This window comes from Nelumbo lutea, chromosome 3 (genome assembly GCF_056320005.1).
Source record: "Nelumbo lutea isolate HS-2025 chromosome 3, American lotus-T2T, whole genome shotgun sequence".
NCBI classification, from domain to species: domain Eukaryota; kingdom Viridiplantae; phylum Streptophyta; class Magnoliopsida; order Proteales; family Nelumbonaceae; genus Nelumbo; species Nelumbo lutea.
The window spans coordinates 54,609,412-54,753,590 of NC_142686.1; the positions used below are offsets into that span (position 1 = coordinate 54,609,412).

The 144,179-nt window shown below is 36.7% G+C and overlaps 4 protein-coding genes across 7 annotated transcripts; 2 read left to right on the plus strand and 2 right to left on the minus strand.

The window, feature by feature from the left end:
- The first annotated feature begins 19,000 nt into the window (after nucleotides 1-19,000).
- Nucleotides 19,001-27,469, plus strand: LOC148865044 (uncharacterized). 2 transcript variants are annotated; one of them, XM_088980552.1, is made up of 3 exons: nucleotides 19,001-19,364; nucleotides 19,453-21,655; nucleotides 26,727-27,469. In XM_088980552.1, exons 2-3 carry the CDS (start codon nucleotides 20,057-20,059, stop codon nucleotides 27,111-27,113), a joined length of 1,986 nt encoding a protein of 661 aa, XP_088836678.1. In that variant the 5' UTR covers nucleotides 19,001-19,364; nucleotides 19,453-20,056; the 3' UTR covers nucleotides 27,114-27,469. The 2 variants fall into 2 exon arrangements, with proteins under 2 accessions (XP_088836678.1, XP_088836677.1); XM_088980551.1 differs by having other exon boundaries at nucleotides 19,091-21,655.
- A 16,092-nt stretch (nucleotides 27,470-43,561) lies between these two features.
- Nucleotides 43,562-47,341, plus strand: LOC148865045 (long-chain-alcohol oxidase FAO2-like). Of its 2 annotated transcripts, none has more exons than XM_088981745.1 (3): nucleotides 43,562-44,189; nucleotides 44,598-44,870; nucleotides 45,411-47,341. In XM_088981745.1, the coding sequence occupies exons 1-3, from the start codon at nucleotides 43,941-43,943 to the stop codon at nucleotides 47,160-47,162; spliced, it is 2,274 nt and encodes a 757-aa protein (XP_088837871.1). In that variant the 5' UTR covers nucleotides 43,562-43,940; the 3' UTR covers nucleotides 47,163-47,341. The 2 variants fall into 2 exon arrangements, with proteins under 2 accessions (XP_088837871.1, XP_088837872.1); XM_088981746.1 differs by having other exon boundaries at nucleotides 44,146-44,272.
- A 4,222-nt stretch (nucleotides 47,342-51,563) lies between these two features.
- LOC148865046 (succinate--CoA ligase [ADP-forming] subunit beta, mitochondrial) lies at nucleotides 51,564-88,765 on the minus strand. The gene is made up of 12 exons (XM_088977711.1): nucleotides 88,275-88,765; nucleotides 87,981-88,091; nucleotides 87,642-87,753; nucleotides 83,593-83,657; nucleotides 72,756-72,833; nucleotides 56,917-56,991; nucleotides 56,666-56,818; nucleotides 56,408-56,542; nucleotides 53,460-53,624; nucleotides 52,512-52,634; nucleotides 52,063-52,134; nucleotides 51,564-51,907 (listed from the first exon to the last, which is right to left on the minus strand). Exons 1-12 carry the CDS (start codon nucleotides 88,374-88,376, stop codon nucleotides 51,830-51,832), a joined length of 1,269 nt encoding a protein of 422 aa, XP_088833837.1. The 5' UTR covers nucleotides 88,377-88,765; the 3' UTR covers nucleotides 51,564-51,829.
- An 8,362-nt stretch (nucleotides 88,766-97,127) lies between these two features.
- On the minus strand, nucleotides 97,128-108,868 carry LOC148865047 (phosphate transporter PHO1-like). Of its 2 annotated transcripts, XM_088975021.1 has the most exons (16): nucleotides 108,290-108,833; nucleotides 107,312-107,392; nucleotides 106,892-107,126; nucleotides 106,449-106,800; nucleotides 106,017-106,065; nucleotides 105,651-105,722; nucleotides 104,288-104,417; nucleotides 103,136-103,168; nucleotides 102,938-103,058; nucleotides 100,396-100,645; nucleotides 99,403-99,507; nucleotides 99,230-99,274; nucleotides 98,899-99,051; nucleotides 97,864-98,142; nucleotides 97,637-97,773; nucleotides 97,128-97,473 (listed from the first exon to the last, which is right to left on the minus strand). In XM_088975021.1, the coding sequence occupies exons 1-16, from the start codon at nucleotides 108,527-108,529 to the stop codon at nucleotides 97,383-97,385; spliced, it is 2,373 nt and encodes a 790-aa protein (XP_088831147.1). In that variant the 5' UTR covers nucleotides 108,530-108,833; the 3' UTR covers nucleotides 97,128-97,382. The 2 variants fall into 2 exon arrangements, with proteins under 2 accessions (XP_088831147.1, XP_088831148.1); XM_088975022.1 differs by lacking the exon at nucleotides 103,136-103,168 and having other exon boundaries at nucleotides 108,290-108,868.
- Between the last annotated feature and the right edge of the window lie 35,311 nt (nucleotides 108,869-144,179).

A 144,179-nucleotide genomic window follows, 5' to 3' on the forward strand; every position in this document is an offset into this window, starting at 1 on the left:
TTATGCCAAAGCATAACCGGACTCACAATCTGAAAAACAAGTGACTTCTTATCCACTGACTCTTTCCGACAAGAATTCTCCTGGAGCAGATAGATCACAATCGTCTTACGGCCAGTCCCAATCACCTTCTTCGTCTCCAGGTCCTAAAAAACACATCGGTCAGGGAAGAAAGTTACTGAGCAATTCACATGTTTGGTAATACTACTAACTGAAAGAAAGTTAGTATTTAGTTTAGGAACATGCAAGATAGAAGACAAGGAGATAGTATCCGATAGTTTGATGTCTCCATTGCTAGAAATGGGGACAAGAGAGCCATCAGCAATAGATAACTTATCCCTACCAGAAGATAAATGATAAGTGGTAAATAATGAAGGCAAGGTAGTCATATGGTCGGATGCACCTGAATCTATTACCCAACAGGGTGCAGTAGTACCTGGAGTTGAGGCATGGTAGGCTGAGGCTCGAGTACTTGAATGTGCAAAAGTAGATGTGGCAGGTGCTGATGGTGACTGCGGTGACTGAGCTGAGTTGCCTACTTCATTTTCCAACTGTATTAGAGCAGCTCGAACTGCAGCTAAGGTCTCTAAAGGTGTGCCTCTTGTGCCAGACGAGGATGTTGAATCAGTAGTCACTGCCATATGAGCATTACCTTTCTTGCTTCTCAACTTTGCCGAGACCAAATGAGGATGCAGCTTCCAACATGTTTCTTTTGTGTGTTTAGGCTTTTTACAATGCTCACATACCACATCCCTTTTATCTTCCTTCTTCTTGTCCCTTTCTGAATCACCCCCTGATTTGGGTTTAACCACTACAAGGGCCGGTGTAAGAGGCTGAGATTGCATCGTGACTTTCCTCTTGGTCTCCTCACTATGCACTAAGGAGTATGCCTGAGAGAGGGTCACACTATCTCTAGTCAAAATCTATTGCTGCACAATATCATACTCTGAATTCAGGCTTGCTAGAAACTCAAACACCCTGTTTGTCTCGATGTGCTTTCTATGGGTCTGTGCATCTTTGGGACTCTCCCACTCAAGAGTCTCTAAGTGATCGATCTCATGCCATAAGGACTTCAAGGTAGAGAAGTAGACCGAAACCGGTTTCTCTCCTTGTTTAAGAGTATTCACTTCACATTTCAATTCATATGCTTTGGCAATATTAAGGGGTTGGGAATAAATTTCTTTCATAACATCCCATATCTCCTTGGCTGTCTTTACCCACAAGTAATTTTGACTGATATGGGGCTACATAGAGTTACACAGCCATGTCATAACCAAGTAGTTTTTTTGGACCCACTTGGTATACATGGGGTCTCCCTTGGAGGGTTCTTTCACATCTCCCAAGAGATACCCTACTTTGCCCCTTCCCCCAATAGCCATCATGGCTAATTGGGCCCATTCCAAATAGTTTGATCCATCAAATCTTACGGTTGTAATCTAAAAACCTGTCTCAGAAATACTACCATAGCTGTTGTTCCCAAAATTGCCTTCTGCCTAATTTTTAAACTCCATTTCAGTCAAGAATTAGTAGTCTCAAGATTAGGGTTACTACAGTCAAAAACTGCACTTAGACTATCAACCACAATCACAAAATCAATATAGAACCAATCTGTATTCACGACAGATGTACATGAAACAAATATAAGTTTGACCTGAAACCACGGATCACACTTGTAGTAGGGTTAATATGAAACCCTAAAAGTGATCACACTTAAGAAAGGTTTCACAGATAGATCACAAGGTTCAGCCCAGTATTAGGGTTTGTTGTAGGGTTAAGACAAAACCCTAGAGAATAGAAGGAAGAAAACCTTAGAGTGGTTCGACTGCCCTTTCTAGATAGGTCCAACCTATCTTCTCTGATAGTACTTTTCTCAGAAAATAAAAAACTTACAAGAGAATGCTGTTCGTTGCCTTCCAAGGTTACCCGAACCTTAGCCTTCTCTGATTCTTCCTGATCACCAACACTCTACAACTGTGGCAAATCTTCAAACAGCTGTTAAACCCTCTGGCGATCTCCAAGAATCAGTCAACGAACTCTACTTTCTCAGCTTTTAGCCTTAGATGGTTCTCATGTGGTCAGTTGGACTAGACTCACATGAGAAACCTGGCTCTGATACCAAGTAATTGTTTAGGACTGCTATCAGTCTTGAACCCTAATGGATTTCAGGTTCAAAGATAGAAGAAAAGGTATAGAAAAGAGAGGAGAAAGAGAGAAGAGAGAGCAGTAGAACACAAGAGTTGAAAGGAAGAACAAAAGCATAATGTTCTGCCACCGCCACTTTATTTAGTATTTATAGGTTATGCTTATTACATGGAAAGGACAGATCTGCCCTTACATAACAAATAGAATAAAACAAGACTGAAATAAATAACAACTGACATAAGTAACTGACCACCAGCTAACCCTAGGAAGACTAGAACACCTTATACCCTACGAACACAGTGGAACCATAGCTGTGGGGCCCACATCAGTGTTCTCTACAGTAAGAGCATGGGGGCAGAATTTGATGCCTTTTGAAATCCCATCACAAGTTTTTCTTCAGGATCTATCCAACTGAATGTTACTACAAGAAGTGGGATTCAAATAAAAAAGAAAGAAGGATTCTACTACAAGCATGTTTACAAACCAAGCACATGTAAACCAGCACTGAAAATTAAATTACCTAATTCCTAAACAGTGTTCATATCTCACTATCCAAATAAATAATGCAACTTACTAGTATCACCAGTTTGTAATTTCCTAAACTGGATGCAAGGGGTTAGACCCTGTAAGACATACATCCTACAATTGTTATTAGGCCAAAATCTGAATTGAAACACCCAATCTTTCCCTTTAGAATCCTGAATCTTTAATGGAAGGCCTGCTGGTTGAGAGATAGGGGGAAAATACGCCTACATACAATTTAATGTTAAACAAGTTCTTCTCAGCAGGTGGCCTTGCAACACATATCTGTGGAAGCATGTCCTTATTGGCCTCCAGACTCCACTCAGACTTGCTTTTGGGGACTTTGGCAAAAGTTGGTGGGATCTTGGCCCTTGTTGAAAGGGAGATGGTGTTTTGCTTTGCTCCCTTCCTTCAACGATTGCACTAGGAATAGGGAGTGCAAGGTTTGAAGTACCCGAAGGTGCGCCTAGGGTAATATTCAAGCATGTCTAAGAGGACCCAATAGATGCAAGATTTAACCTTTCTACATGATTATACATTGAAGGTCATATCAAACCTTTTTTTCTCATAATCAGTAGGATATATGGTATTCAAAGGCAATAGGCACTTTACCAACCAAAAGGAAAGATAGAAAATTTGAAAAAAAATCATTTAACATAAAAATAAAAATTATTTATTATAAGCATCTTAAACTAAATATTGAATAAAAAAATCAAATTGTTCTCTTGCAAGATAAGAGGTGATTCAAAAGAAAAAAAAGTGATCCAATGATATCCCATGCTCCTACTCCAAATCCACTTAAGAAATTGTTTCAATCTGCAATAGAAGAAAGATAGAAATTAGAATTAATGTTGAAATGTTTGATTCAAATGATACGATTAGCAAAAGAATCTGACAAATCCATAAAACCAAGCAATGGGTACACCAACAACACTTCCAATTGTCCTGTAACGGCCATGTGGACGTACTAGAAATGCATCATTGATGATAGAAATGTCAATCACAACCTCAACCCATCCTAGACCAAGTTGGATACTGCCCACAGTTTTTGATGGGTTGGTACTTATAATAGTTACTTCCACTACCGATGCAAACATCGCTAGTCAACAAATAGCATTTTGTGTTTTCCTATAAATGCAATTCAATCATTACCAAATGCCTTTGTATTATTTTTAAAATTAATGCATGATATAAAAAATAACACTTACATTTAAATTCTGTAAATCATTATTATGGTTGGCACTAAATCGATGGTAAAAGGGGCTTTGAAAAGCATGAGCTGAAGAGTGGTTTAGAAACTGAGATGATTTTCCTTGGGAGCCCTTATTTATAAACGATGAACACAAATATCAAATTAGTCCATAATAATGCACACACACATATAATTTTCCATTTGTTCCTTAAATAGAACATAAAAATTGAAAGCATTAGAAGACAATCCATTAATATGTTAATAATAATAATGGTTTAACCTGTCATTAATAAATTATAAGAGTTGATATTTAAAATATGGTTACCATTATATCAGTAGATTGTGGATCAATAGGTGCCCCATCTTTCTTCCTATGAGTCGCAAAAAATACCTTTTAACGTGATATTTCTTTATATCTTTCCTTTCGCTTTATCAAAAAAATTATATATATTGTCATTCTTAAAACATAAAAGATATAAATAAAACAACAAGCTTCATATGTCGAATAACACAATTACCAATTCTTCTTGTTAGATATTCAATACATTCAATATGAAATTTGTTTTAGTATATCTACCAGACTTACAATCCCTTTCTCAGACTTCCAAAAGTTAAACAAGTTTTTCCATTGCTTTGGATCAACCCGTTTGCCAATTTGTATTTATTCTATAGTATCTAGATTTGGGTCAAAGTACTTGATCTTCAAATTACATTTTTAGTCCTTCCACTTCTTACCCAATGACTTCATAGAAAAGTCTTTCAACCGCTCATCAACATCAAATTTTTTATAAAACCAAAATAAACACAAACCAATATGTTTGCACAAGATAAATAATAATATTAAAAAAATAATGTATTGATTACCTCAACGATGTCTCATATGTCTTTCTTTAATTCACTTGGGACTTTTCTCTAGTTGACAATGTCTATGGGCAATTTATATGGCATTCGTGCAATAGAATCCAAAAACTTAACCAATTGCTTTGCTCCTTCACCATCTGGTTGGTTATGTTCATTTATCTCAACCTTAATACGCTGCACTTCTGGCATGTTCCAAACATCTTATGCCATGGTTGGGCCTCTAAGCCTATGTGTGTTAGTAGAAGATGACTCTCTAGCAAGTTGGCCTATATTGGATTCTTCTTGCATGTCTAAGTCAGGTGTCAGGGTTGGGTTGAATCATCCTCAGCCTCATGTCTTGGTCTAGTGGTTGGTTGGGGTATTGGTTGACTTGCTTGTGACCTCGTTCTCTTTCTGCTAGTTAGCCAACACAAACTCATGTTCACCTATTTTCAATATGATTAGTTTATAAAGAAATCAATTCAAAGGAAGTTGACCATCAGTCACTCAAGAAAAAAGAAATAGAACTATACATCCAAAAAGATAACTCTAACATCTAAATATCAAAACAATTATTGATCAACCATGCAAAAAAAAAAAAAAAACGGCATACTTAGAATTTGTAATGCATTATATAAACTAAAATATTATTTAATTATTTTTCAATGATACAATAAAATTTAGATTGACTCTAACTTTAGTCAAAATCATCTTTACCATTATCTTCAAAATTAATGACATTATTGTCAATGTCCCCATCATTATTGTTAGCATTATTGGACTCAATATAATCTTCATCTTCTTCACCTACTCCAATTGATTGTATGGAATCATATGCTTGCTCAATCTCAATACCGGGTGCATCTGTTCTATCCCAACTAACATCATCACCACTTAATGAGATATTGTCTGCCAAGTTTTGCACACTATGAGGCTTATCTGGTATATCATCATCATCTTCATTCACATCAACATCCCCATGCATATCATATAAGTCTCTAGGCTTTGTCTTAACAATAACATGCCAATTTGATTTAATGAGATCTTGGACATAGAATACATGTTTTGCCTGAGAAACTAAAATAAATGGTTCATCTATATGCAACAGGTGATTGAAGTTGACAAGAGTAAATCCAAATTCGTCAACCTTCATCCCCTTACCTTGAGCAACATCAACCCAGTCACATTTGAATAGCATTACTTTCAAATGCTCATAACAGTTCAATTCTATGATATCTGTGAGCACGCCATGATATTAGATATGCAGTCACAACAATGCCACTATTTTGAGTGTTTCTGTTCGCTTCATGTTCCTTTGTATGAAACTTGAACCCATTTATGCTAACTCCTTTATATCTCTTTGTAGCCATGTATTGGCCGCAGGCCAACCATTTTAAACTGTTCAAAATTTGTTCATTTCCCTTAATACACAATTTCATTATCTATATAAAATTTAAGTGTATTTTATCAGAAACAAGATAGTTGATTAACATCAAATATTTTTCAAAAGGAAACTAAAAGTATGCATTACTAACATGGTTCATAAATCAATTAGGAAATTCCTTATTGTGAATTCTCTACACAACATGTGGTCGTGATCTAGGGTTATCTCCACGAATCTTTTCAGTGTGTTCTCTATAATTGCATAGAATTGTAAACATGAGTCATGGTTATAATGGAGAATTATTCATTAGAAACCTCAAGCATACAACAACCTAGTCAACTTACTCATTATATGGGCCAACAACATCACAATTGCCTAACACATATAGGTGTGTTTTCATCAGTGTTTCCTTATCTAGTTGAACATTAGAGGGACTTCCAATGTCATGGCATATGCCCGAGAAATTTTCAAATCCTTCGTCAAGTGCACGAAGTCTATCCTCTTTATTTCTTATTGGCCTATTTAGCCTAGTTTCAACACCTTGAAGGCATGTAGAATAGAAAGCCATGCACTCATCCACTATGTATCCCTCAACTATACATCATTCTGGCCTACTTTTATTTCGTACATATGACTTTAGTGTACGAAGATACCTATCCATGAAAAAAGAATGAGCAGAAAAAGTTTAATCAATAGATCAATAAAATAGAAAAATGTTCAAATTGAATATAATTGGCATACCTCTTTATTGGGTACATCCAACGATACCAAACTGGTCTGGCTAGCCTAGCCTCTTCTGCTAGGTGGATGGGCAAATGTACTATAATGTCAAAAAATGAAGGTGGGAAAATAATCTCTGACTAACAAAGTACTATTGCAATATTGGATTCTAGACTAGCAAAGTTATAATCCTTCGCAATCGTTAAACATAAGTCCCTAAAGAACGTGCATAGTTCAACCAAAATAGAACTCACATTCTTCAATAACACCCTCCGTATGGCTGTGGGAAGCAATTGTTGCATCAATATATGGCATTCATGATTCTTCAGCCCCTTAAGCTTGTAATTATTATTCACTTGCACTAAGTGTGAAATGTTGGATGCATACGCATTTGGAACCTTTACATTACAAGCACTTGACAAAAAATACTCTTCTCTTTCTTACTCATTGTGTAGCATGCTATAGGTAAATAACCAAGCTTAGGGTGAAGTTCTTCTCTTATGGCCACATGTTGTAAGTCCTGATGAGCTTTTAAGTTGTCTTTTGTCTTCCCTTCAATGTTCAATAATGTCCCCAATAAACTATCACATATTTTTCTCTCTATGCATCACGTCCAAATTGTGTCGTAACAGGAGATCTTCCTAGTAAAGCAAATTAAAAAGATATGCTTATTTTCTTCCGATTGTGCTTATCACCATTATGATTATTATTATTAGAGTTGTCCCCACATTTTTTTTCTTATATCATTAGATTCATTTCCCTTCCCAAGTGTGTACTCTAATCCTTGCACATCATCTATCACTTGCTTCTCTATTAATCTTATAGGTGCTAATCTTCACTCCTCATTACCATCAAGTGATGATTTATCATGTTGAAACATATGATTTGCATCTAAGAATCTACGATAACCCATATAACAAAATATTTGGCAATTCTTTAAATTTAGTGAACAAGTATCCCTCTAATACACTAGGCATGACAATTTATCTTTGGTAAACCACCCTGACAAATTAGTGTAAGTAGGGAAGTCGTTGATTGTCCAAATGGCAGTTGTTCGCAATGGAAATAACTCTTTATTTGATGCATGCAATACACCATTTTCCCATAAATCAATGAAATCTTAAACCAATGGCTGCAAGTATATATCAATATCATTACTTGGTGCATGCGGCCCATGAATCAATAAAGACAACAACATATATGGTTGTTTCATGTACATCCAAGGGGATAGATTATAAATGACAAGCACAACAAGCCAAATGCTATAAGAACTATACATTATTTCAATTTGACAAAAACCATCACTTTCCAACACAAGTCTTACATTACATGGATCTAATGCAAATGATGGGGTGTTTTTTGTCAAAAGTTTTTCAACTTGAAGAATCATCAAGATGTCGTAATACCCCATCTTTCGTACATTCTTCTTCGTGCCATTTCATGGATGAAGAAGTTTTGGATGACATAAATAACCTCTATAGCCTTGGTTGCAAAGGAAAATAGCATAAAACCTTGGTTGGAATCTTGCCCTTATGTTTAGATGAAGATGTCTCATTGCAATTATTTGTGTTGTAAGAAGGATCCCATCGAAAAGTACCACAAACCTTACAAGTGTCCCCATGCTCATCTTCCTTCCAATATAACATGCAATCATTAGGGCATGCATGAATCTTAGTATAGTCAAAACTCAGTTGTCTTATGATCTTCCTTGTTTCATAGTACGAACTCGACAACGCCTCACCTTCTAGTAGAACTTCTTTCAATAATTCAAGTAATATTGTAAATAATTTGTCAGACCACTCATAAAGGCACTTAATCTGAAATAACCTCACTATAAATGATAATTTTGTGATTTTTTTACAGCCCAGGTGCAAATCTTGTTCAGCATCACCTAACAAATTGTAATATTCTTCAGCTACTGTATTAGACCCCACCCCTACATATGCATCTGGTCCCTCAGTTTCTTCATTCACTTGTTCATACACTTGGTCTAATATGCCATGACCCTTTTTCTTTTTGTTTATAATTCTTTTATTTGATGAAAACCTTTTTCATTCTGGTTATTGCTTTGCCTACAAGCATATCGGTTACAACATTCAGTAAGTGGATTTGTCTAACATAGTTATGACAGGATATTTCAAGACAAACATCTTACTATTGACTGTTTCAAGCTCGCCAGAGTTGAAGTTGATCCGTCAAACATCTTATATTGTCGCATTGTTGTGATGATATTTCAGGATATTTTTTTCAAGAAAAAAAATGTTTTTTTTTCTTTTGACAAATAAATAATCAGCTTGCACTAGCTTTCTCTACCCTATTTTATAATATGATTTCAACAAGATAATCAGATTCAAATTCTTCTTAAGGGATCCTATTATAATTAGTCCAACCTTAGTTCAAGTCTTATTCTTAGCGCTAATCAAGTTCCAAAAACTAAAACGTCCAACAATGCAAAGCTACCTCTCTATGTTGGCATATGTTGGCAACAAAACAAAACTTGTCACGCTAATAGTTTTCAATCAATGATAACCGAACAATTCCTTAGAGTAGTTCAAGTTAAATGATAATGAAAACTCTATCCTACTTAGCTAGTATGAAGTAGATCAATGCAGATTCACCATGAACAACCCATAAATGATAAAACTGAAACCAAAAGAGAATACTTCTATTTGGGCAATCCAGCAACACCGAATTAAGGCTACCTAGTTATCATACATAAACAAGCTAAATGCTAAATTAAAGCTAACCTGGAATCATCTATACTTCAAAAAACTCACATACTTGAATCTACACTCAAACTGGACCATTTCAGACTACAGTCCTTTCCTAGTCAATACTGAAACCTGCTTTGAGATGACAAAAACCTTTTCCTCGTCAAACAGCTAACTGAATTTATCACAGAAGTGGCTGACCTTACCAATACTGGGATTTAACAACAAGAAACTAATGGAATTAGGAAAAAGATGCAGACTTGAACATGTATCAAAAAAGAACTAACCACTTCTAGAATCCTCAATGTCACAATAAATTCTAGAATGAAAGCATTCTTACGAAAACCAACTAAAAAACAAACAACTTAAGACCCAAACTAATCAGAAATTTCAGGAATAACATGTGACGAAAGAAGATTTCAACAGTAAGTCCACCAAGAGGCTCCCTCTTTTATCATGTTATCATGGTTTTATCCTAGGAAATTCAAATTCAAATTTTCCATTGCAAGCTTCTCTACCCCTGTTTTATAATATGATTTCAGCAAGGTAATCAAATTCAGATTCTTCTTCAAGGATCCTATTATAATCAGTCCAACCTGAGTTCAGGCCTTATTCTTAGCGCTAATCAAGTTCCAAAATCTAAAACGTCCAACAATGAAAAGCTACCTCTCTATGTTGGGGAGCAAAACAAAACTTGTCATGCTAACAGTTTTCAATCAATGATAACCGAACAATTCCTCAGAGTAGTTCAAGTTAAATGATAATGAAAACTCTATCCTACTCGGATTAGCACCCAAGTTCATCAATGATGAAGATGCAATGAATCGTCTGATAGAACTGGAACGGTTGAAAGAATCATCATACAATTCAAAAGAAAAAATAAAGTTCCCTTAACTCTTTTACCCATCACCAGACTTATTAGCTAGTAAAATACCATCAAAATAAAAATAACGAATGCACCATACCTTGCTGTGCCGTTGAAGTGGAATGAATGGAGTAGCTTTTTCCTTATGATGCTAACCCCTTTCTTCTCTTTGGGATTAAGGGGAACTCAAAGTTTGTGCTTATTAAGAAACTAGAAGAGGAGGGGAAAAGAAGAAGGGGAGAGACGAACTCGGAATGTATAAATCCAAATCGATTAGGAAACTCCAAGGATAGGAAGAGGATACTCAGCTCGAAGGGGGAACTCCAAATCTAAGGCGATTAGTACTGCAGACTTCACGTTGAAGAAGGAAACGCGGGAACTCTGCGTCTAGCAAGTCATGGACATGATATTAGCGGCCCCATTTTCAAAATTTTTGTAACTTTGAACCAGTTCCCCATTGGGTTATGACTGGTTTAGAATAAAAACTGCCGATTTAATTTATAAAACCGCCAATCCAAATTGGCCTTTTGCTTTATTTAACTAATAGACGACAATATTGTTAAAAACGCCGGCTTAGATACATCTAAGCCGATGCTTTTTTAAACCACCGGCTTAATCGGTTTTTATGGTAGTGACTTTATGTAAATCTGAAAAAAGAATATGAGTATCTTGATCAATGGAAATAAAAAACTCATCCGCCAAACTTTTCCCCTCTCAAAAAAAAAAAAAAAACGAACAAATCCTTCAAAAGGTGGATATGAAGAGAACCAAATTACTGAAGTATTGTGGCCACCAGGACATCACCATTACTGTGAAGAGATCAATAATTACTGGTAACATCATCGTCCAAGTCTACAATCTTGTAACCAAGTGATTTTGATTGCAGAGGAAACAAACATGCATGTACAAACATTTATAACTCAAAAAGTATGTAATGTCATTGTGGGGTCTGAAATCAACTCTGTGAACCACAGTTGTCTAATGGTTCAACCAGCTTAAGGTTACAAAAGATATCCATTTGTCTGAATTTGAATTCAAATTTGAAACAGTTTACGTGATTCTGGATTGAGTATATTGATCCCCACTAATATCTAAGCTTACATAAAATTTATATTAATTGTATTTATTGGCAAAATAAGGGTCAAAATGAAAATCCGATGGATAAGATTAGATTCAAATATGAATATTAACATTCAAATATGAATGCAGGTACATCCAATTTGATCTTACCTAATTACAGCCCTGAAACCTTCTGGTTGAATAGGCCAATTATAAATAAACTATTCATGTTTAAGGTATGTGGTCTTCAAAATATAGGGTTCTGGTTTGTCTCTCTGAGGTGGTTCAATCAGGGACATAGGATTATATCATTCAGTTACTTTGGATCTAAAAAACTGGCTCAATTGTGGTTATTAGCAATTGACATTATTGATACTGAAGATAAATCATACCCTCAAGGTTGTTGTTTAGTAACTGCTGAATTAGCTTAATGAATTGCTTAATGAAGTCAGAACACACACCTTAAAGGTTGTTGTTCAGTCACTTGATTGATGTCACCTCAAGCTTATTTTTGTAGTTTAAGTCCATCTTTATGTTTGTTTCCTTTTAAAACTTTTCGTGTAAAATTAAATTTTCCTTTTTTTTCATCCAATTTCATTTCCTATGCCAAATGCCAACAGCATCTATTCTAATATCAAATACTGCTCATCAAATGTTGCTTAACTCATTTCAGCAACTATTCATTGTCTTCTATTATAAGATGAAAATTCCCTTTTAATTTCAATTTTATTCCTTTTATACTAAATTACAACAGCATCTTTTCTTAATATCAAACTAGCGGACGGGTCCTGATTCGTAGGGGCTGGAATGGAACCATAGATCCGTCGACCCGTTGACTTGGTCCTTAGTTAAAAATTGTTGAATCGGTCAATGGTCCATTGATCTAAGTAGTCGAACCATTGATCAGTTGACCTATTCAATGGTTTTTGACTATTTTTTATTTTTTAATCAGTCATCCAAGCAATCAATTCCATTTTATCCTAATCTTGGTTCATAGCCAAAAATCGTTGAATCGGTCAACGACCCATTGATCCAAGCGGTCGAGTCGTTGACCTGTTCAATGGTTTTTGGTTGTTTTTTTTTTTTTTTTTATTTTTATTATCAGAATGGGCCATCCGTTCAAACTGAATAGTCGAACCGTTGACCCGAAAACTAGTTGCCAGAACTGTTCCATTTTCAAGTTATATAATTTTTTTTTCTTAATTGGAAACTATCTGGGAAATCGGTTCCGTTTTACCCCAATCCTGGTCCCTAGCCAAAAATCATTGAATCGATCAACGACCCATTGACCTAAATGGTCGAACCATCAACCCATTGACTAGTTCAATGGTTTTGGCTTTTTTTTTTTTTTTTAAATTTTTGTTGTCAGAATGGTTGTCAATTCGAACCAGACAGTTGAATCGTCGACCTGAAAACCGGTGGCTAGAACGGTTCCACTTTTGGGTCATATGAGTCACACGCTCGAATGACATAACATATATGATACTGCTCAATTGATCTCACACACTCTATTTTTTGCCTATAATCTTTGTTGTCAGAACGAATTGTCCGTTCGAACTAGACGATCGAACCGCTGACCTAAAAACCGGTGGCCAAAATGGTTCCGTAAATTTTTGCTTATAATTTTTGTTGTCAGAACGGGCCGTTTGTTCGAACTGAACGGCTGAACTATCAATCCAAAAACCAGTGGCCAGAATGGTTCCATTTTCGGGTCGTATGAGTCACACACTCAAATGACCTAACAAACACGTATGATATTATTTAATGGACCTCACAAACTTAATTTTTTGTCTATAATTTGTATTGTTAGAACGGATTGTCCGTTCGAACCGGATGATTGAACCGTCGACCCAAAAACCGATGGCTAGAATGGTTTCGTAATTTTTTACTTGTAATTTTTGCTGTTAGAACGGGCCATTCATTCGAACCGAATAGTCAAGCCGTCGGTTGTCAAAATGTTATTAACAACATTTATCAATAATAGTAAGTAATTATACTATTTAATTAATTAATCATTAATGATAGTTTTAATAATATTATTTAGTTATTTTTAATATAACAGTAATTATTAAATTTATGAATAGGATTTATTAACAATATTCATTAAATTGATAATTACCAAAATTAAATTAAATTAACAATAATTACTATATTTATTAACAATATTTATAATTTTAATTTAAAGTAAGATTTAAGTAAATATCTATTTATTAATAATATTTATAATAACAGTAATTATATTATTACAGTAAGTAGTAATTAAAGTAAAATTTAAGCAAATATCTATTTATTAACAATATTTATAATAATAGTAATTATTGAATATAATCACTAATTATATATTTATTAAATTACTGTAATAATCAGTAATTATTATTACAACAATTAATTACTATAATTAATTAATAATTATTGTTATTAATTCATAATTAATTACTGAAAATGGGTACTCGCGTGTGGGATCTACTCGCACGTGTAGATTCCATTTCCTGAGTGCAGAGAGCATCCATATATATTAAACTTGAGCTCTCCCAAACAGGCCCTAAAAAAAAAGATAGTAACTTGAACCATCAGTGTTCACTATTCAGTACCCACCATAATAATGGTTATGAGGTACAGTTATTATGATGGTTGGCTTTTCAACTTTTTTAAATAGTTTAATATTTAATATTTTTAATTATGATAAGTGTAAATAGACATTAAGAAAAAAACATTAACAAAAAACAATAGAAATAGTTATTATTGTAATATAAAAAATGTCTAACATACTACAACTATTTTTAGGGATGATTTGGACACAGCTTAGTATTATCATACCTGATTGATCATATGGTCAAACAGAGAACCCACTACACAATTTATGGGTCTTAATTTATTTTTTTATTTGATTTTCAAGTTGAATTATCAAATTGCCAATTAAGGGGATTTTGACCAATACGAATGGTTTTGTTCTCGAAAAAGGAAACATGCACCTCAGTAAATATAATATGGTTTTGTTTATAATGGCAATTCTTTTTTTCTTAAAAGGCAAACTCATATATATTGGCAAACGCCCCCTTAAATTGGTGAATTGTGGCCTAGTGAACTCTCTACTTTATTGTGGGTTTGACATCACTAGGGCACAATGGCACATCACCATTAGATAATTAAGGCACATATTCAATCCAAAGACAAAACAATTCCCTATTTATAATGATAATACTTAATATTAATTTATACCTTTTCTTTCAAAAGTAAAAATTTGATTTTCTAACAAACAATTATGGGCATTGCCATTTATTCCTTTTTAAATATATTTTCTTCTATCTTGACAACATTTCTGAAGTTATTTATTGTGATAATTATCTTATAAAAAAAATCATTAATGGGTACAGTGCTTTTTCTAACATCCCAATCACCAATCCATGAGAGAGAGAGAGAGTAATAATTCACACACCCAAAAAATGTAATAATTCAAATTGAAATTATATCTTTAGCAATTGATTCAATGAAGATAGTGCCATTACAATATCTCCTTTTCGAAACATTTGGGTTCTAATGCTTGTAATAAATAACCTAATCTTTTATTGACATATTGGCATGAAGCCGTCCTTTGTGATTTTAATTGTTTTAAAGGAAAATCATGTATTGGGGCCATTGTAGTTGTTGAAGATGTTACCTAACCAAATTGAAAGGTATTATCAAGGGAGTTCAGATTCGCTCCCCACCGGGCGCATCCCACACATACCCTCATAGCACATCTCAGTGTCCATTCCGAACATTTTCCCTACTTAGTAAAAAAGGAAGAATTAAAAAAAAAATCTTTGAAAAAAAGACAAAATTTTATTTTGTTATTATTTTCTCTCTCTCTATATATAATATCTGTACATAAACCTGCAAGAGAGTATATTAAATAAACCACATGGGAAGTGAACAATATTTTGTACCCCTCCATTCCTCCCCTCCCCCAACCCACAAGGCCACAAGGTTAAAAAAAAAAAAAAAAAAAAAAAAAAAAAGAATATAATGAAAAGAGCACTTAGAAAAGAGAGTCTCAGGATAGGGCTACATGACTCATAAATGGGCTTTGGGCCCCTCAATATTTACTATGTGTTCCATTCTAAGATTTGGAATTCACCCATTGATGGGTCCACTGAAGGACATTGCCCACAGCATTTAGGACAATTTCAAGTAAAATATGGGGCTAAAGTACCTAGGGGGTAGCTAGCTCTAAACCATCCCACAAATTCTCCTGACAAGGATAAAAGGAAATTTCATTTGAATTGATAAGATGGTCTGGATTCTCCTCACACTTCGCTACTTCACTCCCTTTTGAAAGTAACATGTGCACATTCTCTAGAACTCTTTTAAACTTCACTAGGACAGCTTTTGCTTTTCTAAGCAACCCAAATAGATCTCATTTTAAATAGGTTGCACACTTGGATCCTGCACTCAACTTGTTTTTGGCTGACATAGTTTGATGGCATCCTGATCCTCTAACAAAGAGATACATGGACACAATGGACCCAAATTCAATGTTTTACTGTCATAAATTCCTTAGGCTTAGTTTGAAATGAATATAAATACAAATGTATACAGTACAAATATATACAAAGTACAAGTTTTAACTTTGCACTCTATATATTTGTATATCTACTCCTTCCAAACTGAACCTTAGTTAAATAGTATAATCAGAGCTTTCAACAATTGATACTCTTTTTTCTTTGAGTTTGATAAGTTTATAACTATATATTTTCGTATGGGTAATTAATGTTTAAGGTATTAAAATACCCTAATTCTCACTATTTGGGGGGCGTTCTTTTTTTCGGATTTTAAGAGGGGAGAAAAGTTGGTCAATGGGATTTTGGTTTTCATTGACCAAGAATCCCATGTTCTTTTTTCAGATTTATGTGGGGATTAGGGAAAGTTTATTTTCCTGGTTATCACTTACCCAAGTAAGTGGTACCCATCTCCTAGGTGGGTAACTTTCCCACCTAAGGGGAAAGTTATCAACACTTGAATGGGACAAAAATACACTTTTTAATAATGGATTTTTATGACTAAAATGGTCATTGTCTTATTTACATGAGAAATAAAAGAACATGGGTAAATGTACTTGCTCGGGTAAGTGTTTCCTAGGAAAAACTAACCCAAGTAACTGAATTTACCCGGGTAAATAACTTACCAAAAAGCGAACGAGGCTTTAGTGTTTGAGTGACCCTGATTATATATAGAACTTAAGATATTCAAATATTTAGTTTACCCATCACAAAAGTCAGATCCAAAAACAAAGAAAAGATTACCTTGTTTCAGTAATTGGAACCTCTCTCTCTCTCTCTTTCTCTCTCTCTCTCTCTCTGACAATACAATTCACTTCTCTATGCATGTACATTCTCACTGCTAATATTACTTTATCAAAGTCATATCCAACCATATATTCAACATATAACCCCCAATAGGGGAGTTGGTTGAAATAAAGTCAATGATTGGTGATATAGAAAATGAAGTGTAACCTACCAAAAAAACATAGTATGTCTTGTCAAGCCTAACAAATCTTAGACTAAGTTCCAAACCGCAAGTTAGAAAGATTGGTTTTCAAGCTGCATCCTGTATCTTTCTTCCTTAGTCTCATTCTTGGTAGGGCAAGTCACATCCTTCAACCCACCACAAATCTCATCCAAGCAATGCCACATCAAATCTAAATCTACTTCTTGGCCTTAATATCAAGGAAAAAAAAGATGTACAATGCATAATAGCTTGAGAATCATCCAAACCAGAGTACTGCACTATGAAAAGTCTCATTTATAGGGTTGCCCCACATATGAGGATTTTGAGAATGATCCCATCTGATTGGATATTTTCATACTTGTCACATAGCTAATGGAACCCTAGGGTGATTAGACAACTCTTTAAAGTTCATACCAAGACAAATTGGGTGATGGATACTACCTTTCAAACAGCTTGATTTCAAAGCCCATTCATGTGGAGAAGATATCAATGTTGAACCAGAATGGTACTACCATGTAATTGGGTCTTCTGCTATGCTTACATCAGACCACATTGACATCTCTCATCTCATGGAGACATGCTTCCAGCTTCAGAGGTTCAGCGTTTACCTTCCTTCCATGTTAATATAGTACCAACTGTAAGGAAGGACATTAGCCAGGTTAAGCATGGTCTGGTCTGGTCTGGTTTAACCCTAATCAGTTGGCTTAACTACACAAAGATAACTGTAAGGAAGGAAAACATGCATCTGAGCTTTGAGTTGTGGGTGGTGAAGAATTCATTGGGGCCCAGATGCTAGTGGGCCAGACCCAGGAACCCAGCATTCAACTGACCCAAAACACTGAGAGAAAGACCAGGCCCCTGTCTGTCCAACCAAGTTAACAGAAAGGAGTCAAAAGGCTGGCTCTCAGTTATTTTCCCTGCTAGCTCTGGTGGCTTTTTGACCCCACTGAAAGCAACAAAAAACTGCAACTTTGTGAGGAATGGGCACATGGGGGATGGGGGATGGGGGACCATGGGACAGTTAGAGGGCAGGACATGTGAGTCAAGCAAAATGGGCACCAAGGGGGTCTGGTGGTTGAGTAGGGAAAAGGGCAGACACATTACCACAGTGTTGCTACCAAATGAACCCCATAAAAGGGTCTGCATTCAATAGCCCAAAAGTGAAAAGCCAAATGGAATATAAAGCAAGTAAAGGAAAAGTGAAGCTTTTGAGGAAAAAAGGGTAAAGAGAACTAAAGCTAACAATGAGAGAAATCCAACAAGAGGAAAGTTGGCAGATTGTTATAATTAAATAGATTGATGTAAGGGTGGTGAGGAACATTCAGTTTGGGAAATTACAAGGAAAATGAATAATTTCCTCGGAAAATCATTTCCAGTGGAAAAACATATCATATCCCTGGTCTTCTTAGGGGTTTCTCTTAACTTCGAAAATAATTTACATTGAAATAACAATTTCAGAAAATTGTTTGTTTTCCTTCATTTTCTGTGCAACCAAACAGAAGCTGAAGGAATTTTCCTCTTAATCATGGTTTTCCCCAAAAGGATAAGAAGGAAAATCCCCTGATATAGATTGAAGTATTTTCCAACTTTCTGAAGAAACAAACATGGGTTAGGGTGATAAATTTCACATGGGTGGATTGAATTCAATGGGAGCCCAAAATCTCCAGCATTTGAAGTGGGCTCACGGGCTGGATAATGCGTTCTAGTTCAAGTTGACTAGATAATCTTGATTAGTTTCACTATCATTATTGCTTGTTACTCTGTGGGCGTGGGCTCCCATTAATCGGGTCGGAAGTCGGAGCCCAAAGGGCAAAGGGCATGGATCAGAGTTGATTGGCATCAGAAATTCGGATGGCTAGGATCATCGCATCTCATGGGTTTTTTTGAATTTTGGGCTGTGGGCCCACTGGAACCCTATCTGAGAAATGTACGTTGGGGGTGGAAGGTCAGTGGGCCTGCACGAGGCCGTAACGCCCCTGTTGCTGGGAAGGTTAACAACATGTCGGCAGTTCCCCCTTCTCTTTTACAGTTTTTAACTCCTGGTCCAGCCGTCCAGGGGCTCGTTGCATTAAATCCTCGACGTTTGATCACTTGATGTTTAATGATGGCAGTTATGTAATTTTTGTTTTATGGAGGGCTATTTAGGTATTCTCACTTTTAGGAAAAAAAGTACGGAAAAGCAGTAGAGAGAAGTGAGGAGAATAGAGAGCTGAGACTCTGAGAGAGAGAGAGAGAGAGGGAGAGCTGTGGTCCGTCGGGGATCGAGTCCGGTCGTTTCCGGTCTGTCAGCATTGATGGTGGAATCCGATCGAAGATCGAGAGCCGATTCCAACCTGGTTGAGCAGGTGAAGCCGTGAAGGGACGATTTCTTTGCGAGTCGCTCTGAAACTCATGTAAAGGAATGAGCGGAAACAGCTGACACGATCGATCGGGCTTGGATTTCAGGTACTGTTCGGAAGTTTGGCTTTTTAGGTTTTCGTTTGATGTTTCAGAGGACGAGTTTCGGAAAAATTGATGAAATTTCTGGTAGCAGATCCAGCAGTCTTAAGTTCAGAGGAAGGTGCTTTGAGATTTGAACTCCGAGAATCCGTTGGAGTATTTTAACATAGTGGAATCTAAGCTAAGAAAGTTTAGTTGAGGTGTCTCAGGTGACTTGTAGCGTGTTTAAGGTACTGCAGGGGTTTGGAGCTTTGCAAAATCGGATTTTTTCGACTTGTTTCAGATTTTGTGTAATGGGGAAGGTGCAATGGAGAAACCGAATGTGTAGTATCTTGAATTCCAATTTGAGGTGAGTTTGTTCTCTTCTCAGTCTTTAGTGTTTGTCTAGGGGTTCAGGCTCTCCACTTTGGACTGGTTGCCATTGGAAGCAATCTAAAGAGAAGTTAAGGGTGATTGTAGAAGGTGGGCTATAAGAACATTGATTTAGAAATAGAGTCATTTCAGTTTTTTTCGTTTTGTTGGGTGATTTAGGTTTATTTGTAGTGGGCAGAAACCTAAGATGCTTAGTAGACTCTAGAGGAAGAAAAAATTGATCTGATTTTGGCCTTTTGAATTGATTCGAAGTTTCATCAGCTTCTTAGATGGAAACCCAGCAGAAATGAAAGGAATCATTGCTTAGAAACAGAGGGGAAAAAATCATGGAGGATTTGTCCAAATATGCACACAGTCCGGTTCATTTGGCAGTTGCTCGTCGTGACTACGCCTCTCTCAAACGTATTGTCTCTACCCTCCCACGTCTCCCAAAGGCTGGTGAGGTCACCACCGAAGCCGAGTCCCTTGCTGCTGAGCTCCAGGCAGATGTTGTCTCTGCTGCCATTGATCGCCGTGATGTCCCTGGCCGCGAGACTCCACTCCACCTTGCTGTCCGCCTCCGTGATCCCATCTCTGCTGAGATCCTCATGGCTGCTGGTGCTGACTGGAGCCTCCAGAATGAAAACGGATGGAGTGCTCTTCAAGAAGCTATATGCACCCGCGAAGATTCCATTGCCATGATCATTGCCCGGCACTATCAGCCCCTTGCCTGGGCCAAATGGTGCCGCCGGCTACCACGTATTATCTCCTCGGCTGCTCGTATTCGTGATTTCTATATGGAGATAACTTTCCACTTTGAGAGCTCAGTCATCCCCTTTATTGGTCGCATTGCTCCATCTGATACCTATCGCATTTGGAAGCGTGGTTCGAATCTCCGTGCCGATATGACCCTTGCTGGTTTTGATGGATTTCGCATACAGCGGTCAGATCAGACCTTTCTGTTCCTTGGAGAAGGCTATTCATCAGATGATAGTAGTGTATCTTTACCTCCTGGTTCTCTGATTGTCCTTGCTCACAAAGAGAAGGAAATTACCAGTGCTCTGGAAGGAGCTGGGGCTCAACCTACAGAGACTGAGGTTGCTCATGAGGTGGCCCTGATGTGTCAGACTAACATGTATAGACCAGGAATTGATGTTACACAGGCTGAGCTTGTTCCACATTTGAATTGGAGGCGGCAAGAGAGGACTGAAATGGTTGGAAGTTGGAAAGCCAAGGTTTATGATATGCTTCATGTGATGGTGAGTGTAAAGTCCAGGCGTGTTCCTGGTGCAATGACTGATGAGGAGCTATTTGCTGCAGAGGATGATGAGAGATTGGTCAATGGTGGGGATCATGATGAGTATGATGATATATTGACAGCTGAGGAGCGAATGCAACTAGATTCTGCTCTCCGCATGGGAAATTCAGATAGTTTTGTTGACGATGAGGAACATGGGACCTATGACTACCAAGAAAATGGTGTAGTAGGAGGTACTCATGAAAATTCTGAATCCAATGGTGTTACTAAAGAAAAGAAGAGTTGGCTTGGTTGGAACAAGAAAGGGTCAAAAAATGGAGGCAATGATCCTGAAGATTCAAAGATACTGAAGAAGTTCTCCAAGTTGGCTCCAGAAGGGAGCAACCAGAAATTGGTTGATTGTCAGAAGTCATCATCAGAGTTGCCAAAGGATGATTTGGGTGATGGTAAAAAGCGTAAAGAGAAAAGTTGTAAGAAGAAGAAGAAAAGTGCATCGACAAGTGAGTCTAAACATGAGAGTGAGTACAAAAAGGGTCTGAGACCTGTCTTGTGGTTGACTCCAGACTTCCCTTTGAAAACAGATGAGTTTTTGCCCCTACTTGACATTTTAGCAAACAAAGTTAAGGCTGTTAGGAGACTCAGGGAGCTTTTAACTACTAAACTACCTCCTGGCACATTTCCTGTTAAGGTACTTGGATATTTTCTCTTTCACCTTTGATGTTTTCCAATTACCATTTTTGCCAACCAGTATTTGATATTTTGTGATTTATCTGTGGTTATGATCCTGTTATCCAAACTTGTCAGACATCTTCTGCTTGATTGATTTACTGTTATTTGATATGCATTCATCCAAATCATGTTGTCTGTTTTATCTCTCCTTTTCAGCTTCACTTACCTTAACTGGTTTTGCCTTGGAAAGCCCAGTTTATCATATTTCCATCAGAAACACTTGCATTTTATCTTACAAGTGTAATGTGACATGCTTTTTCTTGTTATCATTTTCTATGTTTATCAATTTTATTTATTTTGCATTACAAGCTATAAAATCTTTATTGTTTGATAATTTTTTTTTGGGTTATTAATTACTAACTTATAATGTTCCCTTATTTACCAAATAGAATCTCGTCATCAAGTCATTGTTTTATAGTAAGTTGGTCAGTCTTTCAGTTTTGCCATTTCTGTTTTGATTTTGCTTCATGACATGTCTTCAAGCTGTTCTCTGATGCTAGGAATAGAGAAAAAGGAAAAAAATAACTTTGTTGTGAAGCCAGTTAAAGGAAGTGCTGTAGTTCAAACTTTTTTCCCTCATCACATTCAGCTCTTGATTCAAATCCCCTCATTTCCTTTTTTTCCTGACCTGTTCTGCATTTCCATCATTGTCAATTGTGATGCCTTGAATTTTCTTTTTTGTAAGCTTATTGTCATTTAGCTAATAAGCTTTGATACTTATATTTCTGAATTTGCTGGAAAACCATTCATGTTTTATCATTTTAACCATGGTTGATACTTTTGATATCGATCAACATTTCGCCATGTAGAGTTGGAGATGTTTTGGAGATATTTCGCTACTTTTGCTAAGATATTTGGAAAATCTAGAAAGTCAAAAAAGTTTTCTAGAAACATGGAATTAATTAATAAACCTTCAAGAGATCATTAGAAGGAATATAATTGCACTCAAAACCATAACAGAGAACTATATAAATCAAATAGGAAAACTTAAGAGATTGTAATAGGTTTGTTTCTCTTTGTCTCCCATTTGGTCTTTGGCCATCTTTTCTTCTTTATATATGTCAATTATTTTCCATTTAAACTTTTGTCTTTATTATTACTATATATTCTGATTAGACTGAGAATACTCTTTTGTAGTCATATGCAGTTTTCTTTTTCTTTTGAATTATAGTGACTTAGTAAGTGAATCATATCAAAGTAGTAAGCCAATTATCCATTCACCAATTCCCTACTGGTTCTTTTAGGAAAATGTTTTTCAAAAATTATGATTATTTTAATGAAATAGAAAAGCTTTTAATAATATTCCAAAATTTTAAATGTTAAATATATGGTCTATCAATGAAATTGCATTGATGGGAGCCTTGTGTACTGGGCTGCCCTAGTCTATCAATGAAACCTGAAATATCACCAGCATATTGACAAAATGTCGGGGATATTTGAAAAAAAGATTCTTGGAAGATTTCCTATCGCTACCTAGAAAATGGAGATATTTTGGGGATATATTGCCAAATATCGTCAATATTGCGAACCATGATTCTAACATTTAACCATACTACATGGTTGTTTTGTATGTATACTGTGTCCTTTTAACTACAGATTGTTGTATTTTTCATCTTTTTTTTTTTTTTTTTTTTATCAGCGTTGTATTTTTCATCCTTTCCTAAAGGGTTATCCTAGATTTCCAATGTTCTCATCTTATCCTAATTTAATTGTTTGTATTCTCAAGGAACCATTTAACCTAAAAGCTTAAATTGTTAATGAGGTCCCTGAATGGGTTTTTATTATACGCTCTCACATGAAAGCCCATCAAGCTTGAATGTGGACAAGCACAGGCCTACTCATACCTTGTGCTGAAATTTAAATAATTATAATAGGGGTGGTGAGGATTGAAAACTAGACCACTTGGTCGAAGAGGTTCTGATACCATGTCAAGGAACCATTCAACCTAAAAGCTTAAGCTGTTAGATGAGGTCCCTGAATAGGTTTTTATTCTTTAGCATGTATAAGATGAACCATAGCAGCTTGCTGATCAAAATAAAATAAAAAGATGAACCAGAACAACCACAAACATAAGGATTCTACTTGTCTGTGTATCATTGCTTTTGATCTTTTAGGCCCTACACTTTGACATTTGACATTTGACAGCTATGTCATAGTGCCCTTACATTAGTTATATGTGATGATAGATTCATATTGCCATGTCATATTTTCATATTTGAATAGAATGTCTTTCTAAAAGAAATGGAATGCCTTTTTATATAAAATATACTAAATCCAGAAGCCAAATACTTTTGCATACATATATAAAAAATTAGGCTTTTGTCGAAATTTTTTTCCCAAAAGTACCTAATCCATTGACTAGCACCTTGGAGTTTTATCCTATGCTCATTGCCAAACTAATCAGCCTGATAGAGTTTTTTTTTTCCCAAAAGTACCTAATCCATTGACTTGCGCATCTTGGAGTTTTATCCTATGCTTATTGCCAAACTAATCAGCCTGATATTGCTTGGGCTTGAGTTGCCATTCTGAGGAATGAGGGTGATGAACAAGAATTCAGTCAGTCCTTTTTGTAATATAATGTATAATACTTGGAAGGTAGCAATTAGAAATCCATTATAGTTAGATGTTTGGTCTAACAACTTACAAATAGCCGCTGTTACTTCTTGCTTGTCAAACTTCCCTTTGGGAAAATGGTCACCTATCTTTTAAGAAAATCTTTTTAAAATTAGCATGAGCAAAAATTTGAAAATGTTTTGAAAGTCTGCCCAAAAGTGAGTCCACTGGAGAAAGGGTTTTGGCTACAAAAGGTTGATTTTAAGCTTTGGGAGTTAAGTTGCAGAAGGGGAAGGTGCTAAAACCAACTTTTTCCTGCTACTAAGTGGTATGCCTCCTCTCCTTCATAATTATCATCTCAATACAATAACCTCTTCTAGGGGGGGAACTTACTTAGAAGAAGGTGTACCCTACTGGATACTGGGTACATAGTATAATACCTAAGGTGGGAAGGATAAACTTGTAAAGGAAAAAGCAATTCAACAAATAATGAGGATTAGGTATAGGGTAAATAAATGAAATTTTGGGAAAGTAAAATCACATTATTTCAAATAACGATTAAGCCAATTGTTACTTGAAACAATCTAATTCAATGGCATATGGAAATCTAGTTGTGGAAGAAGATTGAAGGGCAGTAATCATCTGGTTGAAGAAAGAAGCAGATAGTCCACGGTGTCTATGATATTAGATCAGAGAAGCTATTTTTTTATCCAATTCCTTAAATACAAGCTTTGGGCACCATGACTAGCAAATAATCATGCTCATTTACTAGCCAGGAGGGAGTTCATAGACAGGAATTGATTGGGGGCACATATCCTGTTGACTGAAATGAGGTATTGCTTGAGTGCTTGTACCAATATTTATGTTTGGAGCTTCTGGGGAGAGCAATTTTGTGGTCCTGTAATGTAACATACTTGATGTAATTAGCTGTTATTGACACATTAATCAATAAAATTAGGCAGTTGGTGATAAAAAATCATACTTGAAGTCATGCAGCCAACCTGCAGGTCCAATCTTGTCACTAGTTAAGAGAATCTGGAGCAGGTAGAATCATGTAATTTGAAGTAATGACTAGGCTGGTTGTTACTTGAACTAATGCAGCCTATCTATATGTCCGTCTTGTGATTAGGTAAAAGAATCTAGGGAAAGGTAATTTGCATTACTTCAAGCAATGTCAAAGCATTGTGGCCTACACGTTAAATTGGTCCAGTTTAAGTGCAAGAATCTGGGTTGGATGAATTGTGTGACTTGAAGTTATGCAACAAGAATCTGTATGGCCTGTTGTTCATTATATCTTTTTTATCAATGAAGTGTACCTTGCCTTTATCCAAGGACCTTATACCAATTAGCAACTAGCAAGGAATATGAGAAGGGCAGTGCAGAAACTGGAAGGATTTTTCACAAAGAAAATCCATTAGTGTCGTGGAGTAGAAATCTATTTTTAGTTGTAGAATTAGTTATAGTTGTATGGGTCTTTTGATGTCCCTTTTTCAGGAAGAAGGGTGATGGCTTTCATATTTGTCAGTACTCTTTCTCTCTCTTGGGAATTTACTGATCTTGCCCCTCTATCATGTTGCACCCATTAGTTTATCAAATTGTTTGTATGAACTATGAACATTAGTTTTATCAGACTTCAATCCTTGGTTTCTTTTAGTACCACATTCGGACAGTAAGCATGATTAGTTGACCCTCTCAACTGGCTCCATTGGCCTACCTGTGGTACTGATCCAATTTTCCTCCTAACAGTTCATCTGTAAACTCTCATGCTGTTGGTTTGTCTCAAAGCGTCTAGCAACTACTTTGTTTGAAGCTCCAACTCATGTGACGGTTGTGTTTGCCACAGTCCATGTGGACAACTTTGAAGATTTATAATGAGAGAGAAACTTTTTAACAGGAGCCAATATGTGAGGCACAATAAATACCATAATGTGATTTTTTGGGGAATGACATATTGAGAATTTGACATCGAGTGTTTACATGAAATGTGAGTTTGAGACTGAAGCCCATTCAAATAATTGTCATCAAACTGGTATCTGATGTGAGTCAAAGGTCATGAGCTATCTCAAATTGTGTCAACTGTCCTTGTTGAGCAAGAAAAATATTAGATTCATTATAGGTCAAAGGCAACTCAAGGCACTGGTTGGGTGGATACTCTCTAAACTTGATGATGTTGGATCTTCTGTCACTATACCATAGAAGCATGATCTTTGGCATCCAGAATGAACAGCTCATTCAAGTTCTTTTGGTGAGGGTTGACTTGTATTAGGGGCAATGGTTATATTCTTGTACTGTTCTTTGTTGTTTTCTGGTGTATGTTGTACTCTGCATTCTCATCAAGTTCTTTTGGATGTAGAGGTTTCTCTGTTTTTATTCTTATATAATGAGATTTCTTTGATCTTGCTACTGAGAAAAATAGTATGGAACTCACATATTTTCATATACATGGTGAGTCATTTATCTCTTTGGTTTAATCTCAGGTTGCCATCCCTATAGTTCCAACCATTCGGGTCCTTGTAACATTCACAAAATTTGAAGAGCTCCAGCCAACAGAGGAATTCTCAACTCCTCCCTCCAGCCCGGCACATTTCCAGGATGCCAAATCCAAAGAATCAGAGGGGTCAACATCATGGATTTCATGGATGAGAGGAGGTCGTGGTGGGCAATCAAGTGACAGCGAAGGCCACTGCTTTAGGGATGAGATTGACCCTTTCCACATACCGTCAGACTACTCTTGGGTTGATGCCAATGAGAAGAAGCGGAGGATGAAGGCCAAGAAGGCCAAGAGCAAGAAGAGTAAGAAGCAGTCTGCAGCCAAAAATGGGGATGCAGGAAACCGGTTGGGTGATAATATGGAAGAATATTAAGAGAAGATGTCTCTGTTAGTTGTTTGCCTCTTAGAATTCTTCACAAGAGGAAGGGATGGGGCCTGTTCATATGAAGATCAAATTCTGTTTTTCCCTCCTTTGGAGGTGGTTAAAGGAAATATTAAGAGAGTTGTTTGGGTGTCTGTAATAGAGTAGGAAGAGCTTCAGCTTCATATTCTCACTGTTGTATGTGATCCATATTGCCATGTGAAATTGGAGATGAACAAAATCTCCTTGTTCCTTTTTTGTTCCTTATAATTTGTTTTTTGCTCCAATTCTTCCCAAACTGATCTATGTATCTATGCCCATGATTATCTAATTTTAACTCCTGCTGTTTGGATTCTTTTGTAGTCAAATGTAATTCTAGCTGATCCAGAGCCAAAATTTTCCCAAGACCTGAGACTACCGGAACCGGAACTGTGTAATGGCCTCCTGTATTATATTTCTGGTCTGGTTTCTTTAGGGGCTATAATTGCTAAGATAAATTGTGAGCACTGGAAGGCTCTACTTACCTGTTAGGTTGTGCTGAACTTAATAGAAATTTAGACAAAGATCAGATTTCAAATCAGTGTCTAACTTTGGGTGAGGGTGTGATCCTTCGGCCTAAATTTGGATTCTCCACAAATATGATCAAAGAGTCAAATTCCAAGTAATAATAAAATCTGGCCCAAAGGCTTACACAGTCAATGGAGGAAGTGGAGCTCATCAGGTCCACAAAAGAACAAAAGCTTACGGAAAGAAGTGGACCTCTCACATTTCAAACAGAATACGAGGATTGAAACTGATAAAGCCCATTCATTGGCAGTTTGACAGAGTGGGAAACCAAGAGCCTTTTGGAGCGTAGCACAATAGTAGCTTTTCCTAAATATACTATATACATCCAAGTTCTTACATATTAATAGTGACATCTCGGAGAGCCAAGCTTGGAAAGCCTTTTTCTCGGGAAATCTAGGTAAATGATGGTGCAGATTTTAAGAAATTACCCGGTACCAGTAGGGTAGAATTTGCCATCCCTAACTACAAGGTAGGGCTATAAGTGAGTCGAGCTTATTTGTATGTTATTTGGGCTAGACTTGCTGAATACTTGAATTCGGCCTGGAGTAATCAAATTCGAGTCGAGCTTGACTGGGTCAAGTTCGAGCTCCACAATAGCTGGCTCAAGTGGCTTGAGAGCCTAATTGAATTAATAATAAAATACTATTTTTTATTATATTTGTATTTATAATATAAATAAGCATTATATTTTTATGTTAACTTATTTATAATATAAATAATACATTTATAATTGATTTTCATAATATGTTTTTATTTATATTATTTACAATATTAATTTGTTTATAAATTTTAATACTAATTTATTTATAATTGGGTTGAATCGAGCCGATCTCGAACAGTTTGTGAGTATCGACTCAAGTCGAATTCGAACAAAATACATGAAACTCGACTAAACTTGAGATGTGTTTTTGAGTTGAATTCGAACTTGAGCAGCCTGATACTTAGCTCGACTTGACTCAATTACACCCCTACTACTAAATCATTGGCAATGAGTCAACATGCTGAGAAGTAATCTCAACAACAAAAACAATAGAAGGAATATCTAAACGATGGACCTCCATTATTATCAGTAATAATGGGGAAACTTGGATAGAATGACACCACAAGTATATAGAGAAAATATAAAAATTAAGTAAGAATATAAGATTTAAGATTTATGTGGTTAGACAAACTGTAGTGACATGCACATACCAGGCGAAGATGAATGCAACAATCCACTAGAAAGCAAAGCAAAGGGAGATTACAATTAAAAACACAAATAAAAAAGTCTTACAAGTTACAGCCTATTCTCTTCCTTACAAGAGAAACCCTTTTTCCACTTCCAAACAAATTTTAGCATAACCTTCAAAATCAAAAGCTCAAATTGAGAATCAACTCATGTTCTCATTCATGGAGAATTCAACTCTTTCAGCAAGGGCACAAGCCTCTACCTTAGACGTTTCTAATAATAATACTCCACGGCATACATTTATGGAGGTCCAAGAACACTTTTTTCCTTGTAATAATCTAAGCATTGCATTTTCAATTAACCCCCCCCCCCAAAAAAAAAAAATAAAAAAATAAAAAAAAAATAATGAATGCCTTGCCCAAGGATCAAAATATCGATATACTCGATATCTACAATTGGGTATAGTGCATATTAATTAGACCAATTATCTTGCTTTCTTTTATATTTTTATTCTATTGCATGTGAGGGATGCCTTCTATCACCCCATAGTTTCAAAACTCCTAACCCTATGTATTAGTGTATCCATGCGTCTTCATGACTACCGATACCGATACAATGCGCCCAACCACAACCCTTCCCATAAATTGATTTGCTCAAATAACTCGGTGAAGTCTAACTTAGTGTAAATTTAGATATCTTTTAATTTGTTCAGGCTGGCCCAAAGTCGAGTTAGGTCCATACTTTTCAACCCTTTAACCTAAACCAACTCAACTCGACTTTTCAGGGATGGATTGGGGTTAAACCCTGTCCAAATTGATGGCCGCCCCAACCACAAACTTTCCACTCTCAGTGGAACTAGATTTCTCCACAACCACTAATATGATACTACTGCTCAACCACTTTTGAAGAATGCATTATAAAAAAGGGTTCCACTTTAAGTTTAAGTTTCCCATTAAATAAGACTGTTTCCATCGCTTTTTATCAATAAAAAAGGAACCATTTTGACAGCTTACAAATTGCTCAATAAGTTTAGTACATTCTTCTAATTCCCTATCCAAAACAGTTTGGAGTTTCTGTGATGTCTTTATTGCTTTCTTCCCTTCTTTACATCATTACATATGGAAGATCATTTAATTTTTTTGATAGATGAACTACAGGGAAAGGAGATAAAGCCCTTTTTTGGGGTTGACAACTGGGCCAAGGATCAGTCTTTATTAAAAGAAATTCACTCATTACAATGACCTAGAATCCAGCATGAGAAAAAGCTCAGTGAACTGATGTTGGTTAAATCCATTAAAGCTACCCTCATCCTGCAAAATGGAGAGTTGTCTTGCTATCAAAAGGATAAGGGATGGCTTAAGAAGACTCACAAACTGTGGTTATCTACATCCAAGGAAATACTTCCATACCCAATACCCATTGGCTTCTCTAGAGTTGTAGTAGCCAGTTGAATGGGGCTAGGGGTGACCATCGGATTGGGCTGGACCGAGGAAGACCCAGGTCCATCTTGACCCAAAAATTTTGGCTTGGGCCAGATTAAGACCCAAAATTGACCCGAGGTGCTGAATAGCTGAAACCCAGCCTGACTTGAGATAACAAGAGCCGGTCTCAGGCTAGACCAAGCATAGAATAGAGACAGTATCAAGAATCACTGGCCCTTTGGACTCTAGTTTAGTGAATATTATTTTTTTAAGCTCTACTCCTTTGGAGTTATAATTATAATCATTTTACCAAAACAAGAAAAATGTAGATAAAAATACAAATTGATCAATTTCCCAATTTGAGATTTTGCTGTGAACTACCAATTGTGTAAACTAGTTATTATCATACATGGTGTGATTAATTTCAACTGGAGTACGCATTAATTAGACCTCATGTATCATGTTTGCACCTTCAAGATGAAATTTCACACATTTTCATTAAGGCTTAGTTTGGAAGGAGTACAAATACAAATATGTACCGTGCAAATACATGCTAAATACAAGGTTTTGCACTCTGTATATTTGTATTTGTACTCCTTCCAAACTGAGCCTAATAAACCATATTTAGATAATTTTAAAAACAAATCTGGTTTCAGTCTAGTAGTTTGGACCTATACAATTCTGTGTCTGATGAGTATAAGCAAGATCGATGTTGGGTCTGGGACATAGGACTGGTTGGTTTGTGACAGTTACAACTTCTCACTTATGCTATATTTCATGGATGGAGGTGGTTTCCCAACTGGACTAAAATCAGCTTACAGTGTCAATTAAGTTTAGTTTCCCATTAGTTGAGATGGTAACTCGCATTCCTCAAAAATTTAAGGCGAGCATTAGTTTCACAAAATCAGTAATGGTCTGGATTTTTAAATCAAACCCTCTCTTTATATGAAAAATGCAAAATCCTCCCTGACCCTACTCTTTTTGTATTTGAGGGTGGGGTGGGTCAGATTAGTGGGTTGGGTGTATAATTGTATCTAATTCTTTTTTTTTTTGTTATATATAAGCAATAAACAAGTAAAATAACATGAACAAACATCAAAATTTCTAATTATTTAATTAAAATATATAAAAAACACATAAACTATCAATTATTCTTTACATAAATTTAATATATTATTAAATTCAACACCTAATACATAAATTCACATGCCTTCCAACATATACGGATTGGAAAGAATGGATTTAAATACTGTACCCTAACCTACCCCATTTAGGTGTGGGGCAGGGGGGGTATCGGGTTAGAATTAAATGCAACACCCATTAAGATTGTTTTTAGGTACCATACCATTTGAGTGCCATGACAAGACTCAATTTTCTTTATTATATTGCATTAATATTTACCACATTCATATCAAATGTTTTCTTAAATGTGTAACATCCCTTTCCACAGTGGCTCATTTCGAGCTTTGTTTGTCTGCCGTGCAAATCTAACTGAGTGCAAAGTTTGCACCTGATTTAGATTTACTTGCATTTCCTTGTAATAACTATGATTTGCACCCTACCTGATGCAAAATATGCACTTTTTTTGTCTCATCTGTTCTCAGTGGTCTGATACAAAATTTGCACCTACCTCTATTGTCTCTCATACAAAGTGGAGATCACATAATTGTATTTTCCATTTTACTCTTCTCAAACAAATAACCTACCATTTACCTTAATTTTCTTCCCCACAATTTTTTCCGTCTCTTATGAAGTTGAGACCATATAATTTTGTTTCACACCTTGCTAGCTTCTCCCAAACAAAGACAGTTTTGCACTTTCATATATGCGTTGCAAACAAATTGAGCCTTATATTTATTTTGGGTCATCTACTAAAACACCCCTAGATATAGTAAAACCTATTCTTAATTTTGCATTTTACTAAAACATCCAATAATTTGCAATTGATTTACTTAATGAACCTTCTATTAAGAACCATTTGTATTGCCATAAAAAATGGTCTAATGATCATCTAAACCAAGAGGAAAATGTTTAAAGGCATGGGCCCATGGTTGTTTATTTCAAAAATACCCCTAATACTTCATATCAAGCTTTTAGAAAGAAAATATCCCTATAATAGAACTTGGCTAGAGAAGATCGATGTTGAGTGTGTGTGGTTGAAGCTTCAAGATTTAGGAACGTGCCTATGTTTTACTAAGGGGCAAAAATGGCTTTCTTTTAATTAAGTTTGTCCGAACAGGCATTAGGGTCAAAACCATCATTTTTCACTTCCGTCTAACAAAATGTCATTTAAGTAAATCAGTTGCGAACTCTAGGAGATGTTTTAGCAAAATACAAACAGTAGGGTAGGTTTTAGTAAATCCCTAAAACTATAGGGATGTTTTAGTAAATGGTCCTTATTTTTATAATATTGTTTTCCTCTCAAGTAGAAAGGATAGGGACAAAAATAAAGTCATTCAAAGGAATCTAGGAGTATTTTAATAGGTAACAAAATAAGAGAAAATATACCAATATGATTTGATCACATGCATTGAAAACCATATATATAACACATTAGAAGTGATGTATTACAAGTTGAAGGGACTAGAACAATGGTAAATGGAAAAAGACTTAGGTGGAAAGAGTAATAAATGATTTAAGCACCCATAATTTGACCATGGATATGACCCTACGTAAATGATTGATGAAACAAGGTTCATGTAGCCCACACCAACTACAAGTCGCCATGGGACTTGGGATAAAAATCCCACTGCCACCTGGATTGGGGAGGTTAAGGGAATGCTTGATCGGCCATACCCCCATTGTGTAGTGCCATTGAAAAAAAAATGATGATGATGATGATGATGACAACGATAAATTGATATTCTATGGTTCATAATATATTATATACTATCTGATTCATTTATCTTGATCTATTTCTATGAGAAACATTCTCCCAAATTGCCAACTGAAAGGGTGGCTCAGTTCGTACATTGGCTGGTTTGTTCCTGCAGAGGCATGGGTTCGATTCCCACAACCACAACTATGGGGAGGGGATCCCAGCATAGAGATCACATCTCCGCCCCATACCACATTTCCGCTGTGTATTGGGAACATCTTCCGATGATATACCAGAACTGAAGATATCATCATCGGGAGATGTTCCCAATACATGGTGGGGATGCGCTGTAAAGTGTTGTGGGGCGACCCCTTGTGGGGTGGAGATGTGAGCTCCCGAACATATCAACCAAAAATAAAAATAAAAAAAAAAACTCTCAAATTCCTCATTTGATTTGTTGTGGATTTATTCTTGCCTAACAGATCCCTGCATGGCACTGTGTGTGTGTGTGGAGAGAGAGATATCGTCTTTGTCGGGCAAAGTCGCAAACTCCTAACCCATGTGGAGATATCTTGGCACACAAACTTCATTGAGGCAATTCCATGCCATGTGCCATGTGTGAGATATTGCTTACACACCCAACTAACTCATTTAACTAATATCTACAAGATGTCTTTGTCTAGGGCTGTCAATGGGTTGATTTAGTCTAGTTGTTGCAAAATGAAAACCTAGTAGTTGTGTAACCTAATTATACTTGACATTCCTTTTACCCTTGTATATGGTATTTTTCTCTTGTTTTTTCTTCTGATCAAGTTAAGTTTTTTGTACATTGATCCCTTATAAAATGACAAGTACTATGTATGTATCCAACTAAAAGGTAAAAGGGTAAAGATATAAATCAACATTATATAATCAAATTTAACTTTTATGACTTATACAAAAAGCAAAAAAAATATTAACTTTGTAATAATATACAGATACACATTAGGGACAACGCATACTTAATTTTAATTGAATCAGGGTTAAAAAAAGTAAACCTGCAGTCCCAATACATTTATAATCTGAAAACCCCTAAATAAATAGGGCCATTTGGGTCCATCAGGTGTTGACCCAGGCCATTGACAACCCTATACATATTTGGTCAACATAAGATGGTGCTATCATTCCTATCCAAATACTACTACTGAGTACTGACTACATAATCAATGATGTATGGGGTCATCATGATAAGTCAACCAGAGAACATGTGCACATTGGAATATATATATATATATATATATATATATATATATATATATATATATATATATATATAAATTCATGGGAAGATGTTTTAGCTATACAAATGGATGCCATGCTCTCAGAATGTTTGCATAATTTTTTAAAAATGTTTGTATAATTTTTGTTTTTAAAAACCCTATCCAAATACAAGTACTACTATGTACTGATCATATCATCAATCAATGATGCATGGGGTCATCATGATAAGTCACCCGGAGAACATGGCATCCATCTGCACATTGGGAGTATCTTTTGTACATATGTATTAAATTCATGTGGAGTATCTTTTGTTTTTTGTTTTTTTTTTTGTTTTTTTACTGATAAAAAAAATACTCATGTTGAATACCCCCTCAAATTATTCATTTTTATCAAATTCAAGGACAATGTTATTCTTAATACATCTTATAAGATGAACATACATTTGGTATTGGATCACTGTAATTTCTTATAATCGATATTCTCTTGTTGGGTTGGTATTAATACATCTTATAAGCTTTTTTTTTTTATTTGGTTTCATTTTTATTATTTAGAACTATTAGATTTCGTATTTTTATTATTTAATTAAGCTGAGTTACTATTTTTAATTATTACCAATAGTGAGCTTGTTCTTTGAAGTAGAAGTTAGTTGAATAGGACTCTTTCAAATATTTGTTGTTATTTAATTAATATACTGAAAGACAAAATTATAAATCATTCAGTTCAGCCACTTCAACCATTATCAAATGTTCCCTAAGATGAACATACATCTTATTTCACTATTTGGGTGGGCAAATCAGAAACTAGAAAGAGATACCTAAACATGCATAACTAAAAGAAGAAAAACATCTTAAGCAGTAGATCGGCAAATTAATTATAATTACTTTACTTATACAAGAAAAATCTAGATATTGATACAATTCTGCAAATATTCCATTAAAAATTTAATCTATAATAATAATAATAATAATAATAATAATAATAATAATAATAATAATAATAATAATAATAATAATAATAATAATAATAATATGTGTGGCTGTTAATCATGGGGAGGCAATTACTTAGGCTGTGTTTGGTTGCAGTGTAAATTTATTTGCAGTAATATAAATGCATGGGAGTGCAAATGTAAAAAATGCAAATTTTTGTTTAATTTTGTTTTGGATTTTATTTTATTATGCTTCATGTCTTAATTTACTTCATCTGTATTAAAATCAAACAAAATAAACTAAAATTTGAAATAAAAATAGGTCAGAATTTACACTCAATTCGTTTGCACTGCCACGATTTTACATCAATGCAAATTTATTTGCATTACAACCAAACACATTAGTGAAAGAATAGTATAGGGAGCAAAAGGTTTCACCTGGTATGCATCATTTTCCTCTATCTATCATTCTAAACAGTATTTTTTCATTTGGAATCGTAGTTTGTTTCTTTCTTTTCTTTTAATTAATTTGTTCTTTTTTTTTTAAGTTCCTGTTTGTAAAAGTGAATGAGGCAAAGGTATTATTACTAGTTTGGAAGGTTCTCTTGGGCGTATCTAGCGAATCAATACCCTTTATATATAAATAAATAAATAAATAAATAAAAAAAATATTATATATATATATATATATATATATATATATATATATTGCAACCGGTTTAGAGGGGCCGATTTAGGTCTCCTCCATCCCTTGGACCAGTCAGACCCCTGATACACCCATTGTAGGGGCATATCGGAGGGGTGCCAGAACCATACGTATCAGCCGCTATGGGTCAATACGTGTCGATACTTTGAACCTTGCTTAGAATTATATATAAAACGGTTTCAACTATAAATAGAATCAAACAACAGTTGTATGTCAATTTGTATTTGATCAATTAACCCATTCCTTTTAAAGTAGAAACAACAATGGTACCTGATGAGGTATAATTTGGCACGACCTAGTAAATAAGTCACGTGGGCGCAATCTGCCTGTAGAATGACAACTCAGCAAGAAAAGCCTAGTCAGCAGTATGCGGAGCTCGGCATAAAGTCACTTCGGCATAAGGTCACCTCAGCGTAATACCACCTCGGCAGTTAATCAAGTTCGGGGCCTGGGAACCGAAGTGACACATAATAAATCCTAATAGCTTCCCAGCAAACTTCGAATATTACGGGATCATACCGCATAACAGTAAGCCTTATCTTCTCCCCGTCCGAATTGGGTGGCGTTAATGAGGTTCATTGACTGATGCGTTGCTCCCCGACTAAAGCGGAGATGGATCTCGTCCATTCAGGCCGCAGATCTCGAAATTGTTTCGGGAAACCCGCATAACTCAACTATATAAAGGCATCAATCCCGGTCCAGGTACATGTGATTACTTACATCCAAGCTCTCTAGCACTCAAATTCTAGCTTGCAATCACGACACAATACTGACTTAAGCATCGGAGCGACTTCGTCGAGTTAACTGCCCTGGGTGCTCTAATCCTCTGTCTTGCAGCTTGGTCCAGTTCACTACACAACTAAGTTCCAGATCATCTTCCAACTAGGAGATTTCAGATCACACATCATCAATACCAAACACACTGATTCACCAAATTAACTCAAGAATTTAGATTTTATTTAGAGTAGAAACAGCACTGTCAATTTGTATTTGATTAATTCATTACTTTTAAAGTAGAAACAGCAATGTCAATTTGTATTTGATTAATTCATTACTTTTAAAGTACAAATAGCAATGTTACGCTACATATCCGGACTCACCAAATTATCTCAAGAATTTAGTTTCTGACCTGAGTGAAAGTTTTATTGAAAATTGGACAAAAGTCGTGATCCAAAATGAAGTTTAACCAAAGAAAATGGAAAGCATGCATCATTAAATATTTATTTCCATTAATTAATTATTTTCACCCCTAACATTCTTCTAATTATTATTATTTAATTAGTTTTCCGTTTTACAAAATTTTAATTCTTCATGAATAAACACAGACAAAAGACATTAAAAAACTCGAGAGAAGAAATGCACGGATAAATGGAAAAGAGAAAAGAATGGTGATTCTTTTTAAAGCACCAATGTCCCCAAAAAAAAAAAAGAAAAAGGAGAAAATAAACGCTCATTCAATGTTTTTTCCTGGTAATCGTGAAAATCTTTATTTCGGTTGTGATCTCCCTTTTTTGAATTTTGTACCAATTTTACATGGTATCAGAGCCATTATGAGATTCTGTATTTCGTTCTTCTGTCTAGCTTTCTTGCGATGGAATTGAATCATAATTCACCCTATTTCCTGCATACCTCAGATAATTTAGAAACTTTGTTGGTATCTTGCCTTTTCAATGGAGACAACTACTCGACTTGACAGTGTGTGATGAGAAATTCCTTGAGAGCCAAGAACAAGTATTGCTTTGTTGATGATTCACTACCAAAACCAGATGCAAGGTCACTGCAAGAATCACTTTCATCAAATGCAATTCAATGGTGACTTTGGCATGTGAACTCCATGATAGTGTTGTCTACGTAGACACAACCAGTGAAATATGGAAAGATCTTGAAGAGAGGTTCTTGCAGAAGAATGCACCAATAACCTACCAACTCAAAAAAAAACCTTATAACATCGCAGCAAGGAAATCTTTCGGTAGCAGCCTACTTCACCAAATTGAAAGCCCTATGGGATGAGCTCCAAACACTGATTCATGTACCCAAGTGCACTTGTAGAGTGGCTAAACAATTTGTGACCATGCGAGAAGACAAGAAATTGCATCAGTTTCTCATGAGATTTGGTGATGTCTTCAACAATGTTAGATCCAATATTCTTATATTGGATCATTTTCCAAACATCAATAGGGCATACGCTCCAACAGTCCAGGAAGAGAAACACCTTGCCATTGTCAATACACCGACCAATGTAGATCTTTATGTCGGAGCAGCACTCTTTGCAAATTTTTCCAAGAACCGTTCGGTGTCTAATACCCAGACCATGCCTAAGATGAAATGTGAGCACTGCAAGAAACCTGGGCATACACAAGACCGATGTTTTGAGCTTTCTGGATATCCATTGAACTGAAACAAAGGTAAACACAAGCAAATAGCAAAGGAACAAAAGCTGCATTTGCTTCAGTTAGTACACAGAATATTGAAGCATCTCCCATATAGGGATTAAACCTGGGACAATATAATTGGCTTATGACACTCGTAACAACAAATAACATCACAACCAATGCTTATGGTAAGGTTCTTAATAAATCTCCCCACCAACCTTCTTGGATCTTGGATAGTGGAGTTTTAGATCATATGATCTATGATCTGAAATTCCTTACTATTCATAAAGTGTTGGCCCAACCTAAGCCAGTTCACTTGCCCAATGGAGTGGTTTTGCAAGCTACACATCAAGGGCCGGTTATGCTGACCCCCGATATTACTCTTCATGAGGTTCTCCATATACTTGGTTTCCATTGCAATTTGATCTCCATCAACAAATTAACTGATCAATTGCAATGCACCGCCCTTTTTTGCCAACTACTTGTGTGATTCAGGACCTAGTGTCAAAGAAAGTGATTGGCACAGGTGAAGCATCGAAACGAATCTACCACTTCACTGTTGACGACAATCCATGTTCCTCTGCTTTGGCTGCCCACGGTGAAGTCACTGCTGACATATGGCACAAACGCCTAGGTCATGCTTCTTGGCACTCTCTTTCATTAGTTCCTGGCATCTTCACTCTTTCCGTAGGATTGCCATGTGAAACTAGTCGTCGTGCAAAGCAATCATGCATTTCATTTCCTATAAGTAGCTTTCAAGCAACGGGACTATTTCATCTAGTCCATGTTGACATTTGGGGCGGTTATTCTACTCCTTCTCATAGTGGTGCACAATACTTTCTCACCATAGTGGATGACTTTTCCCTTAGCACTTGGTTGTATTTGATGCACAGTAAAACTCAAGTTCTTTATTATCTTTCTCAGTTCTACAATATGGTCAAAACACAGGTTTGATGTTCTGTATGAGTCACGTGGACAGATAATGGATTGGAGTTTTTTTCATATCCCATGAAGAGCTTTTTGTTACAACAAGGAATTGTTCATCAACATTCTTGCGTTGATACACCGCAACAAAATGGTGTGGTCGAGCGCAAGCACATACACTTGCTTGAGATAGCCCGAGCACTTTGCTTTTAGGCAGGATATCCTCTTTCCTTTTGGGGAGTGTGTAACCATAACAGAATATTTGATCAATTATCTTCCAACTCAAGTACTCGGTGGGAAGACTCATTTCCAATTGTTGTTTAATCGACCACCGCCATACAATCATATTCGCGTATTTAGCTGCCTGGTCTATGACAAAAATGACAGTTGTACTCGTGACAAGTTTACTGTTTGAGCAATTAGAGGAGCGTTTGTTAGATATCCATTTGGGCAAAAGGCTTACAAAATCTTTGATCTGGATTCCCGGCAAATCTTCACCTGACATGATGTTGTCTTCTATGAAAATCATTTCCCTTTCATGCTGAATGAGTCAACACATGTCACAAATCAGGGGCTGGTTATACCATCACCCACTTCTGACAACATTGATTGCCTTCTACATGGTGAGCAAACCATTCAGCCCATCCCGACTCAGACTAACTCAGTCCAGCCTGATCTAGTTTGCCCTAACCAATGTAACTCCAGCATAACTAACATAACTCAACCTCATCGACAACGAAAAACTCTGGAATAGTTAAGGGATTATGATTGTTAGTTCTTTGGATACTCAACTAACTTTCTTCAACATGCGGACACCCTAACTGAACCATGTACATACAATCAAGCAGTTCTTGATCCACGGTGGCAGAAAGCTATGGAAGATGAACTTTCAGCATTAAAACAAAATAACACATGGACTCTCGTTGAACTTCCGTTAGGAAAATGAGTCATTGGTGTATGATGGGTGTACAAAATTAAGTATCGAGTTGATGGAATAGTTGAACGTTATAAGGTGAGACTTGTGGCTAAGGGGTACACTCAGGTCGAGGGCTTGGACTTCCATGACACATACACACCGGTGGCCAAACTAGTTACAGTCAAGTGCCTTTTGTCAGTTGCTGCCATTCGAGGATGGACTCTTCACCAGCTCAATGCTAACAATGCTTTTCTGAATGGAGATCTCCATGACGAAGTCTACATGGAAATTCCACCAGGAATGGAGATCTCCATGACGAAGTCTACATGGAAATTCTACCAGGACTTTCTAATCCTGGTGACAACCGAGTGTGTAAACTAAACAAATCCCTTTATGGTCTATGGCAAGCCTCTCGACAGTGGTTTAAGAAATTTTAGACACCCTCAAGCAATAGGGCCTCACTCAGTCATTAAATGACTACTTACTTTTCTTCTCCTCCAATTCAGGTTCATACATTGTCATCCTTATTTACGTCGATGATTTGGTCATCACTGGCAGCAATCTTGATCAAATTAATGATCTAAAACAATACCTAAGCAAGTTTTTCCGTCTCAAAGATTCGGAACCACTCACTTATTTCTTGGGGATTTAGGTTCATCACTCTTCATCTGAGATTTTTTTTATAGCAATGAAAGTACCTACTTGACATACCACATGAAGCCGACATGACTAGTTGTCACCTAGCATCATTTTCAATGGAACAACAACTACGGTTTGATGAACAAACTCCCTTCCAGACCCTAGTCATTTCCATCATCTCATTGGCCGACTAGTGTATTTAACCATTACACGACTAAAGCTTTGTTACTCTATTCACGCCCTCAATCAACATATGCAACACCCAACTGAAGATCACATGACTACAGCCTTATGCATCCTCAGATATCTCTCTACCTTTCTAGACAAAGGCCATTTCTTACCTTCATCAAATGACTTTAGTGTTCAAGACTATTGTGATGCTGACTGGGGTAGTTGCAATTGTCTAATCTCCCAACGATCCACAATGGGTGTGATCTTTGTCGATAATTCACCTGTATCTTGGAAGACAAAGAAACAAAACACTGTAGCCTGCTCATCCACCGAGGCAGAATATCATGCAATGGCCTCTACCACCACAGAATTGCTCTGGCTCAAACACCTCCTCGTAGATCTCAACATTTCTATCACTCAGCCTTTATTGCTTCATTGCGATAATCAAGTGGCCCTTCATATAGCAACAAATCTAGTTTTTTCACGAACAGACGAAGCATATAGAAATTGATTGTCACTTCCTACATGAGCATGTTTAAGCCAAGACAATCAAGACCTCTCACCTTCCAACAGAGGAACAACCAGCTGACTCGTTCACCAAAGCCTTAGGAGCTGATAGATTTCATTATCTACTTGGCAAGTTGGGTATTCGTTCCCTTCATGCCCAACTTGATGGGAGGTGTTAACAAAACAGGATTCTGTTGTGAAATTTCCAGAAAGCCAGACTAGCAACCCGAAGACGTCCACCACATGATATTTGTATTCGACGAGTCAATCATCTAATGAGACAATTCTCAATTCATTTGTTTTTGTCGTGATCTCCCTCTTTTGAATTTTGTACCAATTGTACAATATCTCAATTGATCAATCAGCTACAAAATAGTTCGACTCCACAGTGACAATCCTGATACCTTTATACATCACTATTTTGATTTTTGAGAGCTTAAAAAATAGCCAACACTTCGGCTACAAGATGGGATGTAGATGTGCAAGAGCCACAACTGGCCCACCGATAATACCTTAAGTCCCTACTCCTTGGCCAAAAAACTTGAAAAATGCCTTATTTTGATATACAAAACCACCATTATTAGTATTCAACTTCAAGGAGCCAGTTCTAGGTGGAGTCCAAAAAAGCCAAGGTCGAGGTGATTGTACCCACATCAATCTATATAAATATATTAAGCTGAAATGTGTACGTAAGAAGGCCTGAGGATGAGGGAAATGGAATCTAACAGTATTTTTTGCATTTTTTCATAGAAATTACAAGAATGCCACTCTCTCCTACCAATTCTCCCTCTCTCTTGCTTTTTTCCTTTCAAATTACAAGAGTGTCACACTCTCTCTCTCTCTCCTTATAAATTACAAGAATGTCACTCTCTCTCCAATTGAGGGAGACCTCAGCTCAGCATCTCGGCTACTAGGGGACCTGCAATAAAAGGTAGTCGAGTTTGAACTTCTGAGCTCAAGCTCAAATCTTTAATTCAAATCGAGCTCGAGCTAGACAACACCTCAACCACTGAGGGAGACCTCGCCTCGGCACCTCGGTCATTGAGGGAGATCTCGGCTCAGCACCTTGACAACTAAGTGAGACCTTAGCTCGGCACCTTGTCAACTAAGGGAAACCTTAGCTTGAGACCTCGCCTGCTAGGGAAACTTCAACTCGACACTTTAGCAGCTGAGGGAGACCACAATTTGGCACCTCGACAATTAAGGAAGACCTCAGCTTGGCAACTTGGTTGCTTAAGAGACCTACAATCAAAGGTAATCGAATTCGAAATTTTGACTTTTTTACTTGATCTAAGCTCAAATTTCTAATTCGAATTAAGCTCGAGCCCGATAATTTATGAGCGAACCCCTGTAGGGCCTCCTCCGCTAGTATTGATATTAAGAACCAATGTTCTTAAATGTTAGAACCTACAAAACCTATCTTTCCCTATTCCAAACAAATGGTCTATAGGTTTACATGATATCATATATACATGGTATGGATCTCTCCATTATCTAAATATTTTATTTATTTGCATTTGTATGCATAGGTATTTAATTCTTTTATTCCTATTGTTTCTACATTTCCTTTTCCTTCCTTCGTGGACTTCATTCATAGACTTATATGTGGCAAATTGTTGACATGACTCCTACCTGCCCCATTTCAAGACGTTTCCAACTTAGCCACCACAGGCCCCGTCTCAATCTTCCAATTAAATAAGCAAACCACCCATATGATCCATCCCATCCCTCCAACATGATCCAACCCGGGTTCTAGGCTGTGGTATCGGATCTGGACACTTACAGCCACGACCCGGGAATGTACCAGAAATCCCTCTGAGATCTAAACGGGTCAGTTAATTTTTTCCTTGAGAACTAAGAAGACCCGTATGGAGGAAAGCAGCGAAGAAAAGAAAGAAGGAAACATATTTGCTATTTCATCACTCCATCTAATAAAATCATCCAAGCAAAGCAATAAATATGTATAACCGTAAAAAGGGACAGAAGTCATGAGCGGGTTGTTGGGTTTCCCTCTTACATTGAATGCTGACCGACGCTCAACTAAAAGAGTCCTGATGATCTCCTACGCTTTGTGTTATGTGTTAAATTGTACACAAACCAATGAGAATTCAACAAAATTCAGGGGGTGGGTTTGATTATTCTATCATAACCACCCACTCTCACTTCTGATAGTCTTTGATCAATCAAAACCACCCCTGAATTTTGAATGAATTCTCATCGGTTTGTTTCTGTACAATTTAACACAAAGCTGTAAGTTTTAGTAAATCCGGACTCCAACTAAAACTGGGTCTCTCTCCCTCCCTTTCCTTTTATTCGTGTTCCACGTAGAGATGTCTGAAGTCTATATATATACATCCAGAATCTACCCAGAAGAGACAACATTGAGAAAAGGAATGTAAGCAGCATATACATACAGAGAATATAGAGAAGAGTACAAAGAAGAGAATGGACGGGGAACAGCAGACAATGAAGAGAAGAGAGTGTCATCCTCTACTCAGAGGAGGAAGGAGACAAGGCAGCTACAGTCATGGGTTTTCTTTATCTGAGATGCAAGTAGTCACTGCCATCTGTGAGGCTCTCATACCGCCTATCCCACTAGGTTCTCTCCATGTCAACGGCAAAGAAAGCCCACCCAGCAAAAGTATTCAGTCCTTCTACCTTGCTTCTGGCTCTCAGAAGCCTATCCCTGATGAGGTGACGGTTGTTGAACTTATGGGTCTCTCTATTTTCTCTTTGCTTGGTTCATTACTGGAAGTGATTACTGATAAGCTTCTTTTGTGAGTTTTCTTCATATTATTTTGCCTGATAAAAGTTGGGTTTTGATTGTTGAAAAGCGTTTGGTTCTTAGTTTTGCGGGTCTTCTTAGTGATTTGCAATTCCAACTTAAATGGATTAACTAACCAATTAATTAAACCACGCTCTCTGGGCTGGTGCCTGGTGGGTTCTTATTAATAGACTGCACTGCTATAACAATCTGCTTTAAATGTTATCTGTTCTTTCCTTCTTAATTTTTCTGTAATTCTTCTTATTTTATATTTTTAAATAGATATTATATTGACTTTTGCAGTGTTCCAGTTCTGAAATATTACTTGGTGATTACAGGTTGCAGAGCTTATGGTCACGAAGGCATTATGGCATGGCGTTCTCGTAGTGCGACTGCTTCTGTGGATGCTCTCAACCAGATTGGGAACACTACTGATTTGTGGTACTCTAAGCTTTGGTTCCCGATGGCCATTCCTTTGCAAGTTCTCAGAATTATCCTTGGAGAAAAGAGAAGAGGTTCTGAAGAAATGGTCAAGGGCGAGGTATCAGATACACCTGAGACTAATGTTTGCCATATTCAAAATCTTCTGTTGCTTCGCATTTTTCAGCCTGGTAAAGCTCCTCACCATTAAATCTTTCTCTTCCATCCAAAATTTCTTTGCTATTTCCAGTTATGTTGAGTCTTGTTCTCAGAGAAGTATAGAGATTGTTCATTCAGTTTCTTTTATTTTTTTATTATTATTGGACTGGTTCAGGCTTTTGGAGGTGACCCAGAAATCCAGTAAAATAAATGCCCCATTTGAATTTCAAAAGATGATTTAGATCACGTTTCTTTCTTTCTATGTTTATTTAATTATTTATTTATTCCTTCACCCTTAGAAAATGTTTTATTTTTCCTAGAAAAGCTGTAGATGTATCAGTTTTTCTACAAAACCTGTAGGTTTTTTTCAAAGCCCTGAAAAAGACTCAGATCTCTCTCTCTCTCTAAAAACAAATCAAATGCATACATGTGCAAATTTATTTTAAAACTTATAACTAGGAGCAATGTAAATGGATGTTGAACTGGCAGATCCTTTTATTTATTTTTGGTGCTATAGAGAGTGAATCTCATGGTCTCAAAAGTTGATTCCGTTTGTTCCCTTTCTGTACCAGACTGATGAAAATTCAACAAACCCAGCATGGGATGCGATTGGGTATCATGTAGACACATATGAGAGCTCACACAAAACAGACAAGAAGAGGCCCCTCCAGAAAGGAATCATAGAAACAATTAATGAATCTGATTCAACTCTTGTCCAATCCCTCACCCAAAAAGGCTTCAAAGTCACTGAAGATCCAAAGAGGAACCTCCACAAAATTGAGTGTGATGTTGTGGTGGTTGGCTCTGGTTGTGGTGGGGGAGTAGCAGCTTCAGTCCTTGCAAGTTCTGGACAAAAAGTCATTGTCCTTGAGAAAGGCAATTACTTCACCCCTGATGATTATTCTTCTGTGGAGGGCCCCTCCTTGAACCAACTATACGAATCAGGAGGATTGCTATCAACTATTGATGGGAAAGTGATGATAATGGCTGGATCTACAGTCGGTGGTGGTTCTGCTGTGAACTGGTCTGCATCCATCAAAACACCCAGTTCTGTGCTCAGGGAGTGGTTTGTTGGTCACAAGATTCCACTTTTTGGTAGCTCTGATTATCTCTCTGCCATGGATGTTGTGCTCAAAAGGAATGGTGTCACAGAAAACTGTGTCAAGGAAGGACTACAGAATCAAGTCCTTCGAAAAGGGTGTGAAAATCTCGGTCTGAAAGTTGAGTCTGTGCCACGGAATTCCTCGGAGAACCATTACTGTGGATCTTGTGGTTTTGGTTGTAGGAGAGGAGATAAACGAGGGACTGATACTACTTGGCTGGTAGATGCTGTAGATCATGGTGCTGTGATCTTAACAGGATGCTTAGCCAAGAGGTTCATGTTGGAAAAGAATAACCATGGTAGAACTAAAAAGAAGAAATGCTTGGGAGTGATGGCAAGAACTTACAGTAAGAATATCACAAAGGAATTGCAAATTGAGGCAAAGGTAACAATCTCAGCATGTGGGTCTCTCTTGACACCTCCTTTAATGATATCTAGTGGGTTGAAAAATCCAAACATTGGCAAGAACCTGCATCTCCATCCTGTTACAATGGCATGGGGATATTTCCCCGAGTCGATGCCAGAGCTTAAAGGGAAAGCATTTGAGGGGGGAATAATCACATCAATACATAAGGTGGTCACAGAAAAATCTGATGTTCAGGCCATCATTGAAACTCCTGCACTTGGGCCTGCTGCATTTGGCTCATTGGTCCCTTGGGTGTCAGGGCTTGATATGAAGAAGAGGATGGTAAAATATGCAAGGACTGCTCACTTGTTTGCACTGATCAGGGATCAGGGTTCAGGAGAAGTGAAATCCTGGGGAATGATAACATATGAATTTAGCAAGTCAGACAAGGAGAACCTTAAGGCAGGATTGCGGCAAGCCTTGAGGATTTTGATTGCAGCAGGAGCTGTTGAAGTGGGCACTCATCGAAATGATGGGCAGAGAATAAAATGCAAAGGGATTAAGGAGGAAGATTTGGAGGAATTCTTGGAAACAGTTACTACAGCAGGAGGTATTCTGTCAGGGGAAGAGAACTGGACCTTATATTCCTCTGCTCATCAGATGGGGAGTTGTAGGATGAGTTCTACTGAGAAAGAAGGTGCAGTTGATGAGAATGGAGAAAGTTGGGAAGCAGAAGGCCTATATGTATGTGATGGAAGTGTTTTGCCGAATGCAGTTGGGGTTAATCCCATGATCACAATCCAGTCCATTGCTTACTGCCTGTCAAAGAAGATTGCTAAATCATTGAACAAGGACAAATTCTCTGAGGGCACATAATCTCCACTGTTTTCTATCTGTTACTTCCAATATATATCTTTTATATATAAAAACCTTTGGTTGTCATTACTTACTAGTACAAATGTAATTGAAAAATTAAGAGGTCATATGATTCATGCTGATTGCTTTGCTTATTGATGCAATGTGATGTTCTATAGAAATGTGAACATAATTTTCAACTTTCAAGTCTAGGGGGCTTGTATCCCAGAAATGGAATGAATTTCCCTCTTCAGCCGATGCAAGAAAAGATAACCTTTAAAAAAAGTAACTTTCCTTGGCTTGCTTCACAAAAGAAACCAAAATTGAGGAAAAGTTAAAATAAAAACTGGGAGGTAAATTTTCCTTTTTCATCTCCTTTATTTTCTCAAAAGAGAAATAGAAAGTAGAAGAAAACAGTGTAAAGTTAGACAAAGCAAAATTGGCCACTCGCTCCTTAAAGAAAATCTTCATATTATTTTGTTGTCTTTATCTATTTTCTCTATTCTTTTCCTCCATTTTCTTCAAAATCGAATGTAGTAACTAACTACAGACTAATGACTGCCTACCTAATTAGTTGTAAAATGGAATTGAGTTTAGTGTGAATAAATTGGCCCGGTTCTCACATTATTCTTGGAATTAAAATGGCACCAGAGGAGAGCAGGAGAGAGGGGTGATTTCATAACCTTCATTTGTTGATTCTTCAACTTCAACTCTGAGGGAATTTAATTGGAAAAAGAAGCACCCCCCTCCCCCCAACTTGAAAATATCACTTGAAGATTGAAAGGAAAGGCCATAGAATACCAATAAAAATTCCAGGTACTACAAGGAGAAAACGACATGCTGAGATAAAAATAAAAAGAGAGAGAGAGATGTGAGTTTGTCCAAAGTTAGGTGCTTAAAGTGCTAAGATAATACTAAATAAAGAGCAAAGAAAAGGAAAGTTTGGGTATTTAGTTTAAAACAAAACGTCTACTGTCAACCTGAACTGGTTTTCTTAGCAAAGGTCGATATCGACTGAAAGAGTCAAAGTCGTATTTTCTTCAAAAAAAAAATCCAACATTTTCATTTTAAAAGTTCTCTGGTTTATCTTTATGGTTGTAAGTCTGTAAAATGCATTTGTAGATGACTCGACTAAAATATTTGTGAAAAGATGAATCGAAAATACTTCTGGTATATCTTTTTTGATTCCCTGTTCCTCTATTCACCCTCTGTCCATGAATCGAAATTCAGCCCAGTAACACCGCCAGCTACAAATCAATGGGTAACTGGGTAAGATTACATCAATCGAAAGAAAAAAGGGTGTCCAGCCAAAATGGGCCGAAAGTAAAGTTGAACATGATGATCTCATACCATGTTTCACGCTGCACTCTTTTGAATCGTGGAAGAATGTTTGAATAATCACCAAAAAAGAGTTCGTTCATTAAATAATCAGCTATAAGTTAAAGGTTCCAGTAATTATGTTGACCTTTGTGTAGACAATCTTTGTAGTGAGAAGGACTAAAATAAAATAAAATTCTAGTGGGAAAAAAAGGTTGGGCTGTCAACATGGCTCTCCATGCCATGGTTCAAAGTATCAACATGCGCAATCAAGCAGTTCAAAGGGCCTTTGTCTGGTATTTCAACAATAAACATGTTATGGGGGTTTAGATATGAAAGAAATCCCTAAATTCCTGTAATATAGGATTTTAGTGGGTTATGTATTTGGAACCTTGCTTTGCGTATATATCAACTCATATACTCCTTGGGAAAATTTTGGCTAAGTTCAGTCCATAGGACTTCATTTGTGCAGACATGATAGTATATGAAATTCATGTAACAATGATACTGTCAAAGGGGTGATTGTATGGACTAATGTATCATGTGGATAGAGCTCTGTAGAGAGCAGAGGCTGTCGAACGTGGACAGCCAAGGTTCTCTCAAATTCTTTGTACCAGTTGCTGGGTGAACTAATGTGTCAATGTTATGCTGAAAAGACCCTGTTGGCATAACCCAGGTTATTGATATCGAATGTGGACAGTCAAAGTTCTATTAAATTCATTGTAACAGTTGCTGGGTGAACTAATGTGTCACTGTGAATGTCATGCTGGAAAAAACCCTGTTGGCACAACCTAGGCCATTGATGTTTAACACGGATCTACCCACAAGAACCCTCCCTACCCACACATCACTACAGTTGCACATTGAGAACATCTCTCATGTTTATATGTTACGGTTCTGGGATCTGGATTTGTTGATGCTGAACTTAGATGACAAAAGTTTTCAGGCAGGAAGATCCCTTTAATGCTTAAACCAAGTTAATTGAAACAGGATGCATGATCTAAGATTGGTTTACCCGGTTGGATGAAGAAGCTTCTAACCCATTTAGGACAAGTATTATACTTATTTAGCTTATTGATTGTGACAAAGAAGGGTACATTAATTGTATAGACTGAAAGCTCAGCTCAGCCCCATTTACTATAACTTATAAGACATCCCTACCCACTTGAGGCAAGCAGTTATTAAAAGAGGTCATGTGTCCATATTCAACGCCTAAGGCCTGGTAAGGATATTAAAATGTACCTAACAAAAAAATCAAGAAGGCAGTGGCCATTTTCTGGCCAAGTGAAGTCATGAGAATGACATTCCAGCTCTATGTACTTGGAGTTTGGAGGCAGAAGTAAATCAGCCACCGACCTGAAAGGAACATTCATTATGATCTCTTTTATTACCTTCCAACTAACCTGGTCAGCGGATCCTTAAAGGTCTCAGCCATCAAAAATTAACTTTTTCATTCTAATCATTATTTTTCTCTCAAAAACCAGAAACATAGTTTTACTTGCTTTGGGTTTCGAGCAAGGTTCCAGGGATCCAGACATATTGGTGTGTATCATACATTACAATACATAATTATATATTGATTTTAATACTACCAATTAGGACATCTAAGCCACTTTTAAAGGTTAATTAATACCCTTCTTAGCGATGCCCTGACTCAATTATTGAAATTTAATAATAATAATAATAATAATAATGGTAAAATACTAAAACCTCCCCTCTATTTCTTGACAAAATTAATTAATACCTCCCTTTCATCAATTATCAAGACGGAAAGCGTTAAAGAGAATATCATTTTTTCAAAATGTTTATTTTGCCCTTCATTTTTTCAAAATACCTATTTTACCCTTTCTAAACATTGTTCATCTTCTTCTGCGTTGGAACCCAGAAGCAGAAGTAGAGGCAGCGGTGGGTCAGAGAGAACATTCAAACTGTAATACAGGGATTGAAACCGTGTATTTTACTATTAATTAAACAAAGGTTAAGAATATTTTATTTTATTACTTTTTATGAGAAATCGAGAACAGTTTTCTTGAAGGAAGAGGAACAATTGTCAAGAATAGATTTTCCTTTGGTACCCAAAGAACTGTTCATTTATTTATTGAATTTAAAATTCATAATATTCACGACCGCCCAGAACCCCCCAACGACCTTTCGAATGCCCAGAAGGCACAGTTGAGGATCCCCTTCAGGAGATTGAGATCCAGGAAGCCCAAGTCTAAACTGTGTGGCTTTCAGATACAGACTGTTTTTAGCCATTCTGGCAGCTACCATCAATAGAGTGCGATGAAACAACTGAGACATTGCTGTCCCTCCCCAACACCGAGCAGTGGTAGAGACATTAGGTTTCCGGAACTAAAAAGTTTTCCTCCCAAGCTGCTGGCATTCAAACCATCCTTTAGATAAAACTTAAAATTCTCATAAAAGTTGAAGAAAGCCAAAAATTTAATCATTTCAAAGCTGAAAATGAGACTTAACATCAAGTCGAATAATTAGATACTACGACTGCGGAGGACGATAAAAACCAATCACAGATGCTGACATATTCCACTTCTTTATAGGGCTGTCGAAAGGTCACCGAGGGGTTTTGGGCGTTCGTTAATATTATGAATTTTAAATTCAATAAATAAATAAACAGTCTTGCTGTGCATTCTGTAAATTTACACGAGATTCAAAATTCTTTTTTGGGTACCAAACGAATTCATTCATTAAACTCGGAAAATCTGTTCTTGACAATTGTTCCTCTTCCTTCAAGAAAACTGTTCTCAATTTCTTATAAATAGTAAAACAAAATATTCTTAACCTTTGTTTAATTAATAGTAAAATACACGGTTTCAATCCCTGTATTACAGTTTGAATGTCCTCACTGACCCACCGCTGGCTCTGCTTCTGGGTTTAAACGGAGAAAAAGATGAACAGTATTTAAAAAAGGGTAAAATTGGTATTTAAAAAAATGATAATCTCTTTAACGTTTTCCATCTTGGGCATTGATGGAAGGGAGGTACTTGTTAATTTTTTTCAAAAATAGAGAGGAGGTTTTTGTATTTTACCCTAATAATAATAATAATAATAATAATCATGAGTATCAACACCTTGAATCGTACAATATGCAATTGAATATCATGCGTATTGATACTCTGAAATTCCCGCAGGGGGGAGGGAGTGAAACAATGATTCATTAATTTGACAATTTGTCCGTGTTTGCCACAGCATTATTCAAGATCTCTTACTTGAACCTCCATTGGAACCTCCTTTGAAGCTTCTTACCACTCTTCCCTTTTGCCCAAACCCAAATTCGTATGCTCCCTTACCCATACATGAAATTACATTTACAAGAAAAGAATCAAGTGTATGCTACAATATGTGGATTGAAGTTAACTTGCTGCTGCTTTAACTGCTTTCTCAGCTGCATCATCTAGATCTTCCGCAGTAATCAATGTCATCCCACTCTCCTATAGCATCCATTTGTGGTCAACAGCAATAAAAGTAACAATACTCTGATGGTTCTTTTTCATCTTCTAATGTTTAGAAATAAATGATAACTTGCTAAATTTCTAGTGATGATCAAATAAATTTGATGCTTAGTGGTGCAACGTTTCACATTTACCTTCAGAATTCTCTTCCCCTGGTCCACATTTGTGCCTTCAAGACGAACGACCACTGGTACTTTTAGAGCAACCTTCCAAACAAAACCAAACAAATGTTTATTACATCTGCAGCAAGTCAATAAATGACAGTTGAACAAACATATTTGTGATTACACCAAAAAGATGCTCAATGGGTTTTGGCCAAAACTCGAACTGACAGAATTTCATGTATCTTTTTCAGCTTTTCCTGATACAAGTTCACACCAAAATTTCTAATTTATCATTTTATAAATGAAAACACATGTAAAAGAAGAGTGATTGAGAGAAACCAAGTCAAATGAAAATACCAGTCAATATGAAAAGTGGCAGCAAAATTTGGTACTCTTCCAACTAGATTATAATTTGAAGGTGCTAACTATTTTTAGAAACACTTGACATGAATACATAGAATACAAGTGCAGTAAATCACCTGTTTAGCAGCATTGACAATTCCACTTGCTATTACATCACATTTCATGATTCCTCCAAAAATGTTAACCAAGATTGCTTTCACTTTCTCATCAGATGTTAATATCTTAAATGCTTCCACCACCTGCACAGAATATTAGAGAAGATTAATATGAAAATGAAACCTGACATAATTCTACAAGATCAATATGGAAGATACAAAGCCACTTTTTCTTTAGGATGTTGCATTGTGTTTCTTGGTGCTAACATGTAATTAAAAGATACTGATGAACCATTCAAGGGACTGAAAAATTATTGCAGCAATCACTTAAAGTGAAAAGCCAACTGCTTTCTTTCATTCACCTTGCTTTTTCTATATACTATGGTAGAGTATAGACTTAAAAGTACACATAAATGCCTTGTTTACACTAGCTTTCAAACAGATAATACATGATTACATGTATACTAAGTTTTATATGCACACTGTTTACTGCAGAAATCCCCCCTCCGGTTTAAATTAAGCTGTTAAGCCAAAGCTTTCCTTTTTGTTTTACTCTTCTAATCAGCATCAATAATGTTTATATAAAAGAAGAAAAAATGAAAGAACAAATACAGTTCTAACCCAATAATGAAGGGAACCAAACAATAATTTTTGGTTGGTCACACAGAATGACTCCAAAAAATGGACGTACTGTTGCAGAACTGCAAACTTTCCGTGGTTTGGCCAGAAGGTCTCACATGACCCCTCAAGTCCCCTATTATGTCTGCTATGTGATGTCACAAAAAAATATATTCTTTTGATTAAAAAGGTTCCAAAAGAGGTGCTTTACAGCTCATCTGCTGGTGTTGCAGAGTTGTTAGCAGGAAAGAGAGCAAATTTGACTGCTACAATAAGAACAGAGGCCAAATGAAAATCATGGTAAAGCAAGACTATAATGTACAATTAGCAAGCCAAAATGCAACCCATTACCTGGCCTTCTGAGGCATTGCCACCAACATCTAAGAAATTGGCAGGTGTTCCACCATGCAATTTAATTATATCCATTGTAGCCATTGCTAATCCTGCACCATTCACCATACAACCAATTTCCCCATCTAAACCAATATAATTCAGATCTACTTTAGATGCAGCAACCTGTAAATAAATTTAACACTAGTGTAAGAAACAAAAGGAGAAAACTGTATAAATAATCTAGATTTGTTTCTATCGTCTTTAGGTTTTTCTCTAGGTGTCAGAGTAAAGGTCTTCCTGACTTCCTTTGTGCAAATGGCTCAACATAAGAGAAAAGAACCAAGCTCAAGACTCATCATACAATATACAGAAACAAAACCATATAATACACACACATGCATACGTGTGCAAACACATGCACATACATATTAAAACTTGAACTATGCATAATAACTATTTTCTTCGTCTTGATTTACATTTAGTAAATAAAGAGAGCTAATGGCCCTCCCTCCCTCTATGTTCTCCCTTTCAGTTTCATAAACAAAAAAGCCTCTTCTGCTGAACATGCTCTCCAGGATGCCCTTCTGACATCCTGGACGTACATATGACATCAGCAGACAATGACCACAACTGCAAGTAAAAATCCTAAATCTGGTTGGAATTGTTTTTTGTTGTCTTTTTCTGATCATTTGACTCATGTTGATTGAAGTTTAAGGTTCTTTTTCGGGAAAAAAAAAAGATTGGCAGAAAATCAGAAAAATTCATGTGTGGTTGTTTGATTCATATGATGCAACATGAAGTAGTTGGTGAATAGGACCACTTACACAGTTATAGTACTGTATGACATTTGTTGATCAATGAATCAAGTCTTAATTTTTTGTGGAGGTCAGGTTTTCAGGTGAAATTTCTTCTATGCCACTTCTGCTGCCGTACCTGCTTTTCAGCTTTCTAGCTGTTTCATAATGACCAAACCTTAGGAACACCATAAGAGTATGAGCTGAGCAGTTCAGAAAGGTTGTGATTATCTTGCTTGATTGTTGTTGATAGTTTGGATGTATTTCTCTTCTGTCAGACATGCTGTCCCCTTCCTAACAATGTACAAGTTGATTGTTGAGGAAAGATTTCTCGTAAAAGCCTGTGTTAGGTTAATTTATATCTGAGAGATGTCAACTGATCAAGATTTCAGATCTCAGGGTTATGGAAATAGCCCAAATATTTAGATCACCACAATAGATATAGAAGAAGCCATTTTCTTAGAGTGGTCTCAATTTGGTAGTCTACGTTGGTGTTAAAGGGAATTTAGGTTTGATAAGTAGCATAAATCTTAAGGATCCCTCTTATTCTAAGGAAGGTTCAAAATATCGGTATTGAGTATTGTATTGGTAAACTTGCATATAGAAATAGATATGGATACACTTGGGAAATGCATGGATACAGTGGAAAAATGTTGATACACTTGGATACATTAGGAAAACTCCTATAAATCCCACAAATACATTAATAATGCTAAATTTATGGTTGAAATAACCACAAATGGGGCTATTTTAATGTACATAAGAACTATGAAGAAATACATTACAACTGAGCCCAGTACAGACTGTACTGTTGAACCCAATTTACCCCTGGCTTAGCTAAATAATCAGCCATTACATTAGCCTCTATCCCAACCCATTGTATTCTCAGATTCAAAGAAAGATAAGGAGTCAATTCTTTTTTTTGTCCTATTCTCTCTCTCTAGATTAACTAGAAAAGGGCACTATCGTCGTCATCTAAGCCTTGCCCCAACTATATGGGGTCAATTACATGAATCCTGTTTCACCATTCCATTCTATTCAGTGCCATCATGGTAGCTAGGTCAAGTGCTAAAGATAAGAACAAGGCTGTGGAGCAAGAGTTTATTACTGTAGCTAAAAACATCCCTGTGAGTTTTACAAAAATTGTTTGACAGTCCACATTGCAAAGCGGGTTAGCATTTTATTAGAAAGTCAGTGATGGAAAAGTTTTTTTATCTTCTATAAAGACTAAAAATCAGTTACCTTCTTTCTTAATAGCCAAAGCTTGTGAATAATCTATGCAGGATAGACATGCTCAAGGGAGAGTGTTGATATTATTATGACTCAGAGGTACCTGCGTCAGTTTAACCAATTCTTGGCTCCATAAAACCCAATTCTTTCTCTCTTCTCTACTATCATCTCTATCTCTTTGGTTCTTTCTCCTTCCCTTATCACCAAAGAAAAGTCACGAAACCATTACCCAATGATAGTCAAAATTATCCAGGGTCTAAGGAGGGGTAGACTGGATACAGACAAATAATTAATTATATACAGCATTTGACTTGATAAAAGTTGCAGATATATATTTTACCAAGCCCATGGGGTTATTTATTGCTCCTTTGCATACCATGTTGCATGGACTCTCCTAAATGGATGTGTCTGTGTGGGACACAAATTGGAGTCTAACACTCCATAGATTCATGAGGACACTTCTACATGACATTTCCTTTTTATCTCTATGCTTAATTGATAAAAATGAATAACTAATGTAGAAGATGAAAGCCATGTTTCATATCAAATGTTACTTGATAATCAAGGCGACATTTTAGACCCCTTCATACAGGTAATCTAATGTCAGAATTCAAAAAATCCTAATGTATATACTTTTCCACAGACGTGTCTGCAAGTCCATGTTTTCTTATCTTGCCAAGTCAGACTAGTGGATATATGCATCAGATTCCAACCCCCCTGTCCATGTCTATGCAACAATGTTGCATGGTCATGATAATAGAGGTAGCCATGAATGCCACTAAACATCATGATCAGAAGAAAAAAATAAATAGCTAATAAATAAAGAAAAAGTAATAATTTCCAAGGGTCCTCTTTTGCATATCCATGGCATCACAATGGACACGAATGATGAGCTTCACAGACATAGATTAACAGAAACTATAAATAAAGAAAAGTAAGAACCTCCCGAGGGTCCTCCTGGGATGAATCACGGAGAGAAAATATCTCCTTCTGGCGGTAAGCGGCATTATCATCAAAGTTCAACTTTGCATCAGCAGCCACCAATTGGTTATCAGATGTTTCCGCAATGGGATTGATCTGTTAAGCAAATATTACACAGAAACGGATCAATTATTGAAAAAAAGGCACAAAAGATGCTGTGAGTTGAAAGGGAATAAATTTGGAAAAGGTATGGACAAACAAAACATTCTTTTTTCCCACCTCCAACAATGTGCAGTCACACTCACAGAAAAGTTTGTAGAGCTTTTTCACTTGTTCTATTGATGCATTTCTATCTGCCACTTTAGGAGCCAAACCATCTACAACTTTAGCAGCATCTTCATCTGTGATTCCTTTAAAAACATCAATAGGCACCTGGTTGAAAACATAAGGTAAAATCAGCAACTAATCATGATTTTGAAAAAAAAAATGATAAGAATTGTCAATCATTATACGAAGATGAGATACATAACCTTAAGAATCATGTCAGGGAATTTCTCTGCAAGATCTTCAATACTGGTTCCTCCCTTCCTACAGGCAATTATGAGCTGGAGAATGGACATGAAGATAAGCACCAGTCAAATATCATAGACCACCACTATTATTATCAATATCAGTCATTTCATTACTAATAAATATGAATATATAATAAAGGGTCAGAAAATCATTTTTGATAAATAAAAGTGGTTATTATTAACAAAAAGTGCCAAGAGCAGACAAATTCAGCAATATAATGCAACAAAATATGATCTCATGAGCTAAAGGATTAGAAAGCAAGGTCTCCACAATTCAACGGTCCAAATTATGAGTATCAAAAAGGCAGAAACTATGCATTCAGATCTTTTTTTAATGAAAATGTGGACTCTAAGCCAAATGTGAATGGACATGAAGATAAGCACCAGTCAAATATCATAGACCACCACTATTATTATCAATATCGGTCATTTCATTACTAATAAATATGAATATATAATAAAGGGTCAGAAATCATTTTTGATAAATAAAAGTGGTTATTATTAACAAAAGGTGCCAAGAGCAGACAAATTCAGCAATATAATGCAACAAAATATGATCTCATGAGCTAAAGGATGAGAAAGCAAGGTCTCCACAATTCAACAGTCCAATTTATGAGTATCAAAAAGGCAGAAACTATGCATTCAGATCTTTTTTTAATGAAAATGTGGACTCTAAGCTAAATGTGCATTTTCTTCCCTTTTTTTCTTTTTTTTAGGCTGTACCCATTATCTAGTGTTAGTGTTCGGTCTGCCTGTTAGACTGATAACAGTCAAAGAAGAGAGAGAGAAGAGAGAAGGAGAAAAAGAGAGAAAGGAAAAGAGCAGAAGAGAAACAAGGAGAAAAGATTCTGGTTCGAATGAGAGAAAAAATTCACTCTCCCTTTCGACCAGATGTATTTTATATTACTAAAATAATGTGGAAAAGTCACGTATGCCCCTACTTAAGTTAGGGACATTAAATCTAACATAAACTTACACATCAGCACCTAAACACAAGCACAAACACAAAATTACCCCTACATACTCGACACTAACACTCCCCCTCAAGCTGGAGAGTATATATCATATAATCCCAGCTTGTTACATATGTAGTCCACTCTCCCCTGACTCAACCCTTTAGTAAACAAATATGCCCATTGGTTCCCCGCGTTGACATATGCAGTGTCTATCACTCCACTCAGCACCTTCTCTCTAACAAAGTGACAATCAACCTCTATGTGTTTGGTTCTCTCATGAAACACTGGATTAGAGAAAATGTGACTTACTGTTTGATTGTCACAGTAGAGCTTCATTGGAGCATCAACAGAGTATCGCATCTCCTGTAAAAGGTTCCTTAGCCACACTAATTCACAAGTAGTATGTGCCATAGATCTATATTCTGCCTCTGCACTGCTTCATGCACAACTATCTACTTCTTGCTTTTCGATGTCACTAGATTACCCCCAAGAAAAGTGCAATAGCTTGTAGTAGATCTCCTATCAGATACAAAACCAGCCCAATTAGCATCAATATATCCTTCTATTTCAAGTTTTCCACCACTTTTGTATATCAAACCGCAATCAAGAGCCCCCTTTAAATAACTCACAATCCTTGTAACCGCATCCCAATGTGGAACCAGAGTTTTCTACATGAACTAACTTACCACACTAACTGTGAATGAAATGCCTGGCCGAGTGATGGTTAGGTAGTTCAGTTTACCTACCAGCCGCCGGTATCTGCCAGAGTCTTCAAACACTACACCCATATCACTGCTCAGCTTACCACACTAACTGCGAATGAAATGCCTGGCCGAGTGATGGTTAGGTGGTTCAGTTTACCTACCAGCCGCCGGTATCTGCCAGAGTCTTCAAACACTACACCCATATCACTACTCAGCTTAGTGTTTGTTTCCATAGGAGTTTCAGCTGGTTTAGCACCTAAAAAGCATGTTTCTTCAAGCAAATCAAAGGCATATTTTCTCTTACACAAGCTAATACCATTCTTGGACCTTGCTACTTCTATCCCCAAGAAATACTTCAATTTACCGAAGTCCTTTATCTGAAAATGATCCTGCAAAAAGATCTTCAACCTGTCAATGCCCATTTTATCATTCCCGATAATGACAATACCATCTACATACACCACTAATAGGATATTCCCTACCTGAGAGTCATCACTGAAGACGGAATGGTCAACTTGGCATTGTTTCATACCAACTTCTTTACTACCTCACTAAATCTGCCAAACCATGCTCGAGGAGACTGTTTAAGCCCATAAATGGCCTTCGGTAGCCAACACACTTTACCATCCTCCCCCTGAGCAACAAACCCCGGTGGTTGCTCCATATAGACCTCCTCGAGCAGATCACCATGCAAGAAGGCATTCTTGATATCAAGCTGATAGAGGGGCCAATCATACATCGCAGCAAGAGAAATCACAACACGGAATGAACCAATCTTAGCAACCGGGGAGAAAGTCTTTGTGTAATCAATACCATAGGTTTGGGAATACCCTTTGGCAACCAATCTAGCTTTCAGCCGCTCTACACTACCATCAGGTAAGTACTTAACCGTATAAACCCACTTATAACCAAGAACCTGCTTACCAGGAGGAAGAGCGGTGAGTTCCCATGTATGATTTTGAGCCAGAGCTGAGAGTTCTTCTTCCATCGCACAGCACCATCCTAGAGAGGCAAGGACTTCATGGACATCCTTAGGTATAACAACAGTGGATAACAAAGAGATAAATTGGTGATGGGAAGTGGAAAGGTGAGTCGGTGAAACATAATTAGAAATAGGATGAAGGGTACAATTGCGCTTACCTTTCCGCAAGGCAATGGGAAGATCAAGATCAGATACTGGGGCCGGGGCTGGTGTGGTAATAGCTGTCGGATCTGTTGACGATGATGAAGCTGGAGGAGGTGCTAGTACATGTGGGCAATGTGTGTACACATGATGGATCGGTGGTCGTTCAACAGGTGGTGGCACCGGAGGCAAAGACTTGGTCACTACGGGAACAAGAGGAAGAGAGTCCACAACTAGAAGAGGAAGGGGAGGAGGTGATGAGGAGAAAGAAACATCACTGGACCCCAAGAAGAATAGAGTAGACTCAAAGAAAGTAACATCAGCACATACATAGGAACATCGAGAGCTAGGGTGATAACACTTATACCCTTTCTGAGTCCGGGAATAACCAAGGAAGATGCACTTAATACACTATGCATCTAACTTGTCCATTCCATGCCCTAAATTATGAACAAAACAAACACATTCAAAAACTCGAGGAGAGAGAGGAAACGGAGACAAGGTTGGAAACAATGTGGTGAATGGGAAATGACCATCAAGGATAGACGTGGGCATCCAATTAACCAAGAAGCAGGAAGTAAGCACTACATCACTCCAAAAGGATTTGGTTACATTCATGTGATGCATGTGGGGTGTAGGTACATGAAGTCAGATGGATAATGCCATGTTGGTCTAAGTAGTCTTGAAATGATGAAGAGAGATATTCACAATCATTATCATAACGAAAAATTTTAATGTGAACACCAAATTGGTTGCGAATCTTAGCATAAAACTTTTGGAAAATGGTAAACAATTCACTTCTTTATTTCATTAAATAAAGCCACGTCATCCTTGAATAATCATAAACAAAAATGACAATATTTATATCCATTGTATGTCATCACTTTATAAGGACCCCAAACATCTGAATGAACCAAAGAAAAAGAACTCAATACACGATTATCAACTCTAGGACTAAAGGGAACACGATGATGTTTCCCCAACTGACACGACTCACAATCCAAAATAGAAAGATGACACAACGAAGGAACCAAGGACTTCAAAACTTTCAATGAAGGATGACCAAATCGGCAGTGCCACTAGAGAGGAGAGAGGGATGATTTGAGAGCTATTGACGTACTTCCACCACCATCAAGATAATACAATCCACTAGCTTCATGCCCTCCACCAATCTTCATCCCCGTCTTGAGATCCTGAAAAACACACGAAGAGGGGTAAAAGGTAATGGAGCAATTAAGAGACTTGATCGACTTACTATCAGACATAAGATTAAAAGGAAATTTAGGGACATACAAAACTGACGATAGGGATACAGGGTCCAGGTCAACATTACCAACACCACAAATGGAGGATGTGGAACCATTAGCAAGGGTAACAGATTGTGCTGCTGAAGAATGAGAGAGGAAAGAAAACACACCTGGAGTTCCAATCATGTGATCGGAGGCTCCAGAATCAATAATCCAAGGATGGGGTGTGGATGCCAGACAAGCCATACCCGAATGTGCGAGAGTGGCCATGTTCTACTGAAATGTGGCCTGTACTAACCTCTCATACTCATCACGGGGAATACTCATCATCTCCTTCCCAGCAACATCTGTGGATGTAGGAGGTACCTGATCGGCTAAATGACTATCCTATCTGAAACTACTGTCACTGGTCACGGCATGATTGGCCCAAGTTGAAGGTGGACCATGCAAGTCATAGCAATAATTGATGGTATGTCCATCCATTCCACAGTGTGTACACCTCCTTGGACCCAAACTACGTCCTCTGCTACGGGCTCCCCCTGAATCTCGACCTCCAGTACGACCACCACCACGGTTATATGTAGGTCCACTACGGTCAGACTGAGCTCCCCGAGCTCCACCTCTAACACCATGGCCTCTGGATACTACTAGGGCTGATCTATCGGAAATATTAGGGTTCTCAATAGATCTAATGGAAATCCTCCTGAGTCGAGCAAACACCTCTTCTAAGGAAGGGAGAGCTGACCCTCCTAGTATCTGAGCCCGCAATGGTTCATATTCAGATTTCAGCCCCACCAAAAACCGAGTCACATCAAGTTGTTCTCTCTGTTGTTGCTAAATTTTGACATCAGAAATGAGGGGGTGATAAACATTCAATTTGATACGAATGTTTCTCATACTAGCATAGTACTCCTCAAGACTCTGATTACCCTGTTGTAGATTAAAGTATTCCTGGTACAACTGATATACTCTAGTTGTGTTGTCTTGACCCAAATACAGCTTCTTAGCATGGTCCCACACTTCTTTGGCAGTATCAAGAAACATGAAATTTACACTAATCTTGGGTTCCATACTATTCCATAACCATGTGATGATCTGTGCATCTGCTGCTCCCAATCATCATATTCAGGAGAATCGGTGGAAGGTTTTGCATCCCTTATGTGCTTCACCTTCTTCTTTGCCTTAATAAAGACTTCTACAGATTTGGCCCAAGGTACATAATTTTCTCCATTCAGCTTAATGGAGGTCATTTGAACATTCCGGTAATCAGTAGGGACCATCACACTAGTCTTGCTATCACTGTTGTCTCCCATTGCTGAATTCGGCAAACTGCACACTAGATCACACTACACCCTGATTTCAGCACTTACTACTGCTGCAAATTGCACTCTTTACAACACAAACCCAAATCTGAAACTTCCCAACATTGTTTAAGGAACACCCTCCCTTCGAATCACACTAAAGGGTGCACAAACCCTAGCACACTACAATCTGAAATCCCACCATACAGTTTGAAATAGACTTCTCATTTGATTCACACCAAAAAAAAATGCATAAAACCTCTTACCTGATCACCGAAAATCAGACCACACAAGACACCGAAAATCAGACCATACAGTCTCAAATAGGTCTCTTCTTTTGCAAGTTTTCCAAAGTATTAATCTTACCATAGTAAACTTCCCAACGGCAAACAGAAATCTTGGGGGGAAAGGTTCCAGGCTTCTATATATGGGAAACCCGAGGAGCAGAGGTAGAACAGAGGGATTTGAAAAAAGAGGAACAAGTAAAGGGTTCCAAATTCTCAAGTCAGGTTTGATGGGATCCAAGCAAACAGACTCAAGTGACAATAACAGTTCAAAAACACAAGCAGATTCATCAGCCCATAAGCCTATATGGAAACCAAAATCCCAAAGGAAGAACCAGAGAATAAAGAAACTTAGAAATTGACTCTTTTTTATAAAGGGAAAGAGAGTAAAGAGAAGGAAAAAGGTCTTAAAGAGGTTGGTTGCCCACCCAAATATCTTCCCAAAAAAATAACATTATTTCCAAAGCAGACATTACAACGTACCAATCTGAGGAATTGGGGGAGGACCCCATGTATAGTCTTCCAAGATGTTGTAAGAGTTGCCCATTGAGATATCTCAGCATCCCAACCATTCTCCAGATAGCGATGAATTCTAGTCACCACCTTGTGCAGTTGTGCCATAACCTCTCTCTCTCTCTCTCTCTCTCTCTCTCTCTCTCTCTCTCTCGCTCTCTCGCTCTCTCTCTCTCTCTCTCTCCAAAGGCCATCTCCATAACCACTTCCCTAATAAAAGCTTCCTTCTTATGAACTACATTTCCTGATCCTAGGCCCCCATCTTCCTTACTTTTGCTAACTATCTCCCACCTAACCAAATGATCCTTCTTCATTTCTCTTGGTTCCCACAAAAAGTCTCTCATCACCTTTTCTAACTTTTTAGTAGAGGTATCCTAAACACCAAGAGGAAAAAAATTGGAAGATTGGCAAGTGTAGCCTTAATCAAGGTCACTTAAACCCATAGGGATATGTAACTCTTTTTCCAAGTCGCCAATTTCTTTTCAAATTTTTCCACAATTGGATACCAAAAGTGACTCTTTTGGGTTAGCACCTAAAGGAAGACCTGGGTAGGTCAAGGGCCAAGAGGACGTGGAACAATCTAAGCAATCTGCAATAGCCTCTACCTCCTGATCCTCCAAATTGATTCCAACCACACACTTTTTTTCAAAATTAATTGTCAGATTGGAGGCACACTCAAAGGAGTTTATAATATTCTTAGGATTTCTCACCCTCCTCAGGTCACTACCCTCACAGAAAATAATAATATCATCAACGAACTGAAGATGGGTCACCATAACACTGTTCCTACCTATCCTCCAATTACTTATTAAACCTTCCATATCCGCTTTACAAATCATTCTATTGAACACATCCACCAAAAATATAGACAGGAAAGGTAAGAGTGGATTACAAGCTGAGAAAAAATACTTGACCACTCCATTAACTAAAAGTGAACATATGACAAGAAGATGGACATCCACTCAGCCAATTGATCACCTATCCCCAAACCCACACCTTCTTTTCTATTAAGAAGCTCCAATCCACCAACTCATAGGCCTTCTCAATATCCAACTTGCAGACAAAGCCTTGATTGCCTAACCTCTTCATCTCCTTCGTACATTCATTTGCTATAAGAATCTGATATGTAATTTGTCTACCCTGTATAGAGGCTCCTTGAGCTTGACAAATGAGGGAGGTACAGCTTTAATCCATAGTTGTCAAGGCAATGCCTAGGCGGGATTTCTTCTTGCCGTCAGCACCTTTTTCTGAGATAGCCATATGGGAAATAACCTTGTCTTCTTAAATTTTTTATTCTTTTCCTTCCTTTTCTAGAACAAAAATACAGGTTACACCCCTTCTCCTTCTTCATTTGATGCTTTTTTTCTTATCTTTTTTCTAAAACAAGAACAAGGGCTTGTCCCCATCATCATCAGCTTTCCTTTTCCTTATTTTTCTGATTTTTTTATTCTTTTTTCTATGACAAAAGCAAAGGCTTTACCCCTTCTTTTCCAAGGCAATGATATTTCTTAGACACTGCCTTGAAACGCTAGGAAAAGCAAGGTTACATTTGATACACTAGGTGATGCCTAATAAGCGCCCCCCCCAATCGCCTAGGGTTGCCTTGGTGACTTGAAAGCTATGCTTTAATCCTCAAAGATAGCACTTTTCCACAATCTTATAGATGCTAGTCACCAAACTAATCAGTCTGAAATCTTTGGGGTGTTTAGGGATGCCAATTTTCCTTGTCCTACTAGGCATTCACCCTCCCCAACCTAATCGGGTGGAATATGGAGATTGCTCTAGCAGGGACTAGGAGGAGTGAAGTCCTCACTTGAACCCAACCTTGAATGTAATATATAGGTGAATGCTTGAAGAATTGCATAAAAAACTAGACTAGATCCGTCAAGAAGTCTGTTAGGTGCTGCCTAACTCAGGGTTTGTAGAGTGAACCAAGCTCGTGAGGGAAGAGGAACTGAAGGGAAACAGAGAGAGGGGAAGAAAAGGGGATTCAGAGGGAGAGAGAGAGATTTGTTCAGATGGAATTCCGTGGCTCTTTATTTCTTCTTCGGGTTTTTATAGACAGGTAAGTTGTTTACAGTTGCAGTCTGTTACAAGATGGTTACAGCTTGTTGTAGGACTGTTATTCTGTTCTAACAGTCAGCCGCTTGGACTACATTCTTGCTGACGTGGCTTGTCCCTTTTTTTGTAAACTTGGTAGGCAGGCTGGCTATTCCTGTGCACAGGCATTGGTTTGCCGCAGCTCTTGGTCTTATCAATACCCTCCTCCTGGTTAAGCTGGACCTTGCCCTAAAGGTCAATATGGGGGAACTGGTGTTGTAGTTGTAGATAGGGTTCCCATGTGGCATCCTCTTCCGGTAGTTGTGACCACACAACTAAGGCTTCTGGAACAATGTGAGAGCCTTTTCTTACCCATCTAAAATTAGTGATACGCACCGGCTCTGTTTCTAGGTTCATGTCACTTGAGAATTTTGGAAGATGTGGTTGAGTTATAGCCTCTGGTTTCAGGCATTTTTTTAGAACTGAGACATGGAAGACTGGGTGCACTCTTGAATCTGGTGGGAGATCCAATCTGTATGCAAGAGGTCCAATTTTCTCCAAGATCTTGAAGGGTCCAAAGTAGCGAGATGCCAGTTTGTTCCATCTCTGTTTTTGTACAGAAAGCAACTTGTAGGGAAGCAATTTCAAGTAAACCATGTCACCAACTTGATAGTTTCTTCCCTATGGTGTTTATCATATGATTGTTTCATCCATTGTTGGGCCCGGAGTAGGTTCTGTTTAAGTCCCTGTAGAAGGCTGTCTTGATTTAGCAGGTGTTCTTCTAGTGAAGCTACTGCTGTGGAGCCCCTTTCATAGGGAATCAGTGCGGGTGGATCATGACCATATAATGCCCTAAAAGGGGTCATCCCAGCCGATATTTGATAGGTAGTGTTGTACCACCATTCAGCCCAATGTAGCCAGCTGAACCATTGTGTCAGCTTTGTTCCAGTGAAACATCGTAGATATGTTTCTAAGCAACGATTGACCACCTCCGTTTGCCCATCTGACTGTGGATGGTAGCTTGTGGATTTGCTGAACTGTACACCTTGGAGGCGAAAAAGTTCTTTCCAAAAGAGGCTGATGAAGACTGGGCCTCTGTCAGAAACAATAGACTTTGGGAACCCATGGAGCCGAGCTATTTCCCGCACAAAAGTGTTAGCTACTGTAACTGCGGTAAATGGATGTGACAGTGCTAAGAAGTTGCTGTATTTTGTAAGGCGATCAACCACTACTAATATAACTGATTTACTGGCAGAGGTCGGTAGGCCTGTTATAAAATCCATAGAGATATCTTCCCAAACTTGGTTGGGTATGGGTAATGGTTTTGGCAGGCCAGCTGGGGATTGGGCCTCATACTTGCATTGTTGACATACCTGGCATGTAGATATGTATTTCCTTGTGGATTTTAGCATACCCTTCCAATAAAATTGGGACAACACTCTCTTATATGTGCGTAGGACTCCTGAGTGTCCACCCATCGGTGTCGCATGGAAGTAATTTATGAGTTGGTCCAAAAGTGCTGAGTCCGCTGGTAACACCATTTTCCCTTTATAGTACAGCACCGACCCTTGGATAGAATACCCCGGTTTGTCCCCTGTTTGCTGCAACAACTGTGTCTTTATGCTTGGAGTTCCTTATCACTATCGGTTGCCTACCCTAGTTGGGCCCATAGTGCTGTCGTGGGTTGTTGGAACACCTCCAATTGGAGTATGCTCCCCACTCCATGTTTGGGTTGACGTGACAATGCATCCGCAACCCTATTTGTTGCACCCGGTTTGTATTCAATAATGTAATCAAAGCCCATTAACTTTGAGACCCACCGCTGCTGATCTGGAGAAAGGACCCGTTATTCCAATAGGAATTTCAGACTTTGGTGATCAGTCTTAATTTCAAACTTACGGCCTAGCAGGTAAGAGCGCCAATGCTGAACTGCTAATACAACTGCCATCAATTCCCTGTTGTAGACTGAAGAGTGGTTTTGTGTGACAGATGATGCCTTACTGAAGAAGGCAAGGGGCTGACCATCTTGCATCAGCACTGCTCCCACGCCCAGTCCCAATGCGTCGCACTCAACCACAAATGGTTTGTTAAAATCCGGAAAGACTAGAGCTGGTGGGGATGACACTGCTGCTCTTAAGGCTTCAAATGCCACTTGGGCTTTGTTGTCCCAGCTGAATGAGTCCTTCTTTGGAAGGGCTGTCAATGGAGCTGCAATTATCCCATAGCTTTTAATGAAGTGTCGGTAGTACCCTGTGAGTCCTAGGAATGCCCAGAGTTCCTTGGTGTTACATGGTGTTGGCCATTGTTGGATGGCAGCTATCTTGTCTGGATCTGCTGAGACCCTTCCGTCTTCCACCACATGGCCCAAATAATGTACACGGCCCTGCCCAAAGGCGCACTTCGATTCTTTGGCATACAGTTGATTTTGTAACAGAATGTCTAGGGTGATCTGCAAATCCACTAAATGTTGGGCCCATGTGGGGCTGTACACCAAAATGTCATCAAAAGACTAATATGAAACGACGTAAATGTGGCCTTAACAAGTCGTTCATTAAGGCTTGGAAGGTAGCTGGGGCATTTGTAAGGCCAAATGGCATAACCCGGAACTCATAGTGGCCATCATGAGTCTGGAAGGCCGTTTTTGGAATGTCACTTTCATGGACTCTAATCTGATGGTATCCAGCCCGTAAATCCAACTTTGAAAAAATTTTTGCAGTCTTGAGTTAATCCAGTAGCTCATCTATTATTGGAATTGGAAGACAGTCCTTAACCGTAATATTATTAAGTGCCCTATAATCCACACAAAATCGCCACGTCCCGTCTTTCTTTTTGACAAGAAGAACGGGTGAAGAAAATGAGCTGTGGCTGGGTTGAATAAAATTTTTATCCAACAGTTCTTGAACCTGCCTTTCAATTTCTTGTTTTTGAAAATAAGGGTAACGGTAGGGCCTTACATTGGTAGGAGGCGCATCCGGCAATAGTGGGATTCTGTGGTCATGATCCCCTGTTGGAGGTAGATCCGTTGGCTCCTTGAAAACTGCAGCATATTTCTGGAGGATGTTGCGGAGCTGCTGTTTGTATTCAGCTTGAGTTGTTGTATCCTGGGCCTGAGATAGCATTGGGCCTGTATGATTTTATCCCCAGATGATGAGCTGATTTGAGTCTCGTGCTTCTTTCAACATGGCTGCCAAGCTTATTGGGCTGGCTCGGCTAGCTAAGTGGCCTTGCAAATGTATCTTGTCCCTTCTATCATGAAATCCATAGACAAACGGGCCCAGTCACATAGAACAGGCCCAAGTTGCTGCAACCATTGAATTCCCAATACAATGTCGGCCCCACTTAACTCTAGTGGATACAAGTCAACCTGAAATTGTTGATCTTGGATGCGTAACCCAATGCCTGTGCAAATTCCATCGCATCGGAGTGAGGTCCCATTTGCCACATGGACCTTAAATGAGGCTGTGGGCTGAACTGGCAATCCTAATTCTCTGACTAGCACAGCGGTTACAAAGTTTAGAGTGCTACCACTGTCGATTAGGATAGACACCTGGCGACCCCGAACTAAACCTGTCACCCTCATGGTTTGGGATGATGAGAAGCCTGCTAAGGCCTGTAGCGATATTTCTGGTTGTATGGTCTCGACCCAGTGTTCTTCAGTTGACGATCCTTCTTCCGGTTGCTGATCCTCCTCTTCCTCCTCAGTCTGTAACAGGAAGGCTTGTTGAGTTTTGCATCTATGACCGAGGACAAACTTTTCTTCGCAGTTGTAGAAGAGACCTTTGTCTCGGTGATTTTGCATTTCTGCCCATGTTAATTTCTTGAATGGAATTAAGGGACTCGGGCCTAAGTTACCTGGTGGTTTGCCTAATATGCTGTTGTCTTTACCGAACCCCATCCCTTCCAGTCTTGGTGTAGTAAATGATTTGTTCATTTGCTGCCAGGGCCTGTTTAGACATCGGGCCCGAGCTATATTTTCTTCTTGGATGCGGTCTAGGGCTGTCGCGACCATTATCGTTGCTGGGTGCATCGCCTTGACCTCCAACCAGATCTCTTCCTTGAGTCCTCCCACAAAAGCTCCGACCAGAGCCTTCTCCAGCCACCCTTAGACTCTCAACGATAGATGTTCCAATTGGTAGTCACAAACACTTCCTACTTGTTTTATCTTCACAAGACTCTCGTCAAAATCTTCATAACCAGAAGCCCCGAATCGGACGCATAGAGCATCCGTGAAGTCGAGCCATGAAATACGGGGGTGTCCTCGGCGGTACCATTGATACCAGAGGATGGCATCTCCGTACAAATGCATTGCTGCCAATGCCACCCTGTCTGGTCTGGATGTCTCGTTATATTCAAAAAATCTTTCCGCCCTATATATCCATGAGATGGGGTCTCCGTCTGAGAAAATTGGGAAGCTCAGTTTGGTGTTTCTCTCCAAGGTGGAGCTGCTTCTTCGATTGCTTCCTTGGCTAACTCAATCTTGGTTGATTTCCCTGTCTTCAGCCAGCGGGCTTTGCTCCAATCTTTGCAAGATTACTGTTAAGCCTTGAGACCTTGCATATCGCCTGAAACTCAGTGGAGATCGACTTCCACCTGATCAACTCAGGCCTCCATTGCTGTAGATCGCTTATTGGTCATGCTCTGATACCAATCTGTTAGGTGCTGCCTATTTCAGGGTTCATAGAGTGAACCAAACTCGTGAGGGAAGAGGAACTGAAAGGAAACAGAGAGAGGGGAAGAAAAGGGGATTCAGAGGGAGAGAGAGAGAGCTTTGTTCAGATGGAATTCCGTGGCTCTTTATTTCTTCTTCGGGTTTTTATAGACAGGTAAGTTGTTTACAGTTGCAGTCTGTTACAAGATGGTTACAACTTGTTGTAGGACTGTTATTCTGTTCTAACAGTCAGCCACTTGGACTACATTCCTGCTGACGTGGCTTCTCCCTTTTTTTGTAAACTTGGTAGGCAGGCTGGCTATTCCCATGCACAGGCATTGGTTTGCCATAGCTCTTGGTCCTATCAAAGTCATTGCACTAGAACAGCTTGAGGGGTCATGGGATTTTCTGGTTTCACAATGGCCTCCCAACTCCCAAGATATCACTACTTGTTGAATGGTTTCTAGGAACTCTGAATTAAATTGTTGACTTTTGAAATGAGGATCATCTTTGAGTGGATAATAAAACAGAATTTGTGCTTTAGCATGATCCCATGAAGCCAAACATGTAGAAATAGCTAATAAAGCTACCATTCTGCTATTAGTAGTTCAGAATGAAGGAACCCCTCCCTATTCAGTGCACAACAAATGAGAGAAATCAGATTAGAGAGGAGAGAAAAAGATAAGGTTTAGCGGTTTTAGATAACAGGGACTCACCAAAGATCCTGGAGAGTAGCCACGTGATCTTTTTCTGTTGCTACCAGATGTAAGTTGCATTCTCAATGGTCGAAGATAGCAACCAAAAAGCAAACACACCCTCCCTAACTTATATTTTGGAGAAACCGGTTGGTGCTGAAATAAGGCAATATGCTTTGCCTCTTCCATCTTGTGTTGCAATGAACCAAGAATGGTGGGAGAAGAGAAAGTAGAAAGGGAGAGATGAGGAGCAGCAGTGAGATCTCTTCAGTGCTTGAACAGAGGTTGGGGTGGTTGCAGGCTTTATGTTGCAATGGCGGAAAGAGAGAGAAAGAGAGGAGGGGTGGCTTTTAGGGAGCGGTATCTCCTTATTCAGTTCAAAACAGAAGCATAAATTTGGGATAACAAAAATATTAGTTATAGCTATTAACAGCACTAAACACTCCATTAGTAGACGGGTGAGTGCCTAACCATGTGGGACAATCATAAAAGGTATATGTAAGTAGTTCTTGAAATCACAAGGTATATATAAGTTAGTTCCTCAAACCTCAAGGTACAACATACCTTTTTCACCAATATGCCAAATAATCATACATTTCTAGACCATGACTCTGTTTTTGGTTCCAATATAGCACTATTCACATTATTGACATGTATGTCATCCTAGTTTCTATGGCATGGATAGTGCCACCCAAAAATGTAATAAAAAAATTATTAATCCATACTTAGATCAATTTCCCAAATGGCACCTACATTTTAGCATTCCATGCTCTAATTTATCTAACTGAACAACAGTAGCTACTTTTTAAAAAAAGTAAATAAAAAGAAAAAATATTTATTAAAAAAAGAGAGTACAACATGGTGATAAGCTATCACCCACAAAAAGCCAATAACCCAAACTTAAACCACAAACCCACCAACCCAAGTAAAACATCTCCAAACCTTACAAAGAGAAAATAGCCCAAAAAACAACACCCCCTAATATCTCTAAACCAAAACCAACCCCACCAAATTCCCTTAAAAGTTTTCTCTATTTGCAATACAACTCTGTTCCAGTTCCCAAATTTTTTTCCCACAAATTCTTCCCCTCCTAAAAATGATAGCTCTAACATCTTGCTTACTTGGATTCCAGTTTCCACTATCTTTTCCAAGTCAACCTTTCGAGCTGTTTCTCTTGCTCGATCCATAACCACCTCCCCGTTTTCCTCCTCTCCATTTTTCTCTTCCTCTAAAAATTCATCCACATCCTGAACCATTTTTCTCTTCCTCTAAAAATTCATCCACATCCTGAACCATTTTTCTCTTGGACTCCGTTTTCCTCCTCGATCCATTTTTCTCTTTTCCTTTTGAGTATCTGAACATGGAGCCATTTTTTTCTTATCCACCCCTTTCTCCAACAACTTCACAATAAAACTGCTTCTTGCACTGATCTGTGCTCAAATTCTATCCTTCATCCTCTTCCTCTTGTAAACTCTCTTATACTTGCTGCATGGGCCATCCCCAATTAACCCTTCCTTCAAACGATGAAACACTTCTGTGACATGAAACAACTAACCAGCATTAGATTCCTTGGATTTTTTTCAAGTTTAACAAAGAATCCTCACCTTTTTTGAATTCTTCACCCACACAAACATCTTTCTTCCTTCCTAATTCCACCCCCAACTTTCCAAAACATTTGAAAAGAGTTTGTTGTCCTCCTCAAAACCACAAGAGCTTTCAGAACCCTTTCAAAAGCTCAATTCCTTTTTCCCCCAACCAATCGTTCCTCCCTTCTTCTAATGCTGGAGATGGGGAAGAGAAAAAGAACAAAGAGAAGGGGGGAAAAAAGAAGCAAACAGGAAAAACACAGTACTACCCCCCCCAAAAAAAAAGAAGAAAAAGACAATGAACAAACATACTCCTATTCATTGAATACATGGTTGTTCTTTCCAATAATAATTAATCAGCCAAATGAAAATGAATATGTACTTCCAAGAGAACCCTAAACAGTTGTTTCCCTTCCGTGTTAATTGAATTAAAATCTGCAAAAGGTTAATGGAAACCTTGAAATCATGTCTATATACAGACGTAAAGTACATGCATTACAAATATTAAAATAAACTTTAAGTGCAATATTGTAACCCAAATCAGAGCCTATAACATACTCTTACGAGAAAATTATTTCACAAATACTTGCAAAGCATCCAGTACCATCATTATGAAGATGAGGATATGGATTTGTTAAGGAAATTCAGTAATTTATATACGAAAGTAGACAGACATATAGTAGTGGAGTTGGGAACATACTGGTCCAGCAGATTTACGGTCCAGAGTGATGGCAAAGTACATCTCATTGACAAGTGACAACTTTTCGCACAAGTAAACCTGCAAGAAGATGGTTGACAGTGTACTCAGAACTATTCTAGACAAACAAATATCAAATGGAACATTCATGAAAAAACACTAATCTGCAGTGAATAATTCATTAGAAGAAAACACAAGCAGAAGATACCAAAATGCATAGAGGTGACAATATTTTAAAAAGATACATAATTCCGTATACAGGTCCATAAGCATGATAACCACAGGCTCATCCATCAGTCGAAGCACAATTTTCATGTTTTCTGTGCTCATTATCCATACTATTCTCAACACATGGACCACATTAAGTATGGACCACTTTAGGTTTCAGATGGAAATAGACAATAAAAATCAACATATAAGTACACATTAAATTAATTCACCCAACCAGACATTAGAATTTTTTTAAACTTTTGTATGAAAGCCAAACCAATGTTTTGGAAAACAAATCATGGTTGAACTGCAAGAACTGTTAAGATTTACTCCGATGTGTTTGACTGCAATTTTTTGAAATAGCTTAAAACGTCCATGAGGGAAAGCAACAGGTTTCGAACCATTATTTCCTGCCCTTTTGTGCTTTGTATTTGGGAGCATTTCTCTCTTTAGGTGCAGGTTGTTTCCACCTCAGGATCCTCAGGATGTGGTGGGTAACTTTGATCCTAACTTCTTGAGACCAAGGTTTAAATTTTCGATATGATATACCCATATGGGCATATAGTATCATATATTTGATAGCTCAATACAGAATACGGTGGGAAATAGGTGGTATCATCTTTTTTCCACCTTATCATACCCATACCAGTGGTGTATCAGTGGCATATCAGGCCTATGGTAGCACATCGATCGATATACTGGAAAAAAAATAAAAATAGAAAATAAGAAAAAATAATAAAGGGGGAATTTTGTTAAAAAATAAAGGGGGAAAGAAGGTTTCTTCCCCCCCTCCCCCAAAATAAGCCTTCTTTCACCCCCAAACGACTGAAACTCCAAACCTCATCCCCACAGTGCTAAATCTGCAAGAAAATACAAGAAACAAGTGTGAATCATTAAGGTTTTTGAAAGTTTTTCAAGTTTTGGAAAATACTGCAAAAATAGATAGTTTTTCAATTTTTCTCATAATATATTATGACCTCTTGTTTTTTTTTTCTGCTTGAATTCTTGAAAATGTTTAAATCTATGTTGATCTACATTTCTTGTATTGAAAGCCACAGTTTTTTTGGTGTTATGAGTAGATCTATGGAAAATTTTATGAAGAAATTTGGGAAAATTATAAAATAACAAAACAAAAAAATGAAATATGTATTTTTTATCTGCCTATAAAGACTTAATATGTTTTAGACCTATGGATCCATAGAGCAACTGAAATTTTTTGTACAATATTTTTTCATTTTTTGTATTTTTTGGAAATAAATAATAAATTTTATTTATTTATATTTTCTTATAATTTGCCCATAAAGACTACATATGTTGTAGATCTATGAATGGTCTTTGATCTTTCACATCCACAGTGCAATTGAAATTTCTTCTTCAAAAATTACCTTTTAATTTTTTATACTTCAGAATTAAAAAATAAATAATAATTAATTATATTTTTATGATCTAGCCAAAGGATTGAACATATTGTAGATTTATGGATGATCTATCATATCCATAGAATAATTAAAATTTCTTCAATAATTAATTTTTTGAATACATTGTACAATGTTTATTTATTTTTGATTTTTTTGGAATTAAAAAATAGATAGTAATTATTTATATAAGAAATAATTATTAATTATATTTTCACATAGAATTTGTGCCAATGCATGTTTTATGGTTGGATAGAATAGTTGGATTTTCTCCATCCCTTAAAACTTAAGAATTATAATTTATAAATTATAGTTAAGAATAAGGGTTTTTAATGAAAATTATAATTGACTACGATGTATTTCTACACAAAACCCATTAAAATATATTAATGTAATGTATGTATACCTCATTGAGGCCTTATACTTAGTGGTATTGATGTATTTTTATGATTTATTGAAGTACTTGTAGTGTTTCCATGTGTATTTTAATTTTTCTCCTATACACATGCATATTCAAGGCATATCCCAATACATTTCTTAAAATTGCCTTTCTAATACACTTGGCGTTTCTGATACTTTGATAGCTAAACGAAAAGGATTTTGTGGAGAGAAGTAAGGGCAGCTTTGAATTGGACCATATGGGAAGAATGGAATGGAAGAAAAGTCAATCCAAATTGGAAGTCTTAGACACAATAAAAGTAAAAGCGACACATTGGGTGATGAATTCGAGAGATTTTCAATTCTTCTCATTGATTGTCATTCTTAGAAATTGGAAGTAGAGGAAGTAGCACTTTCAGCTCAAAACAAGGAAGGAATAATCATGGAATGAAGACCTCTGGCGACCATCTCTAAAAGACTCAACTTTGATGGAAGCTTTATAGGCAACCAAGGTGTGTCCGGTTATGAGGGGTCTTCCATGATTAAAAGGGCAAGGTACTAGCTTTATTTTCAGGACCTGTTGAGCATGGTGACCCAATAACAGCAGAGATGATGGCCTTACTCCAAAAGCTTGCAAAGCAGCTTGGATTTGAACATTTAGAGGTGAAAGAGGACTCCAGGTGGTCTTTTTTTTTTTTTTTTTGATAATTGACTCCAGGTGGTCATTTCATGGACAAAAAAGTAACACCCAAATCCCTTGGATCTATAAACACACCATCCGGGAGATTGAAAGTATAACAAGGGAGTTAACTGTCAATTTTAAATGGGTGAACAGAACTACTAATTGTGTTGGGCAAAACAAGGATCTTTTGGGCATCAATTGTGTTGGGCAAAATTGTAAATTTTGTTTGCGCAAGTGGAGCTTTTCCACATTGATGTATCCTTGTAATTTCCTGAATAAAACCTCCTTATGCTGATTAAAAAAAACAGCTTTTGAACCATATATGCAATTAGATCCAGTTATACTTCTGCTTTTTTCTTTTATTTAAAATTTTTCCAATAAGTCGCTTAAAATTTATCTTCATTCACTTCTACTTACTAGGTCTGTGCTTCAAAGTCACTTAGTAACTTTTTTTTGAAAGGTAAATGGAAATATTGTATTAAACAGGTAGGACTTCCATCATTCAAAAATACAAGAAAGGATGGTGATTCGGACACATTCAATATTAAAGCACCACTAGCCAGTGAAAAAGAATGCACCTTCACTTTAGCATCTTTTGGAACAAACTATATAGCAACTGGTTAGGGAAACTAAATTCAAATAATCTCCTGGGATTCAGTGAAGTTCAGTTCAGGTCAATGTCCCCAGCTTGAGTACACATCTGTGCCCCACAAGTGCCCCACAGCACATCCCAACCGTGTATTGGGAACACCTCCCATACTTGCCACTGGAGATGCTCCCAATACACGGTTGGAATGTGTTGTGGGGCACTTGTGGGATGACCTCTGTAGGGCACAGATGTGAATTCCCCCTGCTTAGCATTTCACCCAGAACTTCATACCTCATGTTGTTTAGTAAAGCTTTTAGCTAGGAGAAAAGGTACTATGTATTAACTGTAAACAGTTCACAACTTCAGACATCTAGAAAGAAAAATCAGCGATGATATTTTTTTATGAATAATAAGAAACGATTTATTAATGATACATCAGAAACGTTACAAAAACCCCAAGGAGGGGCACAAGGTGCAACCTCCCTTGAGTTTGAGTGTAAAAACTACGCCAAAGACATTACAATGTTGCCCAGTACAGATGTTCCCTCGATACCCCCTGTTTAGCAAGATGATCAGACAAAGCATTCGCTGACCTGCTCACCCAAAGTGAGCTAACAGACATGTTATTTGTTAAGGGTGAGCTAACAGACATGTTATTTGTTAACCAGCTTGCATTTTTTTAGGTAATCCTTGTAGCACCAAACGACTGACTCCAGATCTGCTAACCAGCACACAACAATCTTAGAGTCTCCTTCAATTAGAAGATGCTCAACTCCTAAATGGTTTGCTATCTGAATACCCTGTACAGCCGCCAATAGTTCAGCTCTGACCAAGTCTCCTACTCCCACTGGACCAGAGTATAAAGCTAAGATGATGTTGTCTTTAACTCCTTATCTCTCAATACTCCTCCTATGCCTAAGGGACCAGGGTTTCCTTGATTGCTTCCATCAAAATTTTCAACTTTACCCAACCGTCAGATGGTGGGGTCCAAGAGGCAATGATCTTTTCCTTCCTAGAGGAGCTATTTGCCACTACTAACCAGTTCCTCCTATGGTCATCAAAGGAAAACAAATGGAAAGAATCCAAAGTTTTCAGCCAGTGAATTGTCCTTGTTAGGATATGTTCCTTGATAAGTAAATGTCTCCATTCCTTTTCTTGGAAAATCCTTGCATTCCTCTCTTCCCAAATTGTCAAAGTGTTGCAGCTCTAATTCATCTTCACATAATTCTCCCTCTTTTGTTGGGCCACACAAAAGTTGATGGGTTTAGTAGGCTTATATCGGGTATAGGAGGGATCTTGAGGAATAAGGATGGCAACATTCTATCTTTATTCTCAGGTCCAGTGGGTTATGGAGACTCTACAAGGGCTGAGATACTAGCTTTGGTACAAGGACTAAAGATTTCCAACCAACTTGGAGTGACTAATTTGATAGTTGAAAGAGACTCTAAGGTGATAGTAGGATGGATGTCGGACCCAGAAACTGTTGTTTGGGGATATAGGGACATCATCAAAAAAGTCAAATGGCTTACGAGAACCATGTCAGTTAGCTTTCAGTGGGTTAGTAGATCGGCGAATGCTTTGGCAGATTCTTTAGCTAAACAAGGGGCTTCAAGGGATTCTCTGTTTTTGGCTAATTTATAACTGCAATCTGAAAAGAGTTGGGTTTGGAACCACTTTTAAGGGTAGGAAACACTTCTTGCCTCCTCTTAGGGTGCTTCATGCTTGTACTATTTCTATCTCTATTTAATAAAGTATCATTCATTCATCAAAGAAAAGAGTAGGCTTATATCTGCAGGTTGGTTCCACCAACATCCAAACAAGGCAAAAATTCAAACCCAAATAGTTACAGCGAAAGTGCAGGAAATTAGTAAGTGGAAGCAATCTCCACCATTTGCTTTGCAAAGAATACACCAATTAGGGGACAAACACTAGAAAGGTTTTTTCTTCTACAAACAGTCCAAAGTATTGACCTACCCACGGAACACTTCCCGGCAGAACAAACTGATTTTAGGGGGAATAAGCCAAGTCCAAAGGTCCTTAACTGGACAAAGAAGGATGCACAAGTGAAGGAACCTTTAGGGTGGGGAGACCAAATTCTTCTGTTCGGATTTAGAGGATACAAATACACTATCCAGGACACCAAGGACACCAAAGTTCCAAGTCAAGGACAAAAAGGAAAAGGGGGAGGGGAGAAAATTGGAGACAACCTTATGCTTAAACAAGGAAATGGAATAGAGTGAAGGAAAGAGGTCTTTGAGGGTTGAGGCACCCACCAAAATATCTTCCCAAAACAAAACAGAGTTGCCAGAGCAAGTATCATACCTGACAAAGTTAAGAAATTGGCCAAGAGGCAACCTAACACCTCAAACATTCTGCCACAGAATCAATAGCCCCATCATCCAAGTTTATCCCTACCACACTACTCTTTTCCATATTTATTTTTAGATTTGAGACCCTCTCAAAGTAATCAAGCAAATTTTTAAGATTCCTCACTTTCCTTAGGTCAACCCCCTAACTTAAAATAAAAATGTCATCTACAAATTGGAGATGAGTCACTGGTACTCTATTCCTTCCTATTCTCCATCCTCTTATTGTCTCTTCCCTATCCAGCTTTGAGAGTAGCCTACTGAACACATCTGCTACAAGGGTAAAGAGAAAGGGGGAGAGGGGGTCTCCCTGCCTTTATCCTTTGGAAGCTAGAAAGAAGTCCTTAACCACACCATTTACCAACACTGAAAAGTGAGCAAAGCTAATGCAGCCCTTCACTCAATTACACCACCTATCCCCAAAACCACAATTCAACAGAAACTCCAAAAGGAAACTCCAGTCCACTAAGATATAAGCCTTTTCAAGGTCCAACTTACAAAGAACACCTTGCTGTCCTGGCCTCCACATATCCTCCACACATTCATTGGCTATGAGTATTTGATCAGCTATTTGTTTCGCTTGCACAAAGGCCCTTTGAGCTTGACTTATTAGAGGAGCTAGTACTACTTTTAGCCTCAAAGGCAACACCTTTGCCAAAATTTTGTAGATACTCGTCACCAAACTAACCGATCTAAAATCCTTAGGGTGACTCACATCTAACTTTTTAGGAATTAAGGCTAAGAAAGTGGCATTGGCTCCCTGACTCACTTGATGTCTATTGACAAACTCCTTAAAGATCCCAAGTAGGTCTCTTTGACCACCTCTCAACAATCGTGATAAAAGGTGTTAGAGTGAGCCGAATAAGGGTAATTTAGTAATCTTATGTCAGTTAAGTACTTTGCTTATGTGGCTGTTTTATTAGAGTACTCTGCCCCACACTTAAGTGAGGACAGTTTAGTCTTTGTAAGTGTAATTAGAACCTAATAAACACAAGGGGGTCGACTGAATGGAAGACTAATCAGTTCGACTAAACCCTCCTGTTCTCTCTTTCTCTTGTCTTCTTCCTCATCTTCTTCTTCCTTCTTCACTGGTTCGGACTACTGTAGCTGCTCCAAAACATGGTATCAGAGCAAGGTTTCTGACCTGCTTCCGCTTGCAAAGCATCTCAGCTGTGTTCGTGACACCCTCCTCTTCGTTTCTAGTTGGTTAATGGAGAGAGCTGGTTCGCCCTAGGTCTGAGACATCACAGTTCGTTTCTCTCTGCTGCGCACAGTTTTCTTCATCAAGGAAGGTGATTTCAGCAGTGAATGGTTGGCTGATACTCTCAAAGGAAGGTTGGTTATTTAGTCCTCTTGTGTTGCTGGTATTTCTGGGTAGGAACCCTTCAAGAATCAGTTAGTACTGATTAGAACCTAGAGAACTAGGTTCATTGTTGCCCTAAAAAGGGTTGTGTGTGCAGTAGCCGAATGGTGTAGGGCTGCTGTGAGTTGTTGAGTGGTGTTAGGGCTGCTGTAGGTGGCCGAGTGGTGTAAGGTGGAATGCAGTGACCTTGCCAAGCTCCTTGTGGTCGTGTAATGCCCTCTTAAGTGTGTTAAACAAATCTGAACTGGGTGTAGCAGTTTGATTGTGTTGTGGTGCTTGTGATGTGCAATTTTTTTTATTGAGTGGTTGTAAGAGGGCCTACTGTTTTGTTGTGGTGCTTGTGATGCATATGTGGGTCGTAGGTGTGTGAAGTCAGCAGTAGTGTAAAGAAGAACAAGTGTGTGCTCCCACTGTTGTGTTTAGGGGCTGCAATAGGTGCTGAAGTATCAAACTGTGAACAAAATCAATCAGCTTGTAGCTGAGAAGTAAGGTTAGAGGCAACTGTGAAAGAGTACAATGGCAGCAATAGGAGATGGCTACAATGATCAGAAACCTAATGTGGTAATTTCCTCCGACTACCTAGGGGTACAAATGACCTCAATTAAGCTGAATGGGGAGAACTATGTTCCATGGGCCAAATCAGTGGAAGTGTTTCTCAAGGCAAAGAAGAAAGTAAAGCATGTAAGAGATGAAAAGCCATCGGAGGACTCTCCAGGGTTTGATGATTGGGAGCAAGAAGATGCTCAAATCATGACTTGGCTGTGGAATAGTATGGAACCTAAAATTAGTGCCAACTTCATGTTTCTTGATACGGCTAAGGATATATGGGAGCATGCTAAGAAGCTATATTCTGGATAAGATAACACAACAAGAGTGTATCAACTTTATCAGGAGTATTTTGATTTACAACAAGGAACCAAAACACTAGAAGAGTACTATGCCAACATGAAGAATATAAGGAATGAACTCAATGTCTATCACCCCCTTACTCCAGATATTAAAGTTCAGCAACAGCAAAGGGAGCAACTAGATGTTACAAGATTTTTAGTGGGGCTGAAGTCGGAATATGAACCAGTTAGAGCCCAAATATTGGGGGGCTCTACTCTTCCTACACTTGAGGAAGTATTCTCAAGGCTTCGTAGAATCTCTTTGGGACAGACAGAGAACTCCACACAGTCTGATAGATCAGCACTTGTGACAGCTCGAGGGGTTGGATATAGTACAAGAGGGGGAGGTCATGCTCCCCGAGGAGGCCGTGGCAGTTCCATGATTAGTCGGGGTGGTCGTGACTCAGGGGGAGGTCGTGGCAGAGGGAAGAATAACTCTACAAGGAAATGCACTCATTGTGGTAGAGAGGGACACACAGTGAATTTCTGTTATGATCTACATGGCCCTCCCTCTAAATGGGCTAATCATGCTGTAGCGGGTGAGGTTGATATCAGTGACAGTAAACCGGCAGACCGAACTCATCCCACATCTACATCTACCTCTGGGAGGGAAATGGTGAGCGTACCGCGTGATGAGTATGAACGGTTCCTTCAAACTACTTCACAGCATACCACTGCCACACTTGCCCAATCAGGTATTGCTTGCATGTCATCTAAAACCTCTCCCTGGATTATTGACTCTGGAGCCTCAGATCATATGACCGGGACTCCAGGTGTGTTCTCTTCTCTCTCTGAAACCTCCACATCACAAACTGTTACACTTGCCAATGGGTCCTCATCTCCCATATGTGGTGTTGGTAATATTGACATGGCTCCTGTGCCCTTATCATCTGTTTTATATATCCCTAAGTTTCCATTCAATCTTATGTCTGTTAGTAAAATAACCAAAGCTCTTAACTGTTCCGTTACCTTCTTTCCTTCCACCTGTGTTTTTCAGGATCTCAAGACGGGGAAGAAGATTAGTGGGGGGCATGAAGCTGGTGGACTGTACTATCTTGACGGTGGTGGATCTTCAATTGCTCTTCAGACTTCGCTTACTCCTCTACAATGGCATTGCCGACTGGGACATCCATCTCTCAAGGCTCTCAAGATTTTGGTCCCGTCATTGAGTCATTTGTCAGTTTTGCAATGTGAGTCATGTCAGTTTGGGAAACATCGTCGTGTGTCCTTCAGTCCAAGAGTTGAGAGTCGTATGTTGAGTCCTTTTTCTTTGGTTCATTCAGATGTTTGGGGTCCAATCAAAATAGAGTCTTATAATGGGTACAAGTATTTTGTCTCCTTTATTGATGATTGTTCAAGAATGACATGGATTTACTTAATGAAAGAAAGAAGTGAATTGTTTTCTATTTTTCAAAAATTCCATGTTGAAATATGCACACAATTTGGTGTTCCAATCAAAATTCTCCGTTCAGATAATGGTCGTGAATACTTTCTTACTTCATTTCAACAGTATTTAGAACAGCATGGCATTATTCATCAGACATCATGTGCATACACCCCTCAACAAAATGGGGTAGCTGAACGGAAGAACCGTCAGCTTCTTGAAACTGCTCGGTCTATTCTTCACCACATGAAAAAACCGAGCAGTTTCAAGAAGCTGACGGTTCTTCCGTTCAGCTACCCATTTGTTGTATTACTAGCTGCTTGTCACAAGACAGCCCCATCCTAGCTGCTCAATTAGGCCTAGCCCCATGAGCTTGGGTTGGATGAGTCGGTCCATGTCCCCCAGTCTGGCCTGACCGCTTTGAGACACGATGAGAAATTTCCAATCGGCCAAAAGAATTTAAACAGCAGCATTCCTCCTAGATTTTCATCTCCTCGAATAGAAATTTTTTTGCTTCAACTTTTAGAGTTCTTTTCCATCACGCCACACCCACATACTCCTCCATTCCTCCTCCCAACCACAAACTCCTGGGTTAAGCCTCTATTCTTGTATTAGGAAAATAAGAAAAGAAAAGCTTAATCAACGATGATTTTTTAGTAATTGTTGATTGTCATCTTGCTTATTACATGATATCTCGCATTTCCTTCTCCTTTAATTCTATCCTTCCAATATTTCTTCCCTCTCCTAATCAGCAAGCCTCATAGAAAAGTTGATTTTGGCGCTGTAGTTAAATCATGCTGTTATGGTAGTTTATAAAAACTTAATAAACAAAAGCAACTAGAAGTTAGTCAGTTACCAACAAAAATGCAGTGTTTTCAACCTGTTGCCAACCCAGCCATCAGACTGGTGACCCATTCACAATCCCAGTTTGAGTCAACCACTAATCAACTATATTACAAAAAAAAACCCATTGACTTGGTCAACAACCCATTGACCAGAATGGCTGAACCATTGGCCCATCTGATCCGTTCAACGGGTCACCAGTTATTGTATATTTTAACTTTTAAATTTTTATAATGATGACATCATGGGTTGACTGAAACAGTTGAACTGCTGATGGGTTCACTGAAAGTAGTTAAACCTCCAGACCAGGCTTTAAAACACTACAATAAAATATAAAGATATTAAAAAACAAATAATGCAAAAATTATGTAGATATACTTTTCTAATTTGAAAGAGTTTCCAATGTTATAAGAGGTATGTGAAAGATCATAATCATCATCTAAGCTTTGTCTCAACTATATCAGGGCAGCAACATGAATCCTGTTTCACCATTCTGTTCTGTTCAGTGCCATATCCATTGTCAAATTATGAGTGCTTAAATCATTTCTTACTACTTCAACCCATGTCCTTCCAGTCTGCCCCTAGCTCTTCTAGCTTTTCTGTGTCATATCCTTTGTAAAGATAAATATGAATAATGCAAATACATTAATGGCCAGCTAGCTGATGAGGTAGACTAGTAGAATTTAAAATAAATTGGAAATAGGGAAGATAAAGATGCCTAACCTTGCTTGCAATTTTCCCTTGTGGTCCAGTTTGTTTGGTGACAAGTATCTGCCCAATCATCTTTCCTGCAAGCAATGGGATCAAAATCTGAAACAGGTAAATACAAAATAAAGAACAAGAATATTTTCAGAATTTTGTCAATATGTGCTCAATGCTGATAACTTCAATTATGTACAGTCAACACTAATGATGAATCCTGATAGATTGAGATGTCATGAGGATGTCTACAACAATAAGTTAAGAAAAAGTAATCTCCAAAAAGGAATATGAATATTTTCTCCAATTAAAACAATTACCAGAGTTCTACAATTAAGCCTAGAAGAACTTAGCTATTGGTGATAAGTAGTATGTCACTACTAGGAACCATTGAGAGTCTCAAGACTTGAGAACCAAATGATGCCTCTACCACCTACCATAGCCCTTGGAAACCCATCGGAATCCTCCATACCATTTGAACCACTTTCATCAGAAATAACAAAGGTTATGATCCACTTATTAAAATTGCAGAAGATTAACAATGGGGCAACCCACATGTTTGTTCTTCCTTTCATCGAGTGATTAAGCTCCCATGCCAAAGATGTGCTCCTGCCTCCTGGATAATTTTGTTTTTCTCATTTCCCAGGTCCTTTCCAGCCTCAGGACCATTTTCCCTTGGAATTTTACTTCTTAACAAACATTTTTTATCAGACAGAATTTTATTAAATATTTAAAAAGAAAGAGGAACTACACAACAAGAGATTGTTAGATCAGAAATCCCTCTACAACAAAAGAATCCCACCACCCTGTTATAACTGAGCCCAATACAAATGATGTCTATGTACTCTTGCTTAGCTAATCCATCAGCCAAGCAAATCTTCTTACCCATCTTACCTGAATGTTCACATGTTTTGACAGCATCTTGAAACACCTGAATTCATTTATATATTGCCATAACACCCCTTCCTTCCTTCAACCACCCAATTACTATCTTTGAATCCCCTTCGATAATCAAGAATTCTGCTCTCACTGAATCACCCTGTTCAATTGGCCCCAAAAACAGTCCACAAATGTTCCCACCCTCATCCCGTATCACTCCAATTCCAAAAGGTCGCAGGTCGCCCAAACTACTTCCGTAAATTTAATTTTAAAGAAGTCTTCAATTGAAAGGGGGGGTACCTCAAGGTTTTTTGTTTCCTAGAGGAGGAATTAGTTATTGACCCCCAATTTCTAAAGAAGTCTTCCACTGTAAAATCTGAAAACAGTTCACAGTCTTCACCTAGTGTGCTACTCTTACTGTAACAATCTCGATAACTGCCTCTTTATTCCTTTCTTTATCATCAAAGATTCTTGAATTCTTCCCCCCCCCCCAAAAAAAAAAAATGTCCAAATTACTTCTGCCCTTGTACATTTCCACAAGATTCTGCCTTTTCTCTGTGCCCCTCAGAAAAGACCAGGTAAAAAGCCTATCAAAAACTAACAAGAGGATCCACCTGCAACCAAAAGGAAAGCAAAACAATACCCAAATACAGCAAAGAAATGGGGCAGGAGATTAAGAGGTGGTAAGCAGCCTCACCATCCAACTTACACAAAATGCACCAGTTAGGAGACAATAACCAATTTGGTCTTTTCTTTTGCAATAAGTCACGCATGTTGATGCAGTCATGGTAAACTTCCCAACAGAAAGCACTAACTTTTGGGGGAACAGCGACACTCCAAACTTCTTTCACATGAAAAGGAGGAGAAGAAGTGGCCACAAGGGAAGAAAAGAAGGATTCACAAGTAAATAACCCTAAAGGACTGAGGGCCACCTGTCTATCACTCACAGAATCATCAAGAACCAAGTTATCCAAGATATTTAGCAGATAGGACACTGAGGGGATTTCAGACTCTTTAAGTTTCCTTACCAGCCCCAAATTCCAGTTCAACCTAGTAGAGGAGAGAGACCCAATGAAGTCAGACACAAGTTCTTCTTTTTCTCTTTTTTTTTTTTTTGATAGACACAAGTTTCAGCATTGTCTGCAGCCTCGAGGAGTTCATCTTTCTTTCCAATGCTTTCTACTTCAGCTGTTTACAATCTGAGCAAGAAGTCTTTCATAGTTTTGGCAACCTCTTGCCATCCTTGGCTTCTTCTCCCTTCAGGAACTCCCTTCAGGAAAACATACCAGTTGCTTTCTGCCCTAGGCAAAAAACTCTGAGAATGCTATGAAGGACCCTCTGCTGTTTCTCTTGCACTCTACCACATATCCTCTTCCTGTCTCTGTATATAACTCTTTCTAGCTTCCTCGCTTCCCTTTGCCACCAGCTTTCGATACGAAGTCTCCAAACCATTCGATTGCCTCTAGCCCCACCAACAAAATTGTACCCATTCCAGCTTCCTGATCTTCAAGCTAATCTGTCCACAATAAATTTTTTTGCCTCCACAAAGTCCTCCATCATCACTTGAACAAGAAATTTTTTGGCTTCCTCTCAAAGCGTTTCTTGTTCATGGAGGAAGGTATGAGATAATATGGCCCTGAAACAACAATAGTAGCTTTTCTTGTGGTTCTTTTTTAGAACCCTTTACTAATCCAACCCGGTTTCCTCGTTCCCGGAAAAAATTGTTAGGTCTGGTCCTTCTCCTTCAAAAGTGGAAGTTTTCTGTTGGGAAGCGACCAACCAGATCATCAACATACTTGAAAAGCTACAGACGAAATTAAAGATATAGTGTCTTTTTGTCTGCCCCCTCATGTGCATGTTCTTTGTTTCAAGAGTGGTGAAAGAAAAAGTTCTCTCAGATTCCCTAAAAGGAATCAGTTACAAGGTTGGCAAAGGCAACCAAATTAGAACGTAGAATGACAAATGGTGTGGAGACTATACATTGAGAAAAAGATTCCCTTCCCTCTTTCTTATAGCCCAAGATAAAGATGATGCAGTTGAGGAATATTTTGATCAAGACAAATTATAAGGGGACTCTAAACTATTAATTGGGTGGTTGCAGTCACATAACTTGGGAGCTTGGGCACATAGACAATTCATGAGGGAAATAAACTGCTTAGCAAGGGAAGTTGGGGCACTGTTCAGGTGGACAAGGAGGTCAGCGAATGGACTAGCCGACACCCTTGCAAAGCAAGGAACTTTCAGGGAGGACTAGTTTTGGGCTGTTCTGTAATCAGAAAGCATTTTTCTAGGGGTAAACACCCTTAACTGGGTGGTGACAGTGTATTCTCTTAATTTTTCTAATGAAAGTTACCATTTCTGATAAAAAAGGTGAGTACTTCTCAGGTGAAATGCTAAGTCTCATTCAGGGCATAAAGCCTAATACCCAGGTGGATGATGGTGGTCATGGGAAAAATCAGGTGAGTACTTCTCAGTCCGCTGATTCTATGGAAGCCTCCAATTCATGCAGAAAGATGCTTTTCCTTGGGTTAAAATTTGGTGATCCCACATTCCATCAAAAATAGCCTACCTTGTTTGGACAGCCACTCATGAAAGATACCAAACTACAGACAGATTGATAAGGAGACGCTTGCCCTGATCCAGTGCTCTTTTCTCCTTATTCCATGAACTCCCAGAGTCCCCAAATCATCTTTTCGTTTATTGCAAGCACTCTTACAAACTATGGGCATTGACAACTTCCTGCTTTGGCTTTCACTTATGTTTCACAGAATCAGTTATATAGCTTCTGCAAAGCTGGAAAGGAATGAATAGGAGGGGCAAACTATAATTGAATACTTTCACTGCCACTATAATCTGGTTAATTTGAAAAGCAAGAAATCACCACATTTTTGGCAAAAAAAAAAATCATGGATTTGGAGGAAATCAAAAGTTACCTTATAGGTTTGCTTTGTTCTTGGTGGGTGTACAAAGAATATTTCAGAGTGTCCAGCTAAGTTCTTTTTTGCGAACTCGACCTTTTTTGGTTGAAACGTTTTCTTTTTTTTTTTTTTTTTTTTGTTTGCATATTCCCAATGTACAGGTCCTCATTGTACATGGGCTGATATACTTTCTTTTGCATGGCTTTATCAATACAATACTTTATTACCTTCTTCAAAAAAAAATAAATAATAAAATGCAAGGAAAATTTTTCATACCAGAAATTTCTTCAACTTGATCAGTCTTAACGATATGAACTCCACCCTTAAGACCACTCTTGAAGGTTCCTAAGCCTCGTCCACCAGCAAGGATTTGGCTTTTAACCACCAACTACATTAAAAAGTGCTAGTTATTCACATTATTTAAATTTCCACCCAGATTGACCCACCAAATGAAAACATGTAAAACACCCACAAAATGCAAACATATAAAACACCCCGAGCATGCTCCATAAAACAAAGAGAATGCTTAGATTGCAAATATGATGAACAACAAAAACTTAACGAAATAGACATATCTCCATATTAAATTCCCAGGGGGCATGGACCTTCAGTTACCTCGTTCTCCTTAGGAAATGCATCCTGAATCGCCTTTTTAACTTCTTCAACAGAAGAAACAGCAACACCCCTTGGCACATTGATCCCATACTTGCTCATCAACTCGGCCCCCTGTCGCATGTTCACCAGTCAGAAATAATCATCAAAACACCAAAACAACAACCTAAACGCTTGAATTAAAGGAGACAATCATATAATATTGAAGCTTCGTTTTTTCTAATGTCATCGAAGAACCAACAAAGATCCAAAAGAAGAAAACAACAAATATACTAGAAAGAACGGAAGGGTGATGACCTGATATTCGTGGATGTTGAGACGCCGGAGCTGCTGTTGCTGCCATTTCCCGGCAACAGAGAGAGACCGAGAAACGAGCTTGCCAAGCAATCCTCTCGCCATTCCTTAGATCCTCGAGCGAAGGACGGGATATTCTAAGAGACGATGCCCTAAAAAACTGATGGAATGCTGCAGCTTAGATGGGAAGAACGATGTAGTTCAGCAGAGAAAAGAAACAGAAAGCGACTGCCTAAATGGAAAATGTGACGGATCGTCGGCTCGTCATGTTGGTGCATGAAATTGGAATCGTCCTTCGAATGGCCGCTCTCTCTAAATACGTGGAGAAAGCGTACGAATCGTTAGCGCTCCAATATTTTTCGAAAAAAAGAAAGTATATCTAATATTTCATTTTTTTAATTAAAAATTAGGACATCTTACAAATTACCACCCTATAACAAAGTAAAAGTATTTGTATATGTAACAAGCTTGAGTAGGGATGTGTATTGTGATACGCTTTTGATATGTATTATGATAGACTTATATGTGCATGGAAAGGTAGATGATGGGACTTTCGGGAATGGAATCAAAATTTATTTTTATTTATAATGACTCCAAGATCTAAAGCATTGATTAACCAATTTGGGTAACGTTCGGATGAGAAAGGGGAGAAGTTAGTTATTCCTCTAGGCCCACATCAAATTCCAAATAATCATAAATAAAAATGAGTAATTCATTTACTAACTAATAGCAATTAATAATCAATAAAGTTAAATAAACCATCACAATAAAAATCCCCTAATTAAATTTTTATTTTATTTTATTTTATTTCTTTTTTTATTTTTTGAATTTCATTTTATCATTTGTTTGTGTTATTTTCTTATGGATCCCAATTTTTATTTTCATCTTTTTAGTTTTCTATTTTCTAATAGTTTATTTTAGAATCTTTTAATTTTTAATTTTTATTCTTTTTTACTTTTTTACTTCAATTTTTATTAGAGTAGCTTGTTCCTTCTATTTCGGTTATGGTTGAACTGGCCTCGGGTGCCACATGTCACCTCCGTGGCCGCTTTATCACTTTGGCCACGTCGGCACCACGTCATTGGATAAGCACAACCAAGACAAGGGAGTGTCGTACGGATAAGAATGACAATTTCGTTGGGGATTAGGCCTTATCCAAATACCTCGGCAGACAACCTCATCCCGACAATCCTAGAAGCTTCATCCAAACTGGACACGGATCTTTGGCTATAGGTAGGTAACCCCCGCTTGAGGTAAGGGACTTTTGACTTCCTGATTCCATACTGTGACTTTGTCCGAACCAGAACTGTTCTCTTAATTGCTTGGCCCGGCCACCTACCATTCTTGATTAACTTGAGCGTCGGAGTACCTAATCGGGGGATAACTCCTTGGGCCTCTGACCACCTTCTTAGTTTCAGATCTTGGAGCGCAAATTCATCCTTCCACCTTGGCTCTGCCCAATTGGCAGGATTATCTAACTACAACCTCGGTTCAAGAAACACCTCGGATCGAGCATATTAGATTGGTGTCGCTTGTGGGATTCGTACAAAAAGCTAATCCAAATCCTCTTTCTGCGCGATCAAGAAAAGATGCCAAGAAACACGTCTAACTGCTCAACAAGCTGATCCCCATCTTGGGGATCCCGTTCTCACCGCAGCCCTCTACCACACAAGTTCCAACAATAGCCTCAGCCTCATGTCGCGCTCGACCCCGCCCAGTTTCAATTGATGCAATAGAAGGTCAACCAAATCTTGGCAACGATGTAGATGTTGGGCCCTGCACCGCAATCTCCTCAGGCCATCCCTCCCCTACCCCGATGCTTACTGCGATCAATCCTCGCCCTGAGGATCCTAAAAAGCACCAATCAGACAGGGGTAAGGCGTAGCCTGACCAAGAAAGGCAGGCATCAAGAAGATCGAGCTCCTCGGCCTGATCCTGTGAACGTGACGACCGAAGCAAGATGCATCATTCTGCTCGAGTTCTGGTGAAAGAATGACTCGACAAAAGAACATAGCAACCGCCAATCTCCATTGCCAAATCCAATTCGGTCAAGGACTGCACAAAAGAAAGGACCATACATGCCGCCCCAAATAACAGGGATGCAGAGATCATAGAGCTCCGACAACGCCTGACTGAGTTTGAGCACAGCCAAGCTGAAAGAAGAGTTGCCCCTCCCATGGTCCGACCCGCGGATGTATTAGTCAAGCACACAACATTTTGTGTTAGAGCATATTACCATGTTTCAAGTTTAAACCATAGAGAGGACTACCTAGAGTAGAGTGAAAGCTATCATGGAAAGGGCTACATGGAGCAAAGTGAAAGCCATCACGGAATGGGCTACTTGGAGTAGAATGAAAGCCGCCAAAGGGAAAAGGCTACCTACCACTAGAGTGTGAGTTGTGGAAAAGGCTACCTACCACTAGAGTGAGAGCCATCGTGAAGGAGGCTACCAACCATTAGAGTGAGAACTGCAGCTGCTCAGATGTCAGCTATGGAAGGTTGGAAGCATGGTAGTATGTTACAATCCTAAAATTTTAAAGTTCTTGGCTTGACATACTTCATCAGTCTTATGGCTTCTGGTGTATTGGTTAAGCACGCGATATTTTTAAAGGACAAACCAAATAAACAATTGGGATAGAAAGCTTGTCATTGTTTCATGGCATCCACACATTTTAACTTTACTAGTAAGTGTGCATGTGCTTTGCAAGTGTCAATTCTAGATGATGATAATTATAGTAATAATATATCCAAAATTTTCTATAAACCTTATGTATATTTTATTTTTTCTTTTTATTATTAATCAAATGTAGATTGCCAAATTCAAATTTGATTACACAAACATCTCATCCAAATATGTGATAATTAGATCGAATTGTGAAGTTTCAAGTATCATTGATAGGCCTACCTACTTGGTTAGATTCTTCTTTTTGTAATAGTTTAATTTACAATTTAAACCTTACAATATAACAAGGACTAAATTAAAAAGTTAGTACTTTAGTCATTGTTTTAAAATCTGGACCAGACCAGATGGTTGAATTGTTTGGCCCAGGAATTGTTTAATTCACTAGCCCCATTTTGGCGTTGAACCGCTAAGTTATAAAAAATCGTTGAAATAGTCCAAGAATTGTTGACCCAAATGGTTTTATCGTTAAAATGTTTGACTTGGTTAACGGTTCTCGAGTTGATTTCAAACTAATTCCAATTTTTTATTTATTTTAAAATATAAATTAGAAAATAAAAGAATTGAAAAAAAGAAACTTTAATGCCTCATAATTTTGTTTGATTATTCCCAATAGCCAAAATTAGTTAAGTTTTTTAGTTTTTCCATTTCATTTTTGTGATTCTTTTTAAGTTGTAACAAAAAAAAAAAAATTGTAACTCCAGTGAAAAAATTGAAAAACCGATGCAAGAGATGAGAGATTAAACACCGATCTTATATTAAAATTTGAGATACAACAATAAAGCAAATGATTTGGGATTTGAGAGATGTAATAAGAGGGCAAACGATGCTATAGCAATAGTGATGATGAACATGGAGATAGTTGTTGTCGGCAGTTCCTTCTTTTTCTTCTTCTTCTTCTTCTTCTTCTTTTTCTCAAGACAAAATGGTTATGCAACAATAATTGGAAAACATGGCAACAACCAAATCATCATCATCTTCTTCTTCTTTTCTCACTTCTTTAGCTTTAACCAGCGATCTCCTTCTCAAAGCCTCACACTCCCCTCTCATAATAAATGTATATATAAGGTGGACTTCAACCTAATCCTAATCTAATGATCAAAATAATTGAAAAGTTACATTATATTTTACATCTTACCGGTTTGACCCGCTCAAACTGGATGGTTGAACCGTTAACTTGGAAACCAATAGTCAAAGCAGTTACATTTCTGGGTCAACTTTAACCTTGATTTTAGTCAAAAGAAAGTTCCACTTATTTTTAATAGTAGTGTAATATAGAATTATAGATGTGTTCATTTTTTTAATTTTGTGTAAAAATAATTCTAATATGTCACACTTACTTTTTGTTTAATATGATAAATCAATGATATTATACACGTGCTTGAATGCTTCTTTTTGCAAAATTATTGTATTTTTGTTTTTTTTCATTTTTTGTATTTTTATGTTTTATTAATTTTATTATTTATTTATGACATTAAAGGTTGATACATTTAACCCAAAAGTTGAACTATTTATTAATTTTTTTTATTTCATTTTTGGTTAGTTCTAAATTATGTATTTCATTTTCATTATCAATAAAAATTATTCTTGTTTATCACACTTATTTTTAATTTGATTAATAAAAATATCATAAATGTGTCTAATGTTTTCTACATTTTTTATAAATTTCTATATTTATTTTTATTTTAAAATTTTTATTACCTAACTATGACTTCATAGGTTGATCAATTTGATTCAGGTAGTTGAATTGCTCAGCCACCACTTGGATAACGAACGGCTTTGTTTTTGAGTTAGTTTTAAAATATATGGGTTTATATTGTTAAAAATATTGACATAGATCTAAATAGTAGCATTTATCAATGAAAAAAAAAAAGTTAAAAAATATAGGGTTTAAATAAGAGAAAATAGGATTTAATACCCTAAGTGTAAGATTTAATGAGAGGGGAGTAAATGAGGTGGAAAGTAATAATTGAAATACATTTTCAACCCTTACAATTAGAGATGGATTAAATACACAAATATGACCATTATAGTAGCCATTAAAGTTGGCATTGATTTTTATATCCTTTCTCAAACATAAAAATAGAGGGTAATTTTAGTTTAAAAAAAGTTTTACACTGCATCCACACTTTTATATATAGTATAGATTTATAGGGGAAAAACAACATAGATTATTAACAAGCATGTAGCATAAATGGTTCGGTTATGAGAGAGAGAGAGAGAGAGAGAGAGAGAGAGAGAGAGAGGAAGATCGGTATGCCTAGTTACCCCCACCACCCACATGAATTTGAAAAATTCAAGGTATATTTTGAAAACTTGAAAAAAATGAAGGGTAAAAGAGTAACAAGATATTTTTTAAGTATTTTTTTAAAAACTTTGAGTATGTTTAAGTCAACTTATGAAAACTTAGGGCATGTTTAAGTCTTTTAGCATTAATAAAATATTAGAGTTGTGACCAACTTTTCTACATTTTTTTTATGTTTTGTAATTTATTTATTTTCATTATTTAACTTATGAAAATGTAATTTCTACATTTTCAATCATTTGACCCATATGATTGAATTACTTACCTATCAATAGGATGGGAGAATGGTTTCAGGTTTTAGCAACTTTTGAGAAACTTGCATTTTATATAGGGATGGCAATGTAGTAGGTTCATGGAGGGTTTGTAAATTCTAAATCCAACCTGCCTCTCTAGATCCGTAGCAGGTTGGATTTTCAAAACCCTCCCTGACGTTACCCTCCTTGCATTTAAGGGTGGGTTGGTCGGGTTGGCAGGTTGGTTTTAGAATATATCTAATTTCCTATGATATATAAGCAATAAACAAGTAAAATAACATGAACAAGCATCAAAATTCCTAATTATTTGATTAAAACATGTAGAAAATACATAAGCTATCAATTATTCTTCACATAAAATTCAAAATATTATTAAATTCAACACCTAATGCATAAGTGACATGCCTTCGAACAATATGTGGGTTAGGTAGGGTCAGGTTTAGCCTAATACCATACCCTGCCCACACACATATGGATTAAAAAATCCCAAACCCACACCCACCCTATTGAGGCTAGTAGGGACAGGTACTCGTTGGGTAGGATAGAAATTGCCATCCCTAATTTTATATTGTTAAAAGTATTAGATATAGATTTAGGTAAAGATCTTACCAGTGAGAAAAACTAGCTTAAATATAAGATTTAATGAGAGAGAATGAGAGTTAATACCTTAAATATAAGACTTAATGAAAATGAACTGGATGAGGTGAAAATTACTAGTTCAAATTACATTTTCCCCTCAAAATTAGAGAATGATCAAATTTAAAAATAGGGCATTTTAGTTAAGAATAGGAATATATATCCGACTTTTTTTGTCAAAAATATATAACTTAATGATAGAAAAATAAATAATCTGGATAGTAGTAGTTCAAATTACATTTTATGTCCTTACAATTATAGAGGGAAAAATTCAAAAATTGGAGCATTTTAATCAAACAAAAGTTTGGATGGGGCAAAGAGAATTTTGGATCAAGCAACCCCTGAACTTTGAAAATAGGCCACTTTAGACTCAAAAGTTTAAGAAGGGCCATTTTCAATATCAAACTTCGATGGAAAAACCACATTAAGACAAAAAGGGATGAAGTTGGAGACATCATTGACATTTCCATTAGACAATGAATAAAACAATAAAGCATGCTTGTGTGGCACTACTCAAGTCAAAAAATTTAGAAAATTACAAATAACTTTAGACCCTAAAGCAATGATTCTTGAAGTATATTACTTCAATAATTTTATTAAATTAGTCAATAAATTAATAAGAGTAAATTAACAACAATGATAAGGGGGTCTATGTTGGCATAACAGTAAATACACTAAATTAGCTAACTAATACTAAATTAACAATTACTTAATTTACTAAATTAACATAGTTAACTTAGGAACTCAATTTGCTTAATTAACTAATTTATTTTCACCAATTACCTTATTTACTTATCGCTTATTTTACTTAATTTACTTTTTTACCTTAATTAGCTTTGGTTATTTAAAAACTCTATTTACTTATCTTATTTTACTTAATTGACTTAATCAATTGTTTAATTTACATAATTGGCTTAATTATTAGACAATGAATAAAATAATAAAGCATGCTTATGTGGCACTACTCAAGTCAAAAAATTTGAAAAATTACAAACCACTCTAGACCCTAAAGTTTGAAATTGCCACTTTAGATATTAAAAACCTATTAATTAAAAAATTAATTTACTAATTTTATCATGATTGTAATGATCTTTTAAGTAAATTATAATTTTATGAAATTAGAGTCATTAAATTAATAATAGTTAATTTAATAGTAAATAATTAAGAGTAAATTAACAATAATGATAAAGGGGTCTATGATGGCATGGCAACAAATAATTAGTCGTTAAATTAATAATAATTAAGAGTAAATTATCATTTAATCACTAACTTAATTAGCTTAGCTAATAGTGAATTAACAATCACTTAATTTAGTCAATTAACTTAGTAAACTTAGTAAACCAATTTGCTAAATTAAACTAACTTATTTAATTTTTTAATTACTTTATTTATTTCTTACTTTACTTAATTAATAGTAACTTAATTTACTTATTTACCTTAATTAACTTTGTTTATTTAAAAACTCTATTTACTTAGTTTAAGTTACTTAATTGACTTAATTTACATAGTTGGATTAATTATCTTAATTAGTGTAATTTATTTAATTTAGTCAATTAACTTTATACCATTTTAGACCCTTGAAGTATTTTCGAACTTTAGGGTCTAAAGTGGCTTGTAAATTTGAAAACTTTTTAACTTGAGTAGTGTCACATTGTTTTATTTATTATCTAATGGAACCATTGACAACGTTTCTAATGTTGCCCTTTTTAGGCTTAACATGGCTTTTTCCATTAGAATTTGAGGGTGAAAACAACCCTTTTCAAACATCAAAGTCTAAAACGGTCCTTTTTCAAAGTTAAAATAGAGTCAGAAAAACTGAAAAAGTGTTGAAATCTGAAAGCTCAATGGGATTTTGTCAAACTTTTCAAACTTCTAAGTCTAAAATGGCCCTTTTTCAGTTGTAAACACTTACATTAATCTGACCAGAAAACATTAGTGATGATGCCACAGAACAATTAATGAATACTAAATAGTCTAAATAGTGAAATTTAACATAGAAAGCTACCATATTTTGGGGTGAGAATGTTAAAGAGTGTTATCCAATGATCAATGATCATGGCTTTCAAAATCGGACTAGACCAGACGGTCGGACAGGAAAATCGGGAACCGGTCACCTGACTGGTTCTGTTTTCCCCCAAAACCGTTGAATTTGGTCAGCAAACCGCTGAATCGGCCGATTAACCGTTCGAACAGTTTTGACCGTTTTTCAACCTTTTTTTATATTTTTTTTTGTCAGAATGGACCGGCTGTTCGGGTCGAACAGTCAGACTGTTTGAATGGGTAACCGAACCCTTGACCGGTTCGTTTTTAAAAACCATGTCAATGATAGCTGTTCAAATTGGGTATCCTGACTTTGAAGTATTCAAATCTTAACAAATGCTCCACCTGAGGCTGCCCAAGTTGCAGCTAAGGGTGTCAATGGACCAGTTTTGGATTGACCCCGTCCAGTCTAAAATTCCTTTTGCCTTATGTCACTTAACCAAGCAGTCCACTCAGTGCTGACATGGGAAAAACTTAATGAGCTCCTCAACCCATTCCTATTTTAGATATTTTGTTATTATAGCATACTTTTGTTTTTCATTTTTCCTAGTAGTTTAGTTGCAACTTCTTACAATGAAGGCTCTGCTATTGTTAGAAAATAACAGTTTGGTCCTCGAAAATTTTCTTAATAGCCAAGTGCCTGAACTGAATGACATTGCTTTGTTTTTAGTGAACAAGTTGTTAAGAAAGCTGAAGCTGAACTTGGATTGATTGCTAATACCCTCAAATATTTTATTATTTAAAATATTGCTAAAAGACAAAGCAATATGTCATATTTCAGTTCAGCTATTTCCACTGTTATCAAACATCCCCAAGGCATAGTTTGGAAATAATAAAAATACAAATATTTAGAATGCATAGGGAATTTGTTCCTGAATAATAAATCCCTTATGCATTCTATGTGGCTGGGACATGCTGTGAGGAGCAAATCTGGACTCATGTAGAGTGCAAAATCTTGTACCCAAGATATATCTTAAGCATTAAATCCAATTTGGCACCCAATCTGAACTAACCAAATGCACAAAGGAGATTACACATAGTCTTGCCTGTCCTTCTGTACAGCCTTTAAGTACATTATTTCACATTAAAAGACTAGGCTCCTGTTGCCAAGATTTATCAAGATTACCTGCTTCTTCTTCTTCTTCTTCTTCTTCTTCTTCTTGTTCCAGACTTACTTTACAACCCCACAAACAATTTCAGTCATCTGAATCCATCTCACGAAATGGTAATGGAACTGTCTTCACTGCCCTGAATTTTCCTACATTGTTCAAATGCTCATTCTCCAATCTGTTCAGTCATGGGAAATTGATGTTTCAGGAGTGGCCCTATATTATTTCTTACTAGAAAAGGAATGTATATAAATCTTATGTTTCAACTGTATATGGCTTAACTCCCAAGTGTACAAAGTACAATTAGTTCTGTGTATTCCAAAAGAATAAAGGCAAAGTACCTGTAGAAATTCCAATGCCCACGTCGTATTACTTCAAGTGAAGCCAAGAAAAAATCTAGCAGCCGAGACTCAACAGTATGTAAGTTAAAGTGCATAACGGTCTCCACCCAAACAAGTCTTAGAACCAGATTTAAGGCCTAGAGTTCAATAAAGTGTTGTTTAGGAATTATAGTGCAGCCTGAGAAGAGAGAAACACTGAAGTCTTACTGAGGTAAAGAGAAACTCACAATGGAAACATAGTAGATGCACTTATTCTTTAAGATAAGATCATCTCTAAGCCAGGGATTTTTGGATTTTCGGTTGAGAAGCCCCCAATCCTTGACGAAATCCCAATATAACTGATAAACAGTTGCTATTGAAGAAGTAATTATGACCATAACCAGCCACAGTTGAGTAGGCTGCATGGAAAATGTTAGCCTGGCACCAGCTGCCAGCATGGCAGAAACATACTTCCCCAAGTTAGCCAAATGGTTGACATCTCCTTCATCGAGCCATCTTCTAAAACACTTGTAAATACATCAATTTACCAAATGTTAGTCATGGTAGTTGAGAGTCAATGAGATTTCTTCTATTGTAATAAAGAATCAATAGAATTGAGAATATATATTCTTTCAACTTGAAAATTTTTCAGTTTCTCTTAAATTTTCAAATATTTGTTAACCCTTCTACATTGAATTTGGAATTTTGGATGATATTAGTAACCACAATGTCACTCTATGTTTGATGTTTAGGCTCAGTTTGTTTGATGTTTGAATTGCATTTGCATTGGTGTAAATGCATAGGAGTGCAAATAGGTTGAGTGTAAATTCTGGTTTGCTTTTGATTCAGATTTCACTTTGTGTCTTATTTGTTTAAGAGAAGTAAAATGAAGTAGTCCCCACCTAACAGATTAAACTTTTAGGTTGAATGGTTCCTTGATAAGGTATCAGAGCCTTATAAATAATTAAATTTCACAAGGAATGAGTGGGCCAATGCTTATCAATGCTTCAAGCCTGATGGGTTTTTGTGTGAGGGAGTGTGTTAGAGAATTAAAACCTATTTAGGTTCCTTGACAAGATTACTATAAGAACAATCAAACTAGAATTAAGTTCTTTTATATGCACCTATGTCCTCATGTAGTAAATAGTAATGCTTTCAGTTTAAAACACTAGGAATTTAGGGTTCCATACTAAGTTGTTAAACCAGAGGCCATATTACATTACAATATGCAATACATAGATGTAGGAACATGTGAAATTGTGAATAACAGCTTCTTAATATACCTGCATAGCACGCCAGTAGTATGGCAGAAATGAGACAACATAAGCAAGCTCCTTATAAAGCTTACTAGAGTTGCAGGTCTGGTACTGGTGAGCTTTGAAGCTTCCTGCAAGAAAGTAGCAGGCTGTAGACTCCATGTGTCTTAGCAATGGAATCTGAAGACAAGAAAGAAATGCTTACCCATTAGAGAAGCAAAATAAGGAAACAAAAGCATCTTTCAAACACACTTATATGATTTGTACTGATACACTTTTTGTTGTAATTTATTAATTTGTTAGGCTAAACAAGCTTACAGATTCAAATAAGCTCTGAGCTTATAGTGTGGAAGATTACCTGGCTAGTTAATTGGTCAGCCATGAAGAAGTCTACCATCACAACCTGGAATTTGCATGTTGTGAATCAGAAGATGCTTAGTTTCTAGACCTTAGAGCATTTTGTAGATTCAAAGGCATGATTGGCCAGAAAGAAAGGGAAATTGATTAAATGAAAATGAAAAATATCTGTACCTTATAAAATGGAGAGCATATGATGTTACGCATAACTTGGATAAAGCAGTATCGAGTTGAGCGGTAGAAAATGTTGAATGGACATATAAGCAATCCTATGTAAAACTGAAAATGGAATTGGAAAGTTATACACAGGCTCAAATGTTTCTCTATATACATTATATGTAGAATATAAGCAATCCTATGTCTAAGAGATATGTATTTCTCTCTATACATTTTATGTGGAATATAGCTAAAGGAGTCAGATAAGTCCACTACAAATGTTTCTTCAATAATGGAGCATATAACCACAAGGTCATGAATTTAAGTTCAGAGAAAAATGAAGAAAGAATAACATCTCTCTGACAGAGTAAGTGAGATGTGTATTGTTAGAGGGAACGTGTTTTGGGAAGTAATATTCCATCAGGATGAACAGACTCCATTTTTTCAGGATTAGACAACAAAATTCCATTCAACCCATGTCTGGGCTCTAAAGGTTACAAGAACAGGACTTAGTCTAATGAGTTAGACTGACCCAAGTGTTATTCAACTTAGCAAAGCATTGTCCCAGCAACTATTCTATGTCTGTTGCAGGAATCCAATCTATATTCTACTCATTATTTGAAAATTCTCAAAAGTTAATAGTTTAAATTCTCATTCAACTTGAACTACCATAATGGATTCCTTAACAGAACTGAACTCAACTAAGCCTTAACCCAAGTACATGGGTTGGCTACATGTATCCTGTTCTGCCACTCCACTGTTTAGTGCTATATCCATTGTTGGATTATGCTCAAACCATTTCTACATTTCTAACTACTATAATCCATGTCCTTATTGATCTGCCCCTATCATATGATATGCTGGCTGCAAATTGTATACTAGTAATAATAATTTCCCTTGCAATTGAAGTCTGTAAACTATGACTGCTCAAGTAATCTAACTAGAACTGAAGAACTGATATTTAACAAAATGAAAGCAAGCATTAAGAACTTTCAAGTGGTTAAATCTCACCAGAAGGAGAACCCCGGGGATTGCATTGACTTGTTGTGGCAAAAACCCATTGGATCTCAAAAGGAGGTGGATGACCATGGCTGCCTCAACTGTTGTCATAACGGAGGTGCAGATCAAGAAGGCATCTCTGTACTTGAGATCTGTGCTGGGTGAAAATTCAAATATGAAATTGTAGTTGATCCTAGTGCTCCTCCACATGAATAGGTTGCACCCATACATAAACAAGTGCAAACTAAGCAGGGCAAACATGCTACACAAAATCAATAGCAATCTGTTAGTACTAAACCCAAATTTACAACAATTTGTTGCTACTTTTCCACCTTTAGTCAGTTTGTTATATTTTTCTAAGGAACCCTTTATTGTTCCTCATTCATATTTTTAGTGAGTGAGCCTATAAGATTGAATAGAAATTTCGTAAGAATTAAGCTTTAGAAAATGATTTTTGTGCATACCAAATAATAAAACAAGTGTTTGAGGACGATGGGAGTTTTTTAATAAAAAATCATGAAATTTCATTTCAATGATTATTTCATAATGTTTGAATAAGTATGAGATATGAGAAATAAATGATGATATATAACTAAAATTTATATAAAAATAAATAAATAAAAAAACAAACCTTCCTCATAGATAGCTTTACTTCAGTTTTACAATCATAGTGGTATCCAGTTTTACCATAAGTCAAAATTAAAGAAAAAAGTGCAACACATGAGTGAGAAGATTTTGAACAACCTAACCAACCCCATCCAATCCCATCTGAGTCCATCACATTTTATGTTGGGTTTAGCCTATGTGAGGTTTGGGTTGGCAAACTTGGGCTTTCACCATAATCTGGGTCTGGTCTCAAGGCCCATGCAAAGTGTTAGGCTTGGATTCGCCCTACCTGAACCAACCTATTTAATTTATGCCCCTACTTTATTAGGTAGAGATAAGAGGGGCTCAAAGTGATTTAAGAGGAAAGAAAGCGGGATCTAATGGGGAAGGGGAAGGGGAAGGGTACAAATATTAGGGAGGGGGAAGTTAAAAGGATTTTATTGGTTAGAGAGAGAGTCATAATGGGGTTTCCACTTTCCAGAGAGAATGAATACTTGAGAGGTTTGTGATTTTCTTTTTTATATTTTCATTTTAAAAATAAATAAACCACCTGTGTGAAAAGGGAGAAATGAAGGAACTCCATGTGAGCATTGAGGTCTTATGACTTCCAGCATTTAAACTTGACAAATGCCATGGATCGAGGTATTAAAAAAAGAGAGAAAAAAAGTAAGCAAAATAACCCCAATAATCAACCAGTTACATTATTGTAAATTTGTTATTGTTGGATTTGAAAACATCCCTATTTGATTAAGAGTGCAAACCCCTAAGGCTCAGTTTGGAAGGAGTACAAATACAAATATGTACAATACAAATACATATAAAATAACACAAAATACAAGGATTTGCACTCTACATATTTGTATTTGTACTCCATCCAAACTGAGCCTAATTGTTTGTCAAGAGGTACATACACACCTTTCCATATTATGGTATTGTTTGGTATTATTGTCACTTTTACTTAAACAGTTGGTCAATATAAAAATTTATAGACAGGAAAGTCGTTATACTACAAAAGTCTTAACCTTTAGGCTATGTTTGGTTTGAAGGAAAAGATAAGGAAGGGAAAGGTAAATAAACCCATACAAGATTTGTAAGGGTTTCCTTACCTTTCCCTTCCTTTCCCTACTTTTTCCTTCAAACCAAACATAGCCTTAAATTAAAATTGTGGATACATATACATACATATGCATGTAGACACACATACATACAAATGGATGTATGTGTACAAATTATATATAGACACTATACACATGTATGCAAATATGAATATAATGTTGGGTTTAGGTTAGCTTGGGTTTGGTTTCTTGATGCTTCAACCCTAACTCGACCTTCAACCCAACACAACCATCTAACTTTTTTTTTGGGTTTGAACTAACCTGGTCCAAGTTGCATGTTGTATGCCTGATCATCATCATCATCATCATCATCATCATCATCATCATCATTATCCAGGTTTGAGCTTGAGGTAATCTATCATCCTATCGTGTACATGCCCTGAGAGAATGACATCTAACCCCTCACATTGGGAATTCTCCCATACTTGTATGTTAATTTCATTCGGACATGTTCCCTGTGGTTGGATGTGATGCTCCCAAGGTATCTACACGCGGACGCCTTTTGCTTTCAGGAGATCCCATCTAACAATTTGGGTACCTGAGTTGAAGATTTTTCATGTATCGGGCTTGGGCCTCAGGCCGGGCCCATTTAGAATTTAACAAAAACTCAACTCAAACCTGCCTAAGTTGCACATCCCCAGATTGAAATCAATAAAAATCTATTTAATTTAAATAAATATATTATGTTTGAATTCACTATTCACTAATTAATTAAATTGAATTTTGGAAAAAATTTACTATTAAAATTAAAATCTAATAATTTATTAAAGCTATAATATAAAGAGAAATTACAAAAAAAAAAAGATCTTGAGAAATTTCCCAAATTTTGGTACCTGAAAACCGGGTAAACGGTTTCCATGAATCCAGCTTCCGTTCTTGCCGAGAACATACCGGACAAGTGAGCCAAGATTGCGTATACACCGAATAGCGTAACAAAACAACCCGTGAAGAGGCCTGTAACAACATCCAGCTGATCATCAGGCTTGGTATCATCTAACCCAATAATGCATATTTTTCTTCTTCTTTCTCACCTTTGATCATACAAAATGAAAACTCCCAACGATCTCGATGGACCCACAATTCGTGCATCAGAACCGTCGATCAATACGTAGAAGAGAGAGCCAATAGCGGTCAAAAGTTAACAAAAGTCTGGTTATTTGTTCGGGTCGGGGTGTAGGTCAATCGGGTTCAGGTTAAAACATGCAAAACCCGATTTGACATTGCTAAGCAAGCGTAGTAAGTATCACTATCAGGGTTGACTAGGCCCGCATGATCAGGGTGGGTGTAAGGCCTTTTAAAGTGAGAAGTACCAACAAAAAAAAAGTCAGCAGCAGCTGTTAGAGACAAGCTGAAGCACAATTGAATTTGCTTGTAGTCGTACAATACGGTAAGCAAAAAACAACCCAATGCATCAACCCAGATCCGCCTAAAGAGATCGGGTCGGATCGATTAGGATTCTATGCTTGCACTATACTACCATCCATAAGTAGCAATGCCATCCATTTTGGTGGCTTTACTTGCAAATGGGTTAGGGTTGGGCCCTTCAAGAATTTCGACTGACTGCACTGAATTTGGGTCTATTTGACCTTTGAAGTATGCCCAATCTGACCCGATACGAGCCGACCCGAATGAACTCTTACCCCCCATTGGAAAGTGGAATATGTCTTGGCTGTAGAGCACATATTTTTTGGTGGTGCTGGTGCAGTTCAAAACCCACACTCCAACACGGTACATAACAGTACAACACATTGTGTGGTGTGGACAGTGGGGTGGTTCAATGATCAATGATCAATCAAGGTGGATTCAAGTGCAGTAGTGCACCTACAGGTCCACAACGATGTGGTTGAATCCACAGTAAATCAGATTTACCCCACACAACCAAACACCACCTAAGTACTTCATCTGTCAGAAAAGAAAAGGAATGAAAATAGGAAGCATGTGAGTCAGTGAGTGCAGTGAATCCATCCACGTCGAAGTATCCAAAAATGGGTTGTCTCTCCCTTTTATTAGTTATTAGTGTGTGGGCTTCTAAAGGACAACCAAACCGTTTGATACAGCACAGTGGTCAAAGGGATTCCATTTTCCAATCAATTTTTAAAACCATACAAAAAGACAAAAATGATAAATCATTCAATTAAGCAATTTCAGCTATTATCAAGGTGGGGAGGAAGATTTTTCATTACCAACAAAGAAGGTGATCATGTGAGAATCCTTGTTCTGTTGGGGTTTGAGAAACTTCATTGCTCTTTTCCTGTCGTTGTTGGCGAAGTGCTGTGTGAAGATGGACTCCACTTCATCCGCCAGTCTTACCACCTTCACCCACACACACCCTCAGGTAAATAAATAATTCAATAAACTCTTCAATCATCCACTCAAATTAATCAGTAATTACCAAATGTTCATAATAAATTTGATAAAAAGGGTATAATTTCTTTTGTGTATATCCATGAATCTATATTATAAATTATTTTTGCTTGAAAATCCAAGAAGAAACATGTCCTATTATACCGGGAAAATTTATGATGCCAAAAACACATGATATTGGAAGAGGTTTTACCAATCAAAACCCATCAGTGAATTTTGATAAATTCTATTTGATTGGTTAACATGTTTATGATACTGGTTGATTGTTCACAATTTTTTTGGATATCATGTATTTTCGGTATCATAATTGATAACTCAACCAAATTAAGGATCATGACCCTCTTATTTAAATTCAAAACTTTGAAGAATATTCACCAGGAGGATGTGCTTGATTTGATAGAAAATAAGAGAGAAATGGAAATTAATACAAATATGTACAATACAAATACATACAAAATAATACAAAATACAAGAATTTGCACTCTATATATTTGTATTTGTACTCCTTCCAAACTGAGCAGGGAAAATTCTTTGCAGTTAGGAGAGTGCAAATTCTAGTTTACTTTTGCTTTAGAGATTTGACTTTGTCCTATTTGCTTGTGAGAAATAAAATAGAAAATAAAATGAAGTGGTCTCCACTAAAAGAGAATGGAGATGGGAGGAAGAAAATTTGTTTATTTGGTAGGTAGGACTTAGGAGGCAAGGTGATGTGGCTCCCACTTTATATGAGAGAGAATTGAGGTAAGAAGAAAGTGGTATAAATTTTCTGTTAGTTTTTTTAATACAAAATATGCACATCTAGTAAATGCAAATGAGAGACCAAAAGCATAAAATTGTATTAATTAAGAGGGCAAATCATAATTACAAACAAATGGATGCAAAATCACATTTGCACTGCAAACAAATAGAGCCTAATGCTCAATTTGGAAGGAGTACAAATAAAAATATATACAATGCAAATACATACAAAATATAAATTATTGTACTCTACAAATTTATATTTATACTCCTTTCAAACTGATAAGCTAATGCTTAGTTTGGAAGGAATACAAATACAAATATATTTATCCTTAATTCGTTCTTTGTTCTTTGTATTGGTGTACAATAAGCATCCTTGCTTTCGTACCGATAGAAGCACCTGTCTGAGTTTAATTAGCTAAGGCATCTAAGACTACACCATACCTTGTCGGAACTGATGAAATGTGATCTCTTCACCGCTTTCAGATAACTTTCAGAAGCTTGTTGGTTTGCCACCTATTCACATAATCATCCTTTTTGGATCAAAATCAAGAAGAAGGAGACTGACCCAGATATAAATCCCAACCAGTGGCCGGGTCGGTTCAACCGGTTTGACTATTATAGCTTGTTCATTTGCTTAAAACACTGGTTTTAGTATTTTTCAATTTAAAACAGAACTAGCTTAATAGCTTATCATCCGGTTTTCACTCAGTTGCAACACTGGGTCAACCGGTCCATGGGTTGGGTTGGTCTAGCTTTTATATATTATTGTTCTTGTGTGGTAATTTGGTGTTGATGAATTCAGCTTACCTTGTCGAACTTCTTAAGTATCTTTGTAAAAGCCACCATATTCAATGAGCTGCCAATAAACAGAGCAAAAGATCTTTCATAAGCTTCTAAATTTAGATGGATAAAAGTACAGACAATGTAAAATGGCATCAACCCGAAGCCAATTCGGGTTAAAGTATTGAAAGCATAACCCGATCCTATGACCGAACCTGATGCTGTAGGGCCGGGTCAGGCCGGGTTTACATGTAACCCGACCCATTGACATCCTACAGTTAAAGGACAGAAAAGTCGTTTACCAGAGAACCTGAAACTGTCTATCAGACTTTAAATGACAATTCTACCCTTAACGTGCAACTTAATCCTACCACCTCTCATGGTGCTTGCATTACCAAATTAAGACAATATAGTTTTCAGTTATTATCATCTATATGGTTAAGGATCTCCCATCGTCACCTGTAAGTTTTCAGTAGAGTCAGTCCTTTGTAGAGCTCCACGAAAGCTCCTCTGATCATCTTTTCTGCACACTGGATCTTCTTCCTGTTAATGGAGTCTCCCGCGCTTTCCTTTTTAGGGTTATTTACAAGATCCTCCCAAAGCATCGACGTGACCGCAGTTATTGTTCTCGTCGGAGTTGTCGCCGGAATATCGACCCTTATTGCCATCTTTGTCTTCCCTTTCTTTGTCTTTGTTGGAGCAGGCGAGCCCGCCATAAGATTCACGCCATTCCTCTCCAACGCTGCAAGCATGTCGTTGGTTGCTGCAGGCGTCTCATCAAGCAGAGTCTCGTCGGTTTCGGTATAAATTTCTGTGCAATATCAAATATTAGCTTAGTTAGTCATCAATTCCTTCTCCAGATATATTAGATTAACAAGATGGTCAAGAGCAAGAAAGCAAACCTGAATGATGGGAGCTTCGGACGGACGTAGAGTTGGAACGAGGACGTGCTCCGGCATCCAACCTCGACTGAAGATTCTTCCGGCGACGTTCATGAATTATTTGTTTCAGCTCAAGAAGTATTTGGAGCTGTTTGTTGAGGATTTCTCCTCTCTCTACAAATTCACTCTCTTTGCTTCTGTAGAACTGGTTCACTTTGTTAAGCTCTTCATCCAATCTGCTAAAGAACTCCTTTACCTGTTCTCCACGCCCCAGATTAGAAAACAACAGCAATAAACAGTCTGAGATGGGCTCTAGAATCAATACTTGTTGTTCTCTCTGGAGATTCTTTTGAACTAATTATTTCCTTTCATACTAAAATCAAGAAATCCATTAGAGTAGAAATTAAAGAAATTACAGAAAATAAAGAAAACAAAAGTTACCTCATCTTCCTCTGAAAACAACTGAACAAGCTCGGTTTCGTAGAGATCTTCCTCGTCACCTCCGCTGTTTCTGCTTCTCACCTACATGCAGTTAAAAGAATAGTATATTATATTTTTAATTAATTGAATTTAATTCCCAACTGATGATTGTCATATTCTGTTCTTTCAGTTACAATGATTTCGTGATACCAACGGCTTACATCTCTATCTCCAATCTTCATATCGCGAGATAGCAGCGAGATCATAAAACTGAAAAATTTTACTTCGAAAACTTTGCTGGGACCCGACGACATCTCCTACTTTCCGGGAACTTTAAGGTTGAAAACTAGGGGACTAGAGTCTGAACCAGTTAATGAATCTCCCCGAAAATGATCACCGGAGATTCTCCTTTTCGGCGAAAAGATGGGATTGAATCGTAAGATATATATGCTAAAAAAAAGGAATCGTAAGATATATACTTAAATATATGTAACGGGGAATGCGACGGAGTTTCTGGACTCACTAAGTCGACACGTAAACGAAATCGAGAGAACCTGACAGAAAATTAAAAACAGCTGAGAAAGAAGATGGGAAACGTAAATCAGACATGGAAAATCCATGTCATCGTGATGTCTCACAGAAAACTGCAAAAAGGAAGAGGAAACAGAAGAACGAAAACAAGCTCGAAATAAACTTCGGTTATTTTTCTGTTTGCAACTTCCAAAAAGAAAAACTTGCCGGAAAACTGACTCCATTACCGGAAATCTGATAAAAGCTATCGACCCATATGCCTGGGTCTCAAGGAGTGAACTTCACCAGTAACTTAGAGCACGTCACCAGAAACCCAACAAAGAACTAAAAAATTTCAAATAAAAAAAATCTGTGAATTACAAAAAAAGCAGGAACAAAAGATGAAAAATTGAAAACTGAAACATAGAGAAAAAAAGAATATTTTTTGAATAATCCATCACTCTATTACCCTGTCTACGTGGTTTCTACCTGAATTATCTCGGTTAGGACACCACCACTGCGAAACCTGGTGGTGATTTTATTTGCAATGCTGCGAATGGGGTTCAAGAGCGAGGACCCAAATTCATGTTTGTATTGGGTTTCTTCTGGGTTTCTGGAAATCTTAAGCTTAATCTCCTTCACGTTTTTCTTTAGTTGCCGGTAATTCACGAACGCATCTTTCCACTCGGGAATCAGTTGAGCCTCAAGATCCTTCGAAAATTTCACCATTTCTGTTTTTAATTTTGAAGAAAAACGAAAAGAAAGAAGAAGATGAATAGAGGGCGAAGCAGATTTCTCTCTTTTCTGGTTTGTACATAGAGATAGCTAGACAATATAAAGGGAGACAATGCAGATTTCTCTCTTTTCTGGACCCACCACTGACTGAAAGATAATAGTTTGGAAAAGTACTGATTAATACAGATTTCTGAATTACAATAAACATTCAAAATGTCAAAAAGAATTGGCATCGATTCCGACCTGGCTGAAAGATAGTTCGGAAAAGCACTGACAGGTCTAATGCAGATTTCTCCCAAGATAGTTTAAGAGGATTAGGAGAGACTTTTAGAGAGGGAGAGAGAGAGACTCATAGGGAAAAATATTTCCATTAACTGAATCGTGGGCATTTTTTGGATCGAACTGGTAGGACCGGTCTTTTGAAAACCGGTAATCAGAACTGAACCGAAATTAGTCGGTTAACCGTCGGTTCAGTTCGCTGGTTTTTCGGGGTTTTAGTTTTAACAATATATGTTATAAAAATATATAATAAAAATAATAATAAATAATAAATAATATATTATAAATATATAATATATATTTATTAATTTATAATATACACAAAATAATATATATATATATATATTATGATATTGTCGATTCGATTAATTGAACCGCTTGTCTACAAAACCCCTTGGCTTCACTGATGACATGGTGATAGCCAACTGTAAACCATTTGATCTTATTACTGCGTCACAAGGTAGATATAAATTATTTTTCTTATTTTGTATTTTTAGCTATTTTCCTCCACATTTCTTTTTTAAAATAAATGACTCAGAAATTGAACCGTTTTTACTTCTTAGTCATGGGTCAATGGATGGTCAGACTGTGACACATATTTGTCTTGGGTTCGGTACAAGCACATATGTATAGGTATAAATATGTATTATATCAATTAAATAATGTATAATTATGTTTTACATATATATTGTTTATATTAAGTTTGATTTATATTTATATTTTAGTTTTTAATTTTAATAAATAAAAAAGATAAAAATTGAGATTTGAGGGAAAATAGCATTTCTTTTGCAAAAATTTCTAGGCTTCAAGGTCTTGGAATGCACAACTTTCGAAAAATTATCCAAAATGAAAAAAAGATAACTCTAATCCGACAATCAAGTACAAAGTTGTGAACTTAGAAAGTTTCAATATGTTGTAATGTGTAACTCGTGACTTGGTGACCAGGTTGAATGGATCAATGGTTCAACCACCTTCATTGGCGAGTCTCTAATCAAGTCAACATTTTTTGACCAATTTGTGGGTTTTAGGTAAATAAAACCTGGAAAAGGGGCTAGGTGATGGTTCAGACGGTTCGATTGTTTGGATCAATGGTGGGTGGAAATTATTGTTTCATCATTGATAAAAAATAATTTTTATTTTGCTCAATAAGATAAATATTTAATAACAATGATATGCCCAATTTTCTACAAATATTCTATATCATAGTATATGTTGACCAATTTGACCTTAATGATTGAATTGCTGACAGACCCGATGGAAAAGCAATTCCACTTTTGGTTGATTTTAAAAGGGAATATTTATAAAGGGTTTGTCTATGATATGAAAAAGATATGATATTAGAAAAACGACGAACCAATAAACTGAAATCATAAACATGATAGCGAATCAGGTGTTATTTATTAAAATTCATGGATAGATTTTGATTGGTCAAAACTCTTTCGATACCATATCTTTTCATGCCTCAGGTATTATCAATTTTCCCATAATATATATATATATATATATATATATATATATATATATATATATATATATATATTTTATCTCCTACAACTTAAGTGGGATTCATTCAATACTAACCGTCATCCTATTTTAACTCAACCACCTACGAGATTACAACTCAAAACAGTTCATGTTCATGCACATACATTGTTCATGTCACGTGTGCCCTTTGCTTGCACGTGACACTCTCTTGTAGCCTTTTCCTTTCAAGTTTCAACTTTTATTAATTTGTGGATTATGGCTATGTTTGGTGAGAGTGCAGAAAAATGTATACATTGATGTAAATGCAAATTTGATCAAAAGAGGAATTAGTGCTGACTTGTAACTTAGCCAATTCGATATAATTTATACCGATTCCAACCTACCCAACAACTTAGCCAACAAAGGAATCCCATATTAGGATTCATATATTGAGATCTTCTCCTCGCAGAGCGCTCTTCACACCAATCTCACAGCCACACCCTAGTGTATATTGGAAACATACATTTCCCATGAATAATATCAAACGTGTATGGGAGATGTTCCCGATGTATTGTTAGAACATGCTATGAGATTGGTGTGGGGAGCGCTCCCTAAAGAGCAGGTCCAGACTCACTGGTTTCACCATCCAAAATAAAATTCATTGATGTACTGAAAAAAGAACCATTACCCAATGTTGGTTCCCACTATCTGGGGTACTCTTGGGATGTGTAGCTAGGTTAGCTACAGTCCTAACCTTTGGCAATTTTTTTGGGAAAAGTCCTCTGCAGCTCATTGTAGAATTCTGATTTACAGCCCCTCATCTCCCTGTGTGGTGGAGCTAAAGAATTCTGAGCTGGGCTGATCAGTCATTCTCCCCATTTTTTTTTGCCCAAAATATCTGTCTCAAGATTTTACCATTACATACAAATACCTTAAATTAACACATTCAATTGACTACATGTTTGGGCATTTAAATCATTGTTATTCATTACCTATACTACTCCTAAGAACCAATCCATGATATTTATTTGGCTCTATAGAAGATGTTCCATGCTTCAGCTATATTTGGTTTGAAAGAAATTCATAAGAGAGAAACATAAAGTTCGTGGAAAAGTTATTAAGACAATTTGTTTCTCTCTTAGTTGCTGTCAAACCAAATATATAGCCTAAGGGGATCCAGTTTGGCTGAAATATTTCCAACGACATGGCGGAAATTGCCCGCTGGAATTTTACCAGATATTTCTTTCTTTTAATATTTTGGCATATAATTAACCATATAAGTGCTTTTTTTTCCAATAATCTAGGGGGTTTTCTCCATTGTGAATATATTTTTTTTTTCTCTTGTGATTTTCGAAAACTTTGAAACAACACCCGGTTAAAAATAAATTTATATATAATTGAAACAAAAACAGGGAAATCATATATTCTTGGTTGTGATCTTGTTTTTCAAAATTGGAACAAAAATTAAAGCATGTTCTTGAGTTTATACCTTATAGTTCAAAAATGCATTTTCTTATAATGGTATGGCATTGCGTTTCATAAAATATACAATGTTCAGATAGAGATCTGATTGAATAGGTATTTGCTCACACTTTTTTTTTTCAATTAATTTTTGTTAATTTACTGGGTCCAAATGAATTCAAATATGGCCTATATTAGCATTGTAGAAGATTTTTTTTGGTGTTTGTACCATGCATCAAATAGTAGCCCACATTAGCCTTTGTACAGAAATAAAAGTATAAAACCATGTTTGTCTTAATTTGAAAACTTTTTTTTTGATGGTATAAAAAACAAGAATGTTTTCATTTTGTTTTGTTATTTGACAAAACCCCCTTATGGGGTGTACCAATATGTATGAATTTTATCATGAAACAAAAAGCAACAGCCACATTAGCAAAATCAATATAATTTTGGGATTTTTGGCTCTAACAACCTCTGTACTTTGCAAAAAGGTTACTTTTTGCATAATCCTTTAAATAGTGAATAAAATAATAGGAAATGCTGATGCAACATTGTTAAACTCAAAAAACTGAAAAATTGCAAGTGGGTACTATTGAATAAAATAAAAACTATTTAATGTATAATTAATAGATGTTAAAAATAATATATAAGTGGGTCCCATTTGAAATTATAGGTGGGTCCCACTTGAACTTTCCTCTTTCCAGAGAAAAATAAAAGGTGGGCCCCACCTCTCTCTCCCTCTATCTCTCTCTTGTCTTCCCCCTCCTTTCCACCTATCATTGCCGCTACATCTCTCAACAACGGTGGTTAACATCCCCTAGATCCTCCTCATTCAATCCTTCGTACTATCAATGAGTGGTTTGCACTTGGGAATGGCAATGGGGCGGGTTCGGGGTGGGTCATATTCCCCATCCCTGCCCCCCCTGATTATGAAATTAGCCTCCACCCCGATCCTTGACGGGGATGGGTTCCCTGCAGAGACCCGAATCCCCAAAATTGTTTTAGATAATAGTATTTTTTTTTGAAAAATAAATTTACTTAAAATAAATAAAAATTTTAAATATGTTTTGATATATATATATAATCGGGGTTGGGGTGGGGCAGGGACCTCAATCCCCATCTCCGACCCTAACCCCGATTGGGGATTCCTATTAATCCCCGTCCCCATCCCCAACCCTAACCCTGATTGGGGATACCTATTAATCCCCGTCCCCGTCCCTACCCCACCAAAACAGAAGTCAGGTCCCTGTCAATGATGGGGAAAATTGCCATCCCTATTTGTACTTATTCTTTCATCTAGAGTAAAACATCTTGCATGGTACCACTCACATCTAATAGGGTGAGGGATCCATCCAACACCTCATCCACCCATTTATCCTATTGACCATGGGCTAGGGCTTGGCGGGTGATTGGAGATTATAGCAATTCCTCTATGCTTTCTAAGAAGTCTTTGAGACCTCTAAGTCCATCACACAATGATTCTATGGTGCCCTTGAGAAGGGGTGGCCACGAGTCGAGCCTTTCACGAGCTATTTGAGCTTCGCTTGACTCAGTTTAAACTAAGTTTTGAGCCGAATTTTAGCACAACATATAGGCTCATTTTCTAATCGAGCCAAGCTTGAGCCTAATGAAGTTCAACTCGTGAGGCTCGCAAAGCTAGTATTAGATAAATCAGTTTTATTATATATATATATAGATACTAAGGGTGTTCACAGATCGGGTTGGGTTGGTTTGAGTCATTTTTTACCACCGACCCGACCTAGTCGGTTTACTTATTGACTAAACCGAAACTGACTGACCCTGAAGCAAAACCGACATAAACATGAAGGGTCGGTTTATCGGTTTAGTTGGTTTTTATATATATTTTAAACTAAAATATCTATATCTAAATATCTATTTATATTTAAGTTTATTTCTTTTTAGTTTTTTTGAAAAACCAAAATATATATTTAAATGATTAGTTTTTTAAGCAAAATTGATTTTTTGTCAATATATCTTTAAATTTATACAAAACTGAATTAAATATTGTACCATTGTATTATATTTGTGTTGGTTTTATATTTTTAGTTTTTATCATAAATAACCATTTTTTTTCAAAGTTCAAACAGAACACAAATAAAATATATCAACATTTAACATATACGGTAGGGACTAATTATATATGTATGTATAATAGTAAATGATTTTTAAAATTCTTAATTTTTTGTCTAAAAAAAAAATAATAATTTTATACATATAATTTTTATTTTCCAAGAAAAAAACTTGGCTTATAGTCGAACTCAAGCCGAGTCGAGCTCGAGCTTAAGTTTCTAGCTCGAACCGAGTTCGAGCTTGATACTTCCTATGAGCCAAGCTCAAATAGCCAAGTATTTGACTCCGCTCGATCCACCCCTACTGCCAGGAGGTGATGATAAGGAGGAAACCCCTATTCTCTAGACCTCTCAATTCATTCAACTTATTTTCAATCCTTAACATTAGGGAGTGAGACACAAAGGGACAACTAGCAGAGCAACATGGCACGAACTTTTTGAGAATCACATATGACACAACCATTTTTCTTTCTTGGCTCAAGGACAAATCTAAATATTTGAAATCGTCAATGAGCGATAAATCTTCTTTGTGGGCGGCTCTTATATGTACATCAACTTTCTTAGAGCAATCATAGAAAAGCTAGTTCCCCTAGCAAACAAGACGAGATGAAGGTCATTGCCTTGTACCTACTTGTTGTCCTTGGCAGAAACCTCTAGCCCTCCACTGGTGACCCTAATAGCATCCTCGGATAAGTTGGGGCTGAAGTAGAAGATGACAGATTAGAGCTCCTTAGTGAAATAAAGGGGAAGGACATCATAGAGCTAAATGCCTTTGCTAGGGAGAAATTGGCTTTGATTTTTTTTGGCAGTGGTATTTCTGTTACGTTGTCGTTGTTTCTGCCAGCATTGGTATTGGAAATGTTGCTGCTGCACTTGCTACGACTGAGTCGAAGGGCATGTTCGTTTGCTCTGAAATCTGACATCTAAAAGTGCAATAATTACATTAAGAGGTATATTGGTATTGGTGAACTTTTCTTTCCTCTAAACTGTGAATGCAGAGAATGTTGTTCTGAATTCTGAATTCTAAATTTTGATCCCATATATGAGAGTTTTTGTTTGTCTTTTTGGGGGTATCATTGGAAAACAAAAAGTTGTATGATTACACTTTAAGAGAAAAAAGATAAGAGAATTTGAACAACCATTTTTCTCGTAAAGTTAAAAGATTCCTTTTAAGAGATAAGAGTTAAGAGGAAATGATCATGCTCGAAGAAGGAAGAGAAAGTTGAAGAGAAGGAAGATTCTAATGTGGACATGGGCTTCAATTTGCTTGATTAAGGAATTATGGTTGTTAAATTTCTATTCCTTGGTAGGTATTAGAGTTCCAACCACGCCTAATTGTTGTTTTATAGTTAGTCAAGCAACCATCAAAAGTAAAGAGAACTAAGATGGACCAGATGAGGAGAGGATTAGGGGGGGGGGGATGTTAATCGCCGCTGTTGAGAGTTGTAGCTACAATGGCAGGTTAAAAGGAAGGAGAAGACAATGGGGGGATGGAGAGAGAGAGAGAGAGATGTGGGATCCACTTATAATTTCAAGTGGAACCCACTTATTATTTTCTCTAAAAAGAGGAAAGTTCAAGTGAGACCCACTTATATATTATTTTCAATATTTATTAATTATACATTAAATAGTTTTTTATTTTATTTAATGGGATCCCCTTGCAAATTTTTAGTTTTTTGAGTTTAATAGTGCTATATCAGCATTTCTTATTATTTTATTCATTATTTAACAGATTGTGCACCATGTCAGTAACATCGTGCGTTTTGGAGTTAACGGTGGGTCTTTTTTTTTTTTTTTTTTTTAAATATAAGGTCTAAATTGACCTATCAGATTGTAAAGGGAAAAAGTGGTCTTTTCGCGAAGTACAGGGGTTGTCAAAGCCAAAAACCCTATAATTTTGTTTATGTGATTGTTGTTTTTGTTTTGAAAAACAAATCATATATATTGACACTCTTTTTGTTTCCCATATTTTAGAACTTTAATTAGGAGATCAAAGACATTTCTCAATAAACTTATGTTCATCACTTGTGATAATAGTTAATCTTGCAAATTATTAAAACAATTGAATTTATAACTTTTTGTTAAATTATTTCCCATCAACTATAGGAGGGAACCTAACTCCTTTTTGTGCTTTTCTCCCGAGTTTTTAAAAGAAAATCTATTACTACCTTTTCCTCTGACCTCCTTTTTTTAAGTTTGGTTGTAAAGAAGAGAAGAAAAAGAAAAAAGAACATAAAGGACTACATATGTCATATGTCACAAATCTATCAAATAGGTTAAATAGGTTTCAGCTTCCACCTTTGAAGTTGTGATTCAAAGAGGTACTTCCGGCATTATGATAACTCAAACGAAGCATGCCTTTGAATCTTTTTTTCAGTGACCAAAGCATTCATTCCACCAAGGCTTGTCCCTCTCCTCCACACCCACCCAAAAAAAGTTCTTTACTAGTTTCACACTCTGGTGATGGTGGTGATCCTAACAGCAATGTTATAACATATATATAGGAGTCATTTTGACAGCCTAATATTACATATTGTCACCTATTTAACAAATAGTGTGCCACTTCATGCATTATCCTTGAATGCATCAAGGTTTTTGAGTTTATTTTGACTCCTTGAATGAAGGATGCTCCAAGCACCCAAGTGAAAGGACAGCATTGTACTAGGGCTTGATTTTCAACCTGATGATACCATGTCTGTCAGTGGAATGCTTGGAAGGACACTTATCCCACTCATATCCCACTCATGGAGTGAAAACTTTTCTACAACTTTATCAACTTCCTTTACTCTAGTTGGGATTGAAACCATCAATATATATATATATATATATATATATATATATATATTTTTTTTTTTTTTTTTTCATGGTTCATTAATTATTTGCAATTCTTATAGCGTTCATATGCTATGAGAAACCTTAATTACTCAGGCTGCATTTGTATTGTGGGAGTGGAATTGTATTTAAGTTCTATGTCTGCAAATGCCACAACGTCACCCTAATTCAAAACCTTATAGTTGGATTTATAAGAACAACTTAGCATAAATGAAAATGCAAGTCGAATAAAATCCTCATCATCATCCAAGCCTTATCCCAATTACATAAACCCTATTTTGTCATTTCGTCATATTTAATGTCATATCCATTATTAAACTTAAACTATAGGAGCTTATATCATTTCTTAATTTTGCTAATGTGAGCTTGTCTTACACCGCCAAAGACATGGTACCAAAGGAGTTTTTTACCAATCGAAACCCACCCATGAATTTTGATTAATACCACCTGATTAGCTACCACATTTGTGATACTGACTGGATTGGTCACAAATTTTTTCGGATACCATGTCTTTTCGATATCATAGTCGAACCCTATTTACATATTAAATAATTTGAACATGTTTAACTTATTGTTGTTTAAACCATGTGATCTCTACCTGCAATTTATGCATTTGCTAATAGCAGGATGAACCTAATCATGTTTAATGCTAAAAAATAACCCATTGTAGATTGTACTGCTATTGCATTGACCATATGCACATAATGCTAAACAATAACCCATTATAGTGGTTTCTCTTTTAACTTGCACCAACCATATGCCCAAATCGGTTTTCGCTTTGTTCATGCATGAAGTTATTGGCTCCCATTAATGATTCCAAATTAATTTTCAGTATTGATCAAATATCTGCTGACATCTTCGTAAAAAATTCAACCTGTACCTATTTTCTTAAAATCCATATGTTTGTTGTATTTTAGGTCAGAAAAAATCGTGACCTTATTATGGTTACAATGCACCAGCCACCACTGTACCCATCATAGATGTGGTGGAATGTTGACATTCTCAGCACTCTAAAATTTGAACAACTTTTTCATGGTTACTTTTCTGAATCCCGCTTTTTCATGGATATTTTGAAGAGTTCCATGGCTACATCTATGTTTTAAATGTTACTATGTTCTGTAATAATCTTTACATCTTGATGTTAGAAGTGTTAACCACTAATCTTCAATTGATCAGTTGTTGATACTGTTTTTTAATCAGTTAGGAGACTGAATTGTTTCTTTTCCTCTTTAAACTGTCTGTGTATACCAAGGGTTCCTGCATTTCTTGCATTTGGAAAAAGTCAGGCATTCAATTGGGAACCTTCTATAGCTTCATTGCATTTGACAATAAATTTCGAGAAACTTGGGGTTTAGTTAAGGTGATTTTGGGCTGAGTGTTGAGGGAGGTCTTCCCTTCCAATTTGACATCTGTTTTTTCTTTTTGGCTAATCAACACATCTAGCTTTTGTTTGGGAAGGTAACACTGCTGAAGCAATGATGAAGTTAGTGCTTTTTAAGCTTGGATGTAAGGAACCTCTATGATCTAATGGGTTCTTTTTTAACTAGAAGGGCTTTAGTTGTTTGAAATATAATAGTTTGGTTTTGCTGAGTGCTTGTAGCAATTCAGTTGAATCTGTAACAATGAAGGCTCCTTCAGATGGGTTTCTGCAAATTTTGGGGGAAATACTTTTTATAATCTATTTCTTAGTTTCATCAGCTTAACTTCAAGGATCTTGAAATATACTTTTCTGTTCTACTCATTTTGAATTTTTCCTCTTGGTTTGATATCAATGGCAAGTTCAGCCCTAGCATTTACTTTTTGACACTTCTTTTCTCTGACTATGCAATGACAAATTGCTTCAAGAGATGTTTTCTCCTCTGCACATATTGCCGTGCTGTGCATCTCCTGCCTTTGCTCATAATTTCAATGAGGTTCAGTAAATGTTTAGCAGCTTGTAAGACCAGAGAGAGGACTTCTGGGGTTCCACATGAATACATTCTCAACATGAAAACATTTGACTGTGAGAACTTAAAAGTCAATGTTCAAAGTTCAAAATCAAACAGAGAAATTGTTTCAAGTCTGGATTCTTTATTAGAAGGTGATGATGAGCTTTTATATATTTCTGCTGAGACCATTTAACAAGAAATTATGAACTTTGAAATAGGAAAACCAGTTACATATGGTCATTGATTGTACTAACTGATAACAAGGTTGGGACGACTGCTGTCCTATATAAAAGAACACCACATGTCACATTGCATGGCTGCCTCATTGGGCCAAGTTATATTCCTTCATTTTCTTTTTTAATTTTTTTTTTTCTCTCAAAGCTCAGATTCAATCCTTGTGAGCAATGAAGTGGAGCAATACTGAAGGCATGACGTTATGATCTTAAATTATCATAATGTATGTGCTTACAAATCCCACTACAAATGTTATATCAATTACTGCATTATTCTTTATGGGGAATATTCTTTTTATTTTGTATTTTTCCCTAGGAAGAGAATATTCTTTTTGCTGATGCTTTGTTTATGCTAGTTTATTTATAGTTGCTTTTGATGGTCACATAGTTTATTAGGGTAAGACACATCACTCTCTCTTCACCTGCGTCTCTAGAAAGAAGCCTATGGTCTGTAGGTATGGCCCCCATTCTTTTGCCCATTATGTTCTCACTAGAATGGCAATAATCTTTGACCCAACCACTAATTTGGGTATCTTTAATTTGTAGACTGTGAAACAGGAGATTTTTGGAATTTTAATTTTTGGGTGGATTTAAAATCATTGAATTTGTATGTTTAGTACTGCAACACTTGCATGGGCCAGGTATGCTGAACCGAACCCAAGCTGAATATAAAAAAGTTGGGTTGGTATTGGGTATTTGGGTTGAAGGTTAGATTAGGGTCTTTTTAAAGGTAGAGCTGTAGGATCAGTTTTGGCTTAAGGTTAAAATTATGACCCCAATTTAACTTTGGATCGTTTAAAACAACAAAAGTTAAGTTCAGGTTGAATGACATACATGTTGGGTTCGACTATGATACCAAATATACATAATATGATATAGGATAAATTTATAACGAATGAAAGGTAGTAGCCAATCACGTGGAGGTTAGTTGGTCAAAGCTCTTCTAGTATCATGCTTTTTTTTTTTTTTTTTTTTTGGTATCATACCCATATATTTTATATTTATCTATCTACTGCTGCTATTATTACTATGAAATCGGTTTCAGTGCTCACAAGACGGTGCTCACACTGTTTGTATAACCTTTTACACCATGTATTGGAAATATTTCCCTATAAAAAAGGCTGTGCGGATAGTGTGAGCATGGTTTTGTGAGTGCTGAAGCCGATTTCTACTACTACTACTACTATTAAAAGTGTGAATGAGAGGGTAGAATTTTTGTTTGATTAAAATACCTCATTTTTTAATTTGGTCCCTCTCTAATTGTAAGGATAGAAATGTAATTTTAACAACCACTTTTCTTCTTATTCAAATCTATCTCATTAAGTTTTATATGTAAGGTATTAACTCCTATTAACATTTGTTAATCCTTTTCTTGACTAGACTACCCCTATTTTTGAATTTGTCCCTCTATAATTGTGAGGTCACAAAGTGCAAATTTTAACTACTATATTTCTCTTCATTCAATTTTCTTTCATTCAATCTTTTTTGTGATAGAAATAAAATACAAATTAAATACCAACCCAAAAATGGAGATGCTTTACTATTTAGTGGAGTCAACAATATAATTCAACCTTTTTGGGCCAAACTATGTCAACCTTTGATGTCATAGTTAAATAATAATAAAAATTTAAAAAGATGAAAACACACAAAAGAATAAAAAATGCAAAAAAATTGTAAAAAACATTTGGATACATCTCTAATATCGTATATTTATCATAATGTGACAAATAAAAATAATTTTTATAGACATAGAAATACAAAAAATTATTAAAAAAATTGAAACATATTATTTAATATCATCATCTTCATAAAAAATTGTCACATGCAAAGCATGTGTATACTTATTAATATATATAAATGGCCAATCTCAGGTCTTAAGAAATGAGAATACTTTTTCCTAAAGCAAAAAGAAGTGAAGAAATTGGCAAACCCAAACTCAAAACTCTTCTAATATCATTTCCTTCAGGCATCATAGATTTATACCTATTCATATATTAGTAATTATGCATGTGCTTTGCACATGAAAACCAAAAGAACTTTACAGATTATATACCTATTCATACCTTAAGAATGCTCAAGGTACATAGCTTTACAGATTATATAATTTCGGAACTCTAGAAACCATGACCAAGAGATAATTCTAGGCCTTCAACAGAAAATTGGGCAATCAAACGTGCAACAAGGTTCCCTGATCTCGGAACATATTGAATTGAGCCATGCGAGGATATATTTGCAACAGGACTCTGCAGTTAACACAAGTAATAACAAAGGGACATGTTGAACTGAATTTTTTAACTGTGAAGAATTTGCTCCAATTGGACCTGAAGCCCAGGCCCGAAACAGTGTAAAATGTTAAATTGGGTCAACACGAGTTGCACCCCAAAACATAACTGGCCCAAATTCCCATTTACATTTTTATATGCCAGGTTTCAAATAGTTATCTATGCATGAGTCATAATTAAGAACTGAAACCGGAAGAAGAAACACATAACTTGAACTTAATATATTATAGTGTATGCAGAATTGAAGCGACACTTTTTTTCCTGTTTTGTTGAATGGACTTTGATAAGAAGATGAGGTGGCGTATTTATGTGACTTTTGTTATAATAATTACAGCAATCTCAACCATCTTATTTAAAGTTTTATAAGATACAAATTTATCCATCATATGATAACTCAAGTTGAATGGACAAATTTTGTTCAGCAAAAATTTTAGAAAATTACACTTCATTCATACTTCTATAAATATTATAGGTATAGACAAAGACTTAAAAATTGAAAGATTATTTTTACGCCCCATTCGTTTTTCGGTAAATTATTTACTCGAGTAAGTGCATTTGTTTATGTTCTTTTATTTTCCATGTAAATAAGGTAATGGCTATTTTGGCCATAAAATTTCATTATCAAAAGGGGTATTTTTGTCTCATTCAAGTGTTGGCAATTTCTCCCCAGGTGAGAAAGTTATTTATCCACCTAGGAACTGCAAAAAGAACATGTGTTTCTTGGTCAAGGGGAATCAAAATCCCATTGACCAACTTTCCCCTTCTCAAAATCCAAAAACAGAATGCCCCCTTAGTGTAACGTAAGTGTGATATTAATTCCCATATAAGGTTGCGTTCCTTATATTAAGGACTTATCTCCTTTTTGTTGCTTAAATACCCCTATACACAGTTTTTAATTGCCAAAAGGAAATAAGTCCTTAAAATAAAGAATGCCAAATGCAGCCTAAATATTGATGCTAAACTTAATTAAGTCTGAATGGCCAATCTAAGTCAAAGAAGTAAGGACACTTTTTTCCTAAAGCGAAAAGGAGTGAAGAAATTGGCCAAACCCAAACCCAACCTAATGAAAGTCAGGTTGGGTTAAGGTTATGATGGGGGTTCTACAATTCAAGTTGGACTATGATTAGCATAAATAGAGGTGTAATTTGGACAGGTTAGGATTGGGATTTTATCAAAATTTGAATGGGCCAACCTGAAGCCCAAGCCTAAAATAGTGTTTAAATGTTAAATTGGGCCAACATGAGTTGCACCCCTAAACATAACCTGGCCCTACTTCCCACTTTCCAACCTTCAATCTTACTAGCTAATGATTACCCTGTATTAAAGATGGGGCTTTGTTTGGGACTCCCTATCCACAAGACAACTTAAATCGTTTTTTTTTTTTTTTCATTTGATTTAGAAAACGTAGGCTATTTAGATTTGTGATTAGCGACCCACTTCATCTTGAATGAATGTGATGAGACTGGATTAACTGAATGCAATGTTTGGTTATGGGGCTGTATAACTAATAATAATATCCATTACAGCATACTCATGTAGGGAGAGATTGAGTGGCTGTGGGGCATATGCACTTTTTGACTGATGTGGGGCGTTAATATTAGCTACACAGTCAATAATACAACCATCGCATTCAGCTAATCTGGACATGACTGTGACTTTTGTACATTTAAACCCTAATTGCTATTAGTGAGGAATGGTGTACAAGCAAGTGTATGGATTCCTTTTGCAGAACTTCCATAGTTGGCAACTAGGAAATGGGGATGGCAGAATGTACAATTGTTAAGTGAAAAGGATAAACTATTTGGTCTGAGTGGAATTTGATGATGCTGGTTGTGGAAGCAATCCATTTTTATTGAGTGATTGTTTGATGTTGGGACTGTGTTTTGGTTTAGGTGGAGAGGGGGGACCTAAGATAGGGCATGAAGGGTGTCCCTTGAAACTAGATCTCAACTTGGTAAATTAGTGGCCCCAGCCCCCACCAGACTCTATTGGTAATTAGTTAATGAATTTGGTCGACTAGATTGAATTAAGTAATAAAACTATTCTGATAGTTCCGTATTAATTTGCTCTGTATATGGATGTCCACTGCACCTAAAGAGCCATGTATCAAAACAAAACTTTGCTTGTTTAAGAACGGGAAGCCCTTCCTTGTTCACCTTCCATCCAATTTTCTACTAATAAATAAAATAGTAGGTTGAATGCATGTTCCACTAAAGCTATTTGTTAAGGGAGCTAGTTATTATTTTTCCTTTTCTCCATCTATCTTTTTCTAGGGTTTACTTTAATTCTTACTGTTGATTCTTTTAGGCTGTGTTTGGTTTGAAGGAAAAGGAAGGGAAAGGTAGAGAAATCTATACATAGCCTACCTTTCCCTTCCTTTCCTTACGTTTTCCTCCAAACCAAACATAGCCTAAGAGAAAGGAAAAAAAAAAAAAAAAGACTTAGTGGCACTGTAATCTATTGTGTTGAATCTTTGTATAGCGAAGGCATTGAACATTGGTTAGTGGGTCTCTTTCTCTCTATCTATCTTTTTTAGGGTTTATTTTAATTCTTAATGCTGAATTCTTTTATAAAAAAAGAGATTTTAAAGGTAGAGAAACCTATATATAGCCTACCTTTCCCTTCCTTTTCTTACGTTTTCCTCTAAACCAAACATAGCCTAAGAGAAAGGAAAAAAAGGAAAAGACTTGGTGGCACTGTAATCTATTGTGTTGAATCTTTGTATAGCAAAGACATTGAACATTGGCTAGTGGGTCTCTTTCTCTCTATCTATCTTTTTTAGGGTTTATTTTAATTCTTAATGTTGAATTCTTTTATAAAAAAAAAAGAGATTTAGTGGCATTGTAATTTATTGGGTTGAATCTTGTAAAGCAAAAGCATTGAACATTGGCCAGTGGATCTCTCTCTCACACACCCACACAACAGACATCGAGTCATTCTGTTAATGGGTTGAATAGAATGGGGAGAAGTGAACCAAACTATCCCAATTATATACTGTCTTCGTCTATATTGTTCTGGTTATAATTGGACCTGGATTGGTAGAGTTTGGATCCGCTGACCATGATACATTGTTGAATCTGCTGCCATCGATGTTCTCGATGTACAGTTAGGTGTGAGTGGCTAGAAGATCTGGACTCAGATTGGTGTGGTTGTTCTGAACTGAACTGATTAAGACGAGATCGGCTTCAGTTAGTGCAAGGCCCATTGTTCGAACAGCCTTTACAGCCTCATATCGGAAATATCTTCATACTTCTGTGCTTTATTTCATGGAGAGATATCCCCAATGCAAGGCTATAATGGCTGTTCGAATGGGCTTTGCACTGACTGAATTCAGTCTCGATTAAGACCTGAAACCAATTAAATATAAAATTAATTGTATTCATTTATGAATAGCATATTACAATAATATCCCTAAGATCTGTTTTTTTTTTTTTTTTCTTTTCATGGTATACATATAGTATTATATGTGATGTTCAAATGCATTTATAAGTTTATTGTGAAATCACAGATTAAAGTAGAGCTATCAATTATAATCGGGTCTTATCGGGTTAGACCCATAATGGTCCCAAATTCTCAATAATTGGGTCAGTTCTGGATGTGTTGCTACAACCCCAGGAGTACCTATTTTGCGCATTAATTTATTTAGGGTTCAACTATGATATGTAAATACCTCATTATCCGGAAAACTTATAATCAATCAACTGGTATCATGGATTAATTAAATTTTATTTATCAAAATTCACGGGTGGGTTTTAATTGGTCAAAGCTCTTCGATACCACATCTTTCTGCTATCATAGGCTTTCCCGTTTATTTATTGGTTGATCACAGAGTCTAACCATCCCCATCTTATATAGTATATTCAAATCACTTTGTTGTGAAGGTGATGATAGTACTTAACAAGAACTACGCCAATGGGCGACCAAAGCTATTCTCATCTTGCCAAAGTAAAATATTCTCAACTGCGGTGTGGCTTTATACTTTATAGTTATTTTCTTAGGTCTAAATGCCTATAATTCTATGCGTTAATGGATTATTTCTACTGCTTTGTATCATTAATTTGATGATCTAGACTCTAAAGGCTATATTTGATATGATAGAAAATAAGAAAGAAATAAGAGGTTTAGGGAAAGTTTCAAACATAACTTAATGATCGTCTTGTAGACATGCACCAACAGTTGCATAAGGAAACATGTGTAACCAACTATAGATAATAGATAGATAGATAGATAGATAACCTTATATATATATATATATATATATATAAATAAACATTTATATAATATTTATGCATACAGATATCAAGCTAATTAAGTTTGGCTCAAACCAACTGAGGGATGGTCTAGTTGACGGTTCAATGAATTATGTCAGTGGTGATGCAGTTTCGAATCCCGCTATTATTATCTTTGTAAGAAAAGAGCTATTGATGTAATGTTGTACTGTTTACCAGGCCCAAGTTGTAACCCTAATTTGGATTTGGATTGAACACTTCAATTGGTCATTGGGACATTGTGAGGAAGAACAAGTGGCTGAACAGTTGATAGAAACCCATGAATGGAAGGAAAAGAAGAAAAGGGGCCAAAACAAACTAGGAGGCTTCAAACACCCAAATTACACCGCATTGCTCCAAAACAAGCATTTTTTTTTTCTCAAAAACTTGTCTTTTTAGCAAGTCATGCATCTTATCTGTTTTAGCTTAGTTGAGGAGTCCCAACTCATACTCATTAAAATAAGATGTTTTAGGAAATTTGAGTATTCTTTTATAGTAATTTTACTATTTCGGGAAAGTTGGATTTTACCTATAAATAGGCCCTTGTACAAGATCTTTGGCATTGAATTGAATGAAGTAATTACTTTTGAGTTTCATTACTTTCTCTTTGAGAATCCTTTTTTACAGGTTTAACAGGACTAATATAAACTTGATTCAGGCATTTTGGAACCAGACCCACAAAGCCTTCACCTTCATTTCAGATCGAATATAAACCCGTATAACCCGACTATCTATTTGGGCTAAGATTGGGCACTTTCTTGACCTGCCTGAGCCATTCCAACTTCTACTAAAAATTCTTAAAACAGCTTCTAAAACCACAAAAAGGCCAAAACGTTGCCAATGCTATCTCTTTTAATGTATTCCATCTCTCAATGACAACCCATGCAGAGAGAAATCCATGATTATTATGAATCTAAAAGGCATCAGTTTTGTGGTGCGTATGTGTAAGCACATGATGGGGTTTACCATCGCAAAGTCTATGGCATCACTTGCAATGTCATACCTTCTTTTCGGTGGTAATAACATCATTCTAAACACATTTTCGCAAAAGGTAATGCTGCAATGACGGTAACGTAGCAGGAGTGCCGTGTCACAAAGTGTCAAGTTGTGAAAGCCCCTGAGTCCGGATGTAGTTGGTACATTAGGTAAGCACAATGAGTGAGTACGTAATAGCTATGTGATACATGTCTCAGTTAATGCGTCTTTCATCCAAACGTTTTTGTTCTGTTAGACAGAAATTATCCATTATTTAATTATTTTTGTTAAAATAATTAAAAATAAAAAACAATAAAAATGAAAACGTAAATGAGTTCCAATTCCCAATATGTTTAGGTTTTCCTTTTTCATTGTTTTTATTTTTAATTATTTTGACAAAGATAATAAAAGAATGGATAATTTCTGTCTAATGGAGCAAAAACATTTGGATGAAAGGCACATTAATTGAGACATGTGTCACACAGCTATTACGTGCTCACTCATTGTGCTTACCTAACGTGCCTACTACATCTGTACCCCCCCCCCGTGACGCCCAGGCATTGCACCACTTGCAGCGCCATCCTCAAATACTTAAGTGCTCTTACGAGACATTACGCCATGTGGTAGAGGGCGAGCTTTTAGAATTGCTGTAACTACAAACATGCTTACATGTAAACTCTAAAGATGAGAGTTCCCAATCCCGAGAAATTCTTATGGACACATGGCAAAACTCCAAATCACTTACTTGTTTAATACTTAATGAATTTAACCACCTTTCCACAACGGCAAAGTTTCCTTTGTCCCCTCCTTACTTCCCTCACTTTTTATCAATACCAATGGAATGGCCTATGTTGCACATGGCATTTGATATTGATGGCGATGTTTGGTTATGCTTTTATATCTCGGGCATAGATGAAAGTTTACATACCATTCAAGTCCTAAGACAATTATATAATACATAAAAAAGACTATCCTCACAAAATGCCAAGATCTGAATTTTATAATTATAATATGTTGGTTGCAAATGCATCAAATTGAAACATTAATGCACCAAATCAATTATAAAATTACATTCAACAACATTATATATAGATAAAGTTCATCCAATGAAACACATTATTTATGGAGAATAGGAGATGCCACTCTTAACCGATCTCCTATTTTGTAATAACTTAAAACCTAAGAAAATAATTACTATTAATGGTTAGAAGTAAAGGCTATTATGTTAATTTATTCAATTAACTATTGAATAGCAGAAGTCGTTATTTAAGATGACTATTAAATAACTTACATTTAAGCCTAAAAACATTTTCTTCTTACTTTTTAACTAAAAAGGAAATAAAGAAATTAGTTGGAAGCAAAATTTATCAACCAACCACTAGAGTAACATGTATGCAAACACCTAGGCACGTTGATCACCTCCGCACATTTGTCCAAGTATAAAACAATTGGACGATTTATAATGTGTCACAATGTTAAATAGACTGAGGAAATGAGTTGCAAGCCCTACTTAACAACCACACACATGATAACGTACATTACCAATGGCCAAATGCCCATATAAGACGTGAGCCCAATTGACAAACATGTTTAGGGCCCATGGAATGGCTTTTTTTTTTGTATTTTTATGTAATTTTTGTTATTTTTCATCAATTTTTATGTTTTTCTAATTTTTCGTGTATTTCTTTGTTTTTTGTAATTTATATTATTTTTCTCATTTTCTATGTTTTTTATAATTATTTTTCATTTTTTATTTTTTTCTTTAATTTATGTTATTTTCTACAATTTCTATCTTTATTTGTATATTATGTATTTTTTATAGTTATACTTGTCTAGAATTTATGTATTATGTGAAAATTTAATGGGTTCGGCAGGTTGGATTGGGTTGAACCCAAAATGGGTCATTAACAAGTTGATTGGTATGGTGCCCACCCAATGGCTTTTTAGAAAGGACAATTTTTTTTTTTGCCAACTACTATCATGCACCCTCATATAAAATTGGGATATGTTGGAAAAACCAAAAACTAAGGGGTAGAATTGGTATGAAAAATCAAGGTCTTTCGACCACACTAATTGAATCATTCTCATTTTTTATATATGGTAGTAGATATAAATTCTTATTTTTATTCTACAAAATTTGTTCATTTTTCTATAATTTATGGTTTTTCTTATTTTTTTTGTAATTTATGCTTTTTTCTTCAATTTTATGTGTTTTTATTTTTTTTTTGTAAATTTCTTTATGTTTCTTTGTTTTTATGTAATTTATATTATTTTCTTCATTTTTTTTGTGTTTTTTCACAATTATTGTGCAATGACAATATATACAATGGAAAAAAATAGAAAGTTGAGGGTAAAGTTTGAAAGTAAAATCAGGGTTTTTTGATCAAACCAATTGCAACATTCTCATTTTTTGGTATGGTATAGATTTGTAATTTATGTTATTTTTCTTAATTTTTTATGATTTTCTATGTATTTCTTTGTTTTTTGTAATTTATATTATTTCTTCATTTTATGTGATTTTTCTTAATTATTTTGCAATGACATATATATAATGGAAAAAAAATAGAAAGTTAAGGATAAAGTTGGAAAGTAAAATCAGGATGTTTTGACCAAACCAATTGCAACATTCTCTTTTTTTTAGTATGGTATAGAAATTTCTATGAATTTCTATATTTTGTTAGTAAATTTTCTATGCATTTCTTTGTTTTTTTGTAATTTATATTCTTTTCTTCATTTTATGTTTTTCACAATTCTTTTGCAATGGCAATATATACAATGGCAAAAAATAGAAAGTTGAGGGTAAAGTTCAAAAATAAAATCAAGGTTTTTTTTACCAAGGTTTTTAAAACCGAATCGGACAATGAACCGATCAGGGGTCTGGTTCCTGGGTCGAACGGTTCGATCGTTCAAACCGAATGGACGACCCATTCTGACAAAAAATAAAAAAATGTAAAAAAATAAAAATTGGCCAAACCATTGAACGGTTCAAACCGATCAATTGGTTTGCAATTGACCAAAACAATTGCAACATTCTCATTTATTTAGTATTAAATTAATATTAATATTAATTCAATAAGAGGTGTCTTTTGTATTCTTTTCAAGTTTTAGTGTTTAGATGATTTCACATGCACTATGTTAATCCTAAGTAAGGTTCATGAATTTTTAATTTTTATTCTAAATATCTTGGTGAATTTATAGAATAATTGACCGATATATGATTTCAGAAAAAGCAATAATAACGATAGATTATTGGTTATGGGATCTCCAATCACCATTTAACAGTCCTTATATTTCATGTGTGTAATTGATGAGAATTTATGGATGGTTTAAATGAGTTAAATGAAAATAGTATGTAGCAACAAGGTCAGCACCGAAGAGTGCTCGTGGCCATTTATGATAAGATCAAATACTTGAATGATCAAAAAAGAACATTGGAAAACAAAAATTATTGAGGGTAAAGATGGAAAGTAAAATCAAGATACAACCATGTTACCAGTTTGCACTCTCATTTTTTATCGTTGGAAAAAGTTTGATGGACAGCGTATGGCCTCATGAATCATGATAGTTAAATAAATTACTGGAAAACAAAAATTATAAAGGGTAAAAGGGGAAAATAAAATCAGGCTCTTTTACTAAAACTTAGCATAGGGCCTCAGGAATCATGATAGTTAAATAAATTACTGAAAAAACAAAAATCATAAAGGGTAAAAAGGAAAAGTAAAATCAGACTTTTTGACTAAAAATTGTTACCATCCTCATTTTTATAAATGGTATAGATAAATATAAGTAGGAGGGGTTCGAAGCTTTCCACAAGAATGACCCACCTTAATTTCCACAAGTGTCCCTTCTCCATTAATTTGGTTAAAAATTTTGGCATCTAGACAAGTAGACAAAACATGAGAATTGTATCTCAAATTATAGCCAACAGAACTCCCTTTTGTAAATTGTCCTTTCATGTGATAGTAATCCAAGATGATATCTTTACACATTTAGGAAAAACAAAATCTTACATGTTGATGAGCTCTCCCTTGATATGCATTTTAAATGTTTCCCGTCTTCCTTATTAAGTTTTGTTCGCCAATATAATTGATTTTGTTTTTGTTTCTAAAAAATAAATAACAAAAACAAATTCATGCATATTGAGAAAAAATAATATTTAGTATTGCTTTTTTTTTTTAAATAAAAAGCTGCCACATCAGAAAAAAATAATACATTTTTATTTATGTAGCAGTAACTAGGGGGTGCTACTTGTGCGGTTTGGGTCAGGGTGAAGGTCGACCCAAGCCCAACCCCAAAGCTGCAAACCTTGCATTCAAGACTGGCCCAACCCGAGGTTAAGCCCACCCTAAGCTTCACCCAACACAACTTGGGTTGTGCATGTGCATACTTTAACATATTAACATGTATACAAAATATATATACATACATATATATATTGGACGGATTCAGGTTAGGCTCGGGCTACCTGAGGCCTCAACCTAAGCCCAACCTACAGACCAAAAACTTAGGTCCAACCCCTGCAAAATCTTGAATTGGGTTGGGTCAGACTCAGATTGGATCCACCCAAGTTGCACCTTTAGCAATAACCATAGACATAGGAAAATGCTCCCTTAGGCTATGTTTGGTTTGATAGAAAACAAGAGAGAAACAGAAATTTGAGGGAAAGTTCTTAATATATTTTGCGAAATACTCAAGAACTTTCCCTCAACTTTCTGTTTCTCTCATATTTCAAAAAACAATATAAGTTTTTTGAACCATCAAAATTATGGTTTTTTTAAACAAAAACAAATATAGTATAAGAATTATATGATTTATGGAACACATGCTATTAAATAACCAGATGAAAACATATTTTTAAAATCAGAAATTCTAGAACATGTTTTTGTTTCAGTTTTGAAAATAGTAAATACATACACAACAAAAAATATGTTTTCTTGTGTTTTTGTTTTGAGAAACAATCTGTTTTCGAATTAGATGATTTTGATTTGTTTTTGGAACCAGCAACAAGAAAAACAACTCACATTATAGAATGCGTTGTAAATTGTTCGTCCTGTTAAGAGAGTGGTAAATTGTTTACTGAAAAATCATGCAAGGAAATACCCCTTTCATGTTTGTTTGCAAATAAAGCTGGCTAGAAATGAAGTGATTTTTCTTTTTCTTTCCTTTCTTTTTTTCCCCTGAGGCAATATTTGCAATTTTATTCTAAAATTTCTTGCTAGCCATGCTCACTTGACAACAAAAATTATAAAATTCCACCACCATTTACAAAATTATAAAATGCCACCAGGAAAGTCATCCCTCAACATTAAAAATTGCAGTGCTGGGCTTCTCTGGATTTTATGACTCTTGAGTATGAAACATTTAAGAATGTAATTAATACTAGGATTGTTGCAAAATTCCAAAAGTGATTCACAAATGAGCTCGGATCTCCTACCCACAGGACACTACAAAAGTGATTCAAATGAGCTCGGATCACCTACCCACAGAACACTATAGCTGTACATTGGAAACATCTTCCGTATTTACATGTTACCATTTATGGGGAGATGTACAGCTGTAGTGTCATGTGGATAGGAGATCCGGATTCGATTCAAATAGGTCCTTTGAATCCCAAACATGCTTTGGCCTTTGGATACCTCTGCAACTACCTTCAGTTTTGTTTCCTTTTTTCTTTTTTTTTCTTTTTGTGTTTGCAATATGTTGAGTAACTAGACATTAATGAACATCTTTAACAAACCCAACAATGTTTTCAATTGTTAATTTTTGTAGGCAAATAATTTACATTTGTAATGGGTTAAGTGCATCAGTGCATGTCTTCATGAAGAATCCCTGAACCTACACTGTTGCATTATGCCAAATTATCTTGATATTTTCTTCCCTTTGATAATTACTTGATATATGCATTGTACAAAGGTTAATGCTTCTTCAGGGGCTACAGTGTGAATGTTACATCCAATACTGCCAAATTATCTTGATATTTTCTTCCTTTTGATGATTACTTGATATATGCATTGTACAAAGGTTAATGCTTCTTCAGGGGCTACAGTGTGAATGTTACATCCAATACTGTCTATGTAAATAGAAGTCATGATAAGATGAGCTAAGCCTGACTCCCATTGAAAAAATCCAAGTCTTATCCCCTCCACCCTTAAAATTCTCCCCCTTGGGAACTGATCCATTTCGTGAGCATGGATCTTTAATACCAAGTAGATAACTCCACCATCCAGTCAAATTCTGAGCATCTTGGTGACCATTTTGGCTCACAGCCTAATCCTTGTCTGGAATCCAAACACCAATGCAGTGACAGATCTTCATCTTTCTTGCAAGAATTAATTTTCTTTTATTTAAAACCATTAGTTAGATGCAGGAATACACATACTTTAGAATGTTTTGACGTGCCAAAAGTCTGATAACAGGGATTGACTCCAGTGACTGAGTGTCAACATCCTGCACAACACCACTATGTTCATCCAGCATTATTGGCTTAAATCACAGATAAACCTTTTTAAGATAATAGCTACAGGCACCAAGCCTTAGGGAGCAAATATCAACATCCAGGCATCCAATACCACCTTGGTTCATCAAATTCAGAAAGATTTCCAGAATATGACATAGAGGTACTAGTGAATAGACCTTGGCAAATGGGAACTATGCCTCTCGGTTCTGATGGAGGGCCATATGTTGTTTACTGGTACTAGTGAAGTTTTTAGAAACTCCTCTCCCCAAGCTGGATAAATTCTTCTCTGTGAGAAAGGAAACTTCTCGTTAGAAACCACATCTATGAGTGGTCAACAAGTTTGAAATGTGACAACTTTTTACAGATCACAAGGAAAAGGATATTACTGTCTAGTAGTCTTTAGCGGCAGCATTATTAAGCATAGATGGAGACATTCCACTGACTCAGAGAAAGAAGAAAGAAAAATTGTGGGTATCATACTGCTATTCGAAACCTTTTTGTTGGGTCTAACAACATATCAACCCTTAACAACTAAGCCTCAGGCTCAACAAGAGGAACAACAGTGAAAATATTATTTGCACCAGGTTTAATGTTCTGAAATATAAAATACATGCAACATTGTCATTGGGTTCACATACCCTGGTGTTTGACCTATATATTTATGTCATACTGCTGGTTATATTGAAATCATCTTAACTTGTTATCTTTTCTATCATCCTCACATTTTATGTGTGTACGTTAATGAATCCCATAAAGATGCTTACGATGTTGGCACTATAACAATGACCTCACAAAATGCTAAATAACTTTTTCAATCTTCAAACAACAGATAGTGGGAACAAATATCACATGTGAGAAGATCAAAAAGCTCCATAATTTACATGCTGGAACAGAGAAATGGTTTCAAAATAACTGTAACCCCTACAAGTTGAAACATAGGGTACTTCAATTATGATTGTCAATTTACAAGACAAGCTGAAGCACCAACAAAGAATGGGATGTAATGATGCACCACAGTATAAAAAAGGATATACATATAATGCAAGTATAGCAGTTTCTCCAAGATGATGCCCTTTCCAATGTGGTACATAAAAAACGAATGTTGACAATCTAACCAATGAAAGATCATTAAAATGGGCCATTGATGGATCATCAATCTGAACATTAACTCAACCTTAATGGTCATCAAACCAACGAAGAATTTGTTATGTGCTTATATTTTGTATCATGACTTCCATCAAAAGAGGCTGTTGCCATGTTTTCAACATCTAGTGTCATGTGTTACTAATAATACAATGAAGTGGGGCTTCTGTGGTTGCAATTAATCTAAAAAAAAAGAATGAAATAACCATGAGAATAAACCTCCATGGAAAAATTCCAACAGGGCAACAGGGTCCAGAAGCATTTCCAAAAGTAGTCATCTGGACGCACTTACCATTCAAATTCAACCACCATTATTTCACATGCCTTGTATAATTCATGTTTACTCTCACAATAAAGTGGCCTAGGAAATCAACCTCATGATTGTAATATAAAATTGTTATCTATCACATCAAGGATTCCAATAGCATGTAGACTAAAAGTTATCTATTGGTATAATGCCACTCTTGTGTGCTTTAAAAGAGATTGAACTTCAAAATGATAACATATGGTAAAGTAAAATTGTTTTGGGAAATGGCTCTACCTTTTGAATCCACATAAAAGGACAGCTACCATTTCCTGTAATCATTCATGTCATATATACATTTTTTTTGGCATTTATCATACACAATTTGAATCAGTGCTTTAAAGCACCAAAATTCAACTTTCAATATCATCAAATTGAGTTCATTTTGAGACACAAGATTAAATAAATTATTAATCACAATTGAAATATAAGCAAGATCAAAAAAATAAGCAAATAAGTTCCTACCAAATATGTGAACTTAGATAGACCATTACCCAAATGCTGGTCATCAACCCATGGATCTTAAGAGGGGTGGACTGTATACAGACCTAACCTCTGGCATTTTTAACATCTAAGTGGCTACGTTCAAATACAAACCCACACTTTGGCAATATGGCCATGCTCATCTAAGTGGCCATGTTTATTTTGAGACACAAGATTGGATAAATTAATACCACAAGTATAAAAAAGATAATAAAAAAATCAAATAAATAGTAAAAATAAGAAAGGCAAAATACAGATAAATTCCAACCAAATATGATGAGCTTAGATACACCATTACCCAAATGCTGGTCATAAATCCATGGATCTTAAGAGGGGTGGACTGTATACAAACCCAACCACTAGCATTTTTAACATCTAAGTGGCCACATTCAGATTCAAGCTCACACTCTCATTCTTATCAGCCCAAGGTTTTATAATAGCACCAAGTAACGGCTCCTAAATGTGAAGAATTCATATTCAATATACAAACCCCAGTAGGTCTATTGGCCTATTTTGCAAGCAAAGTCCACTAAATAGTGCTGACATTGAAAACATGGCCTCATATGGCTTAGAATGCATGATCTATTTCTTTAAGGGGATAAAATTCCAAACAGTAGAAGTAGCAACCACCTTTGAATAAGGAAATGCAGGGAAAGAGACCTTTAGGGGATGAAAGGGGAAACTATTTTTTTCCTTTTTTCTTTCTTTTCCTTTTCTATTTCTTTTCTTTTTGGAAAACTACTCTCCAATTGCTTCCATCTAAGTTTTTATGAGGAAGACTGAACTGTGAGGATTCTATAATTTATCCATAAAACTAATAAAAAATTGGAAAAAAAAGTGCATTAGCCATTTTCATCAGGAATAGTTAAGAATAGTTGCAAGTCATTTTTGAACTTGACACAGGATATTCAACATCTTTATCATGCAGCAGCAAGTATAACAAATCAATAGATAAAAGAACTTGAACTGCAATTTGGATTGAATTCAGAGTTTCAAGGGTATCTGGATAGATTCAATTGGGGACAACCTGTGAAGTTATAAAGTTGATTGGACTATTGTATTGGAAACTTAATTGAATCCACTTGTCTCAGTCAAGTTCTAGATTTACAACTATGAGTTCTAACTTGAATATTTTGCAACAGAAAATGAGACAAATGTGGGCGGTCAGCAGGCCTTAAGTTGAATTGGAGCAAATGTCTGATAATAAGTCAGAAGTCAGAACCCCAAAACCATAGTCTCCATAAGGAATCTGATGAGTTACTGCCCTCCTCAGGAGCTACTTTGAGAGCAGCTCTGCCTCCTAAGAAAAAGAGAGGGAGAGAGAGAGATAGTTCTGAGAAATCATTAGCTCACATCTCCTCAGGAACTGCTTCGAGGGCAGCTCTGCCTCCTCACAAGCTGCACTGATATTTTATTTGGTGGTTCCAATATTTATAATCATTAGCCCATGTCTCACATGGACTGTTATAACAAACTAATGGCGTGGCTTTCTAACATAAACAAATCTGACAGGTGGTCCAGGCTTGCCATTAGAGGGAGATTTCTCAGCTGCTGCTCGAGCTGGACTGATCCTAGCTGATGGATCATGGGCCTGGATCTGTGTGGGCTGTTGCCTGCTTCCTGAGTCTTAACAAAATAAGCTTCTACTGCTTTTCTGACATTGCTTTCACCAATGCCTGTTTCAAAGGTTCATTAGGAAAAACTGTGCTGGTCAATTCTCTTTGGAAGCCTGTCCAGTCATTAAAGATAATTTAAGGTGGTTGTAATATTCTGAGCATTTTTATTCTATCTGTTAGGTGTTTCAAATTTGTGAGTATTGCTTTCCAGTGAAAAATAATGAGATGATTGAGCATGAAAATAACTATTAGGACAAGGCCTTAAAACATTCCTTTGTTCCTTCGTAGGTTTTCAATGCATAGTTGGCTTTTGTTTTGGATAGAGATGGGCCCTATTACAGAACTGTGATAACTTCAATGGGAAGTAAAGCCTTAAAACAGCCCTTTGTTCTTCACCCTAGGTGTTTTGTCTTTAGCATACACTTTGGTTGGTAACTTCCAGTTTTTATAACCGGAGTTCTTTCATTGAAATTCCAGGGTGTCTCGGGGCCAGATACTAATCTAATGCAATTGTAGACCCTGTCCTAGAGGAAAATTTTGAATACAGAAGCAGAACAGTAGCTTTGGGAGTGGAGACTCTATATTGCTATGGCTTAATTACTGTAACCTGTGAAAGGTCTTAATCAATAGGTTTGGGTTAGAAGGTCTGATGCAGGGTCAGATGGGCTAGAAAGATATTCTGGATCATAAAGAAATGGGGTTTGAAATCCAGGTCCAACTTCATCTCCTCACCTAATAGAAGCTTGGGAAGATCTTACCTCTCCAAGGGTGTCTAGTGAAGAGGATTTACTCCAATAGACAATTTAAATCTCACGATGCTTGGGAGTTAAGCAGAATGCATGGCAATAGGGTGAACTAGGTGGATCTGGTATGCTTCAAACACAATATTCCTGGAACAGAGATTTATTTCTTAGTGGTTGTTTACTCAAAAAACTCCCTACATAAGACTAGTTCTCAAACTTTGTATTCTATTGTCTTGTTGTGTGTTTTCAAAGCCAGAATGAAAATTTCAACTACCTTTTTTGTCAACATAGCTTCTTTCATCTGATATACGAGAAAGGTTTCCAGAAGTGCACTTTGACTGGATACCAAATAAAAATACAGAGAGAGGAGGCAAGATGGATTTAACAAATTCAAGGGAAAAACAAATCCTGTCTTTGATTCCCAGGTTAGCCTTCTGAAGTCTGATCTACCATATCTGCATAGAACAAAATTCAAGAAGATTTGCTCACAAATCTAAACCAGTGGAGGATATCTTCTCAGATATTCAATCTGATGAGTTCAAGCAAGAATATCTTCATCTTGAGCTTCCAGGCCAGATTCCACCCTTTCTCATTTTATGATTCATGCTTGGAAGTTGGGATCTTCCTTGCACAATGACTCAAGGGAATAACAAGTTTGCTTTCTGTGTGCATGTGAAGATGAACTTTTACTGGAATTTGGGAAGCTTTAGTGATGGACTTCAACAGTATGCTCTTTTGGAACTTGTTCAGTTTCTTGGTTCCTGTCTTTTCAAATGAGGGCACTGTGTTGATTAATCCCCCCTTTTTTTTCACTGTAAGGTGGTGTTTAGTATTCTGGTAGATACCCTTTCTTTTGGTTCTCGAATGCACCACGGAAAATAATAGCTTTGTATTCAGGTCTGATTGGTGCATTGAGAAATGATAAGGGAAAAATAATAGCTTTGTATTCAGGTCCAATTGATCTAGATGTTTCACAAGGGCTGAAATCATGGAATTGATCAAGGGAGTGCAAAAGGCAAGGTGCTTGAACATTAAGACTAATTACTGAAGGAGATTCAAAGCTGGTTTTGGGATGGCCATAGAGAGAAGAGGAATTTGGTGGAACCAAACTATAACAATGAAAAGAAGAAATTTAGGTGCCTTACAAAAGACATGGAAGTGAGACTACATAGGGTAAAAAGAAGTGCAAACTCCATGGCCAACAACTTAGCCAAACAGGGGGTGGGGAGAGATAAACTCTTTTGGGCACAGCTATAAGATAATGGAAAGCTATTGTGAGGAGAGGTAAGAGGGTTTATCTCTCACTGTTTCTATCTTAATCATACCTGTTAATGTCAACTATGTAGGGGTATTTTTGTCTTTATGCTTATGTTTAAGTTGCTGATGTGTAAAGTTATATTAGATCTTATGTCCCTCACTTAAGTAGGGGCAAAGGTGTCATTTCCAGATTAATAGAAATATAAAAACAAATCTGGCCAAATGGGAGAGACTGATTTTCCTCTCTTGTTCAAACCAGAACTTTCTCTCCTTCTATTCTCCTCTCTCTCTTTTCCTCTTTCTTTTATTTCTGCTGTCATCACTCTAACAGAATTCAAGGGCAGACCGAATTCTAATATGGTATCAGAGCCAAACTGAGCAAATCGAAACTGCTCAGAATTTTGTTCTTTGCGCACCCAGTCTAGGGTTTTCTCTTGTTTTCTTTGCCATCAGTTGGAGATAAGGGAAAGGGATGAAAAGGAGTGATCACCCTCTTCCCTTGGAGGTTTCTATGCCTCCAGTCATGCAGTTTGTGGTTGGTTGCTGTGGTTTGTAAGAAGCCCTCCCCTAATCGATGAAGAGAAGAGGGCTGATTCGTGTGATGCAGTGGGTGCCTAGTGTGGTATGATTTTCTTGTGATTAGGTAAGAGGTTTCTATGCAATTTTTTTGTTGTGAATCAAATGATAAGTTTGTTTTAGATTGTATGGTGGGAATACAGGTTGTAGTGTGTTAGGATTTATGCAAATTTCAGTGTGATTCGAAGGGGGAGTGATCCTAAAACAGTGGTGAGTTTTTAGGTAGTCGTGTGGTAGGGTTGTGTTGTGGAAAGTGCAGTTTTCAGCAATAATAAGTGCTGAAAATAATGTGGTTCAGTATGCAGTGTGCCGAATTCAGCAATAACAGAATTCAGCAATGGGAGACAACAGTGACAGTAAAACTAGTGTGGTGGTCCCTACTGACTACCTAAATGTTTAGATGACCTCTATTAAACTGAATGGAGAAAATTATATACCTTAGGCTAAATCTGTATAAGTCTTTCTTAAGGCAAAGAAGAAGGTGAAACACATAAGGGAGGAAAAACCCTCCACTGATTCTCATGAGTATGATGACTGGGAACAAGAAGATGCACAGATTATCACATGGTTATGGAACAATATGGAACCCAAGATTAGTGTGAATTTCATGTTTCTTGATATTGCCAAGGAAGTGTGGGACCATGCTAAGAAGTTGTATTCGGGTCAAGACAGAACTAGAGTATATCGGTTGTATCAGGAATACTTTAATTTTCAATAGGGTAATCAGAGTCTTGAGGAGTACTATGCTAGTATGAGAAACATTTGTAATGAGTTGAATGTTTATCACCCCCTCACCTCTGATGTCAAAATTCGCAACAACAAAGAGAGCAACTAGATGTGACTCGATTTTTGGTGGGGATGAAGTCTGAATATGAACCAGTGAGGGCTCAGATACTAGGAGGATCAGCTCCCCCTTCCTTAGAAGAGGTGTTTGCTCGACTTAGGAGGATTTCTATTGGATCTACCAAGAACTCTAGTGTTTCCGACAGATCAGCCTTTGCAGTATCAAGGGGCCGTGGTGTTAGAGGTGGAGATCGGGGAAATCAGTCTAGCTGTAGTGATGGCAGTGGACCGGTATATGGTGGCCATAGTGGTGGTAATGGACCTACATATAACCATGGTGGTGGTCGCACTGGAGGTCGAGATTCAGGGGGAATCCGTGGTAGAGGACGTAGTTCGAGTCCGAGGAGATGTACACACTATGATATGGATGGACATACAGTTAATTATTGCTATGATTTGCATGGTCCACCTTCAACTTGGGCCAATCATGCCATGACCAGTGACAGTAGCTTCAGACAGGAGAGTCGTTCAACTGATCAGATGCTCCCTACATCCATAGATGTTCCCATGAAGGAGATGATAAGTGTTCCCCATGATGAGTATGAGAGGTTTGTCCAAGCCACATCTCAACAGAACACAATCACTCTTGCACACTTAGGTATGGCCTATCTGGCATGCACACCCCATCCCTGGATTATTGACTCTGGAGCCTCCAATCACATGACCGGAACTCCAAGTGTGTTTTCTTCCCTCTCTCATTGCCCAACATCACAATCTATTACCCTTGCTAATGGTTCCACATCCACCATTTGTGGAAGTTGACCAAGTGTGTTTCCTAAATTTCCGTTTAACCTTATGTCAGTTAGTAAGTTGACAAAGCCTCTTAATTGCTCTATTACTTTTTACCCTTCTTCGTGTGTTTTTCAAGATCTCAAGACAGGGATGAAGATTGGTAGAGGGCATGAAGCTGGTGGATTGTATTATCTTGACGGTGGTGGAAGCACGTCAACAGCTCTCCAGTCATCTCTTTTTCCTCTCTAGTGGCACTGTTGATTTGGTCATCCTTCGCTGAAAGTTTTGAAGTCTCTAGTTCCTTCGTTGAGTCATCTTTCTATTTTGGATTGTTAATCGTATCAATTTGGGAAACATCATCGTGTTCCCTTTAGTCCTAGGGTTGATAAACGTATGTCGAGTCTTTTTTCTTTGGTTCATTCAAATGTTTGGGGTCCTTATAAAGTAATGTTGTACAATGGATATAAATACTTTGTCATTTTTGTTGATATTTATTCAAGGATGACGTAGCTTTATTTAATGAAAGAAAGGAGTGAATTGTTTGCCATTTTCCAAAAAATTTATGCTGAAATTTGCAACTAATTTGGTGTCCATATTAAAATCTTTCGTTTCGATAATGGCCATGAATATTTCTCTACATCATTTCAAGAATATTTGGACCAACATGGCATTATCCATTAGATTCATGTACCTACACCCCACAACAAAATGGGGTGGCTAGGAGAAAGAATCGTCATCTTTTGGAAACTGCTCGATCCCTTATGCACCACATGAATGTACCCAAACCTTTTTGGAGTGATGTGGTGCTTACTTCTTGCTTCCTGATTAACTGGATGCCCACATCTATCCTTGATGGTCATTCTCCATTCACCGCTTTGTTTCCTACCTTGTCTCTGTTTCCTCTTTCTCCTCGAGTTTTTGTATGTGTCTACTTCATTCATAATCTGGGGCCAGGAAGGGATAAGTTAGATGTATGATCCATTAAGTGCATCTTCCTTGGCTATTCCCAGACTCAAAAAGGGTACAAGTGTTATCATTCTAGCTCTCTACGTTCCTTTGTGTGTGTTGATGTTACTTTCTTTGAGTTTACTCCGTTTTTCTTGGGGTTAGATGATGTTTCTTCCTCCTCATCACCTTCTCCTTTTCCTCTTCCAGTTGTGGATTATGTTCATCTTGTTCCAGCTGTGACCAAGTCCTTGCCTCTGGTGCCACCACCCATTGAAGGGCCACCTATTCGTCAAGTGTATACACATCGCCAACATGTACTGGCTCCTCCTCCAACTCCATCATCGTCGACAAATCCGACAGTTGTCCCCACACCAGCCCCAACCTTAGTATCTGAACTTGATCTTCCCATTGCCTTGTGGAAAGGTAAATGCAATTGTACTCTTCATCCTATTTCTAATTATGTTTCTTTCACTCACCTTTCTGCTTCCCATCGCCAGTTTATCTCTTTGTTATCCTCGGTTGTTGTCCCTAAGGATGTCTAGGAAGCCCTTGCCTCTCTAGGGTGGCGCCGTGTAATGGAAGAACTCTCAGCTCTAACTCATAATCATACATGGGACCTCACCACTCTTTCTCCTGGTAAACAAGTTGTCGGTTGTAAGTGGGTTTATACTGTTAAGTACTTACCTGATGGTAATGTAGAGCGGATGAAAGCTAGACTAGTTGCCAAAGGGTACTCCCAAACCTATGGTATTGACTACATAAAGACCTTCTCCCTAGTTGCTAAGATTGGTTCAGTTCGTGTTGCGATTTCTCTTGCTGCTATGTATGATTGGCCCCTCTATCAGCTTGACATCAAGAATGCTTTCTTACATGGTGATCTTCTTGAGGAGGTCTATATGGAGCAACCACTAGGGTTTGTTGCTCAGGGGGAGGATGGTAAGGTGTGCCGACTAAAGAAGGCCATTTATGGACTTAAATAGTCTCCTTGAGCATGGTTTGGTAGGTTCAGTGAGATGGTAAAGAAGTTTGGTATGAAACAGTGCCAAGTTGACCATTTAGTCTTTAGTCATGACTCTCGGGCTAGAAAGACCCTATTGGTGGTGTATGTAAATGATCTTGTTATCACCAGGAATGATAAAGTGGGAATTGATAGGTTGAAAACCTTTCTACAAGAACATTTTCAGACAAAGGACCTTGGTAAACTAAAATATTTCTTGGGGATGGAAGTAGCAAGGTTTAAGCATGGTATCAACTTGTGTCAAATGAAATATGTCATTGATTTGCTGAAAGAAATAGATTTGTTAGGTGCTAAACTAGCTGAAGCACCTATGGAAACAAACACAAAACTGAGCAGTGATATGGGTGAAGAGTTTAAAGACCCTGACAGGTACCGGTAGCTTGTAGGTAAACTGAACTACCTAACCATTACTCGGCCAAACATTTCATTTGCGGTTAGTGTGGTAAGCCAGTTCATGTAGAAACCCTAGGTTCCACATTGGGATGTAGTTCTAAGGATTGTGAGATATTTAAAGAGGGCTCCTGGTCGTGGTTTGGTATATAGAAGTGGTGGAAAACTTGAAATAGAAGGATATACTGATGCTGATTGGACTGGTTCTATATCTGATAAGAGATCTACTACAGGCTATTGTACTTTTCTTGGGGGTAATCTGGTGACATGAAAAAGCAAGAAGCAAACAGTTGTGGCAAGAAGCAGTGCAGAGGAAGAATATAGGGCTATGGCACATACTACTTGTGAATTAGTGTGGCTAAGAAACATTCTACAAGAGATGGGATACACTATTGGCACTTCAATGAAGCTCTACTGTGACAATCAGGCTGTAGTCCATATTTTCTCTAATTCGGTGTTTCATGAGAGAACCAAGCACATAGAGGTCGACTGTCATTTTGTGAGAGAGAAGGTGCGGAGTGGAGTAATAGATACTGCATATGTTAACACAGGAAATCAGTGGACAGACTTGTTTACCAAAGGGTTGAGTCGGGGAAGAGTGGACTACATATGTAACAAGCTGGGATTATATAATATATACTCACCAGCTTGAGGGGGAGTGTTAATGTCGACTATGTAGGGGTATTTTTGTCTTTATAATTATGTTTAAGTTGCTGATGTGTAAAGTTATGTTAGATCTTATGTCCCTCACTTAAGTAAGGGCAGAGGTGTCATTTCCAGATTAAGAGAAATATAAAAACAAATCTGGCTGAATGGGAGAGACTGATTTTTCTCTCTTGTTCGAACCAGAACTCTCTCTCCTTCTATTCTCTTCTCTTCTTCTTCTTCTCTCTCTTTTCCTCTTTCTTTTATTTCTGCTGTCATCACTCTAACAAAATTAAAGGGCAGACCGAATTCTAATAATACCCACTGTTTTTATTAATTAATGAAGTTTACAGTTATTGATAAAAAACACACCACGGAAAATACACATTCTTTTAAGTCGTGGCATGTTCTTGAACTGGCTGAGTTTGATTCTTGAATACAAAATATCACAGATTTTGGGAACACCAAAATCTTGTTTTTCAGAACACACAACACCTTGGATAGTCAATAAACATTGATCTAGTATATTTTGACAAAAATATTTATATTTCAAATCCCAATACTTTGGAACAGTACAAAAAACCAATGGTATCAAATCTCATTATGGTCTGTTCCAAAACCTCCATTTAAAACACACCACAATAGGGTTGGAACACACCACACTTTTTGCAACCATA

Coding starts and splice junctions, on each gene's coding strand:
- LOC148865044 (XM_088980552.1), top strand. CDS start 20,057: ATGGAGGATTTGTCCAAATATGCACACAGTCCGGTTCATTTGGCAGTT. Junction 21,656..26,726: donor CTGGCACATTTCCTGTTAAG/GTACTTGGATAT, acceptor GTTTAATCTCAG/GTTGCCATCCCTATAGTTCC.
- LOC148865045 (XM_088981745.1), top strand. CDS start 43,941: ATGGACGGGGAACAGCAGACAATGAAGAGAAGAGAGTGTCATCCTCTA. Junction 44,190..44,597: donor AGAAGCCTATCCCTGATGAG/GTGACGGTTGTT, acceptor TGGTGATTACAG/GTTGCAGAGCTTATGGTCAC. Junction 44,871..45,410: donor GCTTCGCATTTTTCAGCCTG/GTAAAGCTCCTC, acceptor TTTCTGTACCAG/ACTGATGAAAATTCAACAAA.
- LOC148865046 (XM_088977711.1), bottom strand. CDS start 88,376: ATGGCGAGAGGATTGCTTGGCAAGCTCGTTTCTCGGTCTCTCTCTGTT. Junction 56,819..56,916: donor TCCCTGACATGATTCTTAAG/GTTATGTATCTC, acceptor GTTTTCAACCAG/GTGCCTATTGATGTTTTTAA. Junction 56,543..56,665: donor GTGACTGCACATTGTTGGAG/GTGGGAAAAAAG, acceptor TTTGCTTAACAG/ATCAATCCCATTGCGGAAAC.
- LOC148865047 (XM_088975021.1), bottom strand. CDS start 108,529: ATGGTGAAATTTTCGAAGGATCTTGAGGCTCAACTGATTCCCGAGTGG. Junction 107,127..107,311: donor TGTTTTCAGAGGAAGATGAG/GTAACTTTTGTT, acceptor CGTGGAGAACAG/GTAAAGGAGTTCTTTAGCAG. Junction 99,275..99,402: donor TATGCTCTCCATTTTATAAG/GTACAGATATTT, acceptor TGCAAATTCCAG/GTTGTGATGGTAGACTTCTT.